At 39.6% G+C, this 131,189-nt stretch overlaps 1 protein-coding gene across 2 annotated transcripts; it reads right to left on the bottom strand.

Annotated features, from left to right (window-relative positions):
* Positions 1–18,327: 18,327 nt before the first annotated feature.
* Positions 18,328–129,676, bottom strand: capzb (capping actin protein of muscle Z-line subunit beta). 2 transcript variants are annotated; one of them, XM_048561626.1, is made up of 10 exons: positions 129,524–129,676; positions 93,432–93,521; positions 64,331–64,452; positions 51,177–51,290; positions 46,257–46,398; positions 44,059–44,175; positions 37,062–37,127; positions 29,251–29,327; positions 24,994–25,104; positions 18,328–19,040 (listed from the first exon to the last, which is right to left on the bottom strand). In XM_048561626.1, the coding sequence occupies exons 1-9, from the start codon at positions 129,524–129,526 to the stop codon at positions 25,002–25,004; spliced, it is 834 nt and encodes a 277-aa protein (XP_048417583.1). In that variant the 5' UTR covers positions 129,527–129,676; the 3' UTR covers positions 18,328–19,040; positions 24,994–25,001. The 2 variants fall into 2 exon arrangements, with proteins under 2 accessions (XP_048417583.1, XP_048417582.1); XM_048561625.2 differs by lacking the exon at positions 24,994–25,104 and having other exon boundaries at positions 129,524–129,657.
* Positions 129,677–131,189: the final 1,513 nt, after the last annotated feature.

The following is a 131,189-nucleotide window of genomic DNA, read 5'->3' as shown; positions in this document are numbered from 1 at the left end:
GGTTGTAACCAGAAAAAGAGAGAAAGGAGGATTTATTCATACAGGCTCTTGTACACGAGTGCTTGCAGGAAGCAGGTTTCCCCAACAATAAGGGCAGTGTACCGCAGACGGGATGGATACTGCCAACAGCTTTCTGTTCTACATGTAGAGAACTAGAGGAGGGCCAGGCCACAAACATGCAGCTTGAGGCCACATTGTCAGTGGTAGAACAGCACAATATTATTCTAACAGAAGCTGTTAAGAAAGGGCAGGAGAGGGCTGAGAAGGCAGAGGAGAAACAGAATCAGATAGTTTGCCATCTGGCGACAGTACAACAGAAAAAGAGCAAAAACTCCATAGTTGGAAAGCTGACTCATTCAAAGTACGCATGTTATGAACCTCACAATATGACCCTGACCATTGGGATGGGAGGATTTAGTATTCATCTAATTCAGAGTATGAATGGACAGACAGGAAACGGGACGGTCCATCTCTGGAGCCATCCTCTGGAAAGGAGCCCATAGCATGACCCCCTAATAATGAATAAGGCAGAATAGGCACAAGGACAAAAATTCATAACATGTGATGTGGTGTGGGCTGGATGAGAGGTGCCAATGATAGCCCAATTAGGGCCAACCCAGGGACAGTTAGAGGATGTGGAGGCTGGTAAGCAAAGACTGAGGCCTATCTGAGCAAATGGTAAACGGGGAGAACAAGGTGGAGATGGGGTGGGTTCAAAGGTGAAACAAAAGGAAACCGGAAGGGAAATGTTTGCGGTATTGTTAAATGCAGGAATAGAGTGGAGTAAGATAGATGGAATACCTACAGATGCAATATATAGAGACATACAATATATAGAGAATGCACTGCTTTCCAAAGGGTAAGGAAATAAAAGAGACCAAATACGATGTGGAGGGAGGAAAGGAAACCACGACGTCACTATCCCCAGCCTAGAAGATGTCAGACAGTTGTAGTGAGCCAGTCAGCCCATCGATGAGGGGTGGGGCTAGGAGTCTGGGGTCTGTGTAAGAGCACTTGGTAGCACAACCAGAGACCCAAGGTCTTGGGTCCCTAACACTGTTTACTGGAGGAAAGGCAATGTACAACAAGACATCACATTATTAGACACATGGGCAGAAGTTACTGTGTTTAAGCCCTGACAATTGTCCATAGTGAAGGAGATGGGGGAATTGAGCTGAACTGGCAGCTGTGGTCCTAGTCGTGGAAGAAGAGAGTCAGTGTCAGTGTATTTATACTGACTCATGGGCAGTGGCCAACAGAGTGGCTGTATTGATGCTGATCACAGCAATACTGTGGATGGAATAGTAACAGCCAGACCGATTGAACATGCATCTGAAGAATACCAAGCTGGAAAATGGGCTCATGAAACATCAGGGCGCTTGGGGTATCATGGCACTGTGCAATGGGCAAGAGATCGAGGTTTGCATTTTCCTGCCGATCTGGTGAAAGAAGTTATCGGCAAGTGTTAGATATGTCAAAAGGTAAAACTGGCCTACTGCCAGCAAAGCCAATAGCACGAATCAAGCAAAGAGAACAGCTTGCTCAAATCTGGCAGATTGACTTTGTTGGCCCATTACTGTAACAACAATGATATCAACATCTGTTAACAATGATGGACACCTGCTCTGGGCTAATGCTGGCTTTCCCAACAGCCGAAGAAAATCAGTGTAACACTGTTAAGGACATAGAACAGCTGATATCATGCTTTGGTGAACTATCAGAAATACCATTGGATAATGGCTCACACTTTGCAGGCCAATGGCTGCAGCAATGAGCTGCAGACAATGGGATACATTGGATGTTTCACATTCCCTGTGACCCTCAAGCAGCTGGCCTTGTAGAATGAATGAATGGGTTATTAAAACAGCAAATTAGATTATCCACCCCTAACCATACTTCACAGAGGTGGCTCAAAGTGCTGCCACAGGCATTGTATAATCTGAACAAACAGCCTCTGAAAGGAGGGACATCCCAGAGTAGAATGTTTCAAGGGGGTGGCCAGTTACATCTTCCTAATAAACCTGCAATGTCCAGCGTTGTTTGTACAGGGGGAAATGTATGGGTACGCCACACACAGCACCCTCCTAAGTCTGGTAAGATACTTGCCCATGGACAAGATTGGTACCAATTGGATATAAATAACAGGGCAGGAAGCACAAGAGAGTATACACAGAGGGAAATTAACAAAAAAAGAGTTGTCAGATTGTAAACTGATAAAGTATGATTTTTTCACAGTACCAAGTGAATTTATTATGGATAACAAAGTGTGAAGCTGGATGAACACAGCAGGCCAAGCAGCATCTCAGGAGCACAAAAGCTGACGTTTCGGGCATAGACCCTTCCTCAGATACCATGAGACTCTGATAAAGGGTCTAGGCCCGAAACATCAGCTTTTGTGCTCCTGAGATGCTGCTTGGCCTGCTGTGTTCATCCAGCTTCACACTTTGTTATCTTGGATTCTCCAGCATCTGCAGTTCCCATTATCTCTGATACAATTTATTATGGATGCTGCTATAGATGATTCGTCAGTTGACAGCTGTTGAACCTTATCTCACTAAAAAGCCCACTGCAGTCAGTAATTTGATGATACATTGTTATATTATTCACATTGGAGGTTATTTTTATCATTGTTTTAATTTTCTGGTGTAGGTTATATCCTTCTATTATACATTCTCATGCAGCTATCACTGATTTGCATCTGCATTTGCAATTGTAACATGCTGTCAAATATCATTGGGGTGGATTGTATAGGATGGGCCGAAGGGCTAAAAGGTAATGATAGTATTCGGCAGTTGCAATGAGAAAATAGATTGAACAGGATGGGAGAATAGGCTGGGAAAGTTAATGATGGTACTCATCAAGCCGCCCGACTTTGAATGAGTCCTGTGAAAATTCCTTTACAGACCAAAGACGACACCTGCAGCTTGTTTCTCTGTAGCTGTGTGTTTTCTGTACCAGCCAGCAGTTTTGCCTTCTGTATCTGCTTTCTTTCTGCTGGCTATTTGTTACACTGTATGAGGGAGAGAGAGTTTCATTCCAAGTTTCTGGACTTGTCCTCGGACCGGAATTGTGAATGGTGCAAGGAATGAACCTAAGCCTCCAGACGAGCTGTCAGTGAAGGGGTCCCAATGGGCAGAAGGGCATGAGATTAGCTTTTTTTTCTTTTCTTTTCCATTTATTATTACCACTTTAATAGAACATAGAAGAACATAGAACAGTACAGCATAGTACAGGCCCTTCGGCCCACAATGTTGAGCCGAACTTTTTCCCTAATCCTAAAGTCTATCTAACCCCCACCCTTACCTTATACTATCATCCATATGCCTATCTAATAGCCGCTTAATTGCCCCTAATGAGGCCGACTGCAGCAATGCATTCCACACCCCGACCACTAGTCATTATCATTACTTAATAAACATTCATATTTAAGCAAATTGCTGTTGTTGAGTCTTTTCTTAATTATATTCAACTGAATCCAAAAGAACCACACGTGTGCTACATGCTGTGGGGAGATGGGGAGAGGATATTTTTTCTGAGAGTTGTGCGATTTTGGAACTGTCTGCCTCAGACAACGGAAGAGGTGGGACCATTGAATGTTTTAAGGGCAATAGATTTTAATTAGCAAGGGTCTGAAGGGTTATCAGAGAGAGATGGGAATGTGGAATTCTGAACAGATCAGCCATGATCTTATTGAATGACAATAGACAATAGGTGCTGGATTAGGCCATTTGGCCCTTCGAGCCAGCACCACCATTCATTATGATCATGGCTGATCATCCACAATCAGTATCCTGTTCCTGCCTTATCCCCATAACCCTTGATTCCACTATCTTTAAGAGATCTATCCATCTCTTTCTTGAAAGTATCCAGAGAGTTGGCCTCCACTGCCTTCTGGGGCAGAGCATTCCATATATCCACCACTCTCTGGGTGAAGAAGTTTTTCCTCAACTCTGTTCTAAATGGCCTACCCCTTATTTTTAAACTGTGTCCTCTGGTTCTGGACTCACCCATCAGCGGAAACATGCTTCCTGCCTCCAGAGTGCCCAATCCTTTAATAATCTTATACGTCTCAATCAGATCCTCTCTCATCCTTCTAAACTCAAGTGTATACAAGCCCAATCGCTCCAATCTTTCAACATATGATAGTCCCGCCATTCCGGGAATTGACCTCATGAACCTACGCTGCACTCCCTCAATAGCAAGAATGTCCTTCCTTAAATTTGGAGGCCAAAACTGCACACAATACTCCAGGTGCAGTCTCCCCAAGGCCCTGTATAGCTGCAGAGGGACCTCTTTGCTCCTACACTCAATTCCTCTTGTTATGATGGCCAGCATGCCATTAGCTTTCTTCACTGCCTGCTGTACCTGCACGCTTGCTTTCATTGACTGATGTACAAGAACACCCAGATCTCATTGTACTTCCCCTTTACCTAACTTGACTCCATTGAGATAGTAATCTGCCTTCCTGTTCTTGCCACCAAAGTGGATAACCACACATTTATCCACATTAAACTGCATCTGCCATGCATCCGTCCACTCACCTAGCCTGTCCAAGTCACCCTGTATTCTCATAACATCATCCTCACATTTCACACTGACACCCAGCTTTGTATCATCAGCAAATTTGCTCATATTACTTTTAATGCCTTCGTCTATATCATTAATGTATATCATAAACAGCTGCAGTCCCAGCACTGAACCTTGTGGTACCCTACTGGTCACCGCCTGCCATTCCGAAAGGGGCCTGTTTATCACTACTCTTTGCTTCCTGTTAGCCAGCCAATTTTCAATCCAAGTCTGTATTTTGCTCCCAATACCATGTGCCCTAATTTTGCTCATTAATCTCCTATGTTGGGCTTTATCAAAGGCTTTCTGAAAGTCCAAGTATACTACATCTACTGGTTCTCCCTTGTCCATCTTAATAGATACCTCCTCAAAATATTCCAGAAGATTAGTCAAGCATGATTTCCCCTTCGTAAATCTCTGCTGACTCTGACCTATCCTGTTACTGCTATCCAAATGAGTCGTAATTTCATCTTTTAGAATTGACTCCAGCATCTTTCCCACCACTGACGTCATGTTCACCGGACTATAATTCCCTGTTTTCTCTCTCCCTCCTTTCTTGAAAAGTGGGGCAATATTAGCCACCCTCCAGTCCACAGGAACTGATCCTGAATCTATAGAATCTTGGAAAATGATTACCAATGCGTCCACGATTTCTAGAGCTACCTCCTTAAGTACTCTGGAATGCAGACCATCAGGTCCCGGGGACTTATCTGCCTGCAGACCTAACAGTCTATCCAACACCATTTCCTGCCTAACATAAATTTCCTTCAGTTCGTCCAATACCCTAGATCCTTCAGCCACTATTGCATCTGGGAGGTTGCTTGTGTCTTCCCTAGTGAAGACAGATCCAAAGTACCTGTTCAACTCTTCTGCCATTTCCTTGTTCCCCATCATAAATTCACCCGATACTGTCTTCGAGGGCCCAATTTTAGTCTTAACCATTTTTTTTCTTTTCACATACCTAAAAAAGCTTTTACTATCCTCCTTAATATTTTTGGCCAGTTTTCCTTCGTGCCTCATTTTTTTTCCACGTAGTGCCTTTTTAGTTATCCTCTGTTGCTCTTTAAAACTTTCCCAGTCCTCCGGCTTCCCGCTCATCTTTGCTACGTTATACTTCTTCTTTTTTATCTTTATACAGTCCTTAACTTCCCTCGTCAGCCCCTGTCTGCCCTTAGGATCTTTCTTCCTCTTTGGTATGAACTGATCCTGCACCTTCTGCATTATATCCAGGAATACCTGCCATTGTTGTTCCACTGTCATCCCTGCTCGGGTATTGTACCATTGAATTTTGGCCAGCTCCTCCCTCATAGCTCCATAGTTCCCTTTGTTCAACTACAATACTGACACTTCCGATTCTCCCTTCTCCCTCTCAAATTGCAGATTAAAACTTATCATATTATGGTTACTACCTCCTAATGGCTCCTTTACTTTGAGGTCCCTGATCAAATCTGGTTCATTGCACAACACCAGATCCAGAATTGCCTTCTCCCTGGTAGGCTCCAGTACAAGCTGTTCTGTGAATCCATCTTGGAAGCACTCCACAAACTCCCTTTCTTGAGGTCCAGCACCATCCTGGTTTTCCCAGTCTACCTGCATGTTGAAATCCCCCATAATAACTGTAGTAATACCTTTGCGACAGGCCAATTTCAACTCCTGATTCAACTTACACCCTACATCCAGACTACTGTTTGGGGGCTTGTAGATAACTCCCATTATGGTCTTTCTACCCTTAGAATTCCTCAGCTCTATTCATACTGACTCTACATCTCCTGATTCAATGTCTCCCCTCGCAAGGGACTGAATATCATTCCTCACCAACAGGGCCACCCCACCCCGTCTGCCCTTCAGTCTGTCCTTTCACTAGCACGTATAGCCTTGAATATTCATTTCCCAGGCCCTGCCCACTTGAAACCACGTCTCAGTTATTCTCACAACATCATATTTGCCAATTTCCAAATGAGCCTCAAGCTCATCCACCTTATTTCTTATGCTTCGTGCAATCGTATATAATATTTTAAATTTGTTTCTCCAATTTTTGACTCGCAGGCCTGTCTGCCTCTCAGACTGGCAGTGTCATCTGTCTCAACAGTTTCTAAGAGAGTCAATCTGTTTACACTAGGTGCTTCGCCTGGGGTCTCTTGTACTTCATTTATGTCTTCCTTCCTCATCGTCATCCTCCTTCTCTCTTCTAGTATCCTTGGTGTAATGACCTCGCTGACAGCCCTGTCCAGAAAATTCTCGTTCTCTCGGATGAGCCTGAGGTCATCTAGTTCTTTCTTCAGGGCTGCAACAACCTCTTTCAGAAGCTGAATGTGTTCACACTTACCACAGCTATGGGAGCCAGAAACATCATCAGTGTCCCTGACCTCCCACATCATGCACGCAGCACACTGAATCAGCTTGGCAGTCATGTCTTCACCTCTTCAACAGTGGCGTAATCTCCTAACTGAGCCTCTTCACCAAAAACTCCTGAACCAAAGACTCGCACTTTACTCACCAGGAACTTCCCTCAACCCTTGTTTTTGCTGTGAGTCTGTGGACTCTTAATTAGGTTAGAGGAGGAGGGTGGGAGAGAGGACCTACCGTGTAGGACCTGGGGTCAAGAACACACCTACTTAAATAGCACTCGCACAACTTCCCAACTTCCTCTCTGCCCTGACCTCACGTCCGTCCGGCTCCCGCTACTCTCTACTGCAAAAAGGCCGGAATAAGAGGGGCTGAGATGTCTACTTCTGCTTGTACTTTGTATTTTATTAATTGGCCTGAGAAGTGTCTCATAGAATCAGTCAGGCTAGCCATCAAAATTTCAGGAGGCTGAGGGAAAAGGGGCCCACCCTGAACAAAACATCTAGCGTTGAACCCATCTGTTTATTTGGCCTGTCAATCACTGAGATTTAAAAACAAGAAGTGGATATGAATTGCTGAGATAGCAAGAACTGCAGATGCAGGAGACAAAGTTAATACAGTGTGATGCTGCATGACCTGCTGTGTTCTTCCAGCTCCACACTGCATTGACTCTGACTCCAGCAACTGCAGTATTTGCTATCTCCGAGTGCCTGAAAACCCCACTGTGAAGCCTCTCCCAAGGATGCCCACCTTGAGGAAGTCGCCCTGCTCTCCGGAATCCTCTGATGCTCCCTGACCTGCTGAGTTCCTCCAGCTCCACACTCTATTGACCGTGAATTGCCAAAGCTTGTTTAGCTGTAATCTCTCATATAACACCTGAATGTTGCTGTGCAAGCGCATACTATCTGTATGAAATGGAGGTGAAAATGAAGTTAAAAAAGGTCCGGGACTGTTTCAGAGATTACGGCTGGTCAGTCAGAACAATACTCCTCCAAGGGGCTGGTCTGTAGTGTTAGAGGTAGCATGCTGAGGTTTCCAAAAGTAGTCTGGAAAGTTGCCAGATTCTTTCTAAATGTAAACTAAGAACAACTCTTGTGCGGTCTGTTCTTGGAGGTTGTTAGTTTTAACTTCTAACCATCTGAAAACACACCAATCCATTTTATTGACATGAGAAGTTTCTCTCTGGGAGCCAGGTCACTTAATGCTGGTACAAACTGTGGCCCATTTTAAGCAAGCTCAGCTCATAGGCTCTGCAAAGAGGCTTCAGTTTCTTGTTTGTGAAATTTAAGGAAACTAAGAACATTTGTTTAAAGAGCAGCTGGGACATGCCCAGGCTGAATTTAATTTTCTAGGAGAGCGATCAAGGAATGTAATAGGTTTTAAACAATAAAGAAAGTTCTTACAACAGCAGTTCCACTGGGTTGGGTTTGCAAATTGGAACTTTGATACAATGAGTCTCGTTCAAAAGGACATAACAGGATCCCTGTTTAGTGAAAGAACCTCCCCTGGTTCAGGTAGAGAAACCAGGATAAAAAAATAGGTTGAATATTTCACTTATGTTACAAAATCCTGCTTTGTGACAGACTGTTCTCTGAAAGGAAGTTCAGCTGTTTTCTTAGGGAAGTTCTAATGTATCATTGTCAAGATCAATGCTTCCACAAGAGTTTATCTGATATTTTCTCTGGTATCATGAGCTGTAAAAACATTATACATTCAGCTCTGTCAGCTGAAGTTCTGCCTGTAACCCAGCTCTCTCCTTTTGCAGAGGCTCCTTTAAACTCGAACGCGACCAACCCTTGGTCAGCTGGCCTAATGTGTCTCCTGTCTTCACTCCATGTTATTTTGTAGCTGATTAAATTTCTACCCATCACAATATTATTTCAAAAGCATGTTGTTGTCGAACAGTTTTCATTCTTGGGGATTTAGGCTGTGGACTACACTCAGTTACACCCTGTTAACTGATTATAGCTTTGAGAAGAGAATAAACCACAAAAAGCAAGTTGACATTTAAACAGGAACCACTGGAAAACCAGGCGATTGAAATAGGCAGTCAAATTGGGTTCAAAGATAACCAGAGAAAGACATAAAGTATTGGGATAAAGACAGAGAATGCAAGGTTTATATTTAGACACTAACCTGGAAACCTCATCCACAATGGTTCTGGCTGCGAGCACGAAAGAAATGAAACACAATCATTTCCCAGTGTTAGTATTCCTGTACTTCCCTCTCCCCCAACCCTCTCTTGCCAGACTCAAAATGAGAGTGGAAGCCCCAAAAGCTCAGTTTACAAAATGGTTAGTACAGTATTCCTAACTTTGATTTGATTTAATTTATTATTGTCACACATATCTGGGTACAATGAAAAGTTTGTTCTGCATGCATTGCAGGCAGATCATACCATTAAAAGTGCATAGGAGTCACACAACAGATTGTGGAATACAATGTTACAGCTGCAGAGACGGTGCACAAATAACGAGATCAACATTACATTTAAGATTTGATAGGTCCATTCAGAAGTCTAATAACTGCAGGGAAAAAAGCTGTTCTTGAGTGTGTTGGTTTGTTGTTTAAGCATTTGTATCTTTTTTTAAAAATTACTCATGGGATGTGGGTGTTGCTGGCTAGGCCAGCATTTCATACTCATCCCAATTGTAAAGACTCAACTACATTGCTGTGGCCCTGGAGTCACAGTGGAGGCCAGACCATGTAAAGATGGCCATTTCCTTCCTAGAAGGGCATTAGTAAACCAGACGAGTTTTTCCAACAATTGACAATGGTCAATTCATGGTCATCATTAGGGAACAAAATAAACCACAAACAGGAAACACTCATCAGTTCAAATTCCCACCATCTGCTGTGGCAGGATTCAAGCCTGGGTGCCCAGAACACTATCTGGGTCTCTGGATTAATAGGTCTAGCAATAAGACTCAGCCATCACCTCCCTACCATGGTAGACAAACAGGAGGCTGGAAGAGCACAGCAAGCCAGGCAGCATCTGGAGGAAAGGAACAGTCAAAGTTTTGGGTATTGCCCTTCTTCAGGACTGGAAGTGAGGGTAGGGGAAGCTGCAGGTAATGTGGGGGTGGAGGCATAATGATGGCGATATGTGGACACGGGTAGTGGGGGCGACCTGGCTGGTCGATGTGATGGATGAATCTGGTTGGTGGCTGGAAGGGAGGCTCAGAAGGGAGGAAGTGGGGCTGGAAACTCGGGGATGGGGTGGGAAGGTTAGTTGAAATTGGAAAACTTAATGTTGAGTTCTCCAGACTGAAGTGTACCCAGGCAGAAGATAAGGTGTTTTTCAAATTTACATACCGAGTCACTGCGACACTGGAGGAGGCAGAGGACAGACATGTCGGAGGGGGAGTGGGATGGGGAGTTCAAATGGGTGGTGACTGAGAGGGTAGGTTGACTGTTATGGGCCAGGTGAAGATGCTCAGTGAAATGGTCACCTAGTCTATGTTTGGTCTCACTGATGTAGAGATGGATCTCCACCGTTGTCTGCCTGACAGAACTCATTTGACTTTCTTCCTTCATCCAACACCACCAAGACAAGATTACATGTTCATTCATTCACTCATTGTTTGTGGAACCTTTCTTATTCCTTTATTCTTTGATGGGTGTCACTGCCAACGACAGCATTTGTTGCCCATCCTGAATTGTCCTTGAACTGAGGGGCTTGCTAAGCCATTTCTAGAGGCAGTTAGGTGTAAACCCCACTATTGTGGGTCACAGCACACAGCCAGACCTGTGTGACCTTCTTTTAGGAATCCAGGTGAGTTCACCATTCCTGAGACTAGTCTGATTCCAATTTCTTTATTCATTGAATTTAAATTCCATCAAGTTACCACTTTGGGATTTGATTCCATGTCCTCTGAGCAATATCCTGATCTCCGGATACTAGTGCAGTGGCAATATCATTGTGTCAGTGTTTCCTTTTAACCCTGTAATCACAGTAACTGATTCATACATATAGACAACAGTTACATTTGAAATAGACAAATAATATCAAACATACCACCACGTGACTGGAATTTTACTGATTTCAGTTACTGCAGTGAGAAATAACTAAATATGAATTGGATAAGGTGTGGGTTAAATATATTCTGTGTGGAAGTGGAGAGGATATCATAAGCCAGGTTACCTGAGATGATTAGAAGGATTAGTACAAAAATAAGATTAAAAATGAAACAACTTCATAAAGTCAAAAACTAGAGAAGGATATAAAAAGAATAAAAAGAAAACCTCAGCAATTTGGATTAGACATGTGTTGGTCTGACAGGGGTTAGAATACTTCTCTATTGTTAAATTCAACACTTTTTCAACAATAAGCTAATAGCCTGAAACCCAAACTGGTTTATGGGGATTTAAGGTGTTGATTAGCTACTCAATGAGGAGATCATTGTGCACAATCCCCAAAGTTGCAGGCTATTATGATTAGAATTTTTAAAATGAAACTTGATCAGGGAAGGTGTAATTTTATTCCATTGACGTAATGTGGTTGGTGGGGGCCCGGCTGTGTTTGGATACCTCACAATCACACATCAAAGGAATTGTGATCAATCAAGTTGGTGAGTTTCATTGACTGCTCACTCAGCTGAACACCTGCCCCATCTCACAGCAGCAAAATGAATAGTAAAAAGAAGTCTTATACCATAGAGAGTAGTATCCTTATCTCTGGGCCAGAAGCTCCATGTTCAAGTCCTACCTCTAGACGTTATGGCTGCAGAATGTTGTCATAATGTGGCTAAACAGGTTGACTGTCAATCTGTAAATCCTTCCATTAGGCCTAAGGCATGTAGTGAAACAGGGAGAGTTTCTTGGTCAGCTAGAAATGTATGGTACTTGTACCCCAACAGCCTGCCCCCACCCACCAAATACCCACAAAGTGCTGAAGGGTCATCGCCATTCTGAGGGACTACATGCACAGTGGCAGAGACAACTTCCTCTTTCCTCTCCAAAGACAGAACGTGCTTTTCTAACTTGCAACAAAAATTATTGCCTTGGATATTTAAAAAAAATTCTGAATCCACTTGTGGCAAGCTCATATTTATGTAGTTATGTTTATTATTGCATTTGCCAACAACATGCTTTTATTTTGCATCCTTAATGTAGGAAAAAGTCCCAAAGCACAGCATAGGAGTGCAATCAGACACACAATTACATTGAGCCAGACATTAAGGCAGGCAACTAAGATCTTGGTTGGGGATGTAGGTTTTTAGAAACTCTTTCAAGATATTGAAATAGTGACAGGGACGATGAGGAAGGGAATTCCAAAGCTTAGCGTTACCTGGCTGAAGGCATGACCACAAATGCTAGGGTGAAGGAGACTGGGGATGCACAGAGTTAGGAGAATATGGAATTCTTTGAGGAATATGGGATGGAGAGCAGTGATCATGAGACCATAGATCATAAGAAATAGAAACAGGAGTACACCGTTCAGCCTCTTGAGCTTTCTCCTCCATTCAATGGCTGATTTGACATTGCTCATGTCCACTTTCCTGCATATATCTTTAACCCTTGATTCCCAACTTATCAAGAATTTATCTGTCTCGGTCTTACATACCCACAAGGACTCTGACCCCACATTTCACTGTGGCTAGGTGTTCCAAAGATTCACAACCTTCAGAGAGAAGAAATTTCTCATCTGTCTTAATTTGGTGCCTCTTTATTCTGAGGCTATGCCCTCCTGTCCTAGACTCTTCCACAAAGGGAAATGTCTTCTCAGCATTTACTCTGTTAAACTTCTTAAGAATCCAAATGTTTCTATGAAATCACCCCTCATTCTTCTAAATTCACTTTGATTGTGTGAAGCAAAGTTTTAAAATTGAGCTATTGGCAGGTTGCGAGTTAATGTTGGTCAGTGAGCCGACTGGTGAAGGGTAGACAGAATTTAACATAGACAAGAGATATTTGATAAGCTCATTTTTTGGAGGTTTTATTTTAGATTGTTGGCCAAGAGAACATTGAATTTTTAGTGAAGATGCTGCTTGACCTGAGTTCTTTTGTTGTCAGCATTTTCAAATTTATTTCAGATTTTCAGCATCTGCAGCATCTTACTTTTGTTCGAGCATTGGATTAGATAAGTCGAGAGGTAACAAAAGCAAAGATGAGAATTTTAACAGCAGATTGGCCGAGACAGAAATGGTCATGTGATATTATGATGGAGAGAATGTACGATGACGCTGGTTAAATAACATTGCTTAATTCATTCCCAGAACGTGGGCATCACTGGCTAGGCCAGCATTTATTGCCCAGGAGTAGTAGTTAAGAGCCAAACACATTACTGTGGGTCTGGAATCATATGTAGGCAAACAAGGTAAGGATTACAGATTTCCTTCAATAGTGGACATTAATTAACCAGATGGGTTTTTCCCAACAATCAACAGTGGTTTCATGGTCATCATTAGAGCTATATTTCCATATTCTTTGCTGAATTGAAATTCTACCACTGACATAGTGGGAATTGAATCTGGGTCCCGAGAACATTAGCTGAGTTTCTGGATTTCTGAATTTCTATAATCTAGCATTAATATCACTAGGCCATTGCCACCCCTTGCAGGGTTGCAAACAGATTGACTGAGCCAAAGAGTGGGCCAAGGTGTATCAAAAATTCACATTGCTTCACAGGAACTAATGGTCTATTTAAAGCTGTGCTGTACCTAGTAAGAATCTTTGTCACAAAGAGGGGTGCACACAAATAGAAGCCTGGATATTACAGTGTCATTGTTCTCTCATTTGTTACAATTGCTTATGTGGATATTCAGCAGCGAAAGGTGCACTTTGAATGATATAGAAAACAAGGGTGATTTGCAAGAATACGGATATAACTATGTAAAGTTCTCTTCTGGCCAGAATTACATGTTGGAGTCTAGTGTGAACAACTAAGTACCTGGCTACAAACCGTACTATAGCTATCAGTTTCCCACTAATGTTAAAGAGATATGAATCTTGCTCCAACATCATGGATTTCAGTTGGTTATAAAACATTAATACTTGGACACAAAGGGGCATTTCCTGATAATTGAACTCAATCTTGTAGCAAATGCCCAGAATCACTTAACAAGCCCAGAGTGCATTCTGTCTGAATGGATCCTACAATGTAGTGTGTATCTGCATGATTGAGTCAGCGAGGATGCAGGTAAAAGGCTCACTTGTTAAGAGGAATGTAAAGCATAGCTCGAGCACAATGTTCATGCATCTCCATTACAAGCAGCCTTTCAGAAATCTTTCATCATTTGCTTCCAACATCTTACATACAGAACAAGAGAACAGCAAAGTCTTAACACCCACTGGAGCTACTTAATAAGACTTTGTTTGCTGATGAGCCTTGAGAGTGACGAATACTTTCACAAAAGTATGCAGTTGCCGTCTTCCTTTACCCTGCTGCTTTGTAGTCACCATGCATCACTTGTCTGTCTTCTGTCAGCATAAATCGAAGCAAACAGTATAGCCCATCATATTTTATCTTTTATATAAAAGGAATGTGCTTGACTGATCAATGGCAACACACACTAGTTGGATTGAACACTATCAGAGATAAACTGAAGAACTCTCAAAATTTGATTATCCTCAATGAGAAGACATTCATCTTATGTACCAGGTACCTTCGTCTAACAGAAAAGTAAATTAAGTGCAAATGGACAATTTTCATCAACCATGATCATTTGAAACTGTCCAGTATTATTGAATTGTTCTTTGTTACAGATGTAGGAGCACAAATCCCTGTTGGAGTACTATTTAAACATTGTAGGTTATCTCCATAAACAAGATGCACAAAGCTATAATAGATTAACAGGGCCTGTTACATGACATTGGAAATCTCAAATAAGAGAGCATATGATAGAAATACAAATCAAGTTGGTTCATACTTTTGAGGTCCAACATTAATTCAAAGTTAACATGTTAAGTACCTTACTGAGCTGGCAGAACCACACCAAATACAGTGGCTAACATTTGCTGTGTAGCTGTCAGAAATATAATTTGTGATATTGCTAAAAAGTGACACTTTAGTCAAAGATTTTCATCTTTCAGTCATCAGGACAATTTGCAAGAATTTCAATTCAAGGGGAAAACCAATAGTAATACTGTAAGAAACAGGAATGCTGATTGGTTGGCTATTGGACTCAGATGTAGAAAATACATCTGTCATATTCAATCTAGACCTTGGTATGCAGGGGACAGTTTCAAAATCAGTGGACAATACAAAACTTGGGAGAATTGTTAACTGTGAAGACAGTGTGGAACTTTAAACGACATTGACAAATTCTGGAGAGGCTAGATAGATGGCAAATGAGGTTTGATGTGGAGAAATGTGAGGGGACACATTTTGTGTACAAAGAAACTAGAAAGATGATATACAACAAGGGGTACTCTTCTAAACTGTTAGCAAGAACAAAGAGGCTTACATGTATATGTATTTAAATAAAGATGGTAGGACAGGTAGAGTGGTTAAAAAAAGTATACAGCATTCTGGATAAAAACCAAAAGAAGTGTAGATGCTGTAAATCAGAAACAAACACAATAATTGCTGGTAAAGCTCAGGTCTGGCAGAATGTTCTGAGAAAGGGTCACCAGACCAGAGACGTTAACTCTTGATTTTTCATCACAGATGATGACAAATCTGCTGCACTTTTCCAGAAATTTCTGTTTTTGATACAGTATTCTGGTTTAATTAATAGGTCACAGTGTACATGAGATGGAAAGCTATGAAGGACTTATAAGACATTGATTAGACCTCAGCTTGAATACTGTGTACAGTTCTGGGTGCCACACTATAAGAAAATTGTAAATTCATCGGAGAGATTGCAAAAGAGGTTCATTAGAATAGCTCAGAGATGAGACACTTCAGCTATGAGGAAGGTGTCAAGACATTGGGGCTATTTTCCTCGTGAGGAGATTTGCTGGACATTTTCAAAATCATGAAGAGTTGGGACAAATGGACAGGGAGAAACTGTTTCCACTCGTAAATGGATCTGGAGCTAGATGGTACAGTTTTAAAATGTTTTACAAGAATATGCAAAAGAAGAAAATATCTTTTTCACATAGCAAATAGTTAGCATCGGAAATGTTCTCCCTGGAAGTGTAGGTTCGAGAGACCACTGGATAATTATTTGAATAGAAACAACGTGCAGGGTTACAGGGAAAAGGCAGGAGCTGGCATGGAGTTAAAATTCTCAGAAAAATACATTGAATGGCCTCCTCCTGCATGGTCACAATTTTTTCATTTTTTTGATCAGTCTAACAGAAGTTTCTCAGATTGTAGTGATAGGGAATGTTAGTGTAAGGCTGCGTTCATCAATGACCCAGAAAGAAAATAGTCAATATGCAAGGAAAACTGATGCAAATATTCTATGTTTCCCACAAAAACAGTCATAGCTAGATCCCAGACAGATCCTCATAACATAACACATTCTACTTGGAAGAAAAGATTAGAGTCAAGGAAAGGTTGTTTAATGTAAGTAGTAGTTCAGGAGAAGGGTGGTGGTAGCTGGGTTTCCATTCAGTGAAGAAACAGAAAAACCTCATTGGTCTGGTGGACAAAGGATGGGCCCATCATTGGTTTAAAAGAAGTGGTTAGGGCTAGAAAACAGCAAACTGTCAAACGAGCCAAGCATCAGGAATTGCAGATGTAGATGAGAAAAGGCTGAACAAGGGACGAAAAAATAGAAGTTGGGGGCAAAAACTTCAAAAGGCATGAACACACAATGGACCTATTCTGACAGTTCTGTCTGAACCTTGAGAAGGAGCAAGAAACAGTTCATGCTGGAAATCTCAAAAAAGGGGAGATTAAAAAAAAGCAAATGGTAGAAATGCACTGGGGTGAGCAATGTGCTTGGGACCCACCTGAAATATTAACCGAAATTCCAAACTTAAGTAGCTTAATGAGTTATTGGAATAGCAAACAGTACAAAAGTTAATGAAACAGGGTTGCAGGACTATCAGCTTGAAGATCTCCAGAGTGAATAAATGATAATCAGTGATTTGGTGTTAGGAAGGGAGTGGAGGGTCAGGGTTTAGGCAATGATAGGAGGTGTCAGAGTGCATACTCAACCATCAGAAGAGCATGGAGGTCTGTTTGACAATGATACCACTAGTCAGTAGTTATAAGGTCAGTTGTAGGAAATGCAAATCCATGAAGTGTTTCAAATCAAGTGTCCTACTGATCTTGAAAATGTTGCGAAGCCTGTTGTTAAATCTGTTAATAACTCTTTATGCAGCAACTGTGCTATTACTAAGGTAAGTATTCTAAAGCTGTCCCCTTAATCTTTTTAAATGGTTTATTACAACAAATTAATGCACCTCAGTTGACTCAAGTGTACCTACAGCAGCTGATGCTCATGCAACAAACAGCTAACATTTAAAGAGATAACAAGGTGTACAGCTGACGAACACAGCAGGTTAAACTGCATCAGAGGAGCAGGAAGGCTGACGTTTCGGGCCTAGGTCTACGCCCGAAACGTCAGCCTTCCTGCTCCTCTGATGCTGCTTGGCCTGCTGTGTTCGTCCAGCTCTACATCTTGTTTTCTCAGATGCTCCAGCATCTGCAGTTCCTACTATGTCAGCTAACATTTAAACATTGTTTTGACTTCACATAATTATAATTACTTGTCAACATGGAAAGCTTCATCTGTATAGGAACCGGAATGTAAATGGTTCCTGTAAAGAGTCAAGGGTGTTCAGGAAGAGAGAAATCAGAGAAAGGCAGATAACTAGAACAACAGTCTTTAAAAGGAGTGAATTAGAGGGAACACGAGAGGAGTTGCAGGGAGTTGACTGACTGTTTAGACAGACCAATGGAAATAGGTAAAATATTCCAGGAAGTAAGGCATTCTAATTAAAATAACTCCTTGGTTAAATGGTGACAATTCTGTATTTTGAGTGCTTAACTGCATAGGACATACTATTTGCCTTGTCTTCTACCGAAGAAACTTAACCTACAGTGATACTCATTGCCTCAGCACTTTGTCCAAACTGACATTTTTCATATGGGCATTCACTGAAGTCAGATGACCTAAGGTTCTAAGCCATACCTGTTCCTAGCTGCTCTCAATATGTTCATACATACATACAGACTCGCCTTCACCACAGACCAAGAACAAACCTGGGATCTTAAGTGTTTTATCGACTCTTCACAACTTTAACACTTCTTTTCTCCTAAAGGACTGTAGAAAAATGCAACTTGCTTTTACTAATGGTCTATGGATGCTGGGTCAACTGGAGCTTTCAATACTGATTCCATCTTTGACAGATACTAAAGCTAAACTAAGCAATAGTTTAGATAAAATCAGCCAAGATCTACTGGAATAGCATAGCAGGCTCAGGGATTAAATGGCAAACTGTATTTCATGTGTTTCTTTTAAAAGAATTTAAGCATTCCTGAAAAGATACAGAATTCACACAACTGCTGCTTGGTATGAGTTACTAGTTCTATTTATTTTTTTTAGCTTGGAGGCTCAAGTACAAGATGTACATTTCAATTTTAAGCTTTACAAAAAAACCCTTGCATTCCTCAAAATATTGACACGGGAGAACCTTGAAGGCAAATATTTCAGAACTTGAATTTCAGGACAGTTTATATCACATCTTTTCTATAGTACAATACTGAACATATAACCCTTGTTCCATGAAAAGGTATCAATAGACATTTGCTCTACTGAGTCATTTTGTCATTTGTTGTTTACAGGTCAATTTCAGCTTCTTGCTTTACATAAATGTAACCAGTGTCTGAACAAATAAAGTTGTCAGGTTGGGATTATGTTTAACCATTTGAGACCAATAAAAATGAAAATACAAAGTTGCCTTTTAGTAAACGTTCCTCGTGTTTGATTGTGAAACAAGCCTTTGTGTAGAATGAACTAGGTTTACAAGCTAAAACAGCATTTTATACAATTTTGACAGGGTTAGAATGGCTTTTAAACATGTAGAATAGTTTAGGCAAATTTTAATGGGACAAATTAAAATGATCTGAAGAAATATAAGAAAACCATATAACTGAAACTGACAGTGCTTTGCTTTTGTCAGTTAGCTCGAAGAATCAATAAGGTTGCTGTCTTTTCTTCAAAGCTTCAGCCAGATTAGTTAGAAGAGCTTCCTGGCTTGATCTGTCCGCAAGTGATGCCACAGACCTGTGAACCAAAGGAACAGTTAGATTGGTGAAGGACTGCACAATAACCTTCTGTGAAAATCAAGTCTGCATAATAACCGGGTGGCTTTAATACAACACTATAAACAACTAATTGTGGTACCACCACAGATGTTTGGTGCAACAACCGATGACAGTAGCCACCAGCTTAGGTTCATCATTTTCCTTAATTCTAACTTGCTTCTATTGCTACTCAAACATTCCTCAGGTGTGCATTCTTACTCCTTTCAGAGAAACTGCTCTTTACAATCTATTGTGTTCATTATAACAGAACACAACATATGCTTAAAGTATCACATGAATTTTTTTTTGAAAAATCATTTTAGAAGATGCCAACCATTCATTTATCCATTGAAGGTCCTTTGCTAGATTAGAGTTCAAAATTTGGTGAAAAAGTTTAAAACTTAGAAATGCTAGTATGTCTAATGGAAAGGGAACTGGGACACAGGATGGGCAAGAGTCACCGGACCCAAAACGTTAGCTCTGTTTTTTGCTTTCACAGATGCTGCCACATCTGCTGAGCCTTTCTAGCAACTTGGTTTTTGTTCCTGATTTACAGCATCCACAATTCTTTCGGTTTTTACTGGAAAACAGGATGTATGATTATTATCTAGTTTCAGATCAGCAAATCCAGATTTCAGACAAGTTCTGCAAAAACTGGGTAAATTGCCTAAATATGAAATCTGACTGAACTCATTGTAGAGGGCAAATTAAGAGTTAAAGTTTGAAAATCTAAAATTAATGTCATGAACTCTCGTGTAGATACTATTAGATCCCATTGATCATCATCTGTCAGCTCACACAACGTGCAATACACTGTTACCTCTCGCTAACATGTCCACCATATCCACAGGGTGAAAAGCTGTAGGTATCTTGTGGTCTGTTGATAAGCAATGTGACGTTTTGCAGAAAATGGTTGAGAGGTTAATGAATTTCATTGTGCTGTGAATTGCATTGTTATGTGAAACATTACACTAAATAGCAGTTTCCAGCGTCAGAACTACTTCAACGACAAGGTTCCTGTACACCAGTTATATTTAATTTGCACCCACTGATATAGACTAAACTAAATCACTTCAAGAACCTCATCCTAAGCTAGAAAATGAATTTAGGTGTTATTTCAAATGGAGAAAGCAAGAATCTGGTCATGTGTGACTGGCCTCCCACTGGCTTCAGTTTGATCCTAGAGGAACTGAAAAATATTAAGTTAATTTGTGCACATTCTCAATATTTGCTACTTAAGCACTCTAGCATCATTATACATTAAATGATTGTAATTTTTCACATTTTATTATGGTTAAGAGAAATTGTAGCAGGCAACCTAAGGAATTCCACCCAAAAGAAACAAAACAATAGCCCCTGTTTGTCAGTGATGTAATGCATTCACTGAAGGCTTCTAGTAAATCCAAGGCATTTAAGCAAAGCATATTTGGAACTCTGCTAAGGAAGCACACCAGAGGAAATTTATTAGATGAATACCTGGAATGAGCGCAGATTGTCTTACAAGGATAGGATGGATAGGTCGGGCCTATTTCCACTGGAGTTTCAAAGAGTGAGGGGTGATTTGATTCATGTATGTAAGATTCTGAATGGTCTTCATTGGGTGAATGCAGAAAGGATGTTCTTTCTTATGGGTTAGTCCAGAATTTGGGGACACTATTTTAAAACTACAGGTAAAACTTTCAGGACAGAGATGAGACATTTTCATGTCTTAATCAGGTAATGTCACAAGGATGCACAGTCTCAGAAATGAATATTTTTAAGACACAGGTGGATGGTAGTTATGCAGGAGAATCAGAGATTTCAGAAGTAGATGGAATGTGAAATCTGAGACACAAATGCATCAGTAATGTTCTTTTGAATGGCACAGTAGGCCTGCAAGTGTACTCTTGCTCCTATTTTCTATCTTAGATAGAAGATACAAAATCTTCTTAGATCCATGCAATACAGGCTTAATAGTTCTTTCCAAAAGAAAAGTAACACATTTTCTTGCACTTTCCAAATTATTACTTTTTAAAATGTTGCTTAAGTCTGATTGCACAGCAAGCTTGACCTATGCTAGGAAATTTCCTCTTTAGCTCGGTGTCTAATAGTATTCTTTTGCCACTTAAATTTGAATACAGAGCAGACCCTGGAATGGCTGCAATTCACATTTTCGGGAGAAGTGGTGCAAAATAAAGCTTAAATCCTGAGCAATGAGCACGCCAGCTGTAAACATCTGCAACTGACAATATTGGCCTGTTATTAACATAACTACTACAGCTTTTTAACACTTTAGAGTCACATTTAGATCAAACTTTACACTATGCAAAACAGTAAAACAAAGAAGTGGAAGGCTGTGGTGCAAATGTTAACAGAAAGCCTGTAAACAGAATGGGTATTTAGAGATTATGATGCAGATTGATTGGATGGGTAAGTTCTATGTAAAAAGCTTGAGTCGCATGATTTTGTGTTCAGTAATCAAATGTTGAAAGCCAACAAAAAACAATTTTGTTGATTGGGCTCCCATTAGAATATGATTAGTTTATGTTCAAAGGATAGTCAGCTACACAAATATCATTTGTTTTCAAATACTAAGAAAATTCATTCAGAATATTCAATGTTGTCGTTGCTGTACTTTTACGTTCTTTTCAAAGCCAAGCTATGGGCACAAATTACAGATACCCATTGAGTTCCAATACATGCACAACAAACCATGCTGGGAATTCCCAAACTGACAAGCTTACGTGTAAAAATGTAATCTCTTATGATCTGACTCATCAATTTGGCAACATAGCTTTCACCAAGCAGCCTGTTCCATTTGCCATGCAACAGCAAGCAGCTATCGAGGTCATTCTTCTGTTAAGCACAGAGTGAGCTTTTACATTATTTCATAACCTCACATTGTAAACATTCATTCAACAGCGTCAAAACTGCCGCATACTCAATAATGAATCAAAAATTAACACTTATTTTAACTACTAAAACCACATAAATGCATTTGACTTGGCAGCTAGAGGACCTTAACCCAACTTTAAATACAGGTCAAAGGTAGGCACCCATTCAAAAGCTACTCTGTTAAAATTATGTTACCTGAGGCTTCAAATGGGTGCATCTTGTACATGAAACTGCACAAACAGAGAGGGGTGTTGCACTAAAACCTAACAACAGTGAGATGCATGACAAACCTGTAAAATCTACAATTTAATTGAAACATTTGAATATAGCTGTATCCCCTCAAAACGACTGGCTCAGTTGGAGAAAGTACATGATGTTTCCCCTCCTACACTTCTCTTTTAAAAGCCTTCACTTCTGCTTGGATACTGCACCTTTGATCAAACAGTCTTTGTTAGCATGCACGTTGGACAGTTTGAAAACTATTTGAACAAGAGAACACAACCAACCTTGAATCATATCCACTAACTTTCTGGCTTGACAATTGGATAACAATTAGGAACAAGACATCCTGGAAAGACATAACAAAGTGTGGAGCTGGATGAACACAGCAGGCCGAGCAGCATCTGAGAAGTCAGCTTCTGTACTCCTAAGATGCTGCTCGGCCTGCTGTGTTCATCCAGCTCCAAACTGTGTTATCTCGGATTCTTCAGCATCTGCAGTTCCCATTATCTCTGATCACATCTTGGAAAGACTATCATTTGGTGCCCATCCCTAATGGTTGTAGAAATCACAGAAACCCTACAGCGTGGAAAACAGGCTATTTGGCCCAACAAGTCCACCCTGCCCCTCCGAAGAGCATCCCATCTTACTCATTCCACTCACCTTACATTTCCCTTGTCTAACCCTCCTAACCTAAACACCCCTGGGCACTATGGGCAACTTAGCATAGCCAATCCACGCAGCTTGCACATCTTTGGACAGTGGGAGGAAACTGGAGCACCTGGAGGAAACACACAGACACAATGAGAATATACAAACTCCACACAGTCGCCCGAGGCTGGAATCGAACCAGGGTCCCTGGCGCTGTAAGTCGGCAGTGCTAACCACTCAGCCACTGTGCCGTCCAGGTCCTTGAGGAGGAGATGGTGGTGAAGTGCCTCCTTGAACCTCTGCAGTCCATTTTGTGTAGGCACACCCACAGTGCTGATAGGAAAGAAGTTCCACAATTTTGATTGAGCCAAAATGAAAGGCAGTGATATAGTTCTGAGACAGAGATTGTGGAGCTTGGAGGTGAGTATTGTCATGTGCCTATTGCCTGTCCTTTAAATAGTAAAGGACATGAGAGTGGAAGGCCCTGTTAATGGAGTGCTGACGAGTTGCTGCAGTCCATCAGGCATACAATACACACTAATGCCTCTGTGCATCCGTGGTGGAGGTAACAAATATTTAATTTGGTGAATGGGGGAGAAAGGGCAGATCCAATGGCCTGCTTTGTACTTGACGGTATCAAGCATCTTGATGTTGCTGAGACACACTCATCCAGGCAAATGGAGGGCATTCCATCATACCTTTTACTTTGCAGATGGTAGCTGTGTAGAGTGAGGAAGTGATTTATTGGCCACTTATCACCCCAAGTCTGAAGGATGTCCAGATCTTGCTCCAAGTTGACATGGACTGCTTCAAAATCTGAGTTGCTGCAAATGATGCTGATGGTAAAACCTTGATTATAAACCAGTATAGAGTTTCAGCCCAAGTCCCATTGTGTTAAATTTTGCCAGGAATCCTTATGCTGCATTGATGTCATGGCAGTCACTCTGACATCCTCTTGAGTTCCACTCTATATTTGGACCAAAACTGTAATAAAGTCAAGAGCTAAGTAGTCCTGGAACCCAAAATGAGCACCAGTGATCAAGCTATTGTTGTGTAAGCGACACTCAATGATTACTTTCATCACTTTGCTGATGTGCAACAGGGGGCTGATGGGAGGGTAACTGATCAGATTGAATTTCTCCTTTTTTTGTCGGGTTGATACCAATGCTGCAACTGGACTGGAATAGCTATGGTTAAGGACAAAGTACTTCAGATGAAAGATCATCAGTGCCCACAGTCTTAGCAGTATCCGATGTCTTTCAACATTTCTTGATATAATGGGGAACAAATCAAATTAGTTGAAGACAGGCATTGGTGATGATGAGGACCTCAGAATAATCAAAGATGGATCATCCACTCAGCACTTCTGACTGAAGACAGCCCCGTCTTTTGCACTAACATGCTGTGCTCTCCACATCCTCCTTTGAAGATGAAGATGAAGATATTCATGAAACCTTCTCCAGTGAGTTGTTTGATTGCCTACTATCACCATTCATGACTGGATCTGGCAGAACTTTGATCTGATCCATTAGTTGCGAGATTACTTCAGTCTATCACATGCTGCTTCCCTACCTTCACATGAAAGTCATCTTTTGTTTTATATAAATCAGTAATAGCATTTCTCTTTTAATTCTGTTTAGATTCAACTATAAACTGAAAGACTTAACGACACTTTGCTTTGGTACGGTGCTATATAAATACAAATCTTGACTGCACTGAGGACAATGCATTTAACAGGAACAATAATTGAGGAAAACAACTGAGTTAGGGATACAAGATTGATAATGTCCGCATTTCAAACAATTTAAATTTTAAAATACAAGTAGTATGAAACAGTGAAACAGTTCCTCGTGGAATTCATTAGTTTCGGAATATGAACATGCACCATATGGATGGTCCTTCAGAGCTCAGAACCTGCCCATATAAAATGGACTGTTGGATGCAGAAAAAGTTACATTCAAATGTTCGACACGACTGCTGTACATCAAGATCTAAAGTTATTGAAGCATTTGTTTACAGAACGTGTATGCAAGTATTGTGTTCACTCTGCAGTAGAAGCAGCAGCTGCCTTGAGTGAGGTGAGTTAAGGGTTAGATTTACCAGCTAAAAACCCATGCAAGGGGAATAGCTGATCAGTTCAGCTTAGTTAAATTGTGGTTAATCACATCGTAAGCCTCACAGGCAGATACCTGGGCACTTAATTATCAGGCTGGATGAAGATCTGGCGCTGGGTCAGTACTTGAGACAGTTCCCTCTGTAACTGCTTAAGCTTTTGGGTGTCTGGTAAATCATCAACTGATCTATAAAGAGGTTTTAGTTTTACGAGAACAAGGAGAAAAGTGAAGATGAAATCCAGAAAATGAACAATAAAATTAAGACCAAGAAGTGGAGACAACTATGTAAAAACTTCAAGAATGCGGTTATCCTTCATATACAATAGCCATTTCAATGAAATCACATATTACTTTTGAAAACCACCTCAAAATTGAGAAGTTAAAGCTCTTAAATTAAACTTTGTCGGTGTGACTGGTTATTTTGAACAGTTCAACCACTGAATTCTTTCTATTTGATGGTTTCCACACATACCTTACCAGAGTCACAAGACAGTTATTCTGGCATAGGTAGAAATTCCCCCAAAAAATTATCCATGGTAGGTATCTTCTTTACCATTGCCTAAGTAAATTTCCTAAACAAATTCTTGCCCACAAAACAGGAATCTCAGGTATCTCTGCAGGAGATGAAATAAAATCACTCAGGTCACTGCAACTTGCAGGATCCCATGCCATGGACAGCATCATTAACAGCGGGATATTCCCTTTGATCCCATTTTGGCCTCAGCCATTCCACACTCAAAGTGCCTTGGCCATGAATTTAGTTCTTCCACTGATAAAACTGAGCCAGTAAACAAATGGATCCAAGCAGCATCTGGTCAGAAACTGAAAGAAGTGTAGGGTGATTAATCCAAGAAAGGGAAGGGGGTGACAGGAAAAAAAACAATTTGGGTGGGATGAGCTAAAGAATACTTAAAGCTTCTACAATAAAAAAATTAATTCATCAGCCAGAAGCCATATCCAATCACTCTCTGAAGAGGATTGGTCTGCATCCAAGATAAAACTGGAAACCAGCAGCATGAGTCACAAAAACTGGGTCTTAAACGTTAGTTTGCTTGAACATGTGGTAAGTGTATTTTTCATGGACAAATAGTGGACACCACCATCAATTTCCAAGTATGTTTCCAATTAATTACAATGTTCAGACATGACCTCTTAGTTGCATCCACGTGCCTTAGCGTGCACAATAGCAGGAGCCTACAATTGAATACTGTTTGAAACGTAACAATCACTTTCTGATAACAAGAGTTTCCTGTTTGTTCTTTTCACTCCATCTGATATAAAATACATCAGCTCTTTCCTAACTTTCTTAGCATCCTGAAATCAATCCAGTACCAACATCTCTCTGTAGTGCTTCCCTAAATCCTTTATGCAGAAGACCTTCATTAGTGAAATATCCTTACCATCAAGCCCATAACATGACTGAACACTTAAATGTATGTTTTGAGCATATATATGGATATTATGTAAAATCTGAAAGCGATCAGATCATTAAAAGTGAAACTTATAAATTTTAGATGAAGTGCGCAATGCACTTACTGTTCAAGATTTATACAGATTCAAATGAAATATTAATTATGAAAGTATAAATCTAAAGCCACCTGTAGAAAGATATTCCATAAGACATAGGAGTGGAAGTAAGGCCATTCGGCCCATTGAGTCCACTCCGCCATTTAATCATGGCTGATGGACATTTCAACTCCCCTTCCCTGCACTCTACCCCTAGCCCTTAATTCCTTGTGAGATCAAGAATTTATCAATCTCCGCCTTGAAGACATTTAACATTCCGGCGTCCACTGCGCTCCGTGGCAATGAATTCCACAAGCCCACCACTCTCTGGCTGAAGAAATGTCTCCTCATTTCTGTTTTAAATTTACCCCCTCTAATTCTAAGGCTGTGCCCACAGGTCCTAGTCTCCCCGCCTAATGGAAACAACTTCCCAGCATCCACACTTTCTAAGCCATACATTATCTTGTGAGTTTCTATTAAATCTCCCCTCAACCTTCTAAACTCTAATGAATACAATCCTAGGATCTTCAGCCATTCATCGTACGTTAAACCTAGCATTCCAGGGATCATCCGTGTGAATCTCCGCTGGATATGCTCCAGCGCCAGTATGTCCTTCCTGAGGTGTGGTGCCCAAAATTGGACACAGCATTCTAAATGGGGCCTAACTAGAGCTTTATATAGTCTCAGAAGCACATCGCTGCTTTTATATTCCAACCCTCTTGAGATAAACGACAACATTACATTCGCCTTCTTAATCACAGACTCTACCTGCAAGTTAACCTTTAGAGAATCCTGGACCAACACTCCCAGATCCCTTTGTACTTCTGCTTTACGAATTTTCTCACCATTTAGAAAATAGTCCATGCCTGTATTCTTTTTTCCGAAGTACAAGACCTCGCATTTGCTCACATTGAATTTCAGTCATTTCCTGGACCACTCTCCTAAACTGTCTAAATCTTTCTGCACCTCCCCACCTCCTCAGTACTACCTGCCTGCCCACATATCTTTGTATTATCGAAAAACTTCGCCACAATGACCCCAGTCCCTTCATGCAGATCATTAATACATAAAGTGAACAGCTGCGGCCCCAATACTGAACCCTGCGGGACACCACTTGTCACCGGCTGCCATTCCGAAAAAGAGCCTTTTATCCCAACTCTCTGCCTTCTGTCAGACAGCCAATCCTCAATCCAAGCCAGTAGCACACCTTGAACACCATGGGCCCTCACCATACTCAGCAGCCTCCCGTGAGGTACCTTATCAAAGGCCTTTCGGAAGTCTAAATAAATAACATCCACTGGGTTTCCTTGGTCTAACCTACTTGTACCTCTTCAAAGAATTCTAACAGGTTTGTCAGGCACGACCTCCCCTTACTAAATCCATGCTGGCCTGTTCTAATCTGACCCTGCACTTCCAGCAATTTAGAAATCTCATCCTTGACAATGGATTCTAGAATTTTACCAACAACTGAGGTTAGGCTAATCGGCCTATAATTTTCCATCTTTTGTCTTGATCCTTTCTTAAACAAAGGGGTTACAACAGCGATTTTCCAATCATCTGGGACTTTCCCTGGTTTAATCTTTCAATGCTCCACTCACAGGTTGACAACATTACTGGCTGAGGCCACAGATTGGAAGTGCAAAGGGCAGAATTTATTGCTTAAATATTTGAAAGAAATCATAGATATTGTTTGACTGAATTCCTAATATTATGCTTGGGGCCAAGGTACTGGGAACAGTCAGAAGGCTAGCTTTTGTGCTATGTCGAAATGTACATGTAGTTCATATTGTCAACATATCTGAAATCCTTGAACCTCCACCAACACCATTTCTTCTTCAATGTCTAGTGTTAGCCCTCATTTGTTTCCACTCTTTCCTACATTCATACCAGCCTCACCTCCAGCTTAGGCTTGCCTTCATGCTTTACCTGTCTCAACTGCTTGTCTCGTCAGACTGGTTGTCCAACAGCCAGTCTCAGATCAATCACTTCTCTCAGTTGAATACTGGGCAAGATGGAACTCATTGTCCTTGGCCCCCACCACAAAACTCTGTACCAATGCCCCTAATTTCTGTTCTGTACTAGATACCACTTGCTAGTCACGTTGTCATTGATACACAGAATCTAGGTGTAGGAGCAGGCCATTCGTCTCTCTGAGCCTGCATCACTTTTCAATATAAATGTGGCTGATCATGAAATTTCAGTATCCCATTTCCACTTTCTCTCCATACCCTTGATCCCTTTAGCTGCAAGAGCCATGTCCAGCTCCCTCTTGAATATATCTAATAAGCGATCCCAATAGTTTTCTGTGGGAGAGAATTCCACAGGTTCTTCTCACATTTAGCCTGTCCAGTCTCATCAGGATTATATATGTTTCTATGAGACTCCTCCCTCATTCTTCTGAATTCCAGTCAGTACAAGCCCAGTAAGTCTCAAATTTAGAAATTTATTCACGGTGAAATCCATTGATAGCCTTCCTGATCTTACCACTAATCTTGGCAAACTCTCCTATGACCTTACACATAGGCTCTTTTGGATCCTCTCTTTGCTTTGTCCTTCCTGTCTGTTTTTAGGGCAGGCCTCAATCTCGTCTTGAAATTTCCTCCTCCAGACCTCTTTGTTCCTTTCAAGGCCTTCCTTAAACTTCACCTTTTCAATCTTGCTTTTGGTCTCTTTAACTAACATCTCTCTTGGCTCAACAAAATTTTTGATTGAACATCAGAAGTACTAACGGATTTTTTTCTTTATTAAAGATGCATTGTAAACCCACAGTTGCTTTAAACAGGCCTCACTTTTACAAAGTTAAACAGACATAGTTTCATATGTTACCTTAGCCCATTCACAATATCCTTTGTTTTTCCAAAGTAGATGTCATTCAATGTACTTCTGATCTTGTTTTCCATATCCTATGGAAGAGAAATGTTAGAATGTATCAATTCAAATTAAAAAAAGGCAGTAAGGTTTTCATTTGGATTTCAGCACAATTAGACCTATTCTAAAGAAAGGCATGTTAAAAGGATCCCAAGTTAGATGGTGAAGAATGAAATTAAATACTAATCCTTTTCTTGGCAATTGAATAATTTTAAAAAATGTAGCATCACATGTCTACTTGGCGTCTACCACACCAGTGTCCCATTTGTCTCTATTCATAAAATGCTCTGGATACTTAATGAAACAATGGCCTTTACTAGTGTGTCTCCACAATATAATTAACATAACAAGAACTGTATATACACCAGGTTTGGAATCATTACCCAGGATCTAGCATTCCTGCATGGCAGGAAGTCTGTCTGATATTAAATAAATGACATTCAGCAGTACGCACAAGTTGACCTGTGTACATGTCTTTATCCACCACGCAGCTGGTCTGTTGCAGATATGGTTGATATAGAAAGGACCCACATACATAAAAGGGAGATAAATCAGAACAACACAATGGCAGCAGCGTGCACTATCTACAAGATGCATTGCAGAAATTCACCAAAGATCCTCAGACAGCAACTTCCAACCCATCAACCACTTCTATCTTGAAGGACAAGGGAACGTGATACATGGGAATATCACCATCTGCAAGGTTCCCTCCAAGCAACTCACTGTCCCAACTTGGAAGCTTATCACCACTCCTTCATTGTCACTGGGCCAAAATCCTGGGCTTCTCTCCCAAATGGCAATGTAGTCAACAGCAGTGGTTCAAGAAGACAGCTCACCACCACGTTCTCAAGGGAAACTAGGTATAGGCAACAGATGCTGGCCAGCCAGCAAGACCCAGATTCTGTGAATGAATATTTTTAAAAAATCCTCAAGTCTTCAGGTTTTTTAGTGGAGTGTATAAACATTTAGAATATTTTATTATTTATGTGTTAAGGTAAATGAACATGCTTTGATGCCATTTTGAGTTTTCAAAGTTTGAAAAGAAAAGGAAACTGATTAAAAACTTTTGTTAATTAGGGGTGCTAATTAGGTGCTACTTTGGATTATCGCTCCTCCTATGCTGCAGCCTTTGTCATGGCTCACCACAACATTCACAAGAATGCTTCTCCACCTTCATTCAGATGGTGAGATTTACTCACCTGGATTAATTCTTATCAATCTTATTGCAGCTAGTGAATTATTTGCAATTGGCTTCTCTTCTCACTCCTGCGCTGTTACCTTCAGAGTTCCTGCAAGGATTAAGTCATGGATCTTTTCTATTTCCCTATTTTATTTTGGAATCTCAGTGACAACATACTTGCTACAATCAGGTCAACATCACAACAATCTCTGATGAGCAATGCACTGGTTAAATATTGTCAGACCACTTATCTGACCTCCTCTGAGCAAATGATGCAAAGACAAAAGTGATTGTTGGCAATCCCTTGGTAAACTTTGTTTCCTAGCCACCAATAGCATTCCTCTTGCTGGCAACTGAGACTAAACCAGATCGAATGTAACCTTGGGGTCATATGTGACTCCAAGAGGAGCTTACGATCACATCTGTGTCATCAGTGAAGCTGCTGTTTCCAAATGATTCCTCCCCTGCCTTTCCCTCAATTCATTTGCTGGCGAAACAACTATCCATGCATCTGTTACCTCTTTTTCAGAATTTAAGTGTGTTCTCTTGGATTTTACTTATTAGACTTAATTAGTAAGATTTGATCAAAAGCTTCCTAAACTCCAAAGTGTACACACCACCAGGAGTTCCACAACCTGCTTTTATTTACAACTTTCCAACGGAATTGTGAAAATGGAACAGATGTCATTTAGCCTGTAAAGTTACAATAGTCCTACCCCAACATGGGACTCCTCTCTCACTAGAGAGACACAACTGGTAGTAGTTTAACCTGGGGGTCACCATACCTTAGCTGAGGGGACATGTTGAGAAGGAGAGTCCTTCATGGTAACTTCACCTGGGGCAGGTATTGAACCGAAAACTGTTGTCATTACTTTGCATCACAAACTAGCCATCCATCCAACTGAATTAACTGACCACCCTCACCCCTGTCAGGTTACTTATGCTACAACTTCTTTTCACCACCAGGGGTCACTACTGGTTCTCCTTGCATTTAAAATACTCTTGTTAAATCAAATTAATTGTACACAGCTTGCAATCATAATCTGCGTTATTGAACTTTCCAAAGAATTCTTGCTCTTAAAACAATAAATATCTGCTTTGTGTGTGAGCCAGAATTCTGTGGAAAATTTTATAGTGCAGCTACAGAACACAGGCTAGCCACAGTGATGTCATCCATCCCAGAATGCATTCCATGAAGGCAAATAAACCTATTCTCTTGGTGCAGCAGAGTATTTGTAATTCTACAAGATGGATTCTCATGTTGCAGAAAAACATGGTCCAGTCCAAGGGAAGTAATTTATTATCTTTAAGGTGAATTGGTCAACTTTTAAACATGCTTCTTCCAATAATTACCTTGCATTCCTCCCTATATTTCCCATCTAAATATTCTGCATTATTGACTAGCTAGCCTCCAAGTCTCTCTCACAAGCTACCAGAGATCATCCTGACATCTTTTCTTTCAGATGGTGAGCTGCTATTTATTTTGTGATCATCCTAGCATAAATTAGAAGCTTGTGTTGCAAATCATCAGCATAAACCTGAGGCTTACTGTGCTGTTGCTTGGTACCGGAAGCAATCATCCACTCTGAAAACTGTGCAGTTTTATTCTCTTCCTATCCGCAGAAAGATATACTTGCCTTACAAGAAATGCATAACGTTTACCAAACTAGTTCCTGGGATAGAGAGACTATCCTATGAGAAGAGACTGGGCGACAATTCTCAGGTGTTTTAAAGAATGAGACATCTCGGACATTCATTTAGGAATCGACTGTTTCTGCTGGCAAGGGAAGGGAGAAGGAGGAGCCTAGTAGAAAGGGATGCAGCCTCAGAACAAGGGACAGGCCATTTAGGACTGAGAACAAGGAGAAATGTTTAGATTGTCATTGGAATTCTCTACAAGACGGCTGTGAGGGTTCAGTGAGCCTGTTCAGGTTGGAAATCAATTGACCTCTAATACAGAAAACTTTACGGGATAGAAGAATAGTACATGAAAATGGCATGGACTGGATCAGCAATGATCTCAATGGATAGGAATTGGGATTGAAAGGCTAAAAGGTCAATTCCACCTTCCTTTTTCGGTGCTCTTATGAAATAGATAATTCATGGAAATTGTAGTTTTACTTTAACAAACAAATGTTCCAGAGACACCTATTAAAACCAAGAAACCAGAATACAGCGTTTCTTGGCATGATTAAGAAATTAATTTGCTTTAGCGTACTGCCACAAGTAAAGCATACAAATCACAACTAAGTGCATGGATTGTGCTGTTAGACTATAATACACATCTCACCAAATGACACAACAATGTTTTGTAATTTTGTTTTGAGTATAACTCGATCTTCACAAAAATAAACATTGTGAAATGTGGAAGGGAGTATTACATGTTTAGTCAAAATGGCAGATGGGCAGTGAAATGATTTTTCCACCTGCAAAATAATATAATATGGATCCACCTCTAATGCATGCAGTTTGATACCTGTTAAGCTAAGGTAGTCAGGTAAATGAAATATTCGCTCACAAAACATTGCCAAATTAAAACAGGTCCAGAAGGCTCAGTATTGTTAACTTGTTTAGGAGCAGATTGAAATCTTGTACAGTAAATTTTGAGGAAACAAAGCTCGATTGACCCTGACATTTTTGATGAAGCAGGATGCATAGCTCCGTACCTCTTGAAAACTTACCTCCCTATTAAATCACCAGAAGGGGAATAGCAAACTCACCGTACATGCACCTATTAGATTCTAATCAGTGGGCTGATATCTGTGATATCTTCACCAGGGATGCCTGCTCTCTCCTTGGCCTCTCAGTTGAATCACCACTGAGCGTCAGGTATGAATAAACGTTATTAGATCTGTTTACACAATCATGGGTTGAGGTTTCATTCATATCAAGAACTGAACTGAGACTATCTCAGAAAGCCAGCCATGGATGTCTAAGGAAGTAAAGTATCAGATTGAAAAAAGACACATACAAAAAAGCAAAGAGTAGTGGGAAACTAGTAGACTGGAAAATCTTTAAAGGCCAACAGAAAGCCACAAAAAAGTTATAAAGACAAGTGAGGTAGATCATGAGAGTAAACTAGCTCAGAATATAAAAACAGGCAGCAAAAGTTTCTACAAATATAAAAATTATAAAAGAGTGGCAAAGGTAAACATTGGTCCTTCAGAGGATGAGAAGGCCAATTTAATAACTGGGAATGAAGAAATAGCCAAGACATTAAACAGTTATTTTGTGTCGGTCTTCACCAGTGAAAGACACAAATAACATGCTGAAAATTAATGGCAAGAGGTTATAGTAGGTGAGGACCCAGAAACTATCTTTATCGCTAAGGAGGCAGTGCTGGGCAAGCTAATGGGGCTAAAGGTAGGCAAGTCTCCTGGCCCTGATGAAATGCACCCCAGCGTACTAAAAGAGGTGATGTGGGAAATAGCAAATGCACTAGAAATTATTTACCAAAATTCACTAGACTCTGGAGTGGTTTCCGTAAATTGGAAAACAGCCAATGAGACGCCACTGTTTAAAAAAGGAAGTAGACAAAAAGCAGGTAATTATAGGCCAGTTAGCTTACCTTCAGTAATGGGGAAAATGCTTGAATCTATCATTAAGGAAGAAATAGCAAGACATCTGGATATAAATTGTTCCAATGAGAACACCCAGCATGGGCTCATGCTGGTAGGTCATGTTTAACTAATTTGGTGGAATTCTTTGAGAACATTACTTGCATGTGGACAGAGGGGAGCCTGTGGATGTGGTGTATCTGGATTTCCAGAAGGCATTTGACAAGGTGCCACACCAAAAGCTGCTACATCAGATAAAGTTGCACGGTATTACACGGTATTGGCATGGATAGAGGATTGGTTGACCAGTAGAAAGCAAAGAGTAGAGGTAAATGGGTGTTTTTTTCTGGTTGGCGGTCAGTGGCTAGTGGTGTGCCTCAGGGATCAGTGTTGGGACCACAATTATTTACAGTTTACAAAGATGATTTGGAGTTGGGAGACTAAGTGTGGTGTGTCAAAATTTGTCGATAACACTAAGGTGCGGAGTAGATCAAAGTGTGCAGAAGACACTGAAAGTCTGCAGAGGGATATAGATAGTCTGAGTGAGTGGGCAAAGGTCTGGCAGATGGAGTACACTGTTGGTAAGTGTGAGGTCATCCATTTTGGTAGGAATAACAACAAAATGGACTATGTTTTAAATAGTAAATAATTGCAACACGCTGCTGTGCAGAGGGACTTGGGTGTCCTTCTGCATGAATCGCTAAAAGTAGAATTGCAGGTGCAGCAGGTAATTAAAAAGGCAAATAGAATTTTGTCTGCCTTTGCTAGAGGAATGGAGTTTAAAAACAGGGAGGCTATGCTGCAGCTGTCTAGGGTCCTGGTGAGGCCACACCTGGAGTGCTGTGTGCAGTTTTGGTCTCCTTACTTGAGGAGAGATATGCTAGCACTGGAAGGGGTGCATAGGAGATTCACTCGGTTGATTCCAGAGTTGAAAGGGCTGGGTTATGAGGAGAGACTGAGTATGCTCATTGGAATTCCGAAGAATGAGGGGAGATCTTACAGAAACATATAAGATTATGAAGGGAATAGATAAGGTGGCAGCAGGGAGGTTGTTTCTGCGAGCAGGTGAAACTAGGACTAGAGGGCATTGACTCTAAATGAAGAGAAGCAGATGTAGGACTGAGGTCAGGAGAAACTTCTTCACCCAAAGGGTTGTGAATCTGTGGAATTCCCTGCCCAGTGAAGTGGTTGAAGCTACCTCACTGAATGTTTTCAAGGGTAGATGAATTTTCGACTTGAAAGAGGTGTACAAAATGATCAGAGGTATATATAGAGTAGACAGCTAGAGACTTTTCCTAGGGTGGATGTAGCTTTTAAGTAGGGAGATAGTTTTAAAGTGAAATGAGGTAGATATTGGCGAGACGTCAGAGGTAGTTTCTTCACTCAGAGTGATAGGGGCATGGAATGCATTGCCGGAGAGGGTAGTGGAGTTGGCCTCATTAGGGGCATTTAAGCGGCTATTAGATAGGTATATGGATGATGGTGTAATGTCGCAATGGAGGTTAGATAGACCTTAGGTTTAGGGTAAAAGTTTGGCACAGCTTCGTGGGCCGAAGAGCCTGTACTGTTCTATGTTCTAAAGAGAATTGATATTTTAAAAAAAAAATTCTAATAACTCTAGTCTTGATTTAATATATCATGCAATACATCATTTATCAAACAACTTGTCCATCCGAGTAAGTGTTGTTGTTGTCAGTAAAAGATGGTTCTGTTAACACTGAATGTGAACATACAGGTTTTTACTTGCCAGCTAGTGGAAAGATGAGTGGAATGTCAATATCACATTTGGCAGCAGCTTTCCACTTAGAATCATAGAATCCTTGCAATGCAGAAAGAGGCCATTTGGCCCAGTGAGCCTGCACCAACCCTCTGAAGAGCATCCCACCCAGATGCCCACTGGTTTTCAAAAAGATTTTGGATAAAACCTTGAGGGGAAAATATTTACAGCCTTACTTAGTAAATAACAGAATGAATTAATTTTTCAGACAGTTGACAAGGCTCAACAGGCTGAAGTGGCTTTCTTTTGGCCTACAATGTTTCAATCATACCACTCACGGACAAAAGAGATTAAACTGAAATTATAATTTTCATAATTTGCTCATTCCCATGCAGCTTGCTACTTAAGAGACCATTACCCTTCAACTGAGACACAAGGTTCTCACTCTCTGCAAATGGTGCACCCTAATCTGTCACTCAGACATGGGAACATATTGGTCTTTTTCAGTCAGTTCATTTTCTGGATTATAAACTCCCACCTCAGAGTAACTAATGCTTATTTCTCATTGATACAATGCGTATGTGCCACAGTAACTCTTTACATAACCACTCCATCATCAACAAAATATTCAACTTAGAAGAGTTCCACACCTTTCCTTTAAGGTCTGGGTATAGCTCAACTAAATGCATTGGAAAGGTAAGGATGACAACTTTGGAACAATCCTAGCGTCTAAGAGAATCTGCTGAATCCCAGAAGTCAGATAGGAATTCTGCAGTCATGGTGTTACTTTTCTCCCCTTCAGGCAATTGTGGATAATTGATAGTTACTGCATACAGTGGAGATGCTTTCAACAATTCCACAGGTTCGGTGAAATTATAATGATCAAAAATCATTTTTATGAAGACATAGAATGAACAGTACATACAACAAAATGTGCACCATCTAGATGTCCAAGCTCAGTTACTGGATCAGGCTAAAGGTGTCACCTAAATTTCCACAAATATTGCGAGTACTACAAGTAACTAAAGTAAAAATAACTCTTAGGAATAAAAAGGATTAAGAATGTATTCATTGCATTTACAGAAAACAAAGTAAAAACCTCAAATTCTTTGGCAGAGTACAGGTATCCTAAATGTATTCTTAAAAAGTATTCACAAAGTTCAAAAGATCAATGATCACATGTAGAACGACATTTAAAGCACATTTCTTTACAGTACACTAGTTTATAGCAAGAATCAACTTGCCTACTTGATTGAGAAATTCCAGATGGGTCTTAGAATGTTTTGTTATTTACATAGAGAATAGCTCCACTTACCTCTACCAGCTTCCCAATATTAGCGATGTGAGGCGATGATTCACTCACATTCTCATCTTTCTCCATCTGTGAAAAGACAAATTCATTCACTGTGCTGAACTGAAGAAAGAAATCTCCTACAAGTGAGATCATAGTTCACAACTGAATTAAAACAGTGAATGAGTTCTCAAAAAGATAATTCTCAATCTTGCTCCATCTGCAGATGATCTCTGTAGACCCATATGCAGTTTCACAGTCACTCCTTCGAAACAACTGGTTTCAAGCACCACACACTACAGCCAAAGCAACCACTGTAACATTTCCTTTGGCCATCTGTTTGCATATTATAGATGTAACTTGGTGATGGGCAGTTGTGAAAGTTCACGAAACTGGACACCATCAGACCCTGCAGGCCGAGATACAATGGGGGTATTTATCAGGCCACAGTATTCTTCAAAAGACCTAATTCCGCAGCTGCAGCAATTCGATAGCTGGTGCCCAAATATTTTCCATGATTCATACAATTACTAAAAAGAATAACCAATGACAAAAATGTACCGACATGGCTCATTATGCTGCATTAGATGGGTGGTCTGCTGAGAACAATGACTAATCGTTCAGCAGGCTATCACATTCAAACAATGCACACAGGGCAGTGAATAGGGGATTTCTTCACAATGGCAGAATTAGCATGTACAACGCTTCTCATCCTGGAAACTTCTAAATTAATGAAACAGTTATCTGATATAAAATGTACATCTAACATCTTACACCTGTCAAGGACAACTTTTTTTTAAAAGTACGTAAACATGGCTAAGTAAGGCACGACCCTCCCAATATACTGCCTTATGTAACATTCCATTCTTGTACTGTTTGGATAAAACCCCATGGTTGAGATGTGCTGCAAATAAAGGGAGAAACCACGTGAAAGATCCAATTAATGACAGCAGTCAACAGGGGAGTTGTACGAAGCAATAGTTCTTTTTTAGTTCAAAGATGTAACGACAGCATCCGTGCCCATCCAGAATGATCCTCAAAAAGATGGTGAGCTTCCAGTTAAATACCTGACTAACTATTTTTTTCAAATACCAATAAAGGTTCAGACAGTCTCTGGTGGACCACTGTGACAAAAAGGTCAAGAGGTCCACCTGCTTCAGACAGAAGTTAAGAATCAACCATATTGCTGATTCTGGAGTCAGATATAGGCCAGTCTGTATAAGAACACTTAGATTTCACGCCTCAAACATATCAGTGAACCAGACAGGTTTTTATGGCATTTTTAACAGCTTCATGGTCACCAATGCCAATAATAGCTTTTTGATTCGAATTTATGTGATTAACTGAATTTGAATAACCCAGCTGCCACAGTGGGATTAAAATCACGTCTCTATATTATTAGCTCAGGCCTCAACTGATATCTTAATCACATAACCACTATGCTTGAACAGATTAGACGGATTACCAATTTGTAATTAAAGAATATTATTGGTAAATAATAACTTGCATTTATAATCCTACAGCTAACATGATAAAATGTCCCAAGGCTTAAGCCTGAAAATGTCCTATTCACTGTCGAACAGAAATTAAACACCACTAATATCTCTACAAAGTTAGATAGAAAACAAAACTTTTCTAGGCATGAAAATCGTGCTTTCTTGTGGGTATAACGGAAGATTCTTAATCCGTCACTGGCATTAAACTGAATGGTTTAAATACAACATGCAAAGCCTTCATTTGTAGTCTTCTGCAACACATCCATTAAATCTATTCACTTCTATCTACTTTATTAAATGGACATTAACTTCCAAGGGACTGATGCAGGTGGCAAATTTTTGAATTAGACAAGTTCAGGCATATTTCTCAGATTCCAAGAACAATTAGGTTCTGCTCTGAATAGTGAAATCTCAGAAGTGTTACTTTGCAGAAGGAGACCATTCAGCCCACTGTATCTATTCTCCAAATTAGCAATGTGACTTGGTGCCATTCTCCTGTTTTCCCCCCAGCTTCAAATAATTACTTGAACAGAAACAATGCGTAATGTACTCTCAAATGCCTCAATGAACTTGCCTACACCACTGGCAGGGCATCCCAGATCCAAACCATCTAGATGGTTCTTTTTCCTCCAAATCACATATACTACGTTTTACAATTCATCACTTTGTGCCCTCTTATATTAAATGCTCTCTCTACATGCTCTACCACCTTCAATGACTTGAGCACCATGTATCATCTATAATTGTTATAATTCCCTACAAAACATACTTTTGCATACATTTATTACCTAAACATATAACCCAATGTTACAAAAGGACTCTTCTCCACAGCATTTGTGGAAGGTGACAGGAGGGACTCAGGACAGATTACTAGTCAGTCTCTAAGACCTTATTTTTATTTCCCATACTGAACCAGTTTCCAATTCAAGTTGGCATTTAGCTGTTAATTCCATGATTTATGTCATTCACACCTATGAAACTTTATCAATACCTCTCAGCACTGAAATAACTCGTATCCAATACCTATCACTTCAATTACACCTCACTGAGCTCCAGCAGAGTTCTGATGTATGTGATTTGTTGTGACCAATGCAATGCTCCCGACACGTGTGTCCCATTTTATAACAAAGTTTGTAATATATGCTTCTGAGCAGATAGATTCATAGGGTCATACAGCATGGAAACAGACCCCTCGGTCAAACTAGTCCATGCGACCATAATCCCAACTAAATTAGTCCCTCCTGCCTGTGCTTTACCTGTATCAACTCAAACTTTTCTTATTCCCAGTCTCCCTGGACTGAAACCTGATAAATCTTTAGATCAGTCATATCGGTATTACACGAGAACCTTTCACAACTTCCATAGGTATGCTAAGAGGCAATCTTAACAAATTTTTCACGTCAATTACACATTACTTGTGCAGTAAATTGAAAGAAAGAAGCTAAGTGTCTAAATGGACAATAAGTTGAAGTTAATCCTGTACAGAATTGACAGCAAGCAGTATAAAAACATCCATTTTCCCTGAAGAGTGTTTTTATTGGCAAGATCAACAGTTCAGCAGTAATTATGATTCTTGGCTTTATTCTCAGAGAAATAAAAGTGTTTACCCTTCACTTCTATAAAATATTTACACTACACAGAGTTTCACTACATTTTAAAAGCTTTATAACTTAGGTCTTCAGGACTCAAAAATGTTTAATGTAGTTTTCCACTTTGCAATAAACAGATGATATTTTCCAGATGTTATCAAACAGTAAATGTGACCATTCTTTCATCTTTTAAGATGCAACAGTGAACATGAAAAACCATTTTCCAATACAATGGATAATAATATTCAATTTTTCCCCAAAACTCCAGTCACGATATGTTATAAACATCCAAAAACAAAATCTTTACTGATCATGTAAACCATACAGGGACTATGTCACCTTTTCTCCCAAAATGCAGCCAGCTATTTAGCAAATGAAGGTTTTATTGTAACTTTTATGAGTTTACCTCGCAAACCACTCTTTCTGAGAAGTGCACTTTTTCATCTCGGACATCCTCAATAAGGGTGTTCTAATTTCCTTTCGATCTGTTCTACAACTCATCAGTAAACATTTGGCGTCCAATCTTGCCTTAGTATATGTGAGATATTGTATTCTCTTTACTAACTCACTCACAAGTGCTCTATGTTTACTATACCTTGTTTCCATTCATTCATTAAACCACGTTTTGCAGCATATTTTACTCTTATACGATAAATTAAGTAACACATCCCTTCCTAGGCTGCCAATCCACCACTGATTCTTTACACCTTTTAATTCTTATCGACCCCATGCTTCAAACAGTGTTTAGAGCTGTTTCTGTAACAAAGGCTACCCCTGAATAAGTGTTTATACACTAACTTACTCAGAACAATGCCACTCTCGCCACAGTGAATCCATAACTCACTCAAAACTATGGAAAGATTTTAACATTAATTAGCCCTTAGGAACCGACTCTTGGGACCTGAATAGGCTGCAGGGCATCAAACAGTTTCCTCCACCAGCATGTCCCTACTGTCTGCTGCTTTTTATCTTTGTGAAATTTCGTTATGCACTAACTACTTCAATAACACTGTACTAACTATTTCTAACTTTTATTCAGGACTACAAATTTGTACTAATGTATGGAGTTATACTTTTTAAGTACATATTATATAGGATCGCTACCCTCTTTAAGAAACTTAAAACTGCATGAACGAATGCGTAGGAACTGTCAAAAACCTGCAATGGTAGATGAAATCCCAGCTGCCGGAGATCAGTTTAATATCCTTCATTCTTTTATTTATACACTTGTAATTTCTCACTTGTTTAGATCATAAAGCTCCAGTATTTCTACTAACATTACTAACTTTAAAGACAAAAGGACCAACACCTCTTAATTATGCAAACTCAGATTGGACAGACACTAATCACATCAGGACTAACAGCCAGCATTTAGCAAGTGCTTAAACTATTGCCAGCTTCCCCAGCAGGACAGATATCATGCAAATTTGTGTACAATAAATAAAGCCATGAGATACCACAGTGTTAAAATTTCAATGTATGTAAAAACTGCATATAAAAGAAACTACTGTAAAACTGCACTTTGGATTCCATTTCCTGGAATTGCACCACAGCGGATGCTCAATTAAGAGGCTATTTTTGCCACATCGATTTTGGTTGCTATTGAACACGCATTGCATATAGTGCTGTATCCCCATTCATCTTTCTTGATATCACTTAATAATTAAAATTAACTATTACTCACAAATTGATAGAGCCAATTCAGCTGACCTATGTTACCTGATCTATGTATTAAAGATAGCAGTTTTACAGTCTCATCTATTCCTTACCAAGCAATTGCTCAGATTAACTTAAATCTGTATGACACAAAAAATTATTTAAAGCTTCATATTTTACTTTCTACACTTTGAAACGAAACCTTTCAATAGAATAGCTCTACCAAAAACACTTTCACCCAAACATTTAAATACTGTGCAAAGACGAATATTCATCCTCAAAATTCTCTGGTCTCGTAAAGGCATAAGTAACAAGCTTAAAATATGTGGAACAGTTAAATACTAATTACAGGTTTTTGAAGTTTCATGGAATATGAACCAATACCTAAAATATAATACATTTAGCAACAAAAATATTTGCACCAAGGGTAAAGAGGTTCAAGTGTTGTAGGAACAACTTTTTGAAGTTAGCATGACCAAATAGATAATGCAGTCAAAAGAAAAAAAACACTCAGTACTCTTAACAAAGAGTAGAAAAGCTAGGAAAATATGTGAAACTTTCATAAATTTATGGTTTGAGCTCTGCTGGAGTGCCATGTTCAATTCTGATACCATATATTAGGAAGGATGTCAGAGATTTACCAGAACAGTGTTAGAGCTGAGCAACTTCAGCTGAATGGGGAAATTAGAACAGATGGTATTCTTCTCCTCACAGCAGAGAAGGCGAAGGGGAGATTCAACTGAGGTAACCAAAAACTATGAAGGCTTGTGATAGAACAGAGACAGAGAAAATACTTCTACTGGCAGAGTGGACAGTTACTGAAGGATGCAAATACTGTTGGCAAATGAACTGGAGCTGGAGGATGGAAAATATTATTATTTTTATCAGAAAATTATGATTTGTAATGCAATGCCTGAAACTGTCAGAAGGGATAGATACCTGAAAAGAAAATCTTGCACGGTTTTGGGGAAAGACTAGGGGAGTGCAATTAACTGGACTGCCCTTCCAAAAGATGCTGGAATAAGCATAATGGGTCAAATGCTGCGTGAGGATAAGGGATTCATGTATCTGTACTCAATGAATCTGACTGTAGGTTTACCACGAAAATCTTTTATTAATGCTGATTTTAAGAACGAGTGTAAGTAACATGAAACACGAGTAACTACAATGCACATACAAGCAGTAACATGATTTTTCTGTCCTGCCTTTGTCACTCAGCAAGACGCAAGGGCAGCACCCTTCAGAAATACTCTATGGCAGAGTCATAAAGAAAGGCTTCAATATGCTACCTTGCGTTACCTGTCTACATGTACAATTCACCACTGCCATAGCCATGTATCCTAGAAAAGGAGCCACAGCGTGGCTTTCTGCAAAGATACAAAAAGCCAATATGTGACTATTTACTGTAAAGAACAACAATCCATCATTTAACTTCAACAATAAAACAGACATTAACTATCATTAGCAAGCTATAATAAAGTTTACACACTGTTTGAAGTCTCACAAAAGCAGAATGGATCAGATTCCCTGGGATTTTAACCATTAGGCACTGTATAGCACAAACAAACTGGAATCCTTTTCCATTTGCTTCAGAACATGCCAAATGGCAAAGCGCATTGAGAAACTGACTTATCAATATAAATGCATAATCACTGTGTAACATCAAATCAATGAGGTGGGGTTAAATGAGAATCACTAAATATGGTGATCACTGAACTAGTTTGCCTGTATATGTTTCACTACATCAGCCTGCCTGTGCAAGTACAACTCAATATCACATGATGCAGTACTCTGCACAGAAGATACAACTTTGGCTGAACAGTTTCATCCCGACAATGGGCATAGTAGAATTGAATTGTTAACTATCAGATGTTAGTCCGTTTTCTAGAGGTAAACTGGGTGCAAAACATCTCTCCTAATAAGAGGTGGCCCACAATTTAAACAGTCCCTACAATCACAGATAAATGAACAAAAAAAATTTAAATATTGCATTTTATGTAACACTGCCACCAGCCCCCCCAACCCCACCACCAAATGACTCAATCCTCACCTACCCAAACTTTAACAATTTAGGTACAGAAATGTTCTAGGTTGCGAACTTTCTATCTAAAGATACAAAAGAATGACTTCTGAATCTTATTTCAGTTGACCAAACCCCTCTTAAAAGAATGTTAAATGGAAACTTTTGAAGCAGAGTAGGCAGGAGAAAATTAAAAGCAGAGGTGAGTAATCTTGAAAAGCATTACCCCAAGGAATCAAAAGCATGCCACAATACTGTACCTGTCTGGTCAGACTGCCACCGAGATTCATAGTGCCAGAGCCAGCCTTGTTTGTCTGTAGCCAAAGCATAACTGTAGAAGTCAGCTTGTAATGAGCAGTACGTCCACTCGATTTCTCCTAGAAATTGAATTAAATATGAATCATCTGTTGCAAACACAACATATTTTTTCAAACATAATATTGCATTTCAAGTATAGAGTGCTTGGCAACAGGGAGTACTCAAGATGCAGACAATTATAGTGTACAAGGGAGGAACGGATAAGCATCTGAAACAGGAGAACACAGGTTACAGGAGGGAAAGGCAGTAGGATTAGTTTTCGATTGTTCCAACAAAGACTTCCAATTAAAGTGATCAAATGGCCACCTTTTATATTAAAAATGTCTGAAGAGTCTATAAATATTATGACACTTATAAATTAAGGGTGCACCTGGTATATTTGCATGGAATGCAGTTTGCAACTATGCCAGGGTCGTTAAATGCTGTATTTTGGTAACAGAATTATTAGCCCTTCTTCTAATTACTAAAACATGTATACTTTACATTCAGCTTGCATGAAGGAAGAGAATGTTGGACAACATTTAAATGACAATCAGTAGACAATCTGAATGACTATCAGATAGTCTGATAGAAATGACTATCAGACATAGTAAGTTGCGCAGATGGGAGCCTGGATATTACAAAGTGACTGGGCAAATGCAGTTAAACGCAGGAAAGCATGAAACCATCTACTTTGGATCAAATAAGTCAAGTTGGAGTAACTCATTCTGATGAAAAATTAGGAAATGAAGAGATGCATAAGATTTAGGTATTCCTGTACAAAATTAGAAAAATTGATATATTGAAACAAACTGAAGAAAAAATATAGTCTTTAACTCAAGGGTCTTGGAGTATAAATAAGAGAAAATGATAGCCAGTTGTGTGAAGTCTTGGTCAGATTCCTACTGACTGCACGTTCAATTAAGGGTGCCAAACCTTGGGATTAATAAACTGGGTTTACAAAGGGCATGTAGTAGAATTACCAGAATGATAATAGGGGGTTGAAAGGATTATGAACTCAGGTTGTGCAAACATGGTTTGCATTGCCTAGAATTTCAACGGTTAAGTAGTGATCTAATCAAAATAACAGGTGGATTCAATGTGGTAGAAAGAGAAACTGTTGCCTCTGAAAGGGAACAAAAAGGACTATTTCCTAAAATTGTAGCTAATCAGCTAGTAGTGAAATCAGGGAGCACTTTCCCACTGAAAAACATGACTGGATATCTGGAACACCTCTTTTAGAAAGGGCTTAAAGAGCTGAATAGCTGTCTTCTATTTCAATGTAATTCAAGATTTCATGGGAATCACCTTTTTCTACACTACGGTTATTAAAGATTTTGTTTGCCTATAATATTGAAGATGTTATCCACATTTGTGCTTGGCAAAATGGACTACTTTGCAGTACCCATAGCTGGCAGAAAGGCCAATTTTCTATATCTTTCAAGGAATATGTTAAGTTTGCATAATGTTGAAAGAGGAACAGTCAAGGCAAGACCTACAAACCTTATTCTGCAGTTAATACTATGTGCCCCCAGTCTCCCATTTTAAAAGACAATAGAGAGAGTCTGCTATCAGGGTACGAGATACACTGGTTCACGTACTATGCATTATAACATACATTAGTTATGTTGGTAGGACACAGGGCAATGTGAAAGGGCGTCATGGTGCACAGAACAGATTTAGATTAACAGCTAACAGTTGACAAATTTTAAAAATCAGACATTTGACCTGCACAAAAATTCTTGAGTTTTCAGCAAATTGTTTTCAAGGGGGATTGTAGCATGTTGGTAACATTACTGGACTTACAATAAACGAGAGGAGATGACTAATACTCTGGATACAAGAGGTCAAATTATATCACAACATCTTGAGAAATTTCAACACAAACACTCTCAAATGAAATGATCATAAATTTATGGATTGGCAATAACATCCACCTGGTTCACTTCTTCAGGACAGGAAATCTGCAATCCTTACCCAGTCTGCCATATCTGTGGCTCCACTCAATTGTAGATAGTTTACCACCATCTTAGCAGTTAGGGATGAGCATTAAATGCTGGTCTTGCCAAGTTTAGTCACATTCCAAGAATTAACAAAAGAAAACTTTTCAAAAACTTAACTATCTTGAAACAGAATCTATCAGTTTCCCTTCAGGATGTACCTGAACTTCCACCACATGTATGGAGTCCCAGCAGCCTTTGATCTTTTTTGATCCATCACCAGCTTTCTTGATAAGTATCACACCAGCAAAACCATGGTCTAAGTCCCAGAGGTAGACAGAAGAGACTCCTCCTTCAAAATATCTGCCAGTCACACATAAATGTGAGTTAATAAAATAGAGCTGCATGAAGAACACAGGCTTCATTAAATCCCAAATACCTACTATTCTAAGTCAAAGTTTTATAATTCATAAGGCTCCCATGTTACCTTTCCTGAACAGTGTCATTCAGTTCATTCCCCAAAATCAAAATGGCAGTCCAGGCAACTTTTGATTGATTTATTTATTTATTGTCATGTCCACAGAAATACAGTGAAAATCTTTGTTTACAAGCGGTACAGACAGATCATATGCTAAGGGTGTACAGATCAATTTATTTTCCTACATATTGCATGATTTCACTTGTAGTTTTAGAAACGTAATAAAATTTCTGAAATGAAACATGCAAATATGAACTACTTAAAAGAATATTTGATACAGAAAGACAATATTACATTTCAAGTGGTATTCTTCAAATCTGGAACATCATGAATTGCAATAATCGCCCCAAATAAAAATGTCTTAAGGTTGAGTTTCCAAATTTGATACTGAATGTTACAAAACTCTGTTGCGGCTCTACTCAATTGTCGGTAGTTTACCACCATATTAACAATTTGTATGATTAAGAATAAAATTCAGTACAGCTACCTTTCTTGAAGGACCACAGGGAAGACAAAAAGACTTTGACAATGGTACTGGGGATCAAGAATTTTTGTGTGCATTTGTTGTGATTTAGTAAGCTATAACTAGATCATGTTTATATCAATTAAGCAGCCTTTGGTCTTAGATTGATAGATGTGTCACAGAACATTTCAAGCATTTGGGAGAGCTCAATGGGTCAAACCATTCTCTTCAATTTCTGTTAATAAAGTGTGAAGCTGGATGAACACAGCAGGCCAAGCAACATCTCAGGAGCACAAAAGCTGGCGTTTCGGGCCTAGACCCTTCATCAGCGATGAACAAGAGTCTAGGCCCGAAACGTCAGCTTTTGTGCTCCTGAGATGCTGCTTGGCCTGCTGCGTTCATCCAGCTTCACACTTTATTATCTTGGAATTCTCCAGCATCTGCAGTTCCCATTATCTCTTATTCAATTTCTGTACTCTGTTGAGACATTTAAATATGCAATTAACAGCTGCATTTAGGTAAGCAGATATTGTTTTGAAACCTATGAGTTTCTGACCACCAAAACACGTTTATGAAAAATACAGTACTTGCTTTTAGTTCCCTTTTCTTTTAAAATAAGTTCTCTAAAGAAATCTGGAAATACATCTTGGTAGTCACGTAACCAGAAGGCAGTCAGTTTGAGGCTGTCACAGATTGAATGTATTTTCTGCATGTTGTGTAGGAAAGGACATGATGTTATATTCCAGTATGTGGCCAGGCTCCTACACTCTGCTTTATAGGAAATACAAACTCTCTTATGGGCGTACACTTATCCAAATAAGAAAATCTGTTTTAGAACTGTGAAATTTAATGGAATATTAGGAGAGATGCAATCCTAACTTACTTTTCCAAGTTAATCGTAAGTAATGCATTCTGGATGTGGTGAGATCACTCAATTTACACAATGCATCAATCTAAAGGATGCTAAATATGCTGTAAATAGTATTAAATAAAAAGCCATGATAACTTCAGTGTGAAGTTCTTGTGCACCAAAATTATGGTGTTGGTAAACTGCCATTTCCGAGTAACATACGATCAACAGGAGCATTGGACAAAGATATCAATGTGGCTTTTGGAATGGAAGTGCAAAATTTTCACGCAAGTATAACATTTTTTACTAATTTGTGTTTTCTTGACAGCAGCACCTACAAATGTGTGGCTTTTGCTATTGTATAGAACAAACCAATCAGTTCTTGAAAGAAACTTAATTTTCTGTGCAGTTTTGAATTCCACAATACAGGACATAGAAGCACTAAGCGGGGGGGGGGTGCGCGGCATGGGAAACAAGGCTCAGCTGAGCAATGTGGAAGTCTGGAATTGATCTACTCAGTCTACGAGATTAAAGAAACATTGCGTGACCCATAGGCAACTGACAAACAAAATGCATCTCAAACACTTACTCTCAAGATTAACCGAAGGTCACCCTTTAAAGTTTTGCTTTCCGGAATAATGGAACGCATCCTAGTATTACTGGCCTAAATTTGGGTTGAACATGGATTATGTAACTACACAGTCTTATAGATGTACACTATGAACTACAAATTCACTTCTCAAGCACAGACACACTGTATCTCTGACTCCAGCATCAAGAGTTGTTACTATCTCACACTGTTTCTTCATTGTTATTTGGCCAAAATTTAAGAATTCCCTGCCTAACAGCACTGCTGGGGGTAGCTTTATCTCACAGACCGCAGTAGTTCAAAAAAGTAACTCATCACTGACTTCAAAGGGGCTGCGAGGGGTGGATAATGAAAACAGCGACTCCCACATCCCAAGAAATAAATAAAAATGATACAGGTAAGCATATGCCTTCTCTTACACCAGCCACGTAAATTATTGTATACCAGTTTTTTAAAAAATGGCACTTGCAACATGTCACTACTATTATTGTATGGTTGACAATGCACTAGTCCGTTGCAAAATAATTAGCCTTGATTAAGTAACTCTTAAAATTGTTTTATTTTATATAACTGCAGCTCAGTGAATAAGCCATGGAATGATTGCAGCGTTACAGAGATGGAAAAATCTGTTATGCATTAAACTCAAGGGAGAATACTGGCAGGATACAGCACATCTTAAATATATAATAATATTGTACAACATAATAGTGGTGCTTTGTCAAATGCCAGATTTTGGAGAACTCCCCCCACTAAACAGAAAACAACTCGAATACGAAAAGCCTACCAGAGGGCAGAGCAATTTTCAGCTTTTATAGACAAGCCTTGCTCCTTGTAAAATATGCAAACGATATACTGGTCAACAAAAGTCTGTTTTTACTTACACTGCAACCCCACTTCCTTACAAATCAGTTTAGTTTGAACCAAACACCCTCTGGATAGCCATCTACATTTCAACTCCTGTTGTATTTTTTTGAAAATACTTTGTTAGCAACTAGATTTTCAATGAGTGCATAAAATCTTAAGTGCTTAGGCTCTATTCACAGTATGTGTCCTTAAACAAGAAGGGTGAACATGCATGCACCAGGACGCAAGCGCATCGTAAATTTTGCATTATCTGGGGGTGATGGCTTTTTGGACGCGATATTAAATTAAGGCCCCTATCTGTCACAAGATCTTAAGTAGGACTGTTCACTGACAATTTTGTAATGTTCAATTCCACTTGTAACCTCTTTGATAATAATGTGGCTCATGATAAAGCTATAGAGAGAGGTTAAAAGTGTTGGTATAACATAGAACATAACAGCACAGTACAGGCCCTTCGGCCCTCGATGTTGTGCTGACTTGTCATACTGATCTGAAGCCCATCTAACCTATGCTATTCCAATTATTACTATAAATATCATAACAAGGATATGGGACAAGTGCAGGAAATTGGGATTAGTGCACTTTTAGTGGTAGTTATGTTGGTGCAGACTCGTTGGGCTGAAGGGCCTTTTTTGCGCTGTATGAATCTATAAATGTACAGTTAGAATGCTTAAGAGAGTATAAATTCCAGAAAAAGCTCTAGCCACCTCCCTTCAACCTTTGAAGTCAATGTCATTACAAAATTTCCCACCAATGCCTTGGGTGTAACTACTGACCAGAAATTTCTCTGGAGCAGCCCTATTAACATACTGGCTGCAAGAGCAAGAGCACAGGCAAGGTACTCGATAATGAATTGCTTACTCCTCAAAGCATATTTACCACCTACATTAAGTTAGAGCAGCTCAGATATTCTTCACTTAGCAGCAAAGATATAGCCACATTAACTTTCAAGAAGCTTAACACCATCGCTAACATAAACAGTTTAAAACAAATACCCCTGTTGTCATGAATTTCATATTCATCACCTTATCATTCATGCATTGGCTCAGGATATACTGCACGCCACATACACTGCAGCAAGTCACCAACCTTCCTTCAACAGCATGTCAAGTCTAGCAGTCTCTACCACCAAGGTGGTCAGGATATTACAGAAACCATATAATCTCCAACTAAAGTCACACCTCATCTAAAATTGGAAGTATATTGTCAGTCATTTATCATCACTGGATCAAAATCTTGGAATTTCCCATTTTGTAATTTCATGGGAGTCTTATCACCACAACGGTTGCATTGTTTAAGGAATGTAGATGGCCCATACATCAAAAACAAATAAAGAAAACAAGATTTCAATTTTAATTGCAAAACAAATGGAGGAGAATGGGAACAAATCAATTCCCAAAAGATGACTGGAACAACACACAAACCGTATTTTTATGTTTTTTGCTTCTCTGTTGAGATCAGAATTGGCATCTTTCTATTCCAGCCAAGTCAGTCATCTGAAGCAATTTTTGGAAAGCTTTTAACATTATAAAATGTTTCAAAACAGAAAGAGAGACTGAATCATTGTACACTGATATCAGGAATTCACATGGGCTTTGAGGGGATACAACCAGTACCTAAGGTCAATACAATTGGCCAGTCCACTGTAGAATTTAGAAAAAAATCCAGATAACATGTAAAAACTTCCACTATTCAGCAGTCACATTCCAGGTAATCATTTGAAATTAATGTCACAAATTAGAAAGTACCAATTTGAAGGTAATTCTAAGATTAAAAAGGTGGACCAACAGAGAGTGAGGTTTAAAACAATTGATAAATGTCTCTGGTTAAATTTGGACCTACTGCATTAATAGTAGTGGGGAAAATATTATTAAACTTAACTGGGCATAAGACTTACAGGTCTCGGTACTGATCAAATGCTTTGTTGGCTTCAACCTCCAGTTTTCGCAAGCGAGCTGATGGCATGGCACCATCCTCCAGAGGAGGATCATATTTATTACTCCATGGTGACCTGAGAAAGAAAGAAGCACAACAATTAGAAACATGTGCATTACCAAAGCCCCTATGCGCACTTTGTTTATTTTAGGAAAGAAAAGCAGCATATTATCCAATAAATCAGTAAATACACAGAGAGCCCCAGCATTACAGATACCACTGGCCTTCAGCCAATTTGATTCACTTCTCATAATATCGAGAAATGGTTGGAGACACTGAACACTGCAAAGGCTATTGCTCCTGACAACATTCAGGCAAATAATCCTGAAGACTTGTTCTCCAGAACTTACCGCTCCCCTAACTAAGCTGTTCCAGTAAAGTTACAACACTGGCATCTACCCAGCAATGTGGAAAATTGCCCAAATACGTCCTGTACACAGAAAGCAGATCAAATCAAACCTGGCCAATTCCCGTCCGATCAGTCTACTCTCCATCATCATGGAAGTGATGGAAGGTGTCACCAACAGTACTATGAAGCAGCACCTGCTCAGTTACGCCCAGTTTGGTTTCAGCGCCTCAGCTCATTATAGCCTTGGTTCAAAAATGGACGAAACAGCTGAATTCCAGACATGAGGTGAAAGTGACAGCACTTGACATCAAGGCTGTATTCAATTGAGTGTGGCATCAAAAAGGCCTATCAAAATTGGAATCAATGGTTATTGGGGCTAACTCTCTGGCAGTCACCGTCAAATCTGACAGATAGGAAGATGTTAGTGGTCGTTGGACATCAGTCATTCCAGCTCCAGAACATCCTCAGGATAGTGTCTTAGGCCCAACCATCTTCATCTGCTTTATCAATTACCTTCCCTCCATCATATGGCCAGAAGTGGGGATGTTCGCCAAATGACTGAACAATGTTTAGCACCATTCACAACTCCTCGGACCTGAAGCAGTCCATGCTCAAATGCAATAAGATCTGGTCAATATCCAGGCTTGAGCTGACAAGTGGCAACAAATAGTTGTGCCACACAAATGCCAGGCAATGACCATCACCAGTAAGAGACAGAGACAGAGACAATCTTGTTGGTGAACACAGAATCACCACTATCAATATCCTGGGGCTTATCATTGACCAAAAACTCAACTGGACTCACCACATAAAAACAGTGGTTACAAGATCCGGAAGACTGCGGTGAGTAACTCACCTCCTGACTCCTCAAAGCCATCTATAGGGCACAAGTCAGGATTGTGATGGAATACTCCCCACTTACCTGGATGAATACAACTCCAACAGCACTCTGGAAGACTGACAGGAAACAGGATAAAGCACCTTGCAAACCCACGGCCACTTCTATTTCGAAGGACAAGGGCAGCAGATATATGGTAACACCAGCACCTTCAAGTTTCCCTCAAAGCCTGGAAATATATCTCCGATCTTTCACTGTTGCTGGGTTTGTGATGGAACATTCCCTACTTGTCTGGACTGCAGTTCCAACAATACTCAAGAAGCTTGACACCATCCAGGACAAAGATGATGACTGCACCACATCCACAAGAGTCCACTTACCTCCAACTCACCAATTCTCAGTAGCAGCAGTGTGTACTATCTACAAGATGAATTCCTGCAGTGCATGTTAGATCTTTAAAACAGCACCTTGCAAACCAACAACCACTTCCATCTCCAAGGGCAAGGACAGCAAATACCTGGAAACACCGCGACCTTCGAGTTTTCCTTGAGGCCACTTGCAATCCTGATTTGGAAACATACTGCCATTCCTTCACTGTTGCTGGGTCAAAAATCCTGGAATTCCCTCTTTAGTGGCACTGAGTCAACCCACAGCAGGTGGACTGCAGCAGTTCAGGAAAGCAGCTCACCACCATCTTCTCAAGGGCAAGATGGTGATTATGCCCACATCCCACAAACAAATTTGAAAATAAAATTTATCTGTAATTATGTATTTTCAGAATGGCAACCTGTAACTTATTGAGTGCCACAGGAATCAGTGTTGGGGCCACAATTATTTACAATATATACTAATGACTTGGATGAAGATGTAGACATGCTATTACCAAGTTTGCCAATGACACAAAAATAGAGGCAAGGCAAGTAATAAGGATGACACAAACCATTCAGATGGGGGATACAGACAGGTTCAGTTTGTGGGCAAAAACTTGGCAGATGGAATATAATGTAGGAAAATATGAGATTATTCACTCTGACAAGAATAGGAGTTGCCAAGTATTATTTACATGGAGAAAGACTACAGAGAGGTGGAATTTGGGGGACTTTGTGCATAAAAAGCATGATAAGGTAGTATGTAGGTTCAGCTGGTAATAGGCAATTAGAATGTTGGCTGTTATTTCAAAGAAGATGGGGAATGACATTAGGGGAGTCAGGGCTCTTCTTATGCAGAGGGAGTGTTCCTACCTCTGAGCTAGGAGGTCTAGGTTCAAGTCATAACTGTTCCAGTAGCGTGAAATAACATCTTAACAGACTTAATTAGAAAATATATAAAAACAGAAAGTCTAGTTCAAACTAGGCATAGAACCTAGAATACTGTGAGCAGCTTTAGTCCCTTTATTGAAGTTAGGATATACAGGCATCAAAAACAGTCCTGAATGTGTTCACTAGGCTGATCCTGAGTATGTAGGGATTTTTTTTAACAAGGATAGATCAAGTAGTTTCGGCCTAGAAGGACGAGAAGTAAACTTTGAGAAACGTTTATGATTCAACAGGAACTTGACAGAGTAGATGCAAAGAGGTTTGTTTACCCTTGTAGATGGCCCTACGACCAGAGGGCATAATCTCAGAGCAAGAGCTCAAGAGGAAGCCCAAGAAGAAGAATTTCTTCTCTCAGAGCATAGCAAATCAGTTCTGAGGAAGGGTCATCGGACCCGAAACATTAACTCTTGTTTTCTCCTTCACAGATGCTGAGCTTTTCCACCAACTTTGATTTTGTTCCTGATTTATAGCATCCACAGTTCTTTCAGTTTTTAGTTAGAGTTGAGGATCATCAGATTAGTCATGATGTCATTGACTGGTAGAGCAGACTTGAAATGCACAGTGGACAACTTCTGCTCCTTCATCTTATGATCCAATTACTCATTTCTATCAAGTTATTTTGAAAGTAGGCTGTCTGCTTAGCTATCTACCCGAGCAGAAGAGGATGGGTGGAGGTTTGACTAACAATTGCACGTAACTAGGAGACTGTAAGAACTGCAGATGCTCGAGTCAGAGTCAATACAGAGTGGTGCTGGAGGAACACTGCAGGTCAGGGAGCATCAGAGGAGGAGAGTTGATGTTTTGGGCCTGGACCCCTCATCAGGATTCTGATGAAAGTTCTGATAAAGGGTCCTAGCCCAAAATGTTGAAACTCCTGCTCCTCTGATGCTGCCTGACCTGCTGCGCTCCTCTAACTGCATGTAACTATCTTCATGTTACAATCTGTGAATCTGTAACTGCAATCAAAACTGACTATGGAGTAGTATAATCAGAAGCAAACTTTAACAAGTCCTTTTGCCCGATGATATATAATTAGGGCGTTTCCTCATCAGTTAATGGCAACATCTAGCAATTGATCCAATGAGTCATCCAAGCAAGCCATTTCTAATCAAGAGATCTGAACTGGTAGAACACAAGTAGATCGCTTTTTGACAAACTGGATTCTCTCATTGAAGTCTAGTTTGTGTTTATTTGTCTTCAATGAAAGAAGTTCACTCATCACTTTACAAGCAAGGATTTTATATCTTCCCTATCTATTTGAGCAACGTTCCTCTAATTTGGTTTTCTTGGGTGTGTACATGACAGAAATACAATTATCTTTCTTGGTAGATTTCACTTGGTATCTCACATTTTAAAATAATCCATATACTTGACTGAAAACTATATTGGTTGCTCCAGAAACAGCTGACCTAATTCAACATGAACCGACTGCCTCTAGGCAGTTAGAAATGGACAATAAATACTGGCCTAGCCGGTGATGCTCACATCAAATGAATGTATTAAGGAAAAACAACAACCATTACCTCATTAGGTATTGAGAGAATTAGAATGTCATTATTTTCACTTATTTGTAGAAACTTCTTGAACATCCAAGGGGAAAAAGTACATTTATAAACTCACCAATTGTCCAATGATCAATTACTATTCATCAAAATGTTGGGTTCTTCATTGGTGCACAGGAGTTCTTGAATAACAATTATGTAATTGCCACCAAATTTTCCAAGAATTTGTCACAAGTAACTGATCAAACTGCTTCCTTAAAAATCATATTATGTTTCAAAGTTAGCCCATTTTAGAAATTTAGAAGTAAAATCCCATATTGAGGATTTTAATCAAATGTAGGCATGTGATCTGAAAATGAATGCTGTATCTGTTGCAATATTCCGATTGTGGCATACAAAATTCAATCTATGGTTTTATTTCTGTTTATTACTTCATTTAGCCTATATTTGAATACATTGTACATTGTGAATATTTTCAGATTTCTGACTGAAAATGTTCTTACACAATAAGAACCTTACTATGATAAGAGTTAGAAGTTACTAGTTACAAGTCTAACAAATGGTTTTAAGCTTATTTTCCCACGTTTGCATCTTCTGCAGTTTACATTCTGCAATCTACAATTAGCCTATTGAATGTCTTAATTTTAACAATCAGCAATCATGTCGCTGAGCCTTTTTTTTCTGGAATTTAATCACCTTCATTTTCGAAATAGCTAGAGAATTTTAAATACCAAATAATCCTTGCAATACTCTAAATTGTTCGACTGGCTCTCCTTAAACATGGACACAGTTCACCATGGGTGGTCTTACTTAATAAACTTGTATCAGTGATAATGGGAACTGCAGATGCTGGAGAATCCAAGATAATAAAGTGTGAAGCTGGATGAACACAGCAGGCCAAGCAGCATCTCAGGAGCACAAAAGCTTAATAAACTGTTAGTTTCATCTCCCTGGGCTTAAATATTCCACAAACCTGGCTGTACAGCCTATAGCTTTATTATTTGACTTTCCAACTGCTATTGTACTTTATACATCAGGGTTTTTTAAACTTGAAACTATCTTTTATTAAGTTGTACAATGATCCTATTAGTGTTAATATCTATGCATTTCACTTCTCAAAACAAAACATCTCAATTTGTATTACTATAAAATTTCTCCCACCAAAATTCTGTTGGAACAAACCTTCCATTTTCCTATAATACTTAGTATCCAAATAAACCATTTATGATGAAATTTTTATTTTTAAAAATTTTTTTCAGACCGATTTAAAAACACAAGTAATTAAAAGTTGATAATAAAATGTGAGGTTGGATGAACACAGCAGGCCAAGCAGCATCTCAGGAGCACAAAAGCTGACGTTTCGGGCCTAGACCCTTCATCAGAGAGGGGGATGGGGAGAGGGAACTGGAATAAATAGGGAGAGAGGGGGAGGCGGACCGAAGATGGAGAGTAAAGAAGATAGGTGGAGAGAGTATAGGTGGAGGTAGGGAGGGGATAGGTCAGTCCAGGGAAGACGGACAGGTCAAGGAGGTGGGATGAGGTTAGTAGGTAGATGGGGGTGCGGCTTGGGGTGGGAGGGATGGGTAAGAGGAAGAACCGGTTAGGGAGGCAGAGACAGGTTGGACTGGTTTTGGGATGCAGTGGGTGGGGGGGGAAGAGCTGGGCTGGTTGTGTGGTGCAGTGGGGGGAGGGGACGAACTGGGCTGGTTTAGGGATGCAGAAATCTCCCCTTCCCCTACTGCATCCCTAAACCAGCCCAGTTCGTCCCCTCCCCCCTCTGCACCACACAACCAGCCCAGCTCTTCCCCCCCCACCCACTGCATCCCAAAACCAGTCCAACCTGTCTCTGCCTCCCTAACCGGTTCTTCCTCCCCCTCTCTCCCTATTTATTCCAGTTCCCTCTCCCCATCACCCTCTCTGATGAAGGGTCTAGGCCCGAAACGTCAGCTTTTGTGCTCCTGAGATGCTGCTTGGCCTGCTGTGTTCATCCAGCCTCACATTTTATTATCTTGGAATTCTCCAGCATCTGCAGTTCCCATTATCTCTAATTAAAAGTTGTGTTGTAAAAACAATTGGCAGACTTCATTCATATTTACGTGGCATAAATCTTGTTTATTTATATGGTTCTACTGTAAAGAACAAGAAAAAGAACACAAAATATTAAACACAGATGTTACCAACTGCAATGAGTGAAAGGTTTGCTCAGCAAGGCACAAGTTGAAGACTCTGGTAAACTTAACACATTAAACTCCACAATAAAAAGGTACTCTGCTGACTGTTTTTCTTTCCATTAATAGCTGCGGAAGATACAGAGTCAAGCTCCAATGAAGAAATTAGATTAGTTTCAGATATGAAGGTTGGAATGAAAGATTGTTGGATACAAGGTTTATTAAATATTGAAATTTATTTGAAAATTATGTACCATCATAATCATGGGCAGGCTTATAGTAAAGTAAACACTTGGCCTATGCTCTGAAACTGGAGATTTCCTTGCCAGTGATTCAATCAACTTGATTTTTATTTTATCTGTCACCATCCTATTCAGACAACTCAATAATGATTCCAAACAGTTCCACCTATATGCAATATATTGCTTAAATGAGTCTGTGAATCTGCTTTACTCTCTGGCTGCCAACGTTCTAACTTTAGTATTTGGAAGCATCCCCTCAAGAAAGTCAGGATTCATTACTGAATTTGGCAAATCAGAAATAAAACAGATGTTAATATGATTAAAAATGCAAAAAACTTTAAGTGCTTTCCTGAAAAAACCAGTAATTATCTAAGTTAGTCTCACCTTCACCTCTATATTAGGAAATTCCAGGTTTAGATTCCACTCCAAGGATTAAGCTGAAATTGCAGTGCAAGACATGAGAGTGCTACATTATCAGAGTTGCTGTCCACAGGACGGCAGCTTACATCTGAGGCAGCCATCTCTGATGAACCTCAAAACTGTTTGAAGAGCAGGAGAAATTCTGCCGAGGTCCTGGACTAAATTTCTCCCTCCACAAACATCAAAATACTAACTGATCATTCAAATCACTCACCATTATTAGATGGCTGCTTCTAGCTATCTACATGACAGTCACTGCATTTCAGTGATTTATTGTACAAGAACAGCTGGGAGAAGTTTTTGTGAAGGTCCAAACTGAAAACTTCAGCCTCTTTTAGTGACTTTCATTGGGTATTTAGGATTACTCAGAAGAAATCTAGTCTTCAACGCAAGTTTTAAAATAGCGAATACTAATGTTGAATTTTTACATTTCTCTCCCAAAGTCCACTGCATAGATAAACAAATGGCTGACATAATATTGATACAAAAGATTTTAAATTGCCAAGAAAATGTGCAGCAAATAAATCAGTCCACATACTGATAAATGTGGGATGTCAATTTCTTGGGAAATAGCCTCTTATCAGAAGCACTTTAAAGATATTTCAATTAAATTCGTAACAAAGTACAGTTCCAAGTGATAGACTTGATTAGGGCAAAGGGGAGATATAGCAACAGAACCTGGCTCAGGTTCACACCTAGCAGGTGGCTATGGAACAACAATGCTATAGAAGTAGAACGCTTAACCAGCTACTAGGAGAATTTCTGTGGTACAGAAGGCATAAGAGATATAAAAATGGAAATAAAAACGTTTTCAATTAAATTCAAGTTGTTTATTTTAATATTTTCAAACAAACGCACATTTTTCCTTTGAAAACTGTGACTCCTACTGAAGTCATTTGGTAAACATTAATGCTTCCATACACCACAGATTGCAGTTAGTACTAAAATTTACAGATACTAAAATTCTGGCAAATGTTCTTTCAGATTAAGAGCACGCAATCTTCAGAGTTCTAACATATTATGTAAGCGTATGTCACAAATTTTAATTTGCAGAATACATCAAGAGCTGTAACTGTCAAGATAACAATTGATGTCAAGCATTCTGTATTCTATAATTAGAATTATATCAAATCAAAAGGGGGCAAGCAACAATAAGGCATCCGAGTCTCAGCTGTCACAATACTTAGTATAAAAACAGAATTTACCAATTCAAATTTAATTTGATAGCCTGTTGAGCTTTGTAAGAGTGTGGGTGAAACTCAAAATGTATGTACCTAAACATTTCAATTCTTTAAAAGCTTAAGTTTGTTTTAATGAGTTTTTAAAATGTTGCAAATTTTAGTTCGGGCTTTTTGAAAAAACTTTGAATAAAACCTATCAATTTCCAACTTGTTCAAATGAAAATGTATGTTATAACACGAAAGAGATGAAAAATTGAGATGCAAGTTATCATTATTCAAATGCTTCCACCTTTGTCTGTAAAGAAAGTAAATTTGTGAATGACAAAATTCTGAATGCCTCCCTCAAAATACTATGGTTTGGAGCATATGTCTTTCTATTGTACAAAGAGGCTTTTAAAAAGAGTATTTAATTGGCAGTGCAGAGACACACGATTTCAGGTCTCCATCACTCCAGGGATGCTGCCAACAGACGAGAGGCCTGTATCCTGGAACGTGTCCATACTTTTTTTTAAACCAGGGAATACAACTTCAGCCAAGCCTGGGAGCTGATCTGGAACCATTCAACTTCAAGAAAACATTTTACAAACATTTTATACATTGAGAACTAGTAAGGATTAATAACTAGATTAACAAGTTTGAGTGCATTTTATTTGTGCAACAAAAAGCCACGTGGCCCTAGTCACCGTGACTACAAGGATAATGTATTATTCCCACAAAGAACATTTTTTGTTGAAACTAACGATTTCAAACTGTGTGGCTGGCACCAGTTTCCCCATAAGGATTTCATTTAACAGAGAAATTTGGAGAAAAACCCTTGTGTAAAATTCAGGAAAAAAAATGAGCAACCCAAAACCTAAAATGTATTTAATTCAGAAACTAGATCTCATGACAGATATCATGTTAGATAGTGAATCAGCATTGAATGTATATTATTAGAATTTAAGGAAAGATGGTTTTAATATCCAAACTACCTCATAATAAAATATTTGGCAACAGTGATTTTATGAATAAAGAGCAGAACATTCAATTGCTTCTTAACACAACATGGATTAATTCCAGTATTTCTAGGACTAATTCCAGTACTCCTGATTTAGTCATCTTGTTCCACATTACAGAACAATTCACAAAGGTTCAACCATTTACACTTTTTATTAAAAGTTTAAAAATTTGCAACATTTTCAAAGATCACTAAAACTGGTGTAAGCTTTTAAAGAATTGAAATGTGCAGAAACATTATTTTCTCACACACACATTCAAAAAGTGACCAGGCTAGATTTTTTTTAAAATCAACCCGTTCAGAGATTTTATTATATATTTTGGAACTGTTGGAGCTTCAACCCAGGCCTCCTGGTTCAGAGGTAGGGACCACTGCTCCACAAACTGACCATATCAGAAAACTAACAGTGGTACAGACCCATTTCATTAAATGTGCAAATTAAACCACTTGCTACCTGAGTGACAAGTTTAAGTGGGATGTGGTGGGGAAGGGGAGATTTTGAAGCTGGTGAAGTCCACATTGATACCATTGGGCTGCAGGGCTCCCAAGCGGAATATCAGTTGCTGTTCCTGCAACCTTCGGGTGGCATCATTGTGGCACTGCAGGAGGCCCATGATGGACATGTCATCTAAAGAATGGGAGGGGGGAGTGGAAATGGTTCGCGACTGGGAGGTGCAGTTGTTTATTGCGAACCGAGCTGAGGTGTTCTGCAAAGCAGTCCCCAAGCCTCAAGTTGGTTTCCCCAATGTAGAGGAAGCCACATCGGGTACAATGGATACAGTATACCACATCGGCAGGTGTGCAGGTGAACCTCTGCTTAATATGGAAAGTCATCTTGGGGCTTGGGACAGGGGTGAGGGAGGTGGTGTGGGGGCAAGTGTAGCACTTCCTGCGGTTGCAGGGGAAGGTGCCGGGTGTGGTGGGGTTGGAGGGCAGTGTGGAGCGAACAAGGGAGTCATGGAGAGAGTGGTTTCTCCGGAAAGCAGACAAGGGTGGGGATGGAAAAACGTCTTGGGTGGTGAGGTCGGATTGTAGATGGCGGAAGTGTCGGAGGATGATGCGTTGTATCCGGAGGTTGGTGGGGTGGTGTGTGAGAACGAGGGGGGATCCTCTTTGGGCGGTTGTGGCGGGGGCGTGGTGTGAGGCATGTGTTGCGGGGAATGCGGGAGCCCTGCAGCCCAATGGTATCAATGTGGACTTCACCAGCTTCAAAATCTCCCCTCCCCCAACCGCATCCCAAAACCAGCCCAGTTCATCCCCTCCCCCCACTGCATCACACAACCAGCCCAGCTCTTCCCCTCCACCCACTGCATCCCAAAAGCAGCCCAGCCTGTCTCTGCCTCCCTAACCTGTTCTTCCTCTCACCCATCCCTTTCTCCCAACCCATGCCGCACCTCCATTTCCTACCTACTAACCTCATCCCACCTTCTTGACCTGTCCATCTTCCCTGGACTGACCTATCCCCTCCCTACCTCCCCCCCTATACTCTCCTCTCCACCTATCTTCTTTTCTCTCCATCTTCGGTCCGCCTCCCCCTCTCTCCATATTTATTCCAGAACCCTCACTGATGAAGGGTCTAGGCCCGAAACGTCAGCTTTTGTGCTCCTGAGATGCTGCTTGGCCTGCTGTGTTCATCCAGCTTCACACTTTATTATCTTGGATTCTCCAGCATCTGCAGTTCCCATTATCTCTGATACAATCATGTCTGATATTTGGTTCCAACTTCCAATACTGCAGGAAGTTCACACAATATTGCAGGTGTGATCTCACCAAAGTCCTGCACAATTATAGCAAAACTTCCTTATTTTTGTACTCCAAAACCCTTTGAATAAAGGCAATAACATTTGGATGACATAAATTCCAGGCAGTCATCACCTTGATATAGATAATCTAATCTCCACCTCTTGACATTCAATGGTATTACCATTACTAAATCCCCTGCTATCAACATGCTGGGGGTTACCATTGACCAGAATTCAAAGAACAAAGAATATTACAGCGCAGGAACAGGCCCTTTGGCCCTCCAAACCTGCGCCGAGTGAGATCCTCTGTCTAAACCTGTCATCTATTTTCTAAGGGTCTGTATCCCTTTGCTCCCTGCTCATCCATGTACCTGTTCTGATACATTTTAAAAGACACTATCGTGTCTGCATCTATCACCTCCACTGGCAACGCGTTCCAGGCACCCACCACCCTCTGGGTAAAGAACTTTCCATGCATATCTCCCCTAAACTTTCCTCCTCTCACTTTGAACTCATGACCCCTAGTAATTGAGTCCCCCACTCTGGGGAAAAAACTTCTTGCTATCCACCCTGTCTATACCCCTCATGATTTTATCGACCTCAATCAGGTCCCCCCGCTCAATCTCCGTCTTTCTAATGAAAATAATCCTAATCTACTCAACTTTTCTTCATAGCTAGCACCCTCCATACCAGGCAACATCCTGGGGAACCTCCTCTGCACCCTCTCCAAAGCATCCACATCCTTTTGGTAATGTGGCGACCAGAACTGCACCTAGTACTCCAAATTTGGCCGAACCAAAGTCTTATGCAACTGTGACATGACGTGCTAACTCTTGTACTCAATACCCCTCAATTCATCTAGACTTGCCACACATACACACAGTGGCTACTGCAGCAGGTCAGAGGCTAGAATACTGTGGCAATAACTCACTTCCCCACTCCCCAAAGCCAGCGCTCAAGTCAGAAGTCCACAAAGCACAAGTCAGGAGTGCAATGGAATATTCTCCACTTGCCTAGATGGGTGCAGAAGAAGCTTGACAACATCCAGGGCAAAACAGCCTACTTGGCTAACCCCACATCCATAAGCATTACTCCCTCCACCACTGACAATGAGCAGCAGCGGCAGCATGTACTATCTGAAAGATGTAAAGCAGAAATTCACTTAAGATCCCTAGACAGCACCTTTCAAAGCCATAACCACTTCCAACTAGGACAACAGCAGCAGATATATAGGAACGTCAACTCCTGCAAGTTCCCCGCCAAGTCACTCACCATCCCAACCTGGAAACACATCATTCTTCCTTCACTGTTGCCGGGTCAAAACCCTGGAATTCCCTCCATATGGGCATTGTGGATTAACCTAAAGCATGTGGACTGCAGCAGTTCAAAAAGACAGCTCACCACCACCTTCTCAAGGGCAACTAAGGATGAGTAATAAATGCTAGGCATCCAGTGACACTCATATCCCATGACTGAATTTTTAAAAATTGTCTAAATTATTTCTTGTACCAGCATGCTAGAGTTATGTTCCTTATACAAGTACACATAAGTCCTCCTGAACATGAACATCAACAAGTTACACATCTTATAGTTTTCTAAACCAACTACTCCAAGAAGGATCAATATTTATTTTAATTACTTTTCTTTCTAGATATTTGTAAAATTTCTAAATCTGCTTGACTCTTTGTTAATTGGCAGTTGGTTCAAGAAACAGCCCAGAGATTGTGGTTGTTTTATAATTTGAATCCTAATGTTTCAAACTCTCTGAACAGAACATAATTCTGTTGTTTATTCTTGCGTGACAACTGAATTCCTCCAGTCCAACTCTGTCCCTTGCACGAGAAGGTATCCTTAACCCTGAGAAAACAGCCTTTAGAGTTATCAGTTGGGGCAGCAGTGAACAGTATCCATCCATCTGACGATACTCTCCCCTACCACCACCACCACCACATTTCTTTTTGCAACCCCTACTATAATTTGAATATCATGCTGCACCATATATATTGGTCTGTTTGCTCACACATTCTTCTTTTCACCATCACAGGTCTGAAGGTTCTGGAAGCTGTTAGTCAAAGTCAAGGTCTGAGATTCCACAAGTGTTACATTTTGGATCCCCATTTCTTCATGTCATGCCATCCTGGACCATTAACCAAATGAAAAATTCTACTCAACCAATGGGATGCAACTGCCTCCTGCAGTAAAGTGTCCAGAAATCTCTTCCCATCCCCAAATGTCTGCAACTCAGACTCCAACTCAGCAACTGTAAAAAGTTGTTCATGCTGTAGACATACATTGTATATCTAAGTTTAAGTACTTTAGTTAAAAAAAGACTTCATATTTTTATTAGTTTAGTCATCTCACCTGTATGAGTCACCATCTCTATTATAGTCACAAAGTAAGTAATCCTTTCCAATTACTTTATCCCTGGCGATCTTCAGTGGCTGATCTACAGATGATAATAGGTCTTCACAGAGAGTTGGAACCTGCAAAAAGATCAAGCACAACAGATTACAAACAATTTTAATCTGGAACTTTCTTTAAACTGATAGTTTAAACATCTCTTAAAAACATCACAAGTAATGAGAAACGCAATATTCAAAACTGTATGAATTTAAGTACTAAATAGAATGGTCCTCTCAAAAGTGATCTCATTGGAATCACCCATATGCTTAAGACAAAAATTGTGTTCACGTTCTTGAATAAGCAGCAGGGTCTCAGGAATGCTGCGAAAGCTTGCAACCTCATAAATTAAGATATCACACAATCGGGGTTGTGCAGACAGGTTTGTGCATGGTAGCTACCAAAGGAACACCAGGGGAATACCACATACCACACAGGCAGAAATACTGCACATGGCACATGAAATAATGTCTCTTTTTGGGAGAATTTTATATGGGTTATAGGATATTAAGATCAAGTTAAAAAATACCAAACTTCATATAAAATTACATTACAGACATCACTTTCCATTTAACATTCAAGATTTTTTAATGCATTGTATTCTGCAAATCTTAAAATAATTTAAGTACTGTACCCCTGCGAAAAAAATCTGTAAAATCATATGGATGGAAAAGATTTCAAAATCTTTAAGAAAATTGGATGACTAATAGTTATTTATTCAATTTTACATTTATCACTTAATAGACACCAGAATGTATCAAAGTTATGTTCCTGAAAAAGTACATTTCTTTCCACATCATGTACATCAAACACAAATTACTGCAGTACAGGTTCCACAGCACTACTCAGAGAACCAGAAACAACTTTTTTCTGCTGCAATTTCTTGTTCACAAAGCATGGTTATTATTATACTAAATAACAACCGTGTTATACTGTCACCTTAAGAAGCTTTAATATATGATTAGTTCTACAGAATAAACCTGAGGAATGTATTTGGAGTGGCAGTCAAGCAGATATTGAGGTACCCTCAAGGTTTTGGAAGTCTTGTTATCTGAATGAGGTGCAGTGTGCTTCAAAACTATTTATTGTGGAAATATCTGGTCTGCTGCACAGCCAGCAGAATGCAGGCTTCTGCCCAGGGTAGCATTTCAGTAAAGCTCAAATGGAGGGCAGCAGAACAGTCAGAGGTCATTAATATCACTAAAATGCTTAATTGGTGATTCATCATCACATTTTCTGTAATATGCAACTTTGCTGCCATTCTACCTGGTTGCCTTATTTACTTATATGACAGTGACAACCAGCCTGAAGGAATGAATTGCCTGTGACGTGTTTGGGACAGCATCAGGACTTAAAATATTATCCAAGTTATTTTCTTTCCTGAGGTTACTACTAACTTGTCCTTACAATTTGAGACTCCACAAAGTCACAATCACTGGCACACCAAACTGTGCCCAAACTTCCATTCCAGCTTACCTTTAGCTGTGCTTTTGTATTTGTCGCATAAGGTTGAAATTAGAGATGTGTTTTGCTGGTTGAGAGTCTCAACTCCTGACTCAAGTTCCCTTACTTGAATTGTGTTATCTCTTCCTTCACTACTCATCAAAATGTGGTACTTTTATCATAAGCAGCAATGGATTTACTTAGTTTCCAGTATCTTGGACATGTCAGAACGCATATAAACACAGCATGCCAAGGTCAGTGTACCCATGTAGTGCTTTAAAAATAAACCTATTTTGGCTTGGCGAGCAAGGCTGCAACCTCCAGTGTGCTTGACTGCAGATCTTTCGTCACCCCGCTAGGTAACACTGTCACTGTGCGTCCGGTGAAGCATTGGTGTTCCGTCCCCCTTGTTAGTTATATGCCTATTTTTGCTGGAGCGGTTGGTACTACTTGAGGCTTTGTTCTTCAGTGGTTTGTACACTGAGTCCAGTTCAATGTGTTTGTTGACGGAATTCCGGTTGGAAGGCCAGGCCTCCAGGAATTCCCTGGCATGTCTCTGTTTGGCTCATGCTATTATGAATGTTTTGCCCCAGTCAAAGGTGTTCTTCTTTGTTTATGTATATTGAGACCAGGGAGAATTGGTCATGTCTGTTGGATAATACTTTACACCCTGATGCTGTCCCAAAATACCTCACAGGCAACTCATTCCTTCAGCCTGGTGATCACTGTCATATAAATAGATAAGGCAACCAGGTAGGATATACCAAGAGACACAACCAATTCACACTGTTTTCGTACCATATACCCAACCTCACCACTACGTAGGGCAGCAGGCTTGATACTTTGTGGAAAACCAAACTGAGAAACTGCCAGCCACAATGCCAAGTTGCAGAAAACACAGTATACATGATTTACAGTTTATAAATAACAAGTCCCAAGTATGTATTTTATTTGAGTATGGCTAACATTCCAGGATTCAATTTTTATTACATGCCATCTTTTTGGCTCAATACATTCATTAGTAAGAATTTGACAAAGCAATAAATGATAGACAGCAACGTGAGGCAGGCCAGAAATGTAAAAGAAAAAAAAACTGCATAATAATTTAGGCAGAAATCATCTGAAGCGGTGTTTAACAACAAAAATAAATAGCCACCCCAGCTGCTCTGAGCAAAAGGGAAGAGGGTGGGACAGAAACTATTATAACTTTTAATAAATTCAGTACATCATGCAATCATCAGTGGATAGAAGATCTGTATCAACAGCAAAAGGTATCAGCTGAGGGTCTTGTCAATGCCAAGTATTACACATAATAATTACATCCTCAATGTTCAATATACTGCAATCCTTGTTCAAAAACATTCGAATTTCAATTAAATTGTCAGATTGTATTTGATATTTCACAAGCTTTATTTATGAAGCCCTGCTTTTCTGTAGTTGCTACAACTCTGCAGCAGATGTCCCTCTTTTCAACTATCAGATAGCATTTGCCTCGCTGTCAAATGTGATTTACTGCAAATATATTAATTGGAAACATTTTTGTATGACAGAATTTATAATTATGATAACGAGTGGTTAAGCTACAAAGCAAAGGGGCAATTGTTATCAATTCCTTAGCATAGGCAACCCTGCCATTCCAGGAACCAATATAATGAACCTGTGATGTACTGTCTCTAATGCAAATGCATTCTTCCTTAAATTCGGGGACCAAAACTGCACACACTATTACAGATATTGCTCACTAAAGCCCTGTACAAACATAGCAACACTTTCTTATTCTTGCACTGGGGAAAACTAGGTTGATGCAGGCTGAGAGAGAGAAATGCAATTGTGAAATGAACTATTATAAACAACGTGCTATAAATCACTTTGCAGTTAAGGCCACCACACCACTTGATCGTATATTTACTTGCCATACACATATTAACTTTGTCCACCTTGTTTGAGTACACTAAAGTCTCTAGGAACATCCACAGTTAAAAGTTGGTAGCCTTTGAAAAAAAAAATCAGCCCTTTCTGCTCTTACTACCAAAATGAATAAACTCAAACTTCTCCACATTATATCCAAAGCCACCTCTTTATTCTTACATAACCTGCTTACATCTATTGACTTGTATTCATTCTATTCTCTTTGCAGCTTACACTCCCACCCAGCTATGTGTAGTTAAATGCACAAAAAAAAGAAAAGGAGTATATCAATTTATATTACAAAGTTTACAATAGTTTATTCCAGAAATGCATTTCTCACACACAGCCTACATCAGTCTTGCTTTCCACAGGGCACACTAATTTCAGTGGAGAGAGGCGTCAATATACTGGCAGCAAGCCTACCCCGACATCCATCACTCACCCCTGGTCATCTCTGCACACAATTCGGCTGACATTCCAATAATAGATGAAAGATAGACAGAAAAACATACCTCGCAACACACCATCACATTTCAGATTCAATGTGGACCTACAACAGCTGCATGAAGTTTTAATATCTGAAGTAAGTAGAACCGGACATTCAGACGAGTGTTTTATAAATTTATCCCACTATATAGTTTTTATTGAGCCGATGTATGGCCTGGTCGTGAGCTGCTACAATATACAGAGCTGTTTGAAATGCAATTTAAAATTCACCTAGGGGATTTAGAGTATGTGTTCCAGATTTCTGAATGGAGTCATAAAGCTGGGGTCAAGCTGAGAAGGAATGTTAACAAAGGAAAGCATTTAAGATCAGAATGTGTAATGGATGCAATCTACTTATTAGGGTCCACACTTCTTATTGTATGCAATGTATCTGCGTTTAGAATCAGAGACCTTGAACTGTATGCATTTGGAAACGGAATTTGTACTTGATACAATGCATTTAAGCTCACACAGTTCATACTGTATTAAATCTGTAAAGATTTAGGATTAGATTATATCATTTGCAATAAATATTTACTTGGGATCACCGGATTTGCACTAAGTGCTATTTTATAGTCATAGAGTCAGTGTCATACTGGCACAGAAACAGACAGTTGGCCCAACCAGTCCATGCCAACTATAATACAAAACAAAACTAGTCCCACCTGTCTGCGTTTGACCCATATCCCTCCAAACGTTTCTTATTCATGAACTTATCCAAATAGCTTAAATGTTCCACACACGAACCACTTTGTATATTAAAAAATTGCCCCCTTTTAAAAAAGGTTTTCCCCTTCTCATCTTAAAAATATGCTCCTACTCTTGAAATCCCCCACCCTGGGGAAAAATACACCTGCCATTCACCTTATCTATACCTCTCATGATTTAATAAACCTGAATAATTTCACCCCTCAATCTCCTAAACTCCACTTCAACAATGATGCCCCTTTTTTGTCCAGTTTATTATGAAATGTGGGTGAGTTTTGTATATTACTGCCCAAAGTTTTCCTTTAATAGCTGTTGGCAACGAAAATCCTTTGTTGGTAAATAAAGTTAAAAAATTCTAACATAATTTAAACTATTTTAAAAGAATGTTTTTATTTATTCATGCAATGTGAACATCATTGGCAGATTAGTAGTTATTGCCTAAATAAAACTCCAAACTGACAACTGTCTTAGTGCCATCTGGTCAAACTTTCAACATTTTTCGTGCAACCTTTCCCTAATCTCTGACATTTAGGGGACAAAGCTGAAAATCTTCACAAGTGTCATCAAAACTAACATTTTTGAAGTAATTTCGAGATGGTTATTTCCAGCACAGCTTAATGTCATTCTGATTCAATTCGCAAAACCAGAAAAGGTGACAAAAGAATTGATGTTAAATATTAGGTAACATTGACATAAACATACAAAATGCTGGAAACATTCACTAACTCACGAAGCAAGAAGACAAGGGCATGGTCTTCCAAGGCCAACAATGGCGAATACTGGGAGAGTTTGCTGCTGGTACAATCAGGAGAGTGGCACATTCACAAACTCTGATTTATTGTAAGACAAAAAAAAACTGCAGATGCTGGAATCCAAGGGAGATAAACAGGAGGCTGGAAGGACACAGCAAACCAGGCAGCATCTAGAGGAAAGGAGCTGTCAATGTTTCGGGCATTAGCCTTGTTCAGGACTCATTGCAAATGCAGTCCTGAAGAAGGGCAATACCCAAAACGTTGACTGCTCCCTTCCACCAGAAGATACCTGGCCTGCTGTGTTCTTCCAGCCTCCTGTTTGTCTACCTCTGATTTACGGTGACTGGGAAACTCTGTGAAAGTCTCCAAGGATGATCTCATGTCAGAGACTTAGACTAGATAGGCATTACTTCCCAGAAAATTAGAACTTTGCATTGTTTAATATCTAGTACAAATCAATGACAAACAACACAACTCAAATCAACAATTCACCACACAGTCCAAACCATGTTCCAATCTAATCCAAAAGCCTGCTCCTCCTGACGGTGAGCATCACACCAAGGTCTACGGAGAATACTGCATAAAGAATACTATAAGCTCAGAGTTGGGAGACAAGGGAAGAAAATATTACTTGGAGGGTCTCAAGAGTAAATGATATATGGCTAGAACAAAGTGAAAACTTTTCAATCCAGCAAATTTTAGCAAACAGTCAAAGAAGTGGTTTAATTTGATGAAACAGCACTTTTGTAATTAAAGAACATCAGGTTTCAAATATCAAATTTAATTCTGGATGAGCAAAGGTAACAAAGATGTGCAAAAATCTGACAACTATATTTGCTTTTGTAAAGTTTTCTTTTTCTCATTGCTGTTCACCTATTTATCTCTGCTGAAAACCAGAAGAAATACAGGATGACATGCTCCAGAGTTTTATGTCCGGACCACAGTGCAACAAAAAACAAACTAGGGTTCTCCAGGAAAAGTTTCAGCTGTACAAACTGTGTGGTACAAATCCAATAGTGCTGCAAAGTATGCAGCTGGGAAAGGTAATGCTGCATTCATCAAGGAAAAAAGCAACATGACATAAGAAACATAAAGAAAACCCCAAGGAAAGAAAACAGCAGCCATCTTCTTTAAAGCCTTGCAGAACAATGCTTCCATTATTTGGCCTGTAACAGAGCCATTTAGGGCAGTTAGTTACCCTAATAATACCACATTACAGAAAATCAGGTGGTTAATAATAATTAATCTCAAGGTGCACCAGATTTAAAGAGAAAAGCAAATATAGGAGATTGTTTTTAATAAATGCACTCTTTCTCTATCCTGGAGAAAGACTGATATTGTTGTTAAAAGTGTCGACCAGACCTTGCTTTTTTGCCAATAAGGAAAATTACACCATAGTGACCAGGTTTATCAAAAACGGAGTGCCAATCTCTGGCATCTGCTTTAAAATTGTACTGCAGTGTTATAGCTGAACTAATGATAAAGGGGAACAGGTGCAACAATATGCTTAAACTACATAAGTGGACTAACTGTCAATGTCCTAAGTTAATAACATCAGAATATGCAAAACATAAATGGGAGAGGGCATAAACATGATGCCAGAGGGTCTGCTTAAATTATCCACTGCTGATGCAATTTTTTTTAAGCAGATAACTTAAGAACTTCAATGTAATAACCTGATGCAGATTAATCTTTCTTTGCAGGTGCATTTCTCATTGTTCCCAGCACATTGCTGAGTTTTCTCTTTCTCTTCACATGGATACCAACTTTCTTTCTGACAAATTTGAGTTCACGCTTCTCTTTAGAGACTTGCAGCAATTCCACTGCACAACTTTCATGGGGAGCTATACCATGGACATTACAAATCAGATCTCTGACCACCTTGGTGTGCTTGATTAGGTGCTCTCCTCCACGGCATCATTTTGGACTGGTTTCATTCTTGGTGACCTTTGTACAGGCCAAATGATATCAAACTGCCATTTGTACAGCTCAGTACTATTTTAGATCTTTTTAGAGTATATTTGTGGCTAGGGTGCAATGTTGTGGTTGGTTGGCTTGCAAAGCTGGTTTGTTGTTTTTTTTGCAGAAGTTTCATTACCCTGCTGGGTAACATCATCGGTGCAGGCTCTGATGTTGTGTCTTCTGATCTGTTATTTGAACTCTGTAGCCTGTTGAGCTCGATTACCTCACTTCCGGTTTTCCTTTGCAGTGGAGTGTATATGAGGTCAAGCTCTATGTGTTTGTTGATAACATCAGCGCTTCATTGGATGCTGCACTGATGATGTTACCCAGCAGGGTAATGAAACATCTGCGAAGAAACAACAAACTAGTTTGGCGAGCCAACTAACCACAATATTTTAGCTCTTCTATACATGTTAAGATCTATCTACTAGCATAGCCCTTTTAGCTTCTCCTGGTCAGTGGCAAACTAGATTACGTAAGTTAATGGCCATAGGTTAATAAAGGAGTAGTTTCAACTTTAAGTGCCTTGCAGATTAAGACTCACTCTTTAAACAGCTGATGGATATGGCAGATGAACACATGGCTCAGGAGCTGCTACAGTAGAGAAGAGGAGCAAGTTTAATAGTCAAAGCAGGCATGACTAAGACAGAGAATGAGGTAAGACTGGCAAAATTAAACTGCCTTTATTTCAATGCAAGAGGCCTAACAGGTTAGGAGATTAATCCAAGGCTTGGTTGGGAACATGCGATGCAGAATTCACAGCGATCACAGAAACATTCCACTGGCTTAGGGAGGAGCAGGACTGGCAACATGACGGTCTAGAGTACAGATGTTATAGGAAGGATAGAAAGGGAGGCAAAACAGGGGGGAGTTTTTGGTTAAAGATAACATTATGGTTGTATTTAGGGAAGATACTGGATGAGGTGCCGGAAGACTGGAGGTTGGCCAATGTGGTAAAGAAAAGCCAGAGAACTACAGAACAGTGAGCCTGACATCAGTGGTGGGAAAGCTGTTGCAGGGGATTCCGTGAGACAGGAGTTACAGGCATTTGGAAAGACAAGAACTAATTAGGGATCATCAACATGGTTTTGTGCATGGGAAGTCATGATTCACTAACCTGATAGGGTTTTTTTCAAGACGTGACAAAGAAGATTGATGAAGGCTATATGAATTTCAGGAAGATGCTCAACCAAGTTCCTCATGGTCGACTGGTTAGCAAGGTAGATCACATGGAATCCAATCAGATACAGAATTGGCTTGAACATAGCAGACAGTAGGGGGTGGTGGAGGGCTGTTTGTCAGACTGGAGAGCTGTGACCAGCAGTGTGCTGCAAGGATCGGAGCTGGGCTTCTGCTTTTTATCATTTAAGTAAATAATTTGGATGTGAATATAGGAGGTACGGTTTGTAAATTTGCAGATGACACCAAAATAAGTGGTATAGTGGACAGCGGAGGAGGCTCAGTACACAACGGGACCTTGATCAGATAGGCCAATGGGGCTGAGGAGGGGCAGGAGGAGATTAATTTAGATAAACGTGAGGTGTTGCATTTTGTTGCAGTGGCAAACCAGACCAGGACGTATACACTTAATGGGAGGGCCCTGGGGAGTGTTTCCAAAGAAAGAGGCCTAAGGGTGGAGGTGCACAGTTCCTTGTAAGTACAGTCACAGATTGACAGGGTGGTGTAGGCAGTGTTTGGAATATTTGCCTTCATTGATCAGTGCATTGAGGATAGAAGTTGGGAGGTCATGTTGCTGCTGTACAGGACATTGTTAAGGCCACTCTTAGAACATCACATTCAATTCTGATCCTTAGAATCCTTACAGTTTGGAAACAGGCTACTGGGCCTAACAAGTCTGCACCAACCCTCCAAAGAGCATCCCACCCAGACCTATCCCCTTACCAAATCCTTGTAAACCTGCACTTCCCATGGATAAAACACTCGATCTACACATCCCTGAAGACTATTGGCAATTTAGCAATGGCCAAACCACGTAACTTGCATGTTTTTGGGTTGTGCGAGGAGACCACAGCATCCAGCTGAAATCCATGCAGACACAGGGAAAACGTACAAACTCCACACAGTTGTCCAATGGTGCAATCAAACCCGGGTGCCTGGCACTGTGGGGCTGCACTGTTAACTAATGAGCCACTGCACCGCCCTGCTATAGGGAGGGCACTGTTAAACTTGAAAGGGTTCAGAAAAGATTTACAATGATGCAGCTGGGGTTGGAGGGTTTGAGCTGTAAGAGGATGCTGAATAGGCTGGGGCTATTTTCCCTGGAACACTGGAGGCTGAGGGTTCACCTTATGGAGGTTTATGAAATCATGCGGGTCATGGATAGGGTAATAAGTCAAGGTCTTTTTCCCAGGATAGGGGAGTCCAAAACTAGACGGCATAGGTTTAAGGTGGGATGGGAATGATGTAAAGGGACCTGAGGTCAACCTTTTCATGCAGAAGGTGGTGCATGCATGGAACGAGGTGCTAGAGGAAGTGGTGGAAGTGGGTGCAACTACAACATTTAAAAAGCATCTAGATGGGTATACGTGTAAAAAGGTTGAGAGGGATATGGGCCAAATTCTGGCAAATGGGACTAGATCAGTTGAGGATATCTGGTCGGTATGGATGAATTGGACAAAGGGTCTGTTTCCGAGCTGCACATCTCTACAACTCTATTTCATCAAGTTGTTGTGGAAAATCCAACATTTAACATTCACAGAACAATACACCAAGAACTTGGCTGTGTAATTCATTCAATTTTGACTCTCAAATTTCCAAGTCCAAGATTGCATTGCTAGCTGTGGTAGACCTCTCACCATGGAGTCAGACAGTATGTGGAGTTCAAGTCCATACCAAGACATAAACACAAAATTCAAGGCTGATACTCTCGTGCAGTATTGAGGAACAACTGTACTACTGAATTTGTTAAATTGAGCCTCCATTTTCTCCCCCAGATTTCTGCAAAAGATCCCCTGGCACGACTGTGAAGAGCAGAGGATGTCCTAGCCAATATTTATTCTTCAATCAGCATCAGAAAAACAAATCTGATAACTGTCATATTGTTGTCTGAGGAAGCATGCTGTAAATTAATAAGCTGCCGTGTTTGCTACTTGATAACAAAAATTGCACTTCAAAAATACTTAGTTGTCTGTGAGGTGTTTGGGACATCCTACGGACATGAAAGGTACGATATAAATAAAAATATTTTTATTTTTTAAACCACCAAGGAAATTCCAAAAAGGTTTGCAAATATCTCCTCTCCCTGCAGTGGTGATTTAAAACATGATGGATTTCACTATTAATCATAAGGATCATTTAGAAGGAGAACAGTTCAGAAGCAACCTGCTGGTATTTGATGGCAGCAACATTAACTCCGTGTAAAACTAGTAAGATTTACTCTTAAAATCACCATAAAATTAGGAACAAACTCACCCACTAAGGAAGACGAATGCATTCCAAACACTATAAATTTAGACTACACATGCCGTATTTTAAAAAAGTCAAAATCAGTTTCATTAATCAGCCACAACAAAACAAAGCAAGTAAAGAGCAAGAGTTCTTGGTGCAGTGACAGTGCCCCTACCTCTGGGTCAATAGGCCTGGGGTTCAAGTCCTAGCTGCACTAGAGGTGCGAGTAATATCCATGAACAGGTTCTTTAGAAAATACTGGGCATTGCAGGATGGCTCAGTGGTTAGCACTGCTGCCTCACGGGACCTGGGTTCAATTCCAGGCTCGGGCCATTGTCTGAGTTGACTTTGAACGTTCTCTCCATGTCTATGTGAGTTTCCACTGGGCACTCCGGTTTCTTCCCACAGTCCAAAGATGTGCATGTTAGGTAGGTTGGCTGTGCTAAATTACCATAGTGTTCAGGGATGTGAAGGTTAGGTGCATTAGCCTGAAAAATGCAGGGTTATGGGGTAAGGAGATGGGTCTGGGTGGGATGCCCTTCTGAGTGTTGGTGTGGAGTTGTTGGGCCGAATGGCCTGTTTTCACACTGTAGGGATTCCGTGGGAAATCTATAAAGAGAGCAGGAGGGCTATGTGAGACTGGGCTCTTAAGAGCTGGTAAAGAGAAATTTTTCATGCCAAGGCAAAGATTTTGGGTAGGAGGACAGAGGTGAAAGGCAAGGCCTAGAATTGAGCTGCCCATTGCTTAAATTTTGGAAGACTCAACCATCAGCTATTTTGGGGAACTGGAGTCATCTTATCAGATTACTCACCTTGGGTTCCTGTTCAAAGAAATGTAATGCAAGCATCAAAGTCTAAGACTGGTTTAGCACAGTAGGTCAGACAGCATCCGAGGAGCAGGTAAGTCAAAGTTTCGGTCCAAAAGGCTTTTCCAGCTCCAAATTTATTGACTCTAGCTTCCAGCATCTGTAATCTCCACTGTCTCAAAGACTACTTTAGATGGGTTGTGGATTGGAAAAGTTTGAAACATGAAAGGAGGTGGAAGTGCACATTCATCGAGTTCAGAAATCGCATTACGGTTTATTTATTATGCTGTGCCTCTGCCCATCAAGATGATGGATTGGAAGGCTGTAGGTTACAGTACACAAGGAAGAGCGGCAGGCAGGATACGCAGAGATTTTATCTGGAAAAAAGCGGGGAGTTTGGAAATCATCAATATTCTTAGAACCTACATTGTTGCAAACAAGAGAACATGCTGTTTGCATCAGCATGTGAATTTCTTGAGCTAGTGTGAAAGAGAAGCAACCAATTCTCTCTGCAACAATTTAAGGAAGGATTAGATCACAGCAAAGATGGCAATGGTCTTCAGACCATCTGTGGTTTATCATTAGCCTGCAATGAGTACCTGTCTGCTGGCAGATTTAAAATATGCTAAGAGGATGGCATCACTGACATTTCTCTACAAAGGCTGGATTATGTTCTTCCAACATTTGGCTGACAAATTTTATATCTTAAAATATGATGACAAACACAATGTACCACTATTTTGCTCTTTAACATTCAACCTACATTAATTCCATTACAGTCCTTCCTTTATAGCAGATGTGTGTCAGAGGTACTTTTTAAGCTCTTCATTCAGTATCATATACAATTCACACAAAAACTTTGAGACTCTGAGTGCAACTTGGGCTGTGTACTTTTAGGTGGAGGGCACAAGGGGATACAGAGGCCAGCATTCATGATTTCTGTCTGTAACAGGCAACAGATGCTAACCTATTTCTCTACTGCACATATCTTAACCCTCAGTATTAATCGACCCAAGCAGATTAACAATGCAGACCTAGGGTCACAATGATCTTGCTCCACCCTCCAGCTGTTCTAAACAAAAATGCACAAAGGCACTGAAACAACTACCTTCCTGCTTGATTAAATGTACTACTAGCCGAACAAGTAAACTGACTGCACTTGAAAGTTCATGCAGATCTTACAGGCAAGATGACACATCTTCTGCTGTGACAAAACACTCCTTGCAACAACTATATAGCACAAAAAAAGGGTTATTTCTCTTGAGGCACGTTGGTGGTAGTCATACCTCTGAACCAGCAGGGACATGTTCAAGTCCCACCTGGTCCAGAGGTGTGAGATAACAATGATCAAAAAATATTCAAAAGGTGGGTCATTCATCAATCACATTAAGCACATACAGGTTGCAAAAGGAGCTGGAGAAATATCAAGGAATGAGGGGTCTATTTAATAGGCAAATCTACCATCCGCCTGCTTCTACAGCTGGCCCAGCCAGAACAATGGAAGGTTTGAGTTATAAAGAAAGGCTGGGGCTTCTTTCACTGGATTGGAGGAGGTTGACAGGTAACCTTATTGGGGTTTATAAAATCATGAAGGGTGTAGATAGAGTTAACGGTAGGTGTCTTTTCCTGAGGATGGGGATTTCAAGAACAGGGGACATTTTTTAAGGTGAGTGAGATTTAAAAAAGCAACAAGGGGCAATTTTTTTAAAAAGAGGGTGGTTTGGGCGTGGAATGAACTTTGAGGAAGCGGTGGCTGTGGGCACAGTTACAACATTTAAATGACACCTGGATAAGTACAGGAATAGGAAAGGTTTGGAAGGATACAGCCAGGAGTAGTAGAGTACTTCAAAAATTGGTTATCTAACGTATTATAAGTGAGCAATGATTTAATTCAGATGCAGATCTTAGCATTTTCATACTCTTACTTCATTACTTCAATGTAATGAACAGTGTTAAAAATCATAAGGAAATGAAACACAGCAACAGTTAAATTATTGTGGTGTAATCTGGTACCAGACATGAATACAGAAAGCTTTGCAAGGCTGGCTATTTCATGCACATGAGACAAGCTCCCAGAAAAATGATGTCTTATTGTAGCTTCTCTGTCATGCAAAAGAAAAGCAAATTGCATTCATAGTTAAGGCGGTTACAAAGAACCAATAGAAATACAAAACTTTGTTCAGTTAATAAGGCCAGCCAACAAAAGCTCCATTCTTTCAGCCTCGTCGACCAGCTGGATACACAGTCTACCTCAGGATATTCTACTCAGATTTATTTTACCTCTGCAGTGAAGCAGGTTATACAAATTTCCTTTCCACTTTTCATCAAATCTTCATCACAGACTCAAAAACTTTAAAAGCAACAATCCAGCAGGATTAGTTCTTCCTGAAGATATTGACAAAACTTCCATCAAAGCAGTTTGTGTATTGTGTAAAAAAACTTGTGTAAAAGTCCAACTCAGCATAAACATTAAAACATGTTTAAAATGTTAACATTTAAGTCAACCTTTAAAACATCAGTTCACAAATGAGGGAAAGCATGCACTTTTCTTTTAAAATTTAAGAAGTCAAATTACCTATTTTAAAACTCAATAATACATGAATGTTAGGTGTTAGTCAAAAAAAAAGCAGTCAGCATCTGAAAGAAATGAAAGTCATTTTTTCAGATGCGGTCCTTTATTGGAACTTCAGTTGGGAATTTGGTGCGCAGTGTGTAATGAAAGCCAAGCCAAACACATGAGAAACAAACGGTTGAAACTAGCACTTGCACAACCCTGACACTTTTGAACCTTACCAGTACTTGCCAAATCAAAGACACATTTCAAACCATTAAAATACTGCAGACTATTTTCGTGCTTAACAATTACCTTGGCTGTCAGAAATGAAGAGATTTAATCTGCATTTTAATTGCATTGTAATGATTGGATTTTGTATCGTTGTTAATTCTCAGCGCTCTAAGTTTTGGAAAGTGAAAAACTCTGCTTCCTTTAAAATGTGATGGTTGCAATTTTAATCATAATTTACATTGCAAAACATTATGGAACACTGGTAGTCCCAAGGATTCTGTTCGATATAATGCTCGTGTGGTTATATTGTAATTAGTGATGTCATTAGTTACTCAAATTACTAATAATGTCATTATTGAACACATTCTGGATTTTTAAATTATTACTTTAAGCGGTATACGGAGTCAAATGCCTCAAATTAAAACTAAATGCTACATTAATATTTTAAATCATGTTTACTGAAAACCAATGTTAGAGTGCTGTTGCTAAAGACAAAATGACCCAACTTTTGCACAGCTAACAGCAGTCGCAGAACTTGAATGGCAACATAATAGGTCTGGGAATATTTGCATGTCTTTGCCAGACAAGTTTTTATTTCTCCCTATGCCTGAGACCTGAAAGGCTGCTTACGCTAATACCTTTACTTGAAAGGGTGCATTCTATCTCCTTTGCCTTGTCCCTTGCCCAAAATATAGATAGAAAATAAACCTACACCTTTTACAAATGGATACACAAAAATATTCATCTTTACACATGTACACATTAAAAATGATATTTTTTGTCACTCAGAAAAAATACAACCTTGTGCACATTAAGTTGGAATAATACTTAATACTTTCATGGCCCTTATATACAAACAGCCTAAAATATGCTTACCATCTGTACTGCTCAAACATAATTAGGAGGCATTTTCAGGGCAAAAGCCAAAAGCAAAAGCAAGCTACAACAGGATGCAATGATTCAACATCTTATAATCAACTGGTCCTGCAGGGGTTTCTTTTTTAAGAATGCATTAGTAGTAATGCAATATGTCAAAAGAATTGCTTAGAGGTTTTGCAAATTGAGAAGAAAATCAAGACAAAGATATAACTGATGTTAATAAATTCTGCAGCACTTTCATTTTGCTGAACAGAACTAAACAGAGTTGTAAATTTTTCAGTCTTGAAACATCTTCCAGAAAAGCTTCAAATCCTAGCTACAGCATATTAGCAGTCTAGACTTTACTGTCAACATTTTCAACAGAATAAGCATAAACAGCTGTTTTTTTCATTAAAATGGTAACAAAATTAATTGGTCAGGATTATGCGATAACATCAGCAAAGCTATCGGTGTTCACCTTTATCACAAAAGTGAATATGATTTGCAGAATACACAAAGATAGGTAAACCGAAAACTCAGGAAACTTGGCCTGCTGTGCTCATTCAGCCCCACGCTTTGTTATATTACTCAGGAAACTGTTGTCAGGCAATACCTGCCCCTCAACAGGGTATATGACAATTGATGCTGATGTATTGACTCTAAATTATACAATGCCTTGAACTTGTGGGACTTGTTCTTTAAATACACCTAAACCAAATTGGGGCTGATATACACAGAAACAGCTGAATGTTTAGAAAGATAATTAAAGAAAAACCTTGCCTTTATGTAATGCCCTTCATAACCACCAGAAATGTCAAAACACTTTATAGCTAATGAAAAATATCTGAGGAATAGTGACTCTTGGAGAGGAAGAAACACAACAGCCAATTTGCAGCGTGCTCATTCCAATAAATAGCAATATAATTGTGATCTGGCCAATCTAGTTTTGAGATAGCATTTGAAGTATAAATATTGCCCAGGCTACTGGAGATAACTCACCTGCTCTTTTTAGAAATGCTGCAATAGGATCTTTTAGGCAAGACAGAGCCGGTGTTTAAACCAAAATATGGCCCTTCCAATAGTGTAGCACTCCATCAATTCTGTTCTTAAGGTCATCCTTATTTTATGCACTCAAGTTCCAGAATGGGACTGAATCAAAACCATTTGACTTGGCTAACAATGCCACTAACTGGCTCATGTCTTAGAACTTATATCAAAAAATCTCCCTGATCCAAAAATTTGATTTTCCAAGTGTGGAGTCTTATTCTGTTGGGAGCTAATTAGAGACGGCAACTTGCTTTCTGTTTGTCAGTTGTATTTATTTCTCTCTTTCAATAATCTTTTCTTTGTATTAACTTTATACTAACTTGCTTTCTGCTTTACACTTCCTCATTTAGGCCTCATGTCGGAGTGCGAATCCTTCAAGCTTACTGGTTGAAGAACCTTGCTGCATCCAACTCTATTCACATATTCTAGTGTAGAGGACACCAACCCATATCAGACACTAGATACGATACGTTTCCACTCAAAATCCTCATCAGGAGTTTGTGGGCTGCTTCAGAGCTAATTGAGGAAGAATAGTATTTGCCATTGATCACAAACTTCAAGACATGAAGATGAACATATGTTATTCCTTCCATCCAATTCTGAGCATTTTCCCTAGCATATTTGAAAGGCAGTAGAAAAGAGGAAGTAAACTAGGAATTCAATTACTGATTGTCATCCAGTATGCGATAGGGTGATGCAAATATGTGGACCTTGAGTGAAAATCCACTTGCCTAACATTGTAGTCTTGGTTGCCCTACAACCAGTATGGACCCCAAACTATGTGAAGTGAGCTGCAAAGAGATTGAGGAAAAAAAAAATTAACAAAGCAGTTTTTGCAGAGTAAAATGTTTGATTACGTCTCCAATATTTATTTTTGTGAATAGCATGAAGTGGCTGGTGCATGATTTTATATAGGCTACAATATACACTCTTGGTGGAATAGATCCAATCTCAAAAAGAGTATTCCAATATTTTAGAGCAAACTTTTCATTAAAGTAGTTCACTGTTTATTCATGCTCATTGCTTACTTAGCTGACGTTACCATAATTACGTTTCCTGATATTTGCCTAACTGTGCTAGCAATACAGAACATGCTACTTTACTCAGATTGATCCTTTTATTACAAACACTGCCCATCAACAGTGCTCAAAATAATTGCATATTTTTAAAAAAAATTGTACTGTATAACTGGTAACAGGTGAAAGCGGTAATCTCTGTAGGGGAGGAGGAGAAAATAACAATATATTCAAGATCTTCACTACACCAGTTAGCATCATTGAGGAAGCTGCATTGTGCAGCTTTTAAGTGCAAGTTTAAAGTTATCACTATTCAAGATTTATGAACTTCTTCAGCATACCGAGGAAGGGAAGAAACTCTGAAGATACAATACAAATAAAAGCAAAGTGACACAAAAAAAATCCCAGAAGAACATGAGGCTTTTAATGTCAATGCATTCTTCAGAAACTGGGCACATCAACTCTGCAGGCTACTACTCACAGCAGTCATTCCAAAACAAAACGTTTAGGTTAATTTCCAGAAACACAAGAGGTCATGAGCAACACGTCGAAGAACTTCTTCCAATAAATGAAGAAGCTGTTTAGGGTCTTGTTAACAGCAGATTGAATGGATTTCTAAAGCCATTAGACTATGAAAGGTCTCTCCACATTCAGAAGTCAGTCTGCCCTTTCCATTAGACTCTACAAGATGCAGGTGTTTGTAGAATAACTCTGAGGGACCTTGGGATTAGATGGCCTTAAGAAAATCATAAATCAGAATAGAGACCCTGGCTAATTCCACAAAGATTAAACAGAATCTTGGAGACATACCACTCAGTATTGCTCCCTTCAAAATTTACATTTCTGCTAGAATCAAATATAAATCACATTGAAGAACTGTTCAGCACTTAAAAGTGCAATACTGTGGAAGTAAATCAATTTAGAGAGCCAGTGACTTGCGAACCTTCTCATCAAATTAATTTCAAGTGTAAGATAAATTTGTGGTTGGAACTGGCTGAACTTTCCACAAATCTTTTACATTACATTTAAAACATAGAACAGTCCTCGGAGGAGACTCTGCCAAGACATGGGGTAGTTATGCCAAATGCAAATCAAGTGAACATATTACATTATTGACTACGTCAACGAAAAATAGCTGGAATGTACTTCTCAACAAAGATTCGCAGGGAACAGAGACAAAAATAAATACAAACACAACAGCAAGGGTATGCATTCCTCCAAAATGCGAATCAGTAAATGAGCAGTGTGTTAGATGCATTGAGAAACCGACTCCATGGAATGGGTGAGAGATAATGGGAACTGCAGATGCTGGAGATTCCAAGATAATAAAATGTGAGGCTGGATGAACACAGCAGGCCAAGCACCTCTGATGAAGGGTCTAGGCCCGAAACGTCAGCTTTTGTGCTCCTGAGATGCTGCTTGGCCTGCTGTGTTCATCCAGCCTCACATTTTATTATCCATGGAATGGGTAATGGCCTGATTTTCAAAACTGCAACATTGTTTTTACCTTTTGTTAAGTGGCAATCCCTCTCCTCCTTGCCTGCAATAAGTTAATGATCACTAAACCAATTCTCAAAGCTAAAATTAAAAAGACATTTGGCACTAAAAGTGTGAAATTAGAAATGCAAAATCAGACGTTCTGTTTTAGTTTTGGGTATTTTCTCCCCACATTCCAGCTTATTTTGGCAGTCACAATGTAGATCTCATGAGCAAGATTTAACCCTATACCTTCAAGTATTTTTCCCACAAGCTCTGAAATCTGTAATAATGGTGACAAACAGTTATCACTGTTTATTAGTTACCTTTCAGTTACTCAAATTTATCTAGTGCCAAGATCTTACACTAATCTTCAAAAGCTGTAGAGCACTATATATCTAATCTTAAAAATTAAGTGGATACATTTCAGAAATAAAGAAGCAATACACAATTATATATAATGCATTATATTTTAATGCAGCAAGTCCATTATCAAACCTCTTGGCTGGGTACAGCAAATAGTCCAAATTTAAATATGAACATTTCAAGTTGATGTTTTCCTCATCATACTTCTGACTACCGCAGTTAATAGATTCACCTTATCACAGGGAAGTATGATGATTCCAGTTGCTTTGATTATTTTCTAACTCTGTGGCTTTATACACCACTGGATGAGTTATGGAATAACTGTTTCATGAAATGATTAGGGCAGAAAAATATGCCATTCAGCGTTCTGCAGCTGTGCAGACTCTGCAAGAGCAACTCACTTGGCCCCAGTCCCACGCCTTTCCCAGTGAAGAACTGCATTTTTTTTCCTTTTCAGATGTTTATTCAATCCTTTTTGCAAAGTTACAAGTGAATCTAGCTCCATTACTCGCTTGGAAAAAGCATCCCAGATCCAAATTACTCACTGCACAATTTTTTTTCCCCCACGTTATCGTCACTGCTTCTTTGACTAAACAGCTTAAACCAGTGATCTACGATTCTGGTCCTTTTGTTGATAGCAGCAATTTCTCCTAATGTATTGTATCTGCAATTTCGAATACCTTTAGATCACCTTTCAACCTTTGCTTCTCCACAGAGTATAGATGTAATTTTGCACAATCTCTCTATATAATTGAAATCTCTTGTACCTTGAAACAATCTCGTGAATTTTTTCCAAGCCAATGCTAATGTATTCACACCCTTTCTGAAGTATGGTACCCAGTTGCTGTAACTTGTTTGGATTTTGTTAATTAATATTTGGGTTGAGAACATCGCTTCATTCATTTTCTTGAAGTCACTGGGCCTATATTTACCTCCTACCCAACCACCACGACCGTCATGCACAGTTGGCTTTAAACTAAATATTCTAACTGGAATCCAAAGGAAGCTGCTAACTGCTCATCTGATGTCAAGTGGAAACATGTTCTACAATACAGGTGCCCACACAGGAATGGAGAAGTAGCCACTAATGAAGATAATGTATTTATAACACAACAGGCAGAAGGAAAGCCAAACTTTTTTTTGTGTTACATTATCAGAGTGAGCAGAGGTTAGATGGTCAACAAGAATGGAATGGTGCCACCATCAAGGGCTCCAGAGAAGTCACAAAATATGAAGAGTGAATGCAAGTTGTAACTGCAGTAACACAGTACATTGGTAGCAACTATCAAAGCCTTGCTGCTTTGAGCAAGGTAGAATCTTCATTTAAGGACTTTAAACTAAAAGAAAGGGAAAGGCTTGTGATAAGGCTATACCTGGAGAAATGAATTTGAAAGGACTTTTTTTTTCCTAGAAGAATTGGTCTAACAATAATTCTGAATGGAAACACAGATTATTCTAGAGGAAAGGAAGCTGGTGATCCGGAGCTGAAAGGAGAGGAATTGAAATAAATAGGTGGAAGGCTTCATAAACGAGATAATCATAGAATCATAGAATCCCCACAGTGTGGAGACAGGCCCTTTGGCCCAACAAGTCCACACTGAACCTCAGCGCATCCCACCTAGATTTATATAACCCACCTAATCTACACGACCCTGAACACTATGGGCAATTTAGTATGGCCAATCCACCTAACCTGCACATCTTTGGACTGTGGGAGGAAACCGGAGCCACCGGAGGAAACCCACTCAGACAGGGGAGAATGTGCAAACTCCACACAGACAGTTGACTGAGCCTGGAATCAAATGCGGGTCCCTGGCACTGTGAGGCAGCAGTGCTAACCACTGTGCCACCATATACTCTGAGGGAAATGTTTAGGACAAGAAACTGTGGAGTGGTGAGGTTTAGGACATGGGGCGAAGACAGCAAATGAGATAGTCGGAGTTATAATTGGAACTTTGGATGTGAACTGATCCCAGTAACACAACGGTCATTAGATGGTACTAACATTTTATGTATCCTCTAATAAATCACAGCACCTCTATTGATCGAAAGGTAAAAATCAGTGCTTTCCAAACAGTTTCCCACTATGACCCCTTACTAAGGACTTGAGTGTTGGTTGGGGAGCACTGTGAAAATAGGACCTGTTAGACAGAGAACACAGCTCTCTCGTCAGTTAGAGTATCTTTGTCAGACATTGCTGTTTTGAAGTTCAAGATCCCAAACTTTCAGCTTACCACACACTTGAGATTCTGACCCGTTTGAAAACCCCTGACAGAAATACACTGTGACCAGTTGATGTAGTTTCTATTATAGTTTTCTATGGCCACATTTGAAAAGGAAAAAGAAAGATGATGGGAATGGTACAAAGTTAAGGTTTTATTATGTAATACAAAAAAATGGTCAATAGGTACATTGAAAAATATGAACGTCTCAGCTTTACAGAAACCCTGGAATGCCAACCCACCAAATAGTTTACCATCTCTTCCTGGTACAGGAGCTATCAAGATTTCATCTCAAGAGCTGTCCAAAAATAAACGCTTCCAGTGTTTCATACTTTTACAATCGTAAAAAGGCATCAATTTTTTTTATGATATTGCACACAGGCATTCCATTTTAAATTGACAAGTTTGAGTTTAGTTGGAATTGAAGAGGTCAAAGTATTTTAGAACAAATTTAAGAGATATTGTACAATATATAATTTTTATTTTCCACATGTGTATTGAAATTAAAAGCAAAGTAAAGTAATCTATAGGACTGCAGAACATTAGAAGCCTAATGCTCAAGTAGAAAACATTTTCCTCAAGTACATTTACCACACTAGCCTGACATTTTTAATGAGCTATAATTGGTAGTGCTGCAGTCTTAGAAAAACAGCAACAGATGTGCCAAAGCCTGAATTGTAAATCAACTTCTTAATGAAAACAGTGAGTGTTTGTGATGGACTATGACAAGCGCAAAAAAGTACACACTATTTACCATTTGTGGGAAAAATAATTGCCACTTTTTAGTCCTCAAATATTTCAGCAGCCATATTCACACTAGTGACTAATCTGAGCCCAACAATGCAGCTAGTATGTATTGCACCATGCCATTAATTTTAAACTTAGGAAAATAGCTCTTAATGACTACACGTTGCATGAATTGAAGATGATCATGCAATGAATTAGCTCCTACAGAGCTTAAGCAAAGGGTCGGAAACACAGCTAAAAGGACAGCCAAGTCCTTTAATTTTTCCAGTAGACTTCAAATAGAAATAATCTACAGCTTCACAGGAACAGTCCAAGAATGTCAACAAAGCTTCCAAAAACCACCTGGAGAACTAAAGATGTTGTAAACCTGTTCACTGTTTGCAAACACCCGCTGCACCTAATTACGAGGATGTACTAGCTCTCCCTCCTACGGCAGTGCATCCTTCCTTACATACCGCGACGAAAATCGCTCCCAATATTCCAAAAAATGGTCTAACCACAACTTTACACAACCTCAGTAGTACGTCTCTGCTCTTGTATTCTACTCCATTTAACACAAATGCTAATACCGCATTTGACTTCCTCACTGCCAACTGCACTTGCACGCTAATCTTAAGAGAATCCTCAGCTAAAACACTTAAATCCCCTTGTACTTCAGATTTCTGAAGCCTTTCCTAGTTTAGAAAATAGTCTGTGACCCTACTCTTCCTACCATAACCTCACACTTTGCCACATTGTATTTATCTGCTACTTCTTTTCCCACTCTTCTTGTCTGTACATGTCTTTCAGCAGCCTCCCCACTTTCCCAACACTATCCATTGCTCCAGTTATCTTTGTGTCATCTGCAAATTTAGCAACAACGCCTTCAGTTTCTTTGTCCATATTGCTCGTGTACAATGTGAATTGTTGTAGTCCCAACACTGGCCCAACAATGGATGGATCATTTTAACAATGCTTAAAATCTTGTTGGGGGCAGAGTTTGCAAAATGACTTGTATGATTTTTTCAACCATTAGGTATATATCTAACCAAGCACTGAAGAGACTTAGTGAGAAAATATAAGCAATTATTGGCTTTGACCGAATAGAAGAGGCAACAGTTTGGAATTGTTTTTGTAAGATACCTGTTTATGAACCATTTCTTGACTAGGGGTCACAGTTTATGGAAATGGTGTAGGCCATTAGGATCAGGATGAGGAAAAACGTCTTCACCCGAAGAATGATGAGCCTGTAGAATTCTCTACCACAGAAAGCAGCTGAGGTCAAAACACTCAATGCTTTCAATATCATTCTTAGGACTAAAGGGACCAAAGGGTATGATGTGATTGCATGTGTGGTGGTGATTTTTGGGGAGGGAGGCAAGTGTCTATTCAATGGTCAGCCAAGATCATAATGACTTACTCCTGATCCTATTCTGTAAGCTTATATGTTTCTCATGCAGAAAATAATTTATAGTCCTTGAACAAAACGATAGTATTAAAAGCAGCATTAAGCTATGCAAAGTAAAATAGCAATTCCAATCGCTGTAAAAACTTGATGCTAAAAATCAATCTCGATTTATGCAGTTTATAGCAGTTAAAACTGAACAAAATTATTTTTTGAAACACTAATTTAAGAACGTACACAACAGGTCAGAGAATTTAGATTCAGACCCTAAATGTCCTGAGATCAACACTGATACAGAGTCAACGTGCTACACATACATTAGCTGACAGCGTGCCCCATTTGGTCTGAACAGCCCTGAAGGAAGAAGGTATTTAACTAAATTTGCCAGCCATTTGGCTACCTCTGCTTGCAATGCAAGTTTGCAAATTTGAACATTCAAAAGTTTTTAAATGAACTTTGGGGACTATTAATTTGCAAAGCATATCATAGCTATTTTGGCTAAGGTGCACACAGCACTTAGATCAAGAGGCAACTGCCTGACATTTCTCACGTAATATGGATGAGTTTGTTGTGACTTGATGGGAGATTGAATCTAGTTACAGCAGCTGTTCCTTTCCAAGCGAGAATTCTTGCGCAGGTATGTGGTGTCCTACTTTGCCTGGGTCAGAGATAGTGCAGTCTGCCAAATATCCCTGGCAGTAGCATACAAATATACTGGTAAATCCAAAGATAGATTACCCATGTATGTGCCTTTAATAAAGCCACTATAGTCTGTTGTGATTCTCTGGCTGATTTTCTAAGAAGAAATCAAAACCCAACAACTATATGGCAAGCAATTATCACTTCATTAAATCATAGCTGATTACAAACCATAAACTGCTGAGATGATACTATACCAGTTAAGCACTATAAAATCAAGAATACCCCAAGGCTGATCTTTAAGAATCTGAAATTCCTCATTTCTCTCTTTTGTTCCAGACAATACATATTATGGAGGAATGTAACAGATCACTCAGGGAATCAGAGCTGATGTGGCAACACACACATTTCCACACATGAAGTAGTATGGAGCTATGGATTGAAATTTCCTTTCTATCACCTGACTGCCCAGAAATTTTTCCTTCTCTTAACTGCCTACCATCTGCGCATTTAAGAAAGATGTGCTACTGTGTAATCAACTTGTTTGACTACATTATAAACATAACTTCCAAGGACATCAAGTTCATAGGTGGGACTCAAACCAAGGTTTCTGGCCCAAATACTACCCACTACACCACAAGACCTCCTATAACTGATAAACATATTAGAATGAAACAAAACCAATTGTGAAAACTTGCAGATCTATATCCTGGAGAGTGACTGCAGAAGAATATTTAATCTCTCTGTCCAGAACTGAAGTTTCAAAAACTAAATTTGTTTATCTGAAAGGAATTTAACACTAATTTCAATGTTGAGAGTGAAGTTGCTACCATACTATAGAAACAATTTTAAAATTAAGACTGTCATTGTAATCTGCTTAGTTCGGCAGAGTCTCTTCAGTGACATGACATCCACAATCATGGAAATGTCACCAAATATTGACTTACAACAGGGTATAAAGAATAGGTTGTCAAGTGTTCATCCAGCTTCATTCCTCTTCCCTCTAAGAATACTCTTCCTTATTACCGGTATCACAGATTTCTTACCTCCTCCTCCTCTGCCTATTTCGCTCTATACTCCCATATCAAATCTATTAACTGCCCATTCGAGGCACCTTCTAACATATTGAATAATCTCACAATTCAACAACATTTTATGTGACATGTATATATTCTTCACAAATATCGACCACTATTGGGTACCAAACACTATAGTTTTTCTCTTCAATAAAGTTTTGATTTCTTTTTTTTTTAAATATTCACTCATGGGACATGGGCATTACTGGCTGACTTATGCACACTGAGCACATCCAATCGTTGCTTCTACACACCTGCCCTGTCAAACTCCTTTTGAGGTATCTGCTCCATATCGATACTATCTTGATTTTAAAATCCTCTTCTTCAACTATGTCTTCAACTTCAAATCAAAAATCTAAATTCTTGTTGCTTATTAAGAGTTTACTTCTCTAAAATTTGAACTGCTTTGAAACATCTGTGTGCACACATTTAAAAAAAAAGTAACAAGCAAGAAATTGCACAAAGATTGTACCTAAACAATATACACATATGTAATCATTTACCTAAAGAAATAATTAATTTGAACAGAAGTGAGAAATATAATTTCAAGCACTGTTTAGTTACATTGTACACTGAATTACTATGACAAAAATAAATATTAAGTAACTTTCCTGACAACTGGTTTGATTAATCAAAAAATTCAGACCATCTCATTTGCTAAAAAATTCACTCATGGGATGAGGGGATTGCTGCTGACTGACCAGCATTTAATGCCCAGCCATGGGTGTCATTGATAAAGTGATGCTGAACTGCCTTTTTGAACCACTTTCGTCCATTACTGTGATTTTACTCTTGAATGACGTTTGATTTCTGCTTTTTTTTTTTAAATACAAAGCAGCCCACTTGATTGGCACCACATCCATAAGGATTCACTTCCTCTGTCACCAATATTCAGTAGCAACAGTGTCTACTATCTGCAAGATGCTCCACAGAAATTCACCAGAGATCTTCAGACAACATCTTCCAAACCCATGAACGCTTCCAACCAGAAGTACAGTGGCAACAGATACACGAGAACACCACCACCTTCAAGTTCCCCTCCAAGCCACGCACCATCCTGACTTGGAACTATATCGTTGTTCCTTCACTGTTGCTGGGTCAAAATCCTGGAATTTCCTACCTAAATGGCATTGTTAGAGACATAGAGACAATGTTAGACTCTCCATTGTTGGAGATGGTTGTCGCCTGGCACCTGTGTGGCACAAATGCTACTTGCCACTTGTCAGCCCAAACATGGCTATTGTCTGGGTCATGCTGTATTTGGACATGGACTGCTTCAATATCTGAGGAGTCATGAATAGACCTTAAAATTATGTAAACATTAGGAAGAATCTCCACTTCTGCCCTTATCATGGGCGGAAGGTGATTAGTGAAATAGCTGAGGATAGCTGGGCCTAGGACTCTACCCTGACAAACTCAGGGTTCTGGTGGTAGAGTGGTAGCGTCCCTGCCTTTAAGTCAAGGGGTCCAGGTTCAAGTTCCCCTGTTTCAAAGGTGTCATAACAAAACTGAACATGTCGAATTAAAAAATATCTACCCCAATGAACTCCTGCAGAGATGTTCTGCAGCTGAGATGACTGACTTCCAACAACGACAATGATCTTGCTTTGTGCCAGGTAAGACACTAACCAGCAGAAAGTTTTTATTCTGATGCCCCATTAACACCAGATTTCTAGGGTTCCAAGATGTCACATTTGTTCAAATGAGGCCATCTGACACTTTGGGACATCCAAAGGTCTTGCAATGTGCTTTAAATGTGGAAGTTCCTTCATTGGTCTTTACAAAACTAATGAAGACCAGTTACTAATTACCTGCCTTTATTTCAAATGATAATCTTAACTAACAAAATCTGTTGATCACACTTCTTGGAAATTTAATAGGGGCACAGAATACAAGAGCAGGGACCCTACGTTGAACATGAATTGGACACACGTTTAATCTGAAGAAGGACTACTGTCCCCAGTTCTGAACACTGCCAATTTAAGAAGGACGTGTAAACAGGTTGGAAAAGGGCGGAAAAGATTCACAAGAATGATTCTGGGGACGACGAAGCTAGACCGGAAGCATTAGAGCTGTTTTACTTGCAGAGAAAAATGTCAAGAGATTTGATAGAAGTATTCCAAAGCATGGGTTGTCTGAATAGATTGGAAAGTCTGTTCCCTTTACTGAAAGTAGTAAAAATGAGAATACACCAATTTCAGTATTTGGCAAAAGAAACATTGGCAATAAAAGAAAATACTTTTGCTGTTCTGGTCTGAAATGCTCTAAGTGTATACCAGAGGCAAGCTCAATTGAAGCATTCAAGAGTGAGTTAGATGATTGTCTGAGAAGGAAAACTGTGTATTGCTCTGGAGAAAAGGCAGTAGAATGGCAAAAAATGTGAAATGCTCAATCACAATGGGCTGAATGGGGATAAGGCAGAAACAGGATACTGATTGTGGATGATCAGCCATGATCATAATGAATGGTGGTGCTGGCTCAAAGGGCTGAATGGCCTACTCCTGCACCTATCTATTGTCTATTGAATGATCGCTTTCTTCACAGTAACAATTCTGTGATACTGCGAATGGAGGAAATGGTTTCTCTACCTCACTCTTCCCTTCTCATTTTAAGCAAGTCTACCACATCAACAGTCAATCTTTTAAACCCCAGAGACCAGAAAACCAGAACCCATTCTCACATTTAAGCCTAATGAGCATGGTACACTAGATGGTGCCTGACTGAGTCTGCAATAATATCACTTCCTCGCTCTCAAATTCCAACCCTCTTTCAATAAAGAGCAACATTCTGTTAACTGGTTTCATTATTAGCCATAGTAACATTGGAGCTGTAGTACAATAGCCAAACAACAACTGACAACAGGAAAGAGAGTATTGAGAGTTTGAGACTACAATAAAAAACAAATCAGTCTGCATACAGCTATGTGGAGTACAGTCATTTTTCAAGGGTCAATTTAATTTTGAGTTAATGCTTCTGAAGATGGCAGATAATCCTAGATATGGAAAATTAAAATTATTTTGGTTATTTCATAACAGAGTTGGAATTTGAAACAGAAGTGAATGGTTCTTCACAATTGTACTTGTAAAGTCATACGTATTTAAAAATGAAATCACACCTTTGCAAAGTTGTTACATTTATACAACACAAAGAAAAAATGCATTTCTACAATAGCCAACATTCAATCCAGAGGACAAAGGACATATTTAAAGATACTCTGAAATGAAAACAGAGTTAAATGTTATGTTCACAAAAAAAGTCACTGCAGGGTAAAATGAAATTAAAAATGACGAGGACTCAAAATAGGAAAAGGTTATCTTTGCATCACTGAACAATTAATTGTGGCATCTAGTTCCAGGACTGCAACTGGCTTCTGATTATGTCTAGCGTGAAAACAGAACCCTTGACACAATATTATATTTAGAAATTATGTAGTCAGACATTGTGCAGTAATTAGGCAAAAGACAGCAAGATGTTCTAACATGGCCTTGAAAAAATGTTCAAGATTTATAAGAATTGCAATGAATGTCATGACACCAGAACTACCTACACGCATTTCAGGTATATAAAGGCTGAGTCAGTATTGAAATAAAAAGCTACACAATAATACTGGAACACAAGATTAAGTTTGCCAGAAGGTAAGCAACAGGTAGATTTTTTTTATTATAGCTGCAATTCTGGCAAGTAGTGGGGAAAAAAAAACAAAAACACAGATTGGAAATTCTAAAAATCTCCCAAAGCATATCAGTCCTTGTTATGACCTACCCCTGTTCCCCTGCCCCACCACAAAGCAACCAGACATGCTGACAGATCTTTTATACATCTCCAGAATTTTCTGTTTCTATTTCACAAGCATATGCAGATGTTCAATTTTATTCTAAGGCTTGCAACTTGGTGGTTGCACGAGATCTACATTGCAGGAGATGACACAGTGACACTAAGTAACAAGTGGTCAATATTTTCAAACTGTACTTACCAAGTCGATCAGATCACTGAGGTTCTTCTCAATTTGCTGAGGAGGCAGACGCCTCATTAAATCCAAGGCACAATCCAGTTGTTGTTCAGTCTGGGAAAAGGATGGAAGTGACATTATTAATGATGGGTTCTGCCTTTATACTCCAAGTTCAAATATAGAAGAGGAGAAAAATATTATGTCCAACAAGCTCATGCCAGAGAATCCTGTTCAGCCCAAGAGGGGCACTTATCACAAGTAAAACTTCAAAATGAAGTGCAAATTCCTCCATGAACCTCAATAGGTGAAATTTCAGAATTATTTTCCACTTTTACAAATGAACCATAAATCCACAAAAATTGTATTCCACAGACAGATCATCCATTGCGCCAGCAGTCACAGGATGTTTTAATCACATATTTATTAAAACTTTCAATTCAATCAAATGCTCATAATTATTGATATGCAACTTATTAGTAAAGCGGCCAGGTCTTTATTTCTTGGAATGTAGGAGAATGAGGTGACCTTATTGAGGTGTACAAAATCATGAGGGGTATAGACAGGATGAATGCAAAAAGTCTTTTTTTCCCCCAGGGATGGGGAATTGAAAACTACAGGGCACAGGTTTGGGCGAGAGGGGAAAGATTTAAGAAGGATCTGAGGGGCAACTTCTTCACGCAGATGTTTGTATATGGAATAGGCTGTCAGAAAAAGTGGATGAGGCAGGTATAGCAGCAACATTTAAAAATTTGGATAGGTACACAGATGGGCAGGGTTTACAGGGATATGGACCAAATGCAGACACAACTGGAACTAGCTGAGTGGGCACCATGGTCAAGATGGACCAGTTTGAGCCAAAGGGCCAGTTTATTTTATGACACTCCTGTACTGTCAATGGATCTTGAACCAGGAATGTCCTCCTTAACAGCACTGCTAATGTAAAATCACAACATGGACTGCAGTAATTCAAGAGGCAGTTGATCACTGTCCTCTCAAGGGCAATTATGGATGGAGAACACATGTTGGTCAGCTCACATCTCATGAATATTAAAAAACTCCACAAAACAGTGCTGCATTGATGCAATTTCTATATTAAATATACAAATTCAATATTTCACAGGCAGAAGGAATTCATCAATGGTTTGACCATTTTTAATTTCACTTTTGCCACATCTGTGGCTACGACTTAGAAATGTAGACAATTTGCAATTATGTGATGACTATAGTTTCAAAAAATTAGTTAGACCAGATGAAATTGGATGACCACAGGCTACAGTATCAGATGTGCATCTTCAAAACTATAATTTGGCATGAGGTGAGCATTTACAGATGCGTATGATGAGCACAGTTAGCTGCTTGGGATTTGTCTTAAACAAGATGTTTGACAAGTAATTTTTTTTTCCAAAAAAAGTGTAAATTATACAGATAAAGAAAATGTAGCAAATAGTGTGGCTGCCTAACCAATGTCCCTGAATCCCCAGTCATTCCACCACCTGCAAGGCACAAAGCCCAAACATGATGGCATGTCTTCCATTGCCTGAACATATACAGGTAACTGCACACAGAAGTGTCAACAACATCCACAATAAAGCAGTTCACCTAATCAATAATCTATGCAGAGCAGAAAAAAGAATCAAGTCCATACCCTCCACCTATGGTGCACCATAATTGCATGATATACAATACATTGGAGAAAATCACCACAGCACGTCCCAAAACTGTAAACTCTTCCACCTAGGAGGACATGCGCAATAGGCTCATGGAATATTGAAACTGGCCTCCAAAATCACACATTAATCAATAATGAACATATATTACTGTTCCTGCATTGGTATAGGTCAAAATCTTGGAACACTCAACCAAACATCACTGCACTAGTGCCTTTACCGTGGGGGTTCCAGGTGCAGCTCACCACCAGCTACACAAAATGTAGCTAGGAAAAAGGAATAAATGCTAGTTTTGCTTGTAACATCTGTATCCCAAGAAGTGGTGAAAAAAGTTCAGTTACATTTTCAGAGGGAACAGGAAGATATCATTGTTACTGTGTCGAATCACATATTTTCCCATTTTTGACTATAAACTGGAATGGAAGTTGGACGGTTGTATACCTGAAATGCCAGCTGAGTTTTGCAAATTGGAAACATCAAGTGCAGCACATTCTTAGCTGTGCAGCACTTTGCTGCTTGGAAAAGCCATGAGGACGATCTTTGCGGTAGAGTGGCAACAAGAGTCTTTGAGTTGAGGGACAACTGCCAGCAGTCAGATTGGTTGCAGTTTGAAACAAGTGCAGGGCAGCCAGAGATCTCCACAGCCAGGAGATGAAAACCTCCCTCTCATCTTCTGTCTCTGTGTGTTGGTGAAAAAGCAAGAAAACTGAGAAAGCTTAAAAGAAAGAATTCTAACAAGAAAAAAACACTAGGTCCACTATCAAAGTAAAGAATATACTTCGCTTTACAGACAAGTGTGATTTGTGTGTTAAAAATCAAAAGGAACCATGGGAGACAAATTTAACCCACCCTGGAGAAATGTACTTTTGATCTTCAGAATATTGTTATCCCTGACATTCCTCCCCGCACCCCCCAATACTATTTGTGTCAAACTGTTGGTCTTTTATCAGTCTTAATACTGAGTGAATAGTATGTATTTGGGGTTTATAAAGGGGTGTGGTTTAATTTGCATAACAATAGATTGGTAACTTTTTCTTTTCTCTGCCATTTAAGGTTAAATGTGATACAATTGTTATTTTCTGCAAATGACAAGACCTGGTAGGAATTCCTTTTATCCTGAGTAGCAGTCAGTCAAGCAAATAGGTCACCTGTGTGGTCGAATTGGAGTTTTTGTACATTTTGCAATTGTTTGTTTAGTAATGGGGAATAATTAGCAGTACACTAGTTCAAGTTGAGTCATGACAGTTACAAAATCATAAGAGGTCCAGCTTGTTACTTCCTTCAATTCAAAAGTCTCCTTTAAGTCAAAGTAAAACAAAAGTAGATGAGGAGATGGGACCGCCTACAAATTTGCCTTGAGACAAGCCGCTGTGACTTTACACTGAGTGTTCCAGAGATGAGTCCATGTCACATGGTTACCACAGGAACAGGGCTCAGTCAAACCCACTGAAAGCAAGGGGTAAGTTTTAGCACCTCAACAGAAAGGACACAACACCAGCTTTATTGATGCCCTAACTCTGAGGCAGTCTAACAGAGATTTGAGGAAGGACATCTACAACAGGTGCTGACTTGTCTGGCAGAAGAACAGGACGGCTTTACGTTTAGTGCTAAGTGGACGGTCAGTGAGGATGGAATCTCTGTCCAAGGAAACAAGGATTTTGAAGACTTAAAAGAGAGTCACAAGAGGGAACTTCGTGAACAGTAATCCATTTAATTGTGCTCAAAGGGTTGAATGAAGAGGACTTTGTTTAAAAGGACACTGGAGGATTCACTCTAGTGAAGTGGAGAGAAAAGACCCTGAAAGAAATAGAAGGAGCTTTGGCTTTAATCATAAGACTACATCTCTGCAGAGTATTACAATATAAATGCAGTTTGGGATTACTTTTGTAAATTACTGGGGAATGCCTTTTCTGTACTGCAGGAATGGGAAACGAAGCAACATTTAGCAAATGTTGACTTTCGTGTGATTACAGTAAACATCTTAAAACATGAAATCATGCCATGTGATCCCTGAGTCAGTCATTGGAACATTCATATTTCAAAGTTATCAGTCTCTACAGGGGTTGTTACATCATACAGAAAGCCTACAAAAGTGCAACAGCATGGATAAAAGGTTAGTTAACTGACAGGAAAGGGAGTTACTATAAACTGGGTGTTACTTAATTTGAAGAGTCAGAAATGATACATATTTGAATAAAATGTTAAGTCTATTATGGTTCATATACATACAGATGATTCTACATTGGGCACAGGAAGCAGAAGAAAATGAAATAAAACTTAAAAAACACAAAAAGGGCACTGTCTCTTTGCTGAGGGTGCACTATAGACTCCCAAGCCATCAGACAGATATGTAGCCAAACTCAGAGAAGGGTAACCAAAATAGGCAGAATCGCAACTTCTCCAATATTGATTGGGATTAACAAAGTCCGAAAGGCCTGTACAGGCATTAAAAAAAGTGTCCAGGAGAGCTTAGTAAGCCATCAAGTAGAAAGTCCTTCAAAAGGGGCAGTGCTGGACCTAACTTTAGGGAACAAAGCTGGGCAAGTGGTAGATGCGGTAGTGGAGTGCATTTCAATGATAATGACTATAATTCAGTAAGATGCAAGGTAATATGGGTGAGGTCAAAGTTGGACCAAAAGTAAAAGTGCTGAAATGGGGGAAGGCTGATTTTACGAAGGTAGAAAGTGGCCAAAGGGGACTGGGAACAACTTGTGGGAAAATCCACATCAGAACAGGGGATGCATTCAAAAGGGTAATAGTGAGAGTGCAGGGCTAAATGTTCCTGTAACGGTGAACCTGTAAAGGTAGGGCCAACAAGTGCACAGAACCTTGGATGTTAAGGGATAACAAGGTGTAGAGCTGGATGAAAACAGCAGGCCAGGCAGAATCAGAGGAGCAGGAAAGCAGACATTTCGGGTCTGGGTCCTTCTGCATTTCCTGAAATAGATATTGAAGGCTAAAACAGAAGTTCTCGTACAGTATCCAAAGTGTGGGGTTGTCGTTCAAAAAATAAATTGGGAGATCAAAGAAGGTTCATGAAAAAATGCTTGCAAGTTACAATTAGGGAAATCAAAAGGGTGCTTTATAAATATATACTGGGGTAAGAGAATAATTCGGACAGAGTAAGATCAAAGCAGTAATCTGTGTGTGGTGCCAGAAGTTATTGCTGAGATTTTACATGAATACTTTGCTTCTGATTTCACAATAAAGGAGGATGATGTAGGTGTAGAATTCAGGAGGGGGTCCATATACTTGAACAAATTAACATTAAAGGAGGTATTAGTAGTTTTAGTAGGCTTGAAACTGAATAAATACTTAGGCCCAGAGGGATCTGTCAAAGGCTGCTGTAGCAGTCCAGAGAAGAGAATATAGGGGCTCTGACTTTAATTTTCAAATCCTCTCTGACCACATCAGGGGAGCCAGAAGACTGGAGGACAGGGTAATATGATAACATTATTCAAGAGAGCTATAGGAATAAACCAGGAAACTACAGGCCAGTCAGTCCAACAACCACTGGAAAAGTTCTGTGGGATAGAATTTGTATCAACTTGGAAAGGCAAGGATTAATTGAAGATAGTCAGTATGGTAAGGGGTGATCATGTCTAACAAATTTAACTGAATTTGCCAAGGAAGTCACTATCCTCATAAGGTTATAGAGTTGAGGTAGTCTATGTGGACTTTGGCAAGGCTTTTTTTAGACAAGGTGTCACATGGCAGTCTAGTTAAGCTGAGAGCCCATGGGATCCAGGGCAATTCTGATACAAAATTGGGTTTGTGGTAGGAAGTAAGGGGTGATGGTTAAAGGGTGCATCTGTGATTGAAGGCCTGTGTCCAGGCTGTCTTAGTCTACAGGACAATATAGACAGTTGGTCAGATGGGCTGAACATTTGCAAATGGAGTTCAATCCTGAAAAGTGTGTGAGGTGTTGCATTTTGGGAGGACTAACAAAAAATGAGAATACACCTCAAATGGTAGGATCCTAGGAAATACAGAGGATCAGAGAAACCTTGGCGTTCATGTCCATAGATCCTTGAAGGCAGGACAGGTACATAAGGCATCTCAGGTGGCATACAGGATACCTGCCATTATTAGTCAAGATGTGGAGGTGCCAGTGCTGGTGTTCAGGGTCAGAAGTCACATGAAACCAGGTTACAGTTCAACAGTTTTATTTGAAATCTCATGTTTTCGGAGCGCTGCTCCTTCGTCAGGTGAAGTCACTCAGGCCTCCTGGTTCAGAGTTAGGGATACAAACACTGTGTCACAAGAGAAAACACAGGTCATGAGCACCAAGATAAAATGCTCAGACAGCTACTGTAGAAACCATGGGCTGAAATGTCTTCTTTTATAGCACAACTATTGAATGGTTCTGTGAAATAACTGAACGATTTCAGTGCACATTTTAGAAATATACACTTAATTCTATGCACACAATTCTACATATTTAATTCTTTTCTGAAGAAGGGTCCTGACCCAAAACATCAGCTTTCCTGCTCCTCTGATGCTGCCTGGCCTGCTGTGTTCCTCCAGCTCCACACTGTGTTATCTCTGACTCCATCATCGGCAGTTCTTACTGTCTCTAATTCCATGCATCTTCATCAAAAAATGACTACTCCTCCCCATAGCACTTGCCAATAAGCACTGATGAGTAATACATCTAATAGTTCAGTTTATGTAAAGTAACAATAAGATGTCTGTCAAATAATCTTTTCTTTTGAGGACCCAAATAAACTTAAAACCAATTGAAGAGTTAGTACAAGCTCTGGAAAGCCAAACATGCCAAGGCATCTTCTACAGCAATGACACACACAATCTGTTCCAGGTGTGCAACTGAACATGGATCTTCACAGGATAAAAAGGATAATTTAGATAAACAATTATTTACAACACTGTGGCTCTTTAAGTTGAACTCTGAACCAATGTGAAAAATTAGTGAATAATCACTGTCCTATTTCACAAAAGTAATTTTATCCATAAATCTCAATTTAGTCTCTTTTCTTTTAACCAGGATCCTTCATTCGGAAGAAGTGACAATGCAGACTTAATTGTGAGGATTTAAAAAATCCAAACAACAATTCTCATGTTTCCCAACAATCAGATACTCCTCCATGCGAACCAAGCAGAAAAAGAGGAATTCACCACTGGAAATCTGGGGATCAGCCCTGCAGCACAATATATACAATCACGTAGAAAACAGGAGCAGGAGTAGGCTGTATGGTCTTCAGAGGCTGCTCTGCCATTCAGAATGATCATGGCTGATTATCTAACTTATTATCCTGTATCTACTTTCACCCCACACCCTTTGAACCCTTTAGCCCAAAAAATTATATCTAACTCCTTTGTAAAGACATTCGATGTTTTGACCTTAAATGCTTTCTGTGGCAGAGAATTCCAGAGACTCATCACTGTCTGAGTGAAGAAATTTTTCCACAGCTAAATACCAGTCCTAAATAGTCCACAGTCCTAAATAGCTTACCCTATATCCTCAGAGTGACCAGTAGCTCTGGACCCCCTAATCATAAGGAACATCCTTCTACATTTACCTGTCTGATTCTGTTTGAATTTTATCGTTTTCTGTCGAATCTCCCCTCAAAAATCCAGTGTCTATAGTCCAAACCATTCCTGTCTCTCTTTATATCAGTCCTGCCTCCCAGAAATCAGTTGCGTAAGTCTTCATTGCACTCCGCCCATAGCCAGAACATTCTTCCTCAGATAAGGAGATCAAAACTGCACACAATACTCAAAGTGTAGTCTTAACATTTGCCCCGTACTGGAATCCTCTCACTGTGAAAGCCCATGCACTATTCGTCTTCTTCAGTGCCTCCTGCACCTGCAACTGCTTCAGTGACTGGTGTAGAAGGACATCCAGGTTACCCCTTCACCTCCCCTTTCCCAATCTACTGCCATTCAGATAATAATCTCCCATCCCGTACCTGCTACGAAAATGGATAATCTCACATTTCTCCACATTATATTTCATTACCATGGCTTTTGCCCGCTCAACTTGACCAAATTAGACTGAAGCATCGCTGCATCCTTCTCTTAGCTCATCCTTCCAAACAACTTTGTGTCACTTACAAGCTTGGAGATAGAACATTTAGTTCCCTCATTCAAATTGTGTTATATTGTGAAGAGTTGAGGTCCAAGCAGTGATCCCAGTGGTACACCACTAGTCACTGCCTGCCACTTGGAAAAAGACTCTATTACTTATCTGTTTCCTGTAGGCAAACCTATTCTTTATCCATTCTAGTACACTACTTCCAATCCCAAATGCTTTAATGTTACATACTAATCTCCTATGTGGGACCTTTTTGAAAGCCTTCTGAAAGTCGAAGAAAACCACTCCTTATCAACTCTTCTGGTTACAGCCTCAAAAACATTCCACATCTTCAAACATTATTTCCCTTTTGTAAATCTATGCTGACTCTGTCCAATCCTGTTTTCCGGGTACTGTAGTATTTTCACCACTACAAATACCACGCTAACCAGTGTATAATTCAGTTTTCTCCCTCTTTTGTTTAAAAATAGTGGGATTACATTGGCAACCCTCCAATCCACAGGAACTGTTCCAGAGTATTTAGAACCTTGAAAGATGAGCACCAATGCATGCACTATTCCTAGGGATGCTTCTATAAGTATTCTGAGATGTAGAATGGAATGGCACAGTGGCTAACACCGATGTCTCAGAGCGCAAGGGACCTGGGTTCAATTCTAGCCATGGCCAACTGTCTGGGTGGAATCTACATGTTCTCCCCTATGTCTGTGTGGGTTTCCTTTGGGTGGTCTGGTTTCTTCCCACAGTCCAAAGATGTGCAAGTTAGGTGGATTGGCCATACTAAAGTTAACCATTGTGTCCAGCGACATGTAGGCTAGAGGGGTTTGCCATAACAAATGCAAGATTACAGGGGTAGAAGGGTGGGATGCTCTTCAGAGGGCTAGTGTGGACTTGATGGAACAAATGGCCTGCTTCCACACTGGAGGAGTTCTATGATTATTCCAAACTTTAATCTCATCAATTGTCCTGAACAGGATGATTCTACTAATACTAATTTCCTTCAGTTCCTTCTTCTCACAAGACTCTGTGCTCCCCAAAAGTTTTTTGGACGTCACCTGTGTCTTCCTTTGCGAAGGTAGAGTCAAAATATGTATTTAACTGGCCTGCCATCTCTTTGTTCCCCATTATAACTTGCCTTGTTTCTGATTTTAAGGGACTAACATTCGTCTTCACTAACCCTTTCCTCAATTAGAAGCTTCACAATTAATTGAATAAAGTTTGAGAAGTTTTAAAACTCAGGTTGTGGATGGTTATTTGATCTGTAAGCTGTTGGTGTCCTGGGTTTGTCTGCTTACTTGATTCGTCTAGACGTGTGGCAATTGTTTCTTTGGCTTGGTCGATGTTTATGGACATAAACAGTGCTGTTACATCGAAGGATATCGCCATCTCATCCTGACCCAACATGATGTCCTCGCAACATCAATAATGACACCACCATGAAACTACTAGATTTGTGCCTCACAACCTTCAATGATAACATAGATACACAAAATCAACAGAACACCAATACGATTCCCAATATCAGGACTGATTGCAGATGCAGAAATGCAAAGATTAAAACAGACAGCACTTCCCACTGTACAACCCAAACTTTGGGTCCAATATGTAGATGACACCCTCATGATTATTAAAAGCACCAAACTGGAAGAAACCCACTGACACACAAACAACATCCTTGTTGGGAAAAAAATTCACAAAAGAGAACAGCTGACTACCCTTCCTAGACATAATGGTCGAATGCAAAAACAATGAGGAACTCCAGTCTAGCATATATAGGAAGACTACACAAAGGGACCAAATTCTCAGTTACACTAGCAACCACCCCAATGCCCACAGAGCTGTATCAGGAAACTATTTAACCGAACCACAAGACACTGCTGCAACCTGGAACTATGCAAAGCAGAATAGGACCACTAACACAGAGTCTTCAAAAGAAATGGATACCCAAAAAGTACAATGTACCATTACCTCCAAGACAGACCGCAGCTTGACCAGAATCATTTATCATCCTACGATACATCAAGGACATTTCAGAGATGACCACAAGACTATTCAGACCCCTAAGTACCAGAGTAGCTCAAAAATGGGCAACTACCCTACAAAAGCTACTGACGAACATAAAGGATCCCGTACCCAAAACCAGCAAAACTGGGGTAATATACAAAATACTATGCAAGGACTGAGAGAAACATTACATTGGCCAAACTGGAAGAAAATTGACCATACAGATACATGAACACCAACTAGCCACCAAGAGACAAAACCAACTCTCACTTATCTCACTACACACAGACAACAAGGAACACATCGGTAATCGCACAAGACAAACACAGACATGCCAGGGAATTCCTGGAGGCCTGGTATTCCAACCAGGACTCCATCAACAAACACAGTGAATTAGACCCTGTGTACAAACCACTGAGAAACAAAACCAGAAGTAATACCAATCACCCCAAGCAAACCGAGGTATATAAATAACAAGCGGGACAGAACACCAATGCTTTGCCTGAGGTGCATGTACAACACTACCTAGCAGGGTGATGAAACGTTTGCAATCAAACCCACCAGCTCGGCAAGCATGTCTACAACCTCAATAGTTTGAAAGATCCCTGTAAGTTTACTCTGGTACTTTATTTTTACCCTTCTTAAGCAAATTGTATATGCCCCTTCCTTGGATCAAATACTATCCCCAATTTCCCTCAGTAGCCATGATTGGTCCACTTTTCCTTTATTTTATTAATATATTACGTATAGCTATGAAGATATGTTACATAAATTATTACTTACACTATCATTAATTGGATACAGATCTAAAGCTTGCACTTTTCAGAAAGAACACATTGCAAAGCAAAAGATTGGCTGTAGCAAGGAAAATGTTGCGTTGAAAAGAACATAGCTTGACCAGAACGACCAAGGCAACAACACTTTCAGGGAGAGGTCACATAACCTGGTTTCTGGATATAAGAACACATTTGGATTTGAACGCATGAGATATCTTGCTTGAAATAACAGCTTTTGCCCTGTCCTCTGAAACATGGATCAAAATTCAATTGCGAAAGCCCATTGGAAGGGCTCCTCACTGTAAGTGGAGATTCTTAAATAATTCTAAAATCTATACTACTCTCTCCAGAGAAAGTAAAAATCAGCCAGCTGGACAGATCCAGGAAATCATTCAATCGCCAGATGGTGTGCAGAATCACTGTCTCAAATGCTGGTGTGTAGCCAATTTGAATAATTATCTTCTGAATTTAATTGTTATTTGGCCAAAATACTTTTAGAATTTACACTTTCTTAATATTGTAATTTCTTTCCCAGATCTGGATGCTGAGAGTATGTGTACACTTGTTATTTTCTCCAAAAGGATAATTGTACACATTTGTATGGTTTAAATGTTTTGTTAATCATTTTAAAATCTTTCCCTGAGCACACTTCATTTGCAATAAAGTATTGTTTATTTGTTAAATAAGGAACTAGGCTGACTATTCTATGCTATTTACAGGCTGGTCTATACAATTGGCAAATATCACTTCCTTTTTTAAATTCAAACTTCGTTGTGATCAATGGGAGGGGACAAGGAAAGGAATCCATTCACTGTTCTAACTGAATTATGAGTGCATGAATTAAAAAGTTAAATATTTATATAACAAAATATGACTATATTATGTCAAATATTGATTTATTAATAAACTGATCATATAACTAACAGGAAGGAATATTATAAGATAATAAAATGTGAGGCTGGATGAACACAGCAGGCCAAGCAGCATCTCAGGAGCACAAAAGCTGACGTTTCGGGCCTAGACCCTTCATCAGAGAGCTAGGAATATTATAAGGCTGTGTCCCAATTAAATGCTCTCCACCTAAGTGATTCATAAAGTTTTCTGTGTACTGATACCAATCAGTGGAATAGATCATCACAGCATGAAACTAGTACAATATTGTGACATACCTGTTGCAAATACTGAATACAGGAAGCATTGTCTATAGCTAATCACCAGCCACCTACAAACATCAAAATAGTCAATTTAAACAGAAATGAAGACTGGAGTCCAAAATCTACATTAGCCTACACAACTGTTGCCTTATTGCAGCTAGAAAGCGGTACGAACCACAAACTTATCTGAAAGGAAATCTTAAACCCAAATTCATGCTTGAGGGAACACTTTGTTACTTTTGTCTGTGTATGCAAGTCTAAAGAACAGTTTATCAAATTTAATTCTTTTCATTTTCCTCAACCTATTTCCTCTGTAGCACTCAAATTGTAAGTCAGAACAACCAACTAAATTTTGCTTACAATTATTTTCACAAACTTCAAAAACCATTTTGAGACACTGACTTGCTGAATATCCTGTTCTGAGTCACAAGAGGCAGTCACATCCTCTTTAGTTAATGTGTAGCAGGTGGCATTTTCTACAGAACAAATCTAAATAAGTACAAATTAGGTCTGAAAGTTGTACTTAGATTTTAGATATGTCTACATTAATTACTTATCCAGAAATTCAGATGATATTGTGGATTGTAAAAACAACTGAGTTTTGATTTCTAACCACAGCATTTGCCATATATCCAATCACAGTACCTAGGCAAATGTCCAGTATGGTTTGAACAGGCATTCTGGAAACTGTACATTTTAACCAGATTTGAACAATGTATAAACAGCATTTTTGAAACAAGCCAACAGGCAAACTTATGCATGATCCGGAAACAATCAAGGGGAAATAAAATGCATTCATTCAATCTGCTCTTCTAAAAAGATCACAATTCAAAGCTTTACAGAAACAAAATGAGTAACAATATTAGCAACACCTCATCCACCTTTACATCTTTACTACCTGCTCAGAAATTGAATATATATTTCAAGTATTATCAAAGGAATTCAAAATAATTTGCATCAAGCTACAATAGCTGACCAAAAGCAGTTTTAAAAACTGAATTTTAGCTACACATTTAACTACAGCAAAATACAAATACCAAATCAATTTCAAAAATCCTTACCCTGGTTGAATAAATCTCAGCAAAACTTGTAATAATACGGGAACAAGGAAGACTGCACCAAAATTATTGTCCACTAACCGCTCGCAGCAGTTCAAGAGAGCAGTTTGCCACCACCTTCGCAAGGGTACCTAGGGACAGGCAATAAATGCTGGTCAGCCAGCAATGCCCAAATCCCACAAATGAATACAAGAAAACTGCCATTCTTATCTAGTCTGGCCTACATGTAACTCTATACCCACAGCTATGTGGATGACTCAAGTGCCCTCCCTCTGGGCACTTAAGGATGGGCAATAAATGCTCACCTAGCCTGTGAGGCCCTCATCCTGTGAATGAATAAAACATACTCTTGCATTCCTATGCAGCTCCACAATTCAAAGCAAGTACAGCTGTAGGCCCTCATAAGTGGTTATTGCTCATACTGTGGGGCTCATTATATGCCCTGTGGTTTCATCTGTGATCAATCATCAAAATTGATCTTCTCATGCCCCAATTTTCAGATGTCTCTTACATTTATAATACTGCCTAATTTATAAAATTTAGGTCAAGGTTTTCAAATGGCATTTTACTGCACCTCAAGGCCAGGATACAAACTATTTTTTAAAAAATTTCATACTTAGGATGTGGGTGTAGCTGGTTGGCCAGCACTTATTATCTGTCCCTAGTTGCCCTTGACAAGATGGCAATGAACTGCCTTCTTGAACTGATGCTGTCCAGATGCTGTGGGTTGAGCCACAATGCTCTTAGAGAGGAAATTCCAGGATTTTGACCCAGCGACAATGAAGGAATACCAAAATATTTCCAAGTCAGGATAGCAAATGGCTTGGAGGGGAACTTGCAGAGCGAGGTGTTCTCATTTATCTGCTGCATTATCCTTCCAAATGGAAGTGGTTGTGGGTTTCGAAGGTGCTGTCTGAGGATCTCTGGTAAATTTCTGCAATGCACCTTGTAGATAGGGCTACATGCTGCTACTGATCGTTGGCACCACATCCACCACCAATCAAGCAGGCTGCTTTGACCTGGATGACGTAAAGTTTCTTGAGTGTTGTTGGAGCTGCACTCATCCAGGCAAATAGGGAGTATTCCATCACACTCCTGATTTGTTCCTTGTATATGGTGATCAGGCTTTGGGGAGTCAGGTGGGGAGTTACTTGCTTCAGTATTCCCTGCCTTGGGCTTGTTCTTATATCCACTGTTTATGCAGTGAGCTCAGTTGAGTTAATAGTCAATGTTGACAATGGGGAATTCAGTGATGGTAACATTGTTAAACGTCAAAAAGGAGATGATCATTCCCTGGCATTTGTGTGCCATGAATGTTTCTTGACACATGCCAGCTTAAGCCTGGATATTGTCTAGATCTTGATGTACATGAACATGGACTGCTTCAGTATCAGAGGAGTTGCTAATGATGCTGAACGTTGTGCAATCAATCATCAGTGAAAGCCGTCACTTCTGAGTTTATGATGGAAGGAATGTTATTGATGAAGCAGCTGAAGGTGGTTGGACCCAAGACACTACCCTGAGAAGCTCCTACTGAGATATACTGAAGCTGAGATGACTGACCTCCAACAACCATAACTATCTACCTATGTGCCAGGTATGTTTCCAACAGCAGAATTTGCCCCGGATTCCTGCTTTCCGAGGGTCCTTGATGCCACACTCTAAAGAATACAACCTCAATGTCAAGAACTGTCAATCTCACCTCACTTCTGGATTTTAAATCTTTTGACTATGTTTGAACCAAGGCTGTAATGAGGTCAGGAGCTGAATGGCCCTGGCAGAATCCACACTGGGCATCACTAAGCAGGTTATTGCTGAGAAGGGGTTGCTTGATAGCATAGTTGATGACATCTTGCATCATTTTACTAATGATTGAGACTTGGCTGATTGGGTAGTAACTGGTCAGGTTGAATTTGTCCAGTTTGTGTACAGGATATACCTGACCAATTTTCCACATTATCAGGTAGAATCCAGTATTTGTAACTGTACTGGAAGAGCCTGGCCCATATTTTTGCACTATCCAGTGCCTTCAACAGTTTCTTCATATCATATGGAATGAATCAAATCAGCTTAAGACTGGTTTCTGTGATGCTAGGGAACATTGGAGGGGCTAACATGGATCATCCAGTCAGTACTTCTGGCTGAAGCCTTACCTTTTGAACTTATGTTTTGGGCTGTTCCATCATTAAGGATGGGGATATTTGTCGAGCGTCCTCCTCAAGCAAACTGTTTAATTGTTCATCACTATTCACAACTGGATGTGGCACAGCTTAGATCTCTTGTGTTGGGTCAGGGGAATACTTAGATCCAGCTGTCATTTGCCGAATATACTGTTTGACATGCAGGTAGTGCTTGACAATAGATGTGAAGCTGGAAAAGCACAGCAGTTCAAGACAGCATCAGAAGTGCAGGAAAGTCAATGTTTCAGGCTGAAACTGTTCATCAGGGCTGTCTTACTATCTTCAAGTCACTATCTCCATACAGGTAGTCCTCTGCGGTATCTTCACCAGGATGACACTTCATTTTTAGGTATGCCTGGTGCTGCTCCTGGCATGCCCTGCTGTATTCTCAACTGAACCAGGATCGATCCCTTGGCTTAATGACAACAGTTGAGTGGGGGATATGTTGGGCCATGAGGTTACAGGTTGTGCTGAATTACAAATTCTCTTGCTGTTGATGGCCCACTGCAGCTCATTAATGCTGGGTCTTGAATTGCTTGATCTGTCTGAAGTTTGTCCCATTTAGCATAGTGAAAGTGTCACACAACATGATGCAGGGCATTCTCAATGACATTTGTTGAGCACAGTTTTATGTCTGCTGCCCTACAGCAGGATTTTACTAACTCTCCTGAGTAAAAAACCAGAGAAACAAATTGCTTCCTATTTATTATTGGATTAAACAATTATAGATCATTCTTTTACTCAATTATTCTCTGTTGTGCTCAAAATTACAAATTATTGGTAACCTCCCTTTTTCCTTCTGTCTTTAATAGAATTTTTATTGCTCCTTTCATTTTCTTGGAGGTCAACTACTCTCGTGATTTCGGTACAGTGGCCACCCCAAAAGAGAACCAAGACTTAATCCAGAGGGGATGCATTACATTCAAACATTTAATCACTGCTGTAGCTGAGAACAATCTGATTCAGCATAATCAAGAATCATAACCTCTATCTACGCAACCGTGTGCTGTATGTGGTTTTTAATAACAAATAATAGCACTGTGGTTAAGTTACTAGGCCAATAGTCCAGACAAGTACAGCAGCATTAAATCCAGCATAGAGACACAAAAGAAAATGGACTACAAGACATTAGCAATCAATTCTCGAATAACGATGACTCATCTGGAAGGAAACTGTTTTGATTATATTCCTCGGAATATTATAATTAAAACTTGTTGTGCTCAAGCTCACTGTCAGTGGAGTGTTTTATTAACTAAGACCGAAACCTGATATTTCAATTATGAGTCCAGACACTGTTCTGTGGCAAACCTAATGAATCTAGAATAAGATCAAAAACAGTCCCAGCACGCCATCACATTTGCAAATGTTTTTATTATATATTTATATAAAAATTACATTCTTCTACAGCAACAAATTTTCTTGCCTGCCTGTAAATTATACTTCTTCTGTTTCTACCCAAATTCAGATTCACTAATTTAGACAGGTTAGCAATTGAAATGGGAAGTTCAGATGCAGAGGCTTTACCTTTGAAACAGTGCAAGACTTCCTACAAAGGAGAAGACGCTCAACAGTTGAAATACTTGGTCAAAAAGGGTTTTTTCTGAGAGTGGGTTCTTCATTGACTGTTGCTGGGAAGTAACCACAAATCTTCTTCAATTTCAGCAGCAATATCACAACCATCCTAGTGTTCCTTGCACAGCACTTAAGATTTTACATAAACGTGCCACTTGGGTAAGATAGCGAGGAATCACTGTTAGCTGTGAAACCATATCCCAAAACAAGTTAGCAACACCAGGACAGGAAAGGAAGCAAACAGAGGAGCAAATGATTAACCAAGTAAGTTCACATTGCAACATAATATTTGAGCTCATCCAAAAGTTTGTTTCCACGTCTGACCTTGTCATAGGTACTGATCAGCCATCATCCATGCAATTAGCAAGAAATTATCATTCCAAAAACACAAACGTTTTAAATGTAAAGTTCTCATCCTTATGCCCTAATGGTCATATGGCCTCTATATAACCTTCTCCAGCCCTTTAACTCTCAAAGAGGTCTGTGCTCCTCCACTTCTAGCCTCTTGTACAGCTCTCTAGCATTTCCTCTGCCCGTGTTTGTAACCGTACCTTCAACTGTCTCCCCTATAAACTCTAGAATTCCCAGCGCAACCCCTACTGCATCTCCAGACCCCTCTCCACCTTTAAGATGCTTTAAAAACTCATCTTTGACCATCCTTTTGGTCTTCTGCTGATGCCTCCTTATGTAGCTCCGCATCAAATTTTATCTGACAGCTCCTATAAGGGCTTTCTACAAAAATGAAGGTACAATATTAATACAAGTTGAGACCTGCGCAGTTCTGACAGTCTAATTACCCAGTGACAGAGCTCAGCCACGTTTTATTAGTTACTTTGAAAGCCAGCTATGGCACAGCAGGCTTCAAATATACCACAGCTCCACCATAGATTGTCTGTGGCCAAATCCAAACCATTGTCACGCATCATCTTTGCATTTAGTAAACGAATTGCCAGTTTGCAGGAATGATAATATGTGCAATATTTCATTGGCAGAGTGTTCAGTTTACTTCTTACTAACAGTCCTTTCAGAAGGCATGGGGAAGGAAGCAAAAAGGTTACTGCCAAGCTTCTCTCTAGTAATAAAGCTCTGCTTCACAAAATCTACAGTCCAAGGTATACAAAAGATTCAGGCAAATAAGTTACAGAAATTGCTATCTTACTTTCAAGCAGATGCTGCAACTTTACACAATTTAAGGAGTGGATGGAAATTAAACTCCAAGTTACATGAGGAAATAAATTACACTAACTTTCAGCAGTTGGTATTACTCTGGAAAAGGTCCATGAAATTCAGCAACTGGCTGATGTGTTTTTTTTAAACTAGACTACAAATTTTTAATTAAACAAGTTGTCACGGAGCCCACGCTCAACCGCAAACTCTGAGAAATCAGAAGCCATTACAAAAGGTATCTGGATCATACACTGAACTAGTACAGGGGATTCTGCTACAGTGGGTGTTCCTGCAACATGAAGTGGCTATAACGTGACTGACAAATAGGGAAACTATCCAGACAAATACCTAAAACGCAAACTTGTGTTGGCTATAATGTGATTCCATCAGTGCACATCAACATCACAAGCATTTTGCAAGCTTTGTCCTGAGCATGCACAATGGGTTAGCGCTGAAAGAGCACCTACATCAGGCGATCACTGTACTGTGAGAATACAGCACTTTTTTTTGCAAATTCTGTTGTGTTACCCATAAAATGCAAGGACAAAGTGACAAGAATGTTAGCAAGATGCATCCTCGTGGTAAAATTGCGGGTGGTGAACGTAAAAGAAAGGCTATAATATTGGAAGAGAAGCTAGTTGTTATAAAATGTTGTGAGCATAATGAGAGAACATGACGTAGATCACCTGATAGGAATAAAGGAGTCTATTTATTCTGCATTGTTAGTAATACTGCGAAGGTTAAAGCAAACTGTATTGCGGGAACAAGTCCGAGTGCTAGCAAATCTGAGAGGTCACGGACAAAGGAACTGGAGGAAATGGAGTGGCCGCTAAGTTTCAAACGAACAAGGCGATCAGGGACCACACTTCCCACTATAAAACAAAAGGCCTTATCAATTTGCTAAGATCTCACAAAAAAATCTGAAAATCCCACATATGTGTCTGCCTTTAGTGCTAGCAGTGGCTGGTTTGCTGGTTTTAAGAACCATCATGCTTTTCATAATGAAAAGTTATGCAGCAAAACTGCCAGTGCAGATGAGGAGCATGCAACAGCTTTTCCCTCTAAAGTAAAATTAATTGACGAAGAAGGCTACGACTTATATCAAATTTTCAATTTGGATCAGACAGGTCTATTCTGGGAGCAAAATCCATCAACAACCTACAATTCTATGAATGGAGCACATGTTCCAGGATTTAAGGTGCCGAAGGATCGCATGACTGTGTTGCTGGGTGACAATGCCAGTGAAGACTTAAAGCTTAAGCCTGTGGTGGTGTACCACTCTGCCAACCCACGAGCCTAGAAAAGTTACCTTAAGTCTACTCTAGGTGTCTACTTTACGTCAAGAAAAAGAGGTTGATGATGGGCACATTATTTCTGACCTTACTGCTGATGTTTTGGAAGATTTTTTAGAAAGTATTGGGGGAAAAAAATTTGAATTTCAAGATTCTCCTCATCCTGGATAATGCGCCGAGCCATCCTCCCACCATTAGTGAGTGGTCTGGAAACATCAAAGTGCTACTTCTACCCCCAAATGCAACCTCTCTCTAAAGTTTTTTGAGATTATTTGTAGCTCAGGATAAGGTTGTAGATGTGCTCACTGAGCCAGTGTGTTTGACTGCACATTTTCTGTCACACTGCTAGGTAATATCATCACTGCACCTCCAATGAAGCGTTGGTGTTCTGCCCTGCTTGATATTTACGTGCCTCAGTTTGCTGGCATGGTTGGCATCACTTCTCTGTGACAGACCACAAGAAGACACACCATGGCCAGACATACTAGTCACCCTACCGTACATCAGAGACATATCGGGGGATGACCACAGGACGACTCAAGAGACTTAGGTATCAGGGTGGCCCACAAATCAACCACCACCCTGCGACAGCCAGTGACAAACATAAAGGATCCCAGACCCACAGCCAATAACACTAACAATATACAAAATACCATGTAAGGACTGTGAGAAACACTACATAGGCCAAACCAAAAGAAAATTGACAAGAAGAATACACAAATACCAACTAGCCACCAAGTGACAAGACCAATTCTCACTGGTCTCAAAACACACGGACAAAGAAGAACATGAATCGACTGGGGCAACACATCCATAATAGCACAAACCAGAGACATGCCAGGGAATTCCTGGAGGCCTGGCATTCCAACTGGAACTCCATCAACAAACACACTGAACTGGACCCGATGTACAAACCGCTGAAAAACTGAGTCGGAAGGGATGCCAACCACCCCAGCAAACTGAAGCATATAAATGACAAGTGGTACAGAACACCATTGCTTCACCGGAAGCGCACTGACAATGTTACCCAGCAGGATGACAAAATGTCTGTGATCAAACACACCAACTTGGCGGGCAAGTCTACAACCACAACTTCTCTCCTTCAACCCATGGATCAGGGTGCAATAGCAGCATTTAAAGGTGATATTATTATTTAAGGTGACATTTAACAGGCTGATCGCAGCCACTGAGAGGGATAAGGACAGTGTCCTTCAATTTTGGAAGAGCTTTAACATCATGAATGCAATTGGCATTATCATGGAGGCCTGGGGTGATGTCAGTAAGGACTGCTAGCAGGCAGTTGGCAGAAGCTTCCCCCAGAGGTTTTTTTCAAGATTTCAAAACCTTTGATCCATCAGAGGAGCTCCCAAGGATCAAAGAAGACTGTGTTGATCTTGCAAAACAAGTTGGATTTGAAGAAGTGAAGAGTGAGGATGTTGAAGAGCTGCTCGAGTCCCACTGTGAAGATCTTTCTACAGCTGATCTACAATAACTTGCTGCTGAGGGGGATGTGGAAGCTGGAGATGAAATAGTTGTAGTCCAGGATGCAGTACCACGAGAGCTTTCCACTTCTGTTTTGTCTTCTATCCGGAGAGAAATTGAGAAGCAGGTGCAGCTGTTAGAGGGCAATGATTACAATGCAGAAAACAGAAGGGCATAGTTTGTGGAATAAGATCTTATTTGGTACCCTATGAGCAGCTTCTTCATGAAAGAAGAGAAACAGCAAAGCAGCAAAACTGGAGTCGTTTTTAAGCAACCCCCAAGAAACATTCAGAAAACAATGAACCACAGACATCCACTTCTGATTTAACTATCTTTTGCCCTAACTCTGCAACCACAACAGCATCTGGAGGAGGTGGTGGTGGTGGCGATGATGATGAAGATGACGACGATGACAACAAAAACTCTCAGCCCCTGCATTAACAACAGTGCAACCTCAAAACCTCCTCCCTCCATCATGTAATCTTGACCTTTTTTTTCAAGATAAGATGACAAATTTACTTTTATTTCATTATTAGATATGACTAATAGGCTTTTGAGCGATTTTTTTGGTGATCTGCCCTAACCCCACTTTTCCCATAAGCCCTGTTATTTCTGTAGCACAATTTTCTGTAATGTTTGCACAGGAACGTGTTATAGCAAAACCTCCCTTTGATTCCAGAACACCTGGCCCACAAACACATAGTATTTTTTTCAGGCTGTCAGAAATACTGACATTACATCAACAGGTTGATGGCAGGAGGATAAAAAAAAGGCAGTCGTGGTAACATCTTGAGCATAGATGTACAGAAAAGGCTTTTAATCCTGTTGTAACCTCACACTATTTCCCCTTGTGCAAACAGATATGTGAACTTACAATACTTATCTATAAAGTTAGTATCAAACCATGAAACGCATCTATCCTGAAAGGGAGGACAACCCCTGGATGAAATCTTTAAGTGCTCTTATCTTGATCTTCAAATTGCTCAGCATTTAGATGAATTTATTTTGAAAAATATTTAGTGAAAACATCTCAATATGCTAGATTCGAGAGATACCACCTAAATTTTCAGAATTCATTCAGACAAAATTCTAACCTGTCAAAGATCACATTAACTTCAATTGAAATTTATCTGATACATTGCTTGAAATTATTAGGGGCTGCTGCCAGCTAAATGAGAAAGCTTAAACACAGACAACAAACTTTTAAAAGCATGGATGCAGTCATTTCTTTGCAGCAAGTTCTGAAAGTTCCACCTCCAGGGAATTACTATCTTCATCATTATAACATTGGGAAAGGAGTAAATTCTTTCCGTGATAACTTTTGAACAAAGCATTGCTGACAATCTTTCAGGAACACAAGTCTGATACGGCTGTGAAGTACAATAATGATGAAAAACTAAATAAGCTAGATAAAATGATTCTCAAGTTTCTACTTGAATTACTGTATGAATTAGTCAGCAACACTTCCTCAAATGACACTATCAGCATTACTTAGAACCCATACAGTAAAAACAATGTTCATACTATTTACAAGTTTTAAAAACAGTGGATATTAAAATATTAGATTTAACTGGCTTGATGCTAAAGTGTACCATGATAATCACAACGTAGCATTCCAGGTGAAGAACCTAGTTAGCCTAATCCAGTTCAATTATTTTGTTACTATTACAAGGGAATGGATTTATCATGAACAACAACTTGCAATTATAGGTATTTTTAATCTATCTATCTGTTCAGATTTGTTGTGCCATACACATGGGGCATGAACCCGGGCCTCCTGGCCCAGAACTACAAACACAACAAATGTACCACGTGAGTCCTCAACTTGCATTTCCTTAGCTCCTTGAATGCTGGAAAATATCCTAAGGCATTTCACTAGAGTCCTATTAAACAAATATTTGACATCAAGTCACATGAGGAGATATTAGGAAAATGACCAAAAGCCAGGTACAACAGGTAGGTTATAACAGCTTTGTAAAAGAAAGGAGGGAAAAAAAGGTAAAGAGGTGAAGCGGCTTAGAGATGGAATTTCAGAGCTTTCGGAATTAGGCAAGTTCACAGCCATCAAAAGGAAAAAGGATTTTAAAAGTGCCGAAACTCCAGTGTCCATAACTTGATGACTGTAGAGTTCTCAGAAAGTTGTGGGGTTGGAGCAAGTTACAGATTAGGAAGGAGTGAAACAATGGAAGGATTTGAAAAACAAAACAGAATTTTAAAACTGAGGCTTTTCAGACAGGAATGAGAAGTGAATGGAATTTGGCGTAAGTTAGAATTTGGGCAGAGTTTCATGGGCTCAAGTTTAAGCAGGATGGATCAAATGCATAGTTGTATAAAATGATTCAGCAGAAAAGGTAAACACCTGTACAAGGTTAGTGTGGAGAAAGAAAGAGAGAGACAGAAAAGAGGTGGCGACCGTGCTGCAAGAATACACTTTTAATCCAGTCATTTTATTCTTCATTCTGAAATTCTGCTTTGATATCCACATTTTAAATTACTTCACCTTTCTTACTGAACAATGTTTGCAGTACCCAAAGATTTCCTTAACTGAACTTCTATTGACAGCAATGGCAACCAGAATTTGTAACTAAAATCCATCGGGCTAAATTAGAGTTGTAAGATAAGTATGGACAAGAATTTGTGCCTTTCATGGAGAATCCTGTTGTTACATATAATAAAGGATCAGAAATTGTTGGGTAGAAGAGGAAAGAGAGAGATAATCTAGAATAGATTAATCACAGTCAGAGACTGAATGGAATGGTAAATTGTTTGGGTTTGGTAGGTTAAATAGCTTCTCTCATTCTGGATTTTGCAATTCCTGATTTAACTATCTGTTTTAAGGTTAAACAAAACCTTAAAAAGATCATTAAATAGGAGTCTGATTCAGAACAACAGACGTTTCAAATTTTATCCTTTCCCTCGTAGGTTGCAGTAAAGTAACACAGCAAGATTCCAGCATTGAGCTAGTGTATGTTTTTCTTGAATGTCCACATGGACCAAGATTGAAAATATTCTTATTTGACAGAAGTCTCAGGACTTATGCATATTTTAAAATCAAGAGAAAGCAGTTTAAAAGGTATGCAATATATTTCAACTTTCGCTAAAGATTGCATTACACAATGTTTCCATTGTATCTCAATGAAGGAGAACCTTCACTTTACGCATACCAAGATGTGGAACAAACAGGATAAGTAAACTTCTGTGATTATTTAACTGTTTCGCACAATTTTACTTGATTCCTGACAAGTTGCACATATTGGTAGTAAATGAATATAAACCCCATGCCAATCAAAATAAATACAATATTTTGATGTTGTGATAGGATATCCTTACAACTAAACATGAATTTGTATGGTGCAGTTTCCCCTCAGTTTTGCAACTGACAGCAATGCAAGTTGCACAAAATAAGTGTAATTCATGCAAACGATCACTGAATTTTAAGCGTAAATTACACTTCGTGCAATTGGAATCCCACAATCCTTTGCACTTGTTTAAAATTGCGCTACAAGCTGGCTCCACCTCCAAGACTGGCCATACCCACAACTGGGTGTTGACATTATTTATGATAATAAAGTGTACAGCTGGATGAACACAGCAAGCCAAGCAGCATCTCAGGAACACAAAAGCTGACGTTTCAGGCCTAGACCCTTCATCAGAGATTATTTATGTCTGTTTACAGTTCTTTGAAAAAGATATAAGAAGTTAAACTAATTTCTTTGGGTACAAGAATACGTACAGGCATGATCATTTGACCGGGCAAATTTGTGTTTTCAAATGTACTGTTTTTCAGGAGATGAGTGCAAGCCAAATTATAAGTTTATTTTTACATGGATACTGACTAGCCTATGAGTTTCAGCATTTCCTATTCTCTTTCATGAACAATTCTTTTGGGTCAGTTGTGAAATAAAAGCCACTACAACTTTGATTTAGGTGATTTTCAGCAGCAATATCTAATTTACTGAATATACTTGTTATGACTTCAGTTTTATTTTCTTTTTGAGTCTTGGTCTCTGCAGTGGACATTTTAAGTCTTTTTGGTCCATGAATTTGCATCTTAGTTTGTTTTATTGATGCCTGGTCTTTGGAGCATTTCTTGCATGTTTACTACAGCTGTTACTTTTCTTTACTGAATTTTCAACTTGCAGAAAGTAGTGAACTTCCTCTTGTTGCTCATTCTCGGTAGGGCAGTTGATTGACAAAATCTTACATTCTCACACTGTGATCTGTCGGCTCCACAGGAAGTGTTTGCATTTTGGTGCTTTGGGTGTCAACTACCCATATGCCATTTCCCCAATTAAGTTGAAAAATGTGAATAAAATGGCTGCCTTCAGTGGCAGCATTTCTTGGACCCATAGCTGGTTTGTTAACATCCCCTTTCAGGTAACTAGTTCATTTAGGTGAAGTTTGAGTTCCTCGTTAATCAGGAAACTGTAGCAAAAGGTAATTAAGGATCTGCCTTAATAGATAACTAGCTTTCAACAAAAACGTTTCAGCCTCCTGGTACTGCATACTGACTAGCCTGGTAGGATGGAAGGATTCTGCCAGTGATAGTATACTGATCTGGGGATTGCTTACCAACAAGGCGTGCTCACTGATCCCAGAGAGTTGGCTAATCAGAGGCCTAAAATGTTGTGGTTGCCAGTATTGAGCAAGCTGGGTAATGTGTCATATGTTCACCTGATGACTGCTTCATTCAGAAAGCTGTTATGAAATATACAGTGTGATTGTCGGTACACTATGAAACATTTGAAAAGCTTAACCTTTTCTACATTAAACGATGCTATAGCCAGGTAACAAAATCAGATTTTACAAATAATCTATACAGATTCCAGCAATTCAAACTAGTAAGAGAATAAACAAGGTAAGTTAATTAATTTAGCGTTGTACAACTTTTCAAAATAAATGTCTAAGCCCAAAACATCAGCCTTCCTGCTCCTCTGATGCTGCCTGACCTGCTGTGTTCCTCCAGCTTCACACTGTATTGACACTGACTCCAGCATCTGCAGTTCTTGCTATCTCCAACATTTGCAATCTGTATGGGAATCAAGGATGATGGGATAAGGCAAGAAAGTGGAGAAGGGATTATCAGATAAATCATGTTCTCACTGAATGATGCTGCAGACCCAATAGGCCAAGTGGCCTGTTCTGTTCCTGTGTTCAAAAAGCTATATTTTAAAATCAAGCATGTTTACTCAGTTAAAATTTATAGAACTTATTGAACCAAGAACCTTTCAAGATAATTACCACAGTGTTTCAATCTCCCTCAAAGTCCGTGCAACAATTATGATGCAGTTCCTTACCATGACAACTCTCAATTTTGACCACTTACTACAGCCAGTCTGTTTAAAAAAAAATTAGATATGCTTTCAAACTAGTGGGAACACATGTAGACTGAAAATGAAATGGTACCAAACTTACATAATCTATTAGTAAAATCAAAGCATGTAAGATAAGCGAATAAATAAAGATTCAAATAAAGAACATTGCTGGAAAAATTCAACAGGACTCAGCTTTCTATGGAGGCAGAAACAGAGTTAAGTGTTTCAAGTTCAGTGAGGTTCTTAGAACTGAACAGAGGTGAAAATATTTCAGAGATAGTAGGAACTGCAGATGCTGGAGAATCTGAGATAACAAGGTATAGAACTGGATGAATACAGCAGGCCAAGCAGCATCAGAGGAGCAGGAAAGCTGACGTTTTGGACCTCGACCCTTCTTCAGGAGGTCTAGACCTGAAACGTCAGCTTTCCTGCTCCTCTGATGCTGCTTGGCCTGCTGTGTTCATCCAGCTCTACACCTTGTTATATCAGAGGTGGAAATGTGACGAATTTTATGGTTTTGGATACGAGGAGCAAATAGAATAGACAGGAAGGTCATAGAAAGGTTAAAGGATGAGGTGAGGGACATTGGAGATCAAAGGCATAATAGAACAAAAGGAAAATGGAGTGATAATGGAGAATACAGAAGTGACAAAATGAAGCTTACTCTGGAGCTATATGGAAGAATGGAGGTCAACGCTAATTGCAAAAACATGGAACAAAGATATGGACAATGGGGAGGCAAGATAAAACAACATATCAAAAAAGAGGTAAGAGTTCATGTTCTCAAAATGTTTAACTCAACACTGAGTCTAAAAGGCTGTAAAATGAAAGCAAAATAATGTGGTATCTGAAATAACAACAAAATGCTGGAGACACTCAGCATGTCTGGCAGTACTTGTGCAGAGAGAAAAACAGTGCTAACACTGGAATCTGAACAGCTACTCAGTTTTTCCCTCTCCACAGATTAGTTGGTTAGCTCACAGTGTGGAGCTGGATGAACACAGGCCAAGCAGCATCTTAGGAGCACAAAAGCTGACATTTCGACCGGAAGGGTCTAGGCCCGAAACATCAGCTTTTGTGCTCCTAAGATGCTGCTTGGCCTGCTGTGTTGTTCCAGCTCCACACTTTGTTATCTCTGATTCTCCAGCATCTGCAGCTCCTATTGTCTCAATTAGCTGGATGGCTGGTTTGCAATGTAGAGTCATGCCTGGGGTTCAATTCCCACAACCGCTGAGGTTACCATGAAAAAATCTCTTTCTCAACCACTCCCCTTGCCTGAGACAGTACGCCCTTAGGATTAAACTGCCACCAGTTGTGTCTCTCCCTCAAGAGAGAGTAGCCCGATAGTCCGTTAAGACTATAGCAACTTTATTTTTACAACATCTCAGCGAAAAGGGGGCACATCTGACAGTGCAACACTCTCCAGAGAGCACTAGAACTTTGGATTTGATTTATTGTTGCCACTTGTACCAAGATACTGCAAAACGTTGTGTGCGCTAAACAGGCAGATCGTTCCATACGAAGTGCAACAGGGTACCAAAATAGCATGCAGAATATGGTGTTACAGCCTCAAAGAAGGTAGAGAGACAGAAATCACAATTAACATTTGAGAGTTCAGTTCAAAAGTCTGATAACGTCAGGGAAGAAGCTGTTCTTAATTATATTCATACGTGTATTCCAACTTTTATATCTTCTACACAGTGGAAGAGGGTATAAGCAGGGTGGAAGAGGTCTTTGACAATGCTGGTTTGTTTTCCCAATGCAGCAGGAAGCTGGAGTCAATGGATGGAAGGCTGGTTTACGTGACATACTAGGCTGTGTTCATGACTCTCTGTAGTTTCTTACCTCCTTGGGAAGAGTAGTTGCCAAACCATGCTGTGATGCACCTAGATAGGATGTTTCCTCTGGTGCATCTATAAAAATTAGTAAAAGTCTTCATGGACATGCCAAATTTTCTTAGCTTTCTGAGGAAGTAGGCCAGTTGCTGTGCAATCTTGACCGTCACATCTAAGGATGTGGACTAAGGCAGACTGTTGCTCATCATCATTCCCACTCCGGCACCTTTGATGCAGACAGTGGCACGAACTCCACTCTGCTTCCTAAAGTCAATGATGAGCTCCTTCAATTTGCTGACGTTGATGGAGAGATTGCTGTCTTTACACCATGCAACAAAGCACTCAATCTCTTTCCTGTATTCTGTCTTGTCATTGTTTGTGATCTGGCCTACAATTGTGGTATTGTCCATAAACATATAAATGGGATTGGGAATGAATTTGGCCACGGAATTGTGAGTGTATAAGGGGTACAGTTGGGGCTAAGGAGGCAGTCCTGCAGGGACACCAGTGTTGGGATTATGGTGGATGCAGTGTTGTCTCTTATTCTTACAGATTGCAATCTATGGGTCAGGTAGTTGAGGATCCAGTAACAGAGGGAAAAACCGTGACCTAGGTCTCGGAGTTTAGAGATGAGTTTGTTTGGAATTATGGTGCTGAAGGCAGAGCTGTACTCAATCAGTAGGAGCCTGATGTAGGTCTGCTTGTTATCCAGATGTTCATAGGATGAATGTAGGGCCAGGAAGATGGTGTCTGCTGTAGACCTGTTGCACCGCTGGACAAATTGCAAAGGATCAAGGCAATTTGGTAGGCTTGAGTTAATGAGCCGTGACTAACCTCTCAAAGCACTTCATAATTATGGAGGTCAGAGCTATCAGGCAGTAGTCATCGAGGCAATGATTTTTCCTTGGCACTGGGATGATGGTGATCTTCTTATTACAATTTGGTTGAAGGAGAAGTTAACAATATCTGTGAATACTCCAACCGGCCAGTCTGCACAGGATCTGAGTGCGTGGCCGGGGACTCCATCCAGGCCAGTCGAGTGATGCTTCTGATTCAAGTGGAAAGACTCTTGTGCTGCAGTGGTAGTGTCCTTATCCCTGGACCGGGAGGCCAAGGTTCAAGTCCCACCTGCTCCAAAAGTGTATAATAACATCTCTGAATGGGTTGACTAGAAAAAATAGAATGTTCAAATCCTTTTAAAAATCTTGCACACCAGCTTCCTTAAAAAGATACAATGTTTACAAAATTTCTAATAGTACTATTGTAGATCCAAGCTCCAAAAGATGTAAACTGAAATTGCCAAACAGTGCAGACTGCAGCTTGAGGTACTGCCAAATGTTTTAGACAATTTGAGAACTTATATTCCAACACAGAACACACAAAAATTTTCACTGCAATTATTAACAAATTGATTAATGCAAACACAGAACTTCATTAGTTCTTGTATTGTCTATAGTCTCAATTGGTTAAGTAAACTAGGCCAGGAGAAAGCTTGAATATTGAACTGTGTTGACCTCAAACAGGTGCAACAGCTGACTTAAAATGTATACTAAATAATTTACACAGGAACAATGAACATCAGTTTAAATAATTAAATTTATGGTACAATAGAAATGTACATGCAGGGCGTGTAAATGGTTAATAGTTAATGCTGGGTAAATTCTTAAAAGTCATAAACATTTGAAAAGTATTTGTCCCAATGTTAAATGCAGGCACACTATGACAGCTAATAGCTGGAGAAAGAATGCTACAACAGCAAAAGGAAATCCAAATCTTATGCCTTTTCAGAGGAGCATACTATAGGTACTCAATCGTATGCCTCAGTCTCTTCATATTCCACATCATTTTTTTTAATTGAGTGACTAAGTATACAACCCTAAATGAATCACAATAGTAGATTAAAACAACATCCACAAAATAACATGGTATTAGAGATGGTGCTGGAACAATATATAACTTTGGACAACAGGATGGAAAGCAAAGCACAGTTACCACTTGAGAGCATATTCTCCATCTAATTCTGTATCATCTTCTTACAGTGCCAGAACAAGTCGTGGTTGCTAGCATTACATCCATATAAGCAGATTCACCAAGGGAAGGCCAATTACATCAGCCTTGTGCTAGGAGATCTGAACAGCTGGTTTTATACAACTTCATATGTGGACTCAACTGTGACACTGCTCTAGTACAAAATAGCAACATCAGTCAAACAGAACACAGAAGTTAACTTCAGAGATAATGGGAACTGCAGATGCTGGAGAATCTGAGATAACAAAGTGCGAAGCTGCTGTGTTCATCCAGCTCCACACTCTTATCACAGAATTTAACGTGACACTTGTACCAATTTCGTCCCCCAAAAGAAAGTAATGAAAAGGAAGACATATTTATATCAGACACTTCACAACCATTGGGTGTCTCAAAGTACTTTTCAGCCAATGAAGTATGTTTCCAAGCATGCAGGGAATGCAACAACCAACCTGTACATAGCAAATTCCCATAAAAAATGGGATAAATGGCCAGATAATTTGTTTTGGGATTCAATTGAGGAATATTTATGGCCAGGGCACTGATATAGTCCCATGGCTTTTCTTTCAACTAACACAATGGAATCTTTAACATCTACCTGAGCAGGCAAGTGGAGTCTTTAACATCTCATCTCAGAAATAGAAAATCTAATAGGATAGTCCATCAGTATGTAATGGAGTACTAGCATTGATTTTTGTGCTCACCTCTAGAAACAATAAGAAAATAAAACCTGCTTGATGATGCTAACCAATTTCCACCTATTCTGCCCTTAACCAACCAGCAAACGATTGACACAACAATAACAGAGTTACTAATTATACAAATTAATCTCTACCAACTGGTCTACAACAGACCCAGATTTTAGGAGAGGAAACTGACAATGTTTTAAAGCTTTGAAACCATTGGTCCAGTCATTGGATCACCACAAGCATGCCACGTCAATTGATATGTTTATTAACATTAAACACATAAAATAACTCTTATCTGAACAGCAGTGCAAAAATTATACAATTTAGTGGTACTCCCAGAACTGAAAATAATTCAATTTTTAGAACAGACCTGGCTGCCCCAAACATAAACTCACTTTATGCGACACCAAACGTCTAGCATGCAATCTGAACCAAACATGTTGTTAATTGATCAAGCTAAGAAATGAACTATGAGAAAAATATTTACATTCCATGGAAAATCATATATTTCCTAAGTGACATAATGGCAGCAAAAAATTATATCAGTCAGCTCTTGAACAACCATTAAACAATGATCTAAACATATCAGGAGCACAGTGAAACAAATAACTCACGCTTGAATTACCTAACCCTCCCTCTCGTCTTCCATCAATAGCATAGATACAACCAGGAACTCAGCATGTGGAAAAATGCTTGATGTTACACACCATGTGATTCAAGAATGCTTAGGAATCATTTTCATTATGAATGTAAATATTTTTTGTAGTACGGAATCTGAATGGCAGAAGAACAGGTACATTTATGTCAACTAAAGTGGAAATTTAGAATTAGAGTGTAAGCTCATAGCTGTCATCAGAAGACAGTTGAAACTTAAGACTGCTTCTCGACAAGGTGCCAAAACAACAAGCATCCACAGAACTCCTCCTCTTCACCTCCCTCCTTCTCTTCCCACATGACACATCCCCTTCTACGTTAAAAAAAAGTCCGACTGGAAACTCGTCATTTAGGCCAAGTGTGAAGTTACACTGCCCAACTGATATCCTTAATTCTCAATGTTGTTTTTAGAATAAGAGAACTGTACAGGAAAATAAAATTAAGGATACAAGTCATAAGTAGTGTCACATTTAGACCAAAGCTCTGTAACTAATATTATGATGTCCAAGAAATAGGATGAAATAGCACACCCTTGTAGCATCAAGGAGTAGTTTCAAAGTATAATTTGGGGGTGCCGGTGTTGGACTGGGGAGGACAAGGTCAGAAATCACGCATCACCAGGTTGCAGTCCAAAAGGCTTATTTTAAAACACAAGCTTTCGGAACCTCGTGCCTCGTTCAGGTATGAGTGGCATCACTTAGCTGCATCACATAGGTGGCATCAAATGCAGAATTTATAAGTAAAAGATCAACAAGGTCATACAACTGATGAGGATGTATTAAACAAACCTAAGATGCTGTTAATCTGTAATCAGTTAGAAGGTTTTAACCAATTAATATGTAAATGTAAATCCTCAAATTTCTTTCAAGTCACTGCGCTGAGAGAACTAATGTAAAGAGGTGAGGCATCACACCTAACATGCATTATCTGGCCTAAAATATCCCCTGTTTACACTAATAAAACCTTTAATTCGCTCAGTGCAGTGACTTGAAAGAAATTTGGGGATTTAAATATACATATTAATCAATTAAAACCGTCTAACTGATTAAAGATTTAACATCATCTTCGGTTTGCTTAATACATCATCAGTTGTGACCTTTTTGATCTTGTACTCCTGTGTCAGATGCCACCTCTCTCACTAACACCTGAAGAAGGAGCCTGAAGGAGGAACGAGGCTCCAAAAGCTTGTGTTTTCAAATAAACCTGTTGGACTATAACCTGGTATCGTGTGATTTCTGACCTAATTTCAAGGTAAAGTAAGAATTGATCAAATTACTTTCCTTGACGTACTCAAAAGTTTCTGCTTTGTCACAATGACCCAGTGGAAAAAATGTGCAGTTATATCCAGGTAAATAATGGAAATTAAAGGACAGCATAGTACAAAATAGTGTCATCTTTCTTCTGGAAAGTTGACTGAAGTGTGATGGCAAGTTTGCATCAGCAGGTTGTGATTTGAGGCTTTGTTTTTGTAAACCATGGTAGATAACTGAGAAAACAAGTAATTTTTGAGACTAGATAATGAAGGTCCCAGAGTCCTTGTAAATTTACTAGCAGATCAGGAATTACTTTCAGCTCTGGGAAAACGTCAAGCAACAAGAACTTTGAGCCTCAACACAAGTTGCTATCCATATATGTTATTCTTTATTCTCCTTCTTCTCTCAAATCTTATTTAACTCACAACTCAAAACAGGATCAAACTGGAGAAAATTAGTAAGTCAATGCATCCAAGTACCTCCCCTGACAGTTAGCCAACAATGGCAGTCACAATAAACTAGAAATAATATTTACACACTACATCCCTTAAAACAGAACTAAAAAGGAGCCACCAAATCTTCCTGGTGCCATGAAACACAATAAGGTACACAAGTGCCCCTTTTTAAGAGCAATAGAATAAAGAATTAAAAAGAAAATAGTTTAGAAAATTAATAACACATCAGTTACCTACAATATCTTGCAATCCCAAAATTGTCCACCACAAAAGATCTCAAGCATATACTGAATGCTCCATCTCCAGATCCACCCAGGCACTCAGGTCTGCAAGACAGGCAACTAATACCACCCAAAACACCACAGCAAACCCACAAGGAAGACCTTTGGCTTGCCTCTCGCCCTCCGCATCAGGTGGCCATATATCATGAATGTGGTGTTGAAGTGGAGCTGGATGTTGCAGGGCAACCCCATTTTAACAGAAGAGCAGGTGCACCCTCACACACCCAAACATATGACATAGCTTCTTGTCCAAGCTGCAAAAGTTATATTTCACACCAAGTACGAAAGACAAGGACAACAAATGAAGGAGACTAAGCATTCTCAATAAAGATATGCATCCTAAATTTCCAAAACACCACTGGAACGAAGGCTTTGGGTACAAGCCCCTTTCAGAGATTTGACAACATAATCTCAGTTGAGGCTCTAGTGTAATATTGATGCAGTATCATACAGCAAACTTTGTTTTAACTGGCCCCTTATCTACCAGCACTCTTTATAAACCACCAACCCTCAAATACTGCAATCTACATTGATGTCTGAGTATTTATGCTCTTAATAACATATAACAGCGGTACGTATACCTCACATTACATTTATGCTACATACTACGTGTTTTTACACTGCGTTTAGAAGGTTTGTTGATGTTTTTACATCGTTTTTTTTGAGGCATATTGATGTCTCGAAGCTTCACTTGGTCAGAGTTTAATGCAGTATGCATATCTCTTGATTATATGGAATATTTCCTCAATCGCCACACTCCCATGCTGTATGACTCTATGACTCCTGGTCCCACTGGTGCCAGTTAATAAAGTTTGCTGAATTTTCAGATGAGATGTCAAACCATGTTCATACAAGTCTCTGGCATGGGTGTAGAAGATCCAATGCAACATTCTCTCAGAACACAGAGTATGCTTCGTGTCCAGGCTAGTATTTATCCTCAATTCTCATTACTAAATCAGATTTCTGATGGCAATCACATTGATATTTGTGGGGCCTTTGTATATGCATATAATGTAGAATATGTGGCAGCCAATAACAGTAACTGTTTTTCAGAAGTTATGCATTGACAGTAAATCACTTTGGAACATTCCATGGCAATGAAAGGTGCATTAAATTGCAAGTTCCTTCTTTCAATCTATTCTTCCTTGACCCTCTGAGTTACTGATTTTAGTCTCTATGTATGCAACATCCTTTGGTTCTGCACATCAAAAGGTTGGTGGAACAAGAGGGAGGATTATTCCCAAGTCAACTCGCACCTGAAGAAGGGTTTCAGAGGGGTACTTTCAAAGGCAAAGAAGCAAATTGCTTGTTCATATTCATCATTTTTAAAGCAAGGTTAAGTACAATCAGGTGATGATAAAAACAAAAAACATTTCATATGCCTCAAGATCAATAACTTAAAGGATCTATTCAAAGAGATGCTGTCATGAGACTTAAATGCAATATTCAGACAACACTGCAGACTTCAATACTGTGCAAGTCCTTGATTATCATATGAAACTGCTCTCACAACAAAACTACTTATAACAGCTAGTACATTAAAGAAGTGTCATAAACTCTGAAATTCCTCCAACACAATCCAAGTTTGAAAGAAAACAGAATCTATATTTTTACTACTCAAAGTGCAAACGGTCTGAAAATGTCACATTTTACGCAATCATTGCTTGAATATTTCTGTTACAAGGGGATCAAAAGCACAACAAGTTTCAATCAGTCTATGCAAAAGCAATAAAACAAAGCAAGGGATTTTCTGAATTCAAAGATTTCAGCATTTCTTTAGAAGCATCAGAAATGAGAACGAGGTCATGCCAGTTACCCAGGCTAAGAGAAATGGAAGTTTGTTATTGACTAATCTGACATGTATTCAAGTCACATAAAATAAAACAGTGCCATAGCTTGGTTTGAGTTGAGATCTGGAGACTAATTCACAATCAACTTCTTGATAAAAAGGCTCATCAGCAAATACAGAGCAGCAATTAGTCATTTGGTCTACAAAAAGACCTTGAGACCAAGAAATTGAGACACGAATTGATATTTTGAGATTAGATTGGTTAAAATAAATGAATAAAGGATTAAAACTTTTCCCAATGCAATCTATTCAAACAGTTCAGAAAACAGATCATGCAAGATCTTGAAAATTACAATCCTCGTCTAAACCCAACAAATGAATAACACAATCTGTCAAAAGATAACTTCCTCATTTCTACAGTGAAATGCCTCTGATGTGCCACCAATGAAGATAAATCCAGGAGGCAAAACGACACCAAGTACTTTTTAGTATTACAGATAGAAAAATTAAAATCGCTTAAGTGTTCAAATATATACATATCTGACTCTCAAACTAATCATTCCACCAACAAGCGTTAGTTTGAAAGTGCTATTATCTTTCATTGAACAATAATAAATATTAGAAAATAGATTTGGTTTAAGGAAAACCCAAAAAAGTATGATCTTCTACTGTAACCAGTTGTAAACTAATCTCTGGGTCTGAAAATTTATTTTGTTAATCACTCAATTTTCACCACTGTGGAGTAGCATCCATCTAAACTCCATTTAATAGCTTACAATTTCAATGCAAGGGCGCTCAATAACTTTGTCCTGCGTTGGACCGCATTTCCTTTAAGATGCACAATTGGGGAACCCTGAATTCACAACAATCTGACATCAAAAAGGAATCCAACTGCCTTCAGTGAACGTCCGTTGAATGGTCAGAGGATCATAACACCAAAAAAAATTGCAACACAAGACTTGAATGGACTATCCCAACTAGGACACTGGCGCAGGTTGAGGTTGTGACAGTCCAGAAGACCAAAAGCTCACAGTTGATCTTCCCTCCCTCCGTCAGTCAGATCTGGTCTGGTCTGAATGAGGAACAGTATTTGGCAGGAAGTTTGCCTCCACTTTACAGCAAGGCGCGATGTGGAGAGAGAGGATAGTTGATCGCTACCCCAAGGAATCAACAAGATAAACTGAAGGGCAGCTGGATTTAGGAACCGTTACCGGGAGGTGAGCGGCGATGCAGACACAGGGCCGGGTCGGGCCGAGCAGTCCTCCCGCCCCGTGTCTCCTCTCTACCTCACCCCGTTGGCTAGCCGGATCTAACTCGCGGCGTCCTCCATGCGAGGACCAGCTGAAAAGAGGGTCCTGTGTCGGGAAGTGGGGCTATGAATAGATAGGGCTTGCCCCGGGACCAGGCGATACTCACCATGGCGATGGCGGTGGTGACGGTTGGCGGCGGCACTCTCGCGGACGGTTTCTTCGTCGGGCCCGAGCGATCATCCGGGTCACGCAAACAACCCGCGCTCAACCAATCAGCGTCCGAAGCTGCAGCTTGCCCAAGTATGGGCCTTGCAATGCGGAAGTGGTGCTCCAGTAGATTCTCTCCCCTCCTCCCGCACGACTGTCAATACCCTCAATGTCTGCATACCACCCCTGCACTGTCAATTCCCTTACTACCTGCACATACCCCACTGATCGTCAATGTCTTCACTATCTGTACACTCCCCAGTGCACTTTCAATATCCTCAATATATACTCTCCCCACTGCACTATCAATACCCTTAATATCTGCACATTGATCAGGGCACTGTCAGCATCTGTACACTTCGCAACGCACTATCAATATTGATATTAATAGTGCAGCAGTATTAATATCCTCAATTTCTGCATATTCCCCACTGCACTATCAATATCTGCACACTCCCCATGGCATTATCAATGTCTGTATATTCCCGAATACATTGTTAATGCCCTCAATAAATGTACACTCCCCCACCCCCACACTGCCAAAATCTCAATATCTGCACCACTGCACTGTCAATATGCTCAACATCGGCACACTCCCTGCTGCAGGCTCAATATTCTTAATACCTGAACATTCCCCAATGCACTTTCAATATCCTCAATATATACACACTCCCCACTGCATTGTCAATATCCACAACATGCACATACTCCCCACTGGTGTCAATATTGTCAATTCCTGCACAATCCCCAAAATGCTGTCAATGTCCTCAATATCTGTACATTCCCTGCACACTATCAAAATCTCAATATCTGCATATTCACCACTGCACTGACAATATCCTCAATATGTGCACACTGCCTGCTGCAGTGTCAATATTCCCAACACATGCATACACTCCAGTGCACTTTCAATATCCTCAATTTATACATTCCCCACTGTACTGTCAGTGTCCTCAATTTCTGCACACTCCCCACCGCAGTGAATATCCTCAATATATGCATACTTCCTGATGCACTGTCAATTGTCAATATTTGCATTATTCCCTCTACACCATTGACGTACTCAATTTCTGTGCACTCCCCCAATGCATTGTCAATATCCTTAATAAATGCATTCTCTCCAATGCACTGTCAACTGTCAATATCTGGACAGCCCCCACTACACTGTCAATGACCTCAATTTCTGCACACTCCCCAATACACTGCCAATATCTGCACAGACCCTACTGAACTATCAATATCTCAACATCTGCACACAGTCTTCAATGCACTGTTCTTATCCACAATATTTGCACACTGTCTGCTGTACTGTCAGTATCTGCACACACCCCACTTCATTATCAGCATCCTCAATATCCACTCACCCTCTTCCCATTTAGGTAAAATATTGTCCATTCATTCTCCAACGTCCTTGAATGTGTATATAACACTTACATTTATTTTTCATACAACTGTTTACAGTATTCCTCCCTTCAGAATTCTGGCACTGCCAAAGCACAACAACAGATCTAACCAATATGCACAAACTGTACTTTTGGTGATTAGAACATGATATTTTATCTTTATACAACTTCCATTACTTGGTCATAATGGACAAGGTTCTTCTCTCAGGCACTGGAACAATT

This window comes from Stegostoma tigrinum, chromosome 28 (assembly GCF_030684315.1).
Source record: "Stegostoma tigrinum isolate sSteTig4 chromosome 28, sSteTig4.hap1, whole genome shotgun sequence".
Taxonomy (NCBI): domain Eukaryota; kingdom Metazoa; phylum Chordata; class Chondrichthyes; order Orectolobiformes; family Stegostomatidae; genus Stegostoma; species Stegostoma tigrinum.
This window is presented reverse-complemented; position numbering and strand designations above follow the sequence as displayed.

Bases quoted from the DNA above. Each gene is read 5' to 3' on its own strand.
- capzb (XM_048561626.1), bottom strand. The intron at 64,453-93,431 runs GTAAGTACAGTT...ATCTTTTTGCAG, and splicing joins TCAGTGATCTGATCGACTTG to GTTCCAACTCTCTGTGAAGA. The intron at 51,291-64,330 runs GTGAGATGACTA...TTTCTTTCTCAG, and splicing joins AGAGATGGTGACTCATACAG to GTCACCATGGAGTAATAAAT.